General features: G+C 54.2%; 33 protein-coding genes across 33 annotated transcripts; 16 read left to right on the top strand and 17 right to left on the bottom strand.

The window, feature by feature from the left end:
* Positions 1-8,757: 8,757 nt before the first annotated feature.
* Positions 8,758-9,503, bottom strand: HRG_00269 (uncharacterized protein; the record flags this gene model as incomplete). Its single annotated transcript, XM_044858740.1, has 2 exons — positions 8,758-8,972; positions 9,017-9,503. The coding sequence occupies 2 exons, from the start codon at positions 9,501-9,503 to the stop codon at positions 8,758-8,760; spliced, it is 702 nt and encodes a 233-aa protein (XP_044725140.1).
* A 510-nt stretch (positions 9,504-10,013) lies between these two features.
* On the top strand, positions 10,014-10,559 carry HRG_00268 (uncharacterized protein; the record flags this gene model as incomplete). The annotated part of the gene is made up of 1 exon (XM_044858739.1): positions 10,014-10,559. The coding sequence occupies one exon, from the start codon at positions 10,014-10,016 to the stop codon at positions 10,557-10,559; it is 546 nt and encodes a 181-aa protein (XP_044725139.1).
* A 3,290-nt stretch (positions 10,560-13,849) lies between these two features.
* HRG_00267 (uncharacterized protein) lies at positions 13,850-14,299 on the bottom strand (the record flags this gene model as incomplete). Its single annotated transcript, XM_044858738.1, has 1 exon — positions 13,850-14,299. The coding sequence occupies one exon, from the start codon at positions 14,297-14,299 to the stop codon at positions 13,850-13,852; it is 450 nt and encodes a 149-aa protein (XP_044725138.1).
* A 657-nt stretch (positions 14,300-14,956) lies between these two features.
* Positions 14,957-17,319, bottom strand: HRG_00266 (uncharacterized protein; the record flags this gene model as incomplete). The annotated part of the gene is made up of 3 exons (XM_044858737.1): positions 14,957-15,984; positions 16,047-16,523; positions 16,752-17,319. 3 exons carry the CDS (start codon positions 17,317-17,319, stop codon positions 14,957-14,959), a joined length of 2,073 nt encoding a protein of 690 aa, XP_044725137.1.
* Positions 17,320-17,625: 306 nt separating this feature from the next.
* On the top strand, positions 17,626-19,416 carry HRG_00265 (uncharacterized protein; the record flags this gene model as incomplete). The annotated part of the gene is made up of 4 exons (XM_044858736.1): positions 17,626-18,172; positions 18,278-18,389; positions 18,451-18,785; positions 19,361-19,416. The coding sequence occupies 4 exons, from the start codon at positions 17,626-17,628 to the stop codon at positions 19,414-19,416; spliced, it is 1,050 nt and encodes a 349-aa protein (XP_044725136.1).
* Positions 19,417-19,615: 199 nt separating this feature from the next.
* HRG_00264 (AAA domain-containing protein) lies at positions 19,616-20,674 on the bottom strand (the record flags this gene model as incomplete). Its single annotated transcript, XM_044858735.1, has 6 exons — positions 19,616-19,621; positions 19,670-19,825; positions 19,917-20,060; positions 20,115-20,270; positions 20,334-20,496; positions 20,544-20,674. 6 exons carry the CDS (start codon positions 20,672-20,674, stop codon positions 19,616-19,618), a joined length of 756 nt encoding a protein of 251 aa, XP_044725135.1.
* A 4,472-nt stretch (positions 20,675-25,146) lies between these two features.
* Positions 25,147-25,454, bottom strand: HRG_00263 (catalase-related immune-responsive domain-containing protein; the record flags this gene model as incomplete). Its single annotated transcript, XM_044858734.1, has 2 exons — positions 25,147-25,203; positions 25,290-25,454. 2 exons carry the CDS (start codon positions 25,452-25,454, stop codon positions 25,147-25,149), a joined length of 222 nt encoding a protein of 73 aa, XP_044725134.1.
* Positions 25,455-27,011: 1,557 nt separating this feature from the next.
* HRG_00262 (nmrA-like family domain-containing protein) lies at positions 27,012-28,217 on the bottom strand (the record flags this gene model as incomplete). Its single annotated transcript, XM_044858733.1, has 5 exons — positions 27,012-27,237; positions 27,299-27,383; positions 27,437-27,527; positions 27,582-27,693; positions 27,748-28,217. The coding sequence occupies 5 exons, from the start codon at positions 28,215-28,217 to the stop codon at positions 27,012-27,014; spliced, it is 984 nt and encodes a 327-aa protein (XP_044725133.1).
* Positions 28,218-30,138: 1,921 nt separating this feature from the next.
* HRG_00261 (spermine/spermidine synthase domain-containing protein) lies at positions 30,139-31,788 on the top strand (the record flags this gene model as incomplete). The annotated part of the gene is made up of 5 exons (XM_044858732.1): positions 30,139-30,169; positions 30,530-30,565; positions 30,630-30,922; positions 30,980-31,217; positions 31,511-31,788. 5 exons carry the CDS (start codon positions 30,139-30,141, stop codon positions 31,786-31,788), a joined length of 876 nt encoding a protein of 291 aa, XP_044725132.1.
* Positions 31,789-32,146: 358 nt separating this feature from the next.
* Positions 32,147-33,073, bottom strand: HRG_00260 (carbon-nitrogen hydrolase domain-containing protein; the record flags this gene model as incomplete). The annotated part of the gene is made up of 1 exon (XM_044858731.1): positions 32,147-33,073. One exon carries the CDS (start codon positions 33,071-33,073, stop codon positions 32,147-32,149), a length of 927 nt encoding a protein of 308 aa, XP_044725131.1.
* Positions 33,074-33,568: 495 nt separating this feature from the next.
* Positions 33,569-34,525, top strand: HRG_00259 (phytanoyl-CoA dioxygenase (PhyH) domain-containing protein; the record flags this gene model as incomplete). The annotated part of the gene is made up of 1 exon (XM_044858730.1): positions 33,569-34,525. One exon carries the CDS (start codon positions 33,569-33,571, stop codon positions 34,523-34,525), a length of 957 nt encoding a protein of 318 aa, XP_044725130.1.
* A 306-nt stretch (positions 34,526-34,831) lies between these two features.
* HRG_00258 (proteasome subunit alpha type 6) lies at positions 34,832-36,028 on the bottom strand (the record flags this gene model as incomplete). Its single annotated transcript, XM_044858729.1, has 1 exon — positions 34,832-36,028. One exon carries the CDS (start codon positions 36,026-36,028, stop codon positions 34,832-34,834), a length of 1,197 nt encoding a protein of 398 aa, XP_044725129.1.
* Positions 36,029-36,942: 914 nt separating this feature from the next.
* Positions 36,943-37,981, top strand: HRG_00257 (proteasome subunit domain-containing protein; the record flags this gene model as incomplete). The annotated part of the gene is made up of 5 exons (XM_044858728.1): positions 36,943-36,949; positions 37,020-37,079; positions 37,178-37,272; positions 37,326-37,538; positions 37,595-37,981. 5 exons carry the CDS (start codon positions 36,943-36,945, stop codon positions 37,979-37,981), a joined length of 762 nt encoding a protein of 253 aa, XP_044725128.1.
* Positions 37,982-39,596: 1,615 nt separating this feature from the next.
* Positions 39,597-40,722, top strand: HRG_00256 (WD domain, g-beta repeat domain-containing protein; the record flags this gene model as incomplete). The annotated part of the gene is made up of 4 exons (XM_044858727.1): positions 39,597-39,618; positions 39,671-39,692; positions 39,755-40,250; positions 40,303-40,722. The coding sequence occupies 4 exons, from the start codon at positions 39,597-39,599 to the stop codon at positions 40,720-40,722; spliced, it is 960 nt and encodes a 319-aa protein (XP_044725127.1).
* Positions 40,723-42,181: 1,459 nt separating this feature from the next.
* HRG_00255 (putative transmembrane family protein) lies at positions 42,182-42,754 on the top strand (the record flags this gene model as incomplete). The annotated part of the gene is made up of 3 exons (XM_044858726.1): positions 42,182-42,491; positions 42,545-42,637; positions 42,690-42,754. 3 exons carry the CDS (start codon positions 42,182-42,184, stop codon positions 42,752-42,754), a joined length of 468 nt encoding a protein of 155 aa, XP_044725126.1.
* A 351-nt stretch (positions 42,755-43,105) lies between these two features.
* Positions 43,106-44,236, bottom strand: HRG_00254 (uncharacterized protein; the record flags this gene model as incomplete). The annotated part of the gene is made up of 4 exons (XM_044858725.1): positions 43,106-43,243; positions 43,350-43,515; positions 43,717-43,954; positions 44,227-44,236. 4 exons carry the CDS (start codon positions 44,234-44,236, stop codon positions 43,106-43,108), a joined length of 552 nt encoding a protein of 183 aa, XP_044725125.1.
* A 2,006-nt stretch (positions 44,237-46,242) lies between these two features.
* Positions 46,243-46,985, top strand: HRG_00253 (ion transport protein; the record flags this gene model as incomplete). Its single annotated transcript, XM_044858724.1, has 2 exons — positions 46,243-46,643; positions 46,709-46,985. The coding sequence occupies 2 exons, from the start codon at positions 46,243-46,245 to the stop codon at positions 46,983-46,985; spliced, it is 678 nt and encodes a 225-aa protein (XP_044725124.1).
* A 437-nt stretch (positions 46,986-47,422) lies between these two features.
* Positions 47,423-48,166, bottom strand: HRG_00252 (uncharacterized protein; the record flags this gene model as incomplete). The annotated part of the gene is made up of 1 exon (XM_044858723.1): positions 47,423-48,166. The coding sequence occupies one exon, from the start codon at positions 48,164-48,166 to the stop codon at positions 47,423-47,425; it is 744 nt and encodes a 247-aa protein (XP_044725123.1).
* A 1,340-nt stretch (positions 48,167-49,506) lies between these two features.
* Positions 49,507-53,120, top strand: HRG_00251 (SLIDE domain-containing protein; the record flags this gene model as incomplete). Its single annotated transcript, XM_044858722.1, has 5 exons — positions 49,507-49,590; positions 49,660-49,827; positions 49,898-50,578; positions 50,631-52,916; positions 52,986-53,120. The coding sequence occupies 5 exons, from the start codon at positions 49,507-49,509 to the stop codon at positions 53,118-53,120; spliced, it is 3,354 nt and encodes a 1,117-aa protein (XP_044725122.1).
* Positions 53,121-53,954: 834 nt separating this feature from the next.
* HRG_00250 (WD domain, g-beta repeat domain-containing protein) lies at positions 53,955-55,116 on the bottom strand (the record flags this gene model as incomplete). The annotated part of the gene is made up of 3 exons (XM_044858721.1): positions 53,955-54,317; positions 54,380-54,977; positions 55,067-55,116. 3 exons carry the CDS (start codon positions 55,114-55,116, stop codon positions 53,955-53,957), a joined length of 1,011 nt encoding a protein of 336 aa, XP_044725121.1.
* Positions 55,117-56,449: 1,333 nt separating this feature from the next.
* On the top strand, positions 56,450-59,558 carry HRG_00249 (formate--tetrahydrofolate ligase domain-containing protein; the record flags this gene model as incomplete). The annotated part of the gene is made up of 5 exons (XM_044858720.1): positions 56,450-56,573; positions 56,652-56,672; positions 56,765-56,802; positions 56,859-59,389; positions 59,450-59,558. 5 exons carry the CDS (start codon positions 56,450-56,452, stop codon positions 59,556-59,558), a joined length of 2,823 nt encoding a protein of 940 aa, XP_044725120.1.
* A 2,466-nt stretch (positions 59,559-62,024) lies between these two features.
* On the top strand, positions 62,025-64,277 carry HRG_00248 (cytochrome p450 domain-containing protein; the record flags this gene model as incomplete). Its single annotated transcript, XM_044858719.1, has 3 exons — positions 62,025-62,145; positions 62,206-62,302; positions 62,402-64,277. 3 exons carry the CDS (start codon positions 62,025-62,027, stop codon positions 64,275-64,277), a joined length of 2,094 nt encoding a protein of 697 aa, XP_044725119.1.
* An 858-nt stretch (positions 64,278-65,135) lies between these two features.
* On the top strand, positions 65,136-66,430 carry HRG_00247 (putative cupin -type protein; the record flags this gene model as incomplete). The annotated part of the gene is made up of 3 exons (XM_044858718.1): positions 65,136-65,233; positions 65,406-65,645; positions 65,698-66,430. 3 exons carry the CDS (start codon positions 65,136-65,138, stop codon positions 66,428-66,430), a joined length of 1,071 nt encoding a protein of 356 aa, XP_044725118.1.
* Positions 66,431-67,746: 1,316 nt separating this feature from the next.
* On the bottom strand, positions 67,747-70,142 carry HRG_00246 (Major facilitator superfamily transporter; the record flags this gene model as incomplete). Its single annotated transcript, XM_044858717.1, has 2 exons — positions 67,747-69,607; positions 69,661-70,142. 2 exons carry the CDS (start codon positions 70,140-70,142, stop codon positions 67,747-67,749), a joined length of 2,343 nt encoding a protein of 780 aa, XP_044725117.1.
* Positions 70,143-73,505: 3,363 nt separating this feature from the next.
* HRG_00245 (major facilitator superfamily domain-containing protein) lies at positions 73,506-75,314 on the bottom strand (the record flags this gene model as incomplete). Its single annotated transcript, XM_044858716.1, has 2 exons — positions 73,506-74,460; positions 74,665-75,314. 2 exons carry the CDS (start codon positions 75,312-75,314, stop codon positions 73,506-73,508), a joined length of 1,605 nt encoding a protein of 534 aa, XP_044725116.1.
* A 1,065-nt stretch (positions 75,315-76,379) lies between these two features.
* HRG_00244 (DNA mismatch repair protein Msh2) lies at positions 76,380-77,281 on the bottom strand (the record flags this gene model as incomplete). The annotated part of the gene is made up of 2 exons (XM_044858715.1): positions 76,380-77,168; positions 77,219-77,281. The coding sequence occupies 2 exons, from the start codon at positions 77,279-77,281 to the stop codon at positions 76,380-76,382; spliced, it is 852 nt and encodes a 283-aa protein (XP_044725115.1).
* Positions 77,282-79,689: 2,408 nt separating this feature from the next.
* Positions 79,690-79,929, bottom strand: HRG_00243 (uncharacterized protein; the record flags this gene model as incomplete). Its single annotated transcript, XM_044858714.1, has 1 exon — positions 79,690-79,929. One exon carries the CDS (start codon positions 79,927-79,929, stop codon positions 79,690-79,692), a length of 240 nt encoding a protein of 79 aa, XP_044725114.1.
* A 9,019-nt stretch (positions 79,930-88,948) lies between these two features.
* Positions 88,949-91,634, bottom strand: HRG_00242 (spc97 / spc98 family domain-containing protein; the record flags this gene model as incomplete). The annotated part of the gene is made up of 4 exons (XM_044858713.1): positions 88,949-90,743; positions 90,792-90,981; positions 91,048-91,442; positions 91,498-91,634. 4 exons carry the CDS (start codon positions 91,632-91,634, stop codon positions 88,949-88,951), a joined length of 2,517 nt encoding a protein of 838 aa, XP_044725113.1.
* A 541-nt stretch (positions 91,635-92,175) lies between these two features.
* On the top strand, positions 92,176-93,655 carry HRG_00241 (transcriptional regulator of RNA polII, SAGA, subunit domain-containing protein; the record flags this gene model as incomplete). Its single annotated transcript, XM_044858712.1, has 4 exons — positions 92,176-92,398; positions 92,445-92,734; positions 92,785-92,890; positions 92,949-93,655. The coding sequence occupies 4 exons, from the start codon at positions 92,176-92,178 to the stop codon at positions 93,653-93,655; spliced, it is 1,326 nt and encodes a 441-aa protein (XP_044725112.1).
* An 822-nt stretch (positions 93,656-94,477) lies between these two features.
* Positions 94,478-95,062, bottom strand: HRG_00240 (uncharacterized protein; the record flags this gene model as incomplete). Its single annotated transcript, XM_044858711.1, has 1 exon — positions 94,478-95,062. One exon carries the CDS (start codon positions 95,060-95,062, stop codon positions 94,478-94,480), a length of 585 nt encoding a protein of 194 aa, XP_044725111.1.
* Positions 95,063-97,145: 2,083 nt separating this feature from the next.
* Positions 97,146-100,085, top strand: HRG_00239 (putative serine esterase; the record flags this gene model as incomplete). Its single annotated transcript, XM_044858710.1, has 6 exons — positions 97,146-97,325; positions 97,404-97,668; positions 97,750-97,906; positions 97,994-98,100; positions 98,167-98,904; positions 99,052-100,085. 6 exons carry the CDS (start codon positions 97,146-97,148, stop codon positions 100,083-100,085), a joined length of 2,481 nt encoding a protein of 826 aa, XP_044725110.1.
* A 979-nt stretch (positions 100,086-101,064) lies between these two features.
* Positions 101,065-102,873, top strand: HRG_00238 (uncharacterized protein; the record flags this gene model as incomplete). Its single annotated transcript, XM_044858709.1, has 2 exons — positions 101,065-102,694; positions 102,794-102,873. The coding sequence occupies 2 exons, from the start codon at positions 101,065-101,067 to the stop codon at positions 102,871-102,873; spliced, it is 1,710 nt and encodes a 569-aa protein (XP_044725109.1).
* A 4,117-nt stretch (positions 102,874-106,990) lies between these two features.
* On the top strand, positions 106,991-107,343 carry HRG_00237 (uncharacterized protein; the record flags this gene model as incomplete). The annotated part of the gene is made up of 2 exons (XM_044858708.1): positions 106,991-107,293; positions 107,338-107,343. 2 exons carry the CDS (start codon positions 106,991-106,993, stop codon positions 107,341-107,343), a joined length of 309 nt encoding a protein of 102 aa, XP_044725108.1.
* Between the last annotated feature and the right edge of the window lie 14,871 nt (positions 107,344-122,214).

Genomic DNA, 122,214 nt, shown 5'->3' with positions numbered 1-122,214 from the left:
GCCTCGGGACCCTTGAATTGAATGAAGCCGAATCGGGTAAGGTCTTCAAATTCGACGAATCAAAAATCAGGAGTCTTCATTCAATTCATTCATAAAAATTGTGAATGAATGGCGATATGGTCGAAACGTAAGGCGAAAAAATTATCACCGCTTCGCGGCCAAGGGACATACAGGGAGGAAAGGGTCAATACCCGAAGCCACCCACCAAGGGCCTCTTCCTGTTCTTCCTCGGCAGGCTCACATACACATCAATAAACAAGCTGCTTTGACCCCATCATTAAGGGTTTGCCCGCGCGGACACGGTAACTTCGAGTTCGGCCGCGCTTGTGATGACGCTCTGCGTATTTAAAAGTCTGTTGTGCGTGTTTCAGTTGGATTCCACCGTCCACACTCCACTGGCAAAATCCTAGTCCCGCGCCGCCCGCGTCTGGCGGGGCGTCGCTGGGAAATCGAGGCGAAGGACGGCAGTTAGGGCGTCCATATATTGTGGTATAACGACCCTAACAGTGCCTGATACGCCACCGTTTCAGCAATCTTGCCACCCTATACGGAGTATTAAAAAACACCATGAAGCTCATGAACAGTGCCATTTTATAATGCACATGATTTAAATGTAGTGCCGCTCGAATGTTCTGGATTTTCTCGTTCGGATGATATAACCTCGATAGTTACATGTCGTTAACATTTGCTCAAGAAATGCCACATCATCTTGAAGGCAATCAATGGATAGCCCATTTTTTGGTTGGAATACTACATTTCAAGCACATATTAAGCTCGGCAACCCATATTCTGGATATATAATATAATAATTATACCGCTGTACAGCCCCCAGCAAGCTGATTCGAAAAACGCGTTCAGATCCTCAACATCTCAATACTGCGCGAACAATTGGAAGTGACACGAATCGAGTCAGCTCGCGATTTGGAGGCTGTTAGGGACTTATCTACTCCTCGAGCCCAATATGACTGCTACTTGTTTGTCCATACAAATTAGCCGATCAGGAAGTACCCGAAAAATCTGCATGATAAGGATATATTGTGCCAACTAGCCGCGTTCAGACGCGTTATTTCCGCTCAGTTGACCACCTGTTAATTCTACTGCTGTCGGAAAGACAGGGTCGTCAGCCCATCCACCTTTTGCCTGCGTGGCGCAACGGTCTTCGCGACAACTGCCACGACATTATTTTACCACGACCTCGCCTAATTCCTGCTTCGATATTCCGACAGCGGCTTCGGATCAGCCCCCGAATCAACGCCCTGACCGACGACCTATCCTACCCGTTCAACCCCGACTCCTTGACACTTTATTGTGGTTTATTTGGTGTCGTTCCGACTACCTGTGTCGCGTCCATTCTCGAGCCTTTCAGCCAAGATCAGGTAAAACTTCATTACTCTCAATCTACCCTCCTTATTTAATTACCTTACGAGTGGATAGCTAATTATAACATGATACGTAGTATGGCCCCTGCTGAAACAAAAACATCTGCCGCAGCGAATTTCTTTGCTCCAAGGACCCGGCGTAAATTGCCAACGCAGAATTATGCCCGCATCGAACGTCCTCAATTCAACCCTCGGAATCCCGCGCGCGCGCGCGCTGATTCTAGCGCAACTCCGGCTCCTTCCTCTCCTCTTCCAACTGGCGAAGATACAATTGTCTGCGCGCCCCCGGGTCATCCTGACTGTGAGTCAGATGATGACATGCCCGACGCGGATACACCAGAGCCGCCATTGAACAGTAGTCATATGACGCTCGCAGAGAAAGCCGGACTTATCAAGAAGTGGGCCGACAACAAACAAAAGCATGTTCGCAAGAAGAGAGACAAGAACAGCCACGTCTATTGGTATATGCAGAGGAAGCTATAGACAGAAGCTTTTACTCAGAGGATAAGGATGGGCCGAAGATCTTCCAAGAGTTCCGGTGGACTTGTATAGAGTGCCTTCAAAATCCCAATACTCTTCGGAAGAGATTCCAGGTCCTCGAATCGAACCGCCGAGGGGTTACCTCTGGCATGGGAGACCATTTAAAAATCCACGGTATTACGAAGGAATCTCACCACGCTCGAATTAATGGATACGGCCGCGCCATTGGTGGAGGAGATTATACAGAGGCAGACGCATGGAGCGGTCGACCTAGGCAGAGAGCAAGACTCACGGCAAAGGAGTCTATCCGCCGGTGGTTTGTAAACACCGACAACCCTTCTCTGTTGTCGAGACTCCTGCTTTTCAAGAGATGTTCTTGGCTCACAACACAACATGTGTGTACAGGAGTCGTATAACGTTACGCAATCATATATATACAGACTTTGTCGAACGCAGGGAGAAGCTGAAGATTGAGCTTGAGTACAATTGTGCCACCATCTCGTTCACCCTTGATATCTGGACAGCACCGAATCAGGTGCCCATTTTCGCCATTATTGCGCACTGGATTACACCGGAGTTTGAGGAGAGAGAGGAAGTTATTGAGTTTATTGAGCTCAAAAGATCTCACACTGGCAAACAATTAGCTGAGATAGTTGAGAGGACGCTTGAGGAGCTCAGGCTCAAGCCTAAGCTTCTCGCCATTACGGGAGACAACGCCGGCAATAACGGCACGCTCTGTCAGTCTTTGTACGATTCTCTCAAGACCAAATTCGACGACAAGGTGAGCCCAATAGGAGGCCCGCATGCGCTTTCACGGCAGGAAGAGTTGGATCCGCTGTCTAGCTCATATTACCTCGCTCATTTGTGAGGGCGTCTTGCAAGATCTCAAAGCAGGCACAGCGAAGGAAGCCAAGAAGATGCTTGACAAGTGGGACGAAGAGAATAAAAGCAACAACTACACCATTCCGGGAGACTCTAGTCGAAGTGGGATTGCCAAAATCCGCCTCCTCAATCTCTGGATGTTGAGATCCGGGTCTAGGAGCAAGACTTCAAAAGCATGCCGCGCACGCACTACCGGAAGCCAACCTACGATGTCGACACTCGCTGGAATTCGGCCTACGACATGATTGACCAATTCCTCGAGCTTGAGGCAGAGTATACTGAGTTCGTTGATACTCACCCGCAAGTCAAGTGCCTCCTGCCCTTATCAGAAGAGATTGTCGCTCTCTATCAACTGTGGAAGGTTCTGAAGCCGTTTAAAGACCACACTCTGAAAGTCTCCGAAGTTATGCCGCCGATCTCACAAAGTCTCGATATCTATTGGGATTTGGAAGCTCTCCTTGATGATGTAGTCGAAGGAGTTGGCGACTTTACAGACCTTGATATGTCCATTCGAGACGCCTTCTCGAAGGGCAAAGCAAAACACGTTACTTATATGAAGAAGCTTGACGATCAAATGATGCTATTCGCAGCTCACATCCTGGATCCGCGTTATAAAACTCACCAATTGGAAATGATGATACCGGATCAATACTCTGAGATTATGGCTAAAGTCAAGAAGTATTTCAAAACGGAGTGGCCGGAGCTAGCAGCATTGAATGCCACAAACTCAACTATGAGCCAATCCAGGCCAGCTGAGCGTCCTCAAGGAGTCTCCATTGCGCAATGGAGAGCCATCCAAATGAAGAAGGCGAGGGAGGCGGAGACGGGCGCGGCGATCCCTATTTCGGAGCTTGAACGGTGGCTTGCAGCTCCTCGAATAGAGTTCGACGAGTCTATTGCAAAGTCTCCAGACTTCCTACTGAAGTGGTGGAAAGAACACAAGGTCGAGTGGCCACTTTTGGCTGCGGCGGCGCGTGATCTTCTCTGTCTCTGGCTCTGAAGTTGACGTGGAACGCCTCTTCAGCGGTTGTAGAGACGAATTCGGTATCCGCCGTCACGCCTTGAAGGCAGATACGGTGCGAGTACTAACACTTTTACGGAGTGCTTATACTCAGGAAGATAAGATCGATCAGGCGTTGATCAAGGCGGCCATGGAGTATGACATCCTGCCCTTTGCCAATAGTATTATTTGGAGACCAGACCACATTCCGGGCAAGCTGGAAGATGGTATGTATGGATATACCCTCATTATATATGTAGGTATATGCTAATCTGTGTTCAGGCGAGAATCCTCCTCAACCTCTTCCTCCCACCGAGGCTCCCACTGAACCCCTACCCCAAACCTCCTGCATCCCAAGCCGATAAGTCTGCGATATCAACCCCTGTCTAGATACAATGGAGGCTTCGGAGGATTGGGGCTCTAAGAGTGTAGCCGTGTACAGTGGCGGATTCGAACGCGTTGTACCGACGTATTTTGAGGATTCGGCAGAGCTTTGAAAGTGCTTATTTTCAGTCGATTTGCCTAGGACAGGCGGATCAGTATTTATGTAAGTTAATTTTTGTAGTATTCGGGATTATCGACTTCTTAGAAGGCTATAACTTAAAACTATATACTACTTATTGGCGTTTTTGAGGCATCTTTGCAATCGCTCAGGTACACACCAAATTCACTTCGTTTAGGGATCCTTCAAACTATTCATGAATGGCCTGAATTGGCCCAAACCCAACTTGAATCGCGAAAATTGGAGCTTGAAGATTTTGAATCAAGATCCAAAAAATTCAATTCATTTGATTCATCCTTCATTCAAAATCTTCAAAATCTTCACCTTCGTCTATCACCCCTATAGATGTAGGGCCCAATTATCTATACACCTCCTTTTATTAACTGTACACCAAAAAGTGGATCAACTGTGGCTGGGTCAGGCGCAGTGCCGATGCCGCTAATTTTGGTGCGCCCATTCCCGGCCGGCCAGCTGGCCAGTTCGTGATGCTTGCGTAACAACATCCTGTAACCGTAACTATCAGCAATACCATCAAAACTGAAGCTATTCGCACCGCGTTTTCTGCCCTTACGAGCCCGAATCATGGAGTCGCTTACGAAGACACTATTCCCGACCTTCCAGGCCGCGATGGAAGCCGCCGATACCGTTGCTGAGGCTGAGGGCTACGCCCTACACATTCGAACATCGAAGCGGGATAACGCTGGCCAACGCAAGTCTGCACTTGTTCGTTGTATCAAGGCCGGCCCCTACGAAAATCGGAAGGATAAAGCTGCTCATATCTCTCGTCGTCGCCTCAATACAGCAACCCAGAAAACAGACTGTGAATTTCGCCTCTCGTTGAAGGAAAAACGCGGTTACTGGACTATCTCTTATCTTCACGATGTTCACAATCATCGCCTTGTTGATGACCCGATGGTCTTTCCGAAGTACCGGGCGCTTGTTATCCAGAAGTATCGCGACGACATTATCCGGAAGTTTAATAACAATACCCGGCCGACCGATATTGCTGGCGAGCTTCGTGACCTGGTTCACGACGATCCTCGTTTAGCCGGTATCACGGCTCAAGACGTGAGTAACGCCTTGGCTAGGCACCGTCAGGAAGAACTAGCTGGCCGTACGCCTCTTCAGTTTCTCTACGACCGGCTAGATAAGTCCGACTTCTTTCATCGAGATAGTCGTGATCCCCAGGGCCGGCTAACTGGGCTATTTCTCGCGCCTCGTGCTACCTTCCATCGATGGCGTCAGCATCACGATGTCCTCGTCCTCGACTGTACCTACAAGACGAACCGATTCAATATGCCGTTATTGAATATCTGCGCGGCCACTCGAGATAACAAAACGTTCTCTATTGCCTCTATCTTCTTGAACGGCGAGACCGAGTCCCATTACTATTGGGCTATCTCGTTGCTGCTAGTCCTTTGCGAGAAGGAGTCGATCCCATTTCCAAGGGTCACTGTCACGGACCGAGATACTGCGTTGCTTAAGGCGTTAGATAGCTTTCGCGAGCTTCAAAACAGTACTAACCTTCTCTGCACGTGGCATATTAACCAGAATGTCGTTGCGAAATGCAAGCAATTTTCCCTAAGGCATCAAAAATCGGCAATCGAGTCGTACGGGCCCCGGCATTCCAAGCGTTTCTACAAGAGTGGAACGAGATCGTCAAGTCACAAGATGTGAATAGCTTCAACGAACGTTTACGCCAATTTGAGACACCAGGCCGCCACCCGCTTGCAGCTATACAATACTGTTGCAATACGTGGCTAACGCCTTGGAAGGAGAAGTTTGTATCTTGTTTCGTTAATCAATATCGCCACTTCGGGCGTACAACGACCTCGATCGTCGAGGGACTTCACTCTCATATGAAGAAGTTCCTTTGGTCCTGTACGGGCGATTTGACGACCGTTTTCCAACGATTCGAACGCTTCTGGGGCCATCAGGCTGCTCAGATCACAGCGATAGAGAATCGAAACCTCCACAAGATATCAACGTTCTCCTACAGGCGCCGTATATGCCGATCCGCGAGCGAGTATCGTCATATGCGTTAAAGCTACTAATAGATGAGCATCGCAAGATCCTCTAGACCCCGAAGTCAACGGGCCAAACCGCCGCCAGGTCAATGTCCTTGTAATTGGGCTACTAGTCGAGGGCTACCGTGCTGCCATCGAATCTTCGAGTCTATCAACACCAATACCTCCCTTACACTCGACGACTTCGACCCATTTTGGTATATTCCGATCGATACAAGCGCTCAGGGCACAAGCCCTACTCGGGCACCATACGAGCCACAAGTTATCAGGGCTAGGGCCGCCCCAAGGGCTCACTCAACCTCGAAGAGTCACGGCGGTCAAGATCAACGCGGCGGGATCCGTCACATCACGAGATCGCTGAACGGCATGAGCGGGCTGAGGCTATACGACTGCCTCCTCCTCAACGGCACCAGCGGCGATGACGGGTACGGTAACGGCCGCGATGACTTCAACGGAACGAGGGCTGCGGCACATCGAGGAAAACGGCGATACGTACGAGGCAGGCACACGGATGCAACGGGCGTATCAACAAGCCGGGCGTCAAACGCCAGTCTCTGATGATGACGATCAGCCGGTACGGCGGGAGACCCAAGACTGCATCTTCGTCGCCGGCCTCACGGACGATGCCGCCCTTGAGGATGTATGGGATCAATTGGAATCACAGTTAGATGAAGCGGATCAGGCACGTAGTGCACTCGAAGAAGGAGGCCTGTTGTAAACACCAAAGAATAGTCTCATCAGCATAGAAAGCGCAGTACGAATAGCTTCAATTTTGGGTGCCTTATCGTTGAAGGAGAACTGTTACTACCTGGCTCTACTTATCGTAGAGAATGTGTGCATACAAATTGGCGGTATCGGCCCTCTTCGGCCGTCAGCCACAGTTAATCCACTTTTTGGGTGTACAGTTAATGAAAGTGGGTGGATAGATAACTTGGGCCTAGATGTAAGGGGATTGGTCCGAGTGAGGTGCACAGAGGAGGTCCCTGATAAGAAGGTCGATAATCTAATTACGGGGAGGAAAGAAGAGAGAAAGCGGGCGCAGCTCCTACGGGCGCGAGGGCCGCTTATAGTTATACACACGCACGCATAGGTGCGGAACAGCCGGCACCAATACACACCGGGTCCAACCCGTAACAATAGACTACACTATTCTTCTAAAAGAAAGGGTCTATAGGTATAACTGTATATATATATATATATATAATTATATAGAATCTAATAGAATTCCCTACTAATTTAGCTGCGAATAGATATTCGGAAGCGTCTTATAGCTTTATAGGCGTTCTATATAATAACTACTATATCTATTACCTCTGAAAGCTGCCTTAATGCTCTCGTCGTCTCTAACGGTATATAGGCGCAAACTATAATATTAAGACCACTAGTGATTCCTATAAATTGGTCTATAGCACACCCTAGCTCGTTATAATAGTCATAACATTACTTCCTTATATGCTTTGCGGGCTTTATAGTCTTGATCATTAGGGCGGGGAATATATATACCTGTCATGGTGCTAAGGCCCTTGATTGGTTGTTTGGTTGCTGGACCAAACGTTCTCTTGTTTGGTCAATTGACGAAGCTATCGCTAAGTTAATTCTGTTCCCTTTTGTCACACTCACCCTATGGCAGAGGGGGTCTAGTAGCGCGACTACGGTTTTTGCCCTCTTGGGCCAAGACCCTTATAATACCTAATTATATAGCATCGACGCTACGCCTTAACCAGCTATACTTACCTACTTTTTGGTAGGCCGGACAGTTAGAGTGGCAGGCCGGTTAGTTAGGGCCTAACTTAATATTATAACAAGATTAAGTTGGTCGGTTATAAGAATTAGCTGTATTAAGTTGGGTTGAGTTAGTTGATATTAGCCTGGTTGACAGCCTCTGTTACGGGCTGGGCCCGACGTGGGCCCAGGCTTGGCCCGTGCAGACCCTTGATAGGCGTGGTCAATTAACTAACCAGACAGCTTAGTCAATTCGTCTTCTTTTGCCCTGCTGCCCGTGTGACGCTGTGGTCAAGTTGGCTGACCGCAGCAACGAATAGTAGCATGACCACTGCTTTAACCCTTCTAGGGCCGACCCGTTACCGTTGATTGCCACCCAGCTTGTTATATATCTCACGGGAGAATAAGAAAAGGAGGCATAAAGAGTAGGGACTAAAGAACTCTTGATTTTACTATCTATAGTAGAAAAGAGGTAGGGTCTTTATAGACTGCCTTAATAAGTAAATAGAAAGTGATTAAGATCAAGTAGAGCATAATGACGCCACTAAGGCGTTGGTGCTATTGACTAGAAGGTTCTTTGGGGAACTAGATGACTGGTCTGAATGAGGACAGGGATCAGACTATTCAAGGCTAATATTACGTCCATACATACCAATTCACCAGGCAAAATAGGGCATCTCCGAGACTTATCCATATGTATAAGCAAAGACCACTTGATTGATACCTAAACTAATTTTCTTACAGGCAAGAACTCCTATACTCTCTTTATTTCCAGGAGTCCTTACTGTTCAATGGCTTGGAGATAAGCGGCAACGTCGTGGTAAAAATACCCTCTTCGGCGAGTTGGCGAGCAGACTCAATGATCCACGTTTGACTGTTCCTCTGAGTGATCTTCTTGCTGGATTTATCCTGGGCCGTGGGAACCTCGGAAATTAGCATGGGGCACTTCAATAGCAGCACACGCCGGGTAAAAGTCTCCCCTAACCGGTTACACGGAATCTGTAAGGTGTCCAAGGGAGAATACTTGCCTTGTCATTGACATCGTTAAGGGACTTCCCAGGAGCCGCAACCTTGTACACACCGGCTTCAAAGGCGCATACAGGTATACTGTCGTTGCGCTGTCTATCAAACATGGCCTCCTCGTCAAAGTGCTTGGCATTGACCCATTGCAGTGGAATCCTTGTTGTGGGACGATTGTGAGTTCGCCTAAAGTCGTGGCGGCGCTTGATTTCGAATACGAATCCGTTAATGACATCGCCGGTCGCATGAAGCAGAACACCGATGTCAGGGTTGGCGTGTGAGCGCACCCAGTAAGTCCAATGATCCTTGAAAGGCGAGCCGCTGAAAATGAGAAGATCAACCACGAAGGCCCCAGTAGGCCCAGTCGAGGCTACTATCGGCGGCTTGGGGACAGGAATAGGATTGGGATCCTTTTTGATTGCTGGCGGTGGCGGTGGGGGAGGAGAAGGAGGCTTGGCGATGCCGATGCTCGGTGAGTCGTTGGAATGCATGATGACCTCTTGAGGAATCTCCTGGACAGGTGTTGAGGAGAGCGGGCCCAAGAGGTCAGAGTCATACCCGGTGGACCCAATATTTTAGTCATACCATAAGGGTCTGCCGGACCAACCTGACTCTCCTAGCATAAAGACATAATGCAGGCCTGGCCCAGGTACAGGGATGTCACACATAGGATATCAGCCTCCAACAGTCTGACCCCCTATTCGCACAGTCCGTTTCCACATTTCCCCACAGAAACTTCTAGGAGGCATCATCAACGCATCAGTGGCTTCCAGATGATCCGATCAGATGCTTCCATTCACTACCATTCCCTTCCATTCTCATATTCAGGCAGTCTATAAAGATCTCGCCTCTTTCCCACCTTAGATAGCAGAATCAAGAGTCTTCCAGTCCCTGATCTTTATGCCCACTTGCTCATCCTCCGTGCGATAGTTATGAGCCCGGTCTGCCACTGACTGGGTATCTTATTCTTGTTCACTCCGCTGCGCAGAATAGCTTCCACAATGAGCTCAGCTCTAGATCTTGATGGCTCTTCCAAGGGCACCGTGCTCAACGGCCCTTGCGACTGGAAACAATGGATTTCTATCATCAAGAAATTCGCCACGTCCCACAGTCTTTGGGACTTTCTGGACCCTGCCGTCAAGGAGGGTAAGCCGGTTCTTCAGCAGCCAGTTGAACCAACATTCCGACAAATCAACCACGAAGCATCTGATCTCGTGGATCTGACCTCGGAGGAATTTCGCCGTCTCGAATTCCTCCACACCCAATACCGCTCGAAGCTTCAAGGGTATAGGGATCAAGTGAAGGCACTCGCCAGCCTTCAACAACACATCGTCAAGACCATCGGCAACTACTACAGCACCATTGCCGAGGAACACGACGTTGCAAAGCAACTTGCCTTGCTTCAGGCTCGTGTGGCCCCAACCGACTGGGCACTCGAGAGGAAGTTGTTCAGCGTTATCGTTCCACCCTTCAGTCGCCAAACAGGACCAAGATCGAAGCTTGGGTCACCCAATGGCAGAAAGTCCTCACTGAGGCAAAGCAATTAGGGCTTCCTGATGTCCAGGACCTTCGCCCTACCCAAGATTTCCTACAGGCTGTTTCGTCCATCAACGCCCCATTCACAGACTATTGGGTCAACAAAATGGAAGACGAGGCCGTATTCGGCAAGCCTGATTGGAAGACGGACTTCCCGGACGGCATTAAGATCAGTGAGATCTTTGAACGAGCTCACCGAATCAAGGCCGCCAACAACAGCAAAGGATCATTCGGAGCTGCCTTCCAAGGCAAGGGAGAGAAATCGGAGAGGAAAGAGGACAAGCCTAAGTGGTCTTCAAGCAAGAACGCTGATGGTGTTCCTATGTGTGTCTGCGGAGAATATCACCGCTTCGTAGATTGCTTCTATCTCATCAAATCAGCTCGGCCTGATGGCTGGACTCCTGATCAGAAGGTTGAGAAGAAGATCAAGGAAATCCTCGACTCAATCCATGGGCAAAGAAGATGACGGAGAAAGCACAAGACTTCAAGAAGAAGGAAATGGAGAAATCGTCCGACTCCTCCGTTAAAGGCACAGCGTTTGCCGGTCTTCTACCAGCTCCTGACAACACACCGCCTCCTCAACACCTCCATCAACCAGTTTCTCGACGGGAAAGGCAGTCTACCCGCTGTATGACTCCTTTATCCTTGATTCCGGATCAGACACACACATTTGCAACAACCGATCCCGTTTTCTTGACTACACCGCCCTTGCAGAGCCAAAGAGCTCTTTGCAGGCGATAGTCAACTTCAGATCCTTGGCTACGGCACAGTCCGTATGAAGCTTGAAGAAGGAGGACTTTTTCAGCTCAACGAAGTTGCCTTCGTGCCAAAATTCCACACCAACATCGCATCCCTCGACCGCTTTCTTGCGAAGGGATACAACTGGAATCCACTATCTGGACGCGTCTCTAAAGACGATCAGATTATATTTCATACGAAACGCCGCTTTCGTCAACCGGTCATCGAGTTCAACCCGATTAAGGAGGACTCTCACGCCTCCAACTTCACATCTTCATCTGCACCTCGCGCAGTGAAAACAGCAGATGCTACGCTTTGGCATAAGCGCCTAGGCCACTTGAACGCTCAAGCCCTAGAGCGTCTTGTTGAGAACACGACGGGTTCGAAGATCAAAGGCCCAGTTACCATCGATTGCACCGCGTGTTCCTTGGGAAGGAAAGAAGGTCGTCTCTCCGAACCCCTCAAAACCGAGCCCCAGACCATTCTGGAGAATCTACGTTGATATCTTCAGTATGAACACCTCATTCAACGGCAAGGAAGCTGTTCTTCTTATCAAAGATGAATTTACAAGCATGATCTTCATCTACCTTCTGAATGACGCGACACAAGGGTCCGTTATGACTGCTTTGAGAAACCATGAGGCAATGATTCAACGCCAATGGAATCTCAATATTTGCATTATCCACCGTGATAACGATCGTTCTCTTCAGAGTGCGTATGAGAGCTGGATCGAGGAAAGGGATTCAAGATGAACCTTCTGCCCTTACACTCCCGCTCAAAACGGCTCTGCAGAGCGATCTGGGGGTAATATCTGCCCAGGCCAGAACAATGGGAATTGATGCCAATTTACCATCTGATCTTTGGCCAGAGACTTGGAAAGCAGCAGTGTTTTGCACAACAGATCGCCCATGCAGAACCACAGCTTCCGAACGCCTTTCCAGCTGCTTCATCAGTGGCTGCGAGACAACAACAGAGACATAGGCTACCAGCAAGACCAGCCTGACATCACGTTTCTCAAGGCATACGGCTGCAGAGCCTATCCCTTGACACCCCAGGCCCTTCAGAACAGACAGAAGAAGGACCTAAAGACCGACCCTCACACAGAAATCGGTTATCTCGTTGGATATGATTCCACGAACATTTTCAGGATCTGGATTCCGTCCACATCAGAAGTCCGAAGGGTCCGAGATGTGACCTTCAATGAAAGCATCTTCTATGACGGAAATGATCAGCCACCAGAACCTATCCCACAGCGCGTGGAAGTACAGCTTCCAGCCCACATCGAGGACGAGTCGGATTACGAGGAAATCCCCACTCAAATCGATGAACCTGAACCTGACCCCGTTGAGCAATCTCCCTCAACCTCAGACCAAGGAGACGCCACCACGATTGTGGTACAACCCGAACCATCTGATCATGAGGACTCGGATGATCAGGATGAGTTTCATGACATTCAGCACCCATATCCGACACCGGACCCCGGTCCGAGTGACTCAGCCACGGCGCTCAGCCCGCTCACCAAAGCTCTGCCAGGCCAGAAATTTGCTACTTTCGTCAAACAACTCGGTCTCGTCGATATCTCTACGTTGCTAGGGATCTAGTTTCTTTCTTCAGTTTGCACTGCCCACTAGCCAGCACAACCTGGGGGGGTATGTCACACATAGGATATCAGCCTCCAACAGTCTGACCCCTATTCGCACAGTCCGTTTCCACATTTCCCACAGAAACTTCTAGGAGGCATCATCAACGCATCAGTGGCTTCCAGATGATCCGATCAGATGCTTCCATTCACTACCATTCCCTTCCATTCTCATATTCAGGCAGTCTATAAAGATCTCGCCTCTTTCCCACCTTAGATAGCAGAATCAAGAGTCTTCCAGTCCCTGATCTTTATGCCCACTTGCTCATCCTCCGTGCGATAAGGGACATCCCAATGCCGTCTTCTGGCTAGTTATTTGTGGCATCTGTACCTACATAAGCCCCTCACTCGTCCCAATAGATAGGCCAAGACATGCATCTCAGTTCACCTCTCTGAGCCCCTATTCCTTCCACTGTGCTCTTAAGCCCCTGCTTGAGAACAGGCTTAAAATGTAACTTGAGATAATAAAGAATCAGAACTTCTTGTAAGAGGTCTAAGCTTTGTAGATGAGACTAAGGAATAAAAGACGAAGTTAAACCTCATCTTTAAGGCCCCCGCGATAATTACGCGTCATTTTATCACTGGGCGCAGCTAAGCGCCGTCTTGTTGCAGTCTGCATGTGGACGCTGACGGCGCTTAATGGCATCATGTCAGATGGTATGTTGGCCTGCAATGTGCTGCAGGCTGCAGCGTCAAAACGGAGAAAAGACGACAGGAATGACACTTTGCGGAGTCTTCCTAGGCCGGGATACTTTAGCTCGCCCTGATAATGGAGCCTACCGAGCGAATCTTCGCGAGAACAACGACGCGCCTTCCCGCTCCTTAACCCCATTCCGCGAGGAATCACCAACAACACAGATACGCCGCGCGAAAGAAGGCATCGTTGGCATATTGCGAGCCCTCAAACGCTTTAGCATCCGGGGCTTAAAGCATATTGAGGATGGCGATGTCGTAATAGTGAGGATAGGCCCCTCGAGCCTCGAGGGCGAGAAATCGAGTAATATGTCGCAGCTGACTCCGTATGTGTGGGCGCTCCGCCGGCGTCACGGCGTCGAGTATTCTCTGACCGCTCTGCAGATGTGCTGCCGCCGCGGCCTGGTCGTCGTTGACCAACTCGAAGGCGGCGAAGAAGAGGGAGCAGAGAACAGCCTCGCGAAGGTCGGCGTGGCTCGCGCTGGTGGCCTGACGCGCCGCCCTGAGAGCCTGGCCGTAGCAGTCGAGAGCCCGGCCGTAATAGTCGGGCGCTGTCGCCGCCTCGGGCCGCCGCGCGGGATCCGGGCCCTTGGCCAGCATGAGCGTGTGGACGGCCAGGTTAGCACTGCGCAGAGCTTCGCTATCACGGACGAGCTGCGGCATCGTCTCCTTCCAGAACATGTCGTCGAGCACGTATCACCGTGACTGCCCCGACTGTGTTTCAGGCATGACAAGTGGCGGCGGCTCATTGCGATGACAAGGGGGTTGACAAGTGGTCTCAGTCAGCAGGGACGCTGTTCCGTCGGCAAGAGGCCATAACGCGTCCTCCGATCGCATCACTTCCTTGAACTTGGGTTGACCACCTGGGCTTTGGTAACCGCTGCAAACCCCGGCCCATTTCGTGCAATTCCTGCAGCCTGGCTTTGTTTCATCGCACTTGATGTGTCGTCGCCTAGGACAGTCAGTCTCCATCGCCCGTCAAGTTTCCAAAAGGGGGGGCGTAAAGGGGAGGGATGAGGCCTAGCATTGCCGCCTCACCTGCCTGCTCGTCATTAGTTCGACGCCTTTCGGGAACTCGTATGGAATCGAGCACTTACAAGTCATGCATCCAGTCCGCATCTTGGAGAATCTCGCACGAGTGACTCTCTGTGGTCTTGAAACTGGAAAGGAAGTCGTCATCATGACATCTCCTCTCTTCAGGGTGCTATCAAATGCCGCCCTGCCCTCAGAATCGGGGATCGAAGTGTCGCCAGCAGCTTCATGACTACGTCTGGTTTTGTTGGTGAGGAAATCCAACTGATCAAAGCCAGGAGAGTCGAGGAAGGAGGGAGTCCCGCCTTACAAGCTGGTAAAGACAGCGCCAAAAAAAGGGTCCTCGTCGAAGTCACCCAAGTCGCTGTGCTGGTGGTGGCCTAGGTTAGGCTTGGAGCCGGCGGCGATGTCGAAGTGAGTACGCCAAATTTCGAAAGGATGAGCATCCCCGCTGTCTATGGCTGGCTGAGCTATGGTGGACGGGCCTGCACCGTCGGCGCTCTGGTCGACAAACGGATCATCCTCGGCAGCCGCTGCCGCCTTGTCCGTTTCCTCCAGCATCGAGATGGATATGCCGCTGCATACGGTGTCGTGGCTCGTGGCCGCATAGTCCCAACGGGCCTCGATGAGGCCGCCAGTTGGGGCCACGCCGTCTGCCCCGACGATGCGGCACATGACCTTTTGCATGACAACCGTCGGGGTGATGTCGCCGAGGCGCCAGTAGACCAGGCGCTTGTCCTTGAGATGCGTCCCGCTTGGCTTCGTCTGCGCGCCGCTGGCCTTGCCCTCGTACCTGGCCACGATCACGACATTGTGCAGCGTCGTAGGGGCTGTGAACTGAACCGACAGGCTGAGCCGATACTGCAGCAGGAGGCCCAGCTTGTCGCCCTGTCGCTTCCACTCCGGCTTCAAGAGCAGCAGCGCGTGCTCGTCGTGGAGGGACTCTTGCACGAGATCCTCCTGCAGCTTGACTGGCAAAGACTGGTCGGGAGCCTTGTAAGGGTCAACTGCAGTGGGCCAGTGGCATGCGGTATTCTGCTGACCACCATGTTCGTTGTCAACCGCATTCCCCGAGTTGATATTCTGGCGGAGCGTGGGTGCCGGGTCGACATTGAAACCATGGTTAATTTGGCGGGACAGCTCGGCAGTCGCAACGTCGAACGAGCTGGCCAGCGTGACCGATCCGAGGCCGATGGTGACTTTGATGTCCTCGAGCGCCTCAGCCATTGGGATAATATGACCGCCGCCAAAGGGGTCCGAGGCGACAATGTAGCCGTATACCTCCAGGGTTTTTTCGTTGACCACCCATGACCCCGAGTCACCGTCTACAATTTCTGTCGACATTATTAGCGGTATATTCGGACCCGGCAGAGTGCACATAGGACGAAACACATACGCTTGCTGTTATCGAGATTTACCACCAAGGCGTTAACAGACACCCGGCCAGGACTGAGAAGCACTTTTGAGGACAGAGCGGAGAGGGACCCTCGTTTTGGCCCTTCTGATGCCGTCAAGACAAGGACCGACTGCCTCTTGTGGGCAGAGCCGGATGGGACGGCCATGACGAGGTCCCGGGAGCGCAAGATTCCATCGTCACAAGCCTTTGGGCTCGAAGACTGCCTCGGTTGAACGCGGTTCGGTCTATAACTGAGCATGTCGATGAGGGCCCAATCATAGTAGCCCTTTGATTCGCTATTGGCAGCGATTGATCGGCCGGGTAGCAAAGTGCCCTGTGCAATGGAACCCACCTTGCTCAACTCGGGGGACGTCCAGGGCCCATCGGTGTCTGTTGAACTCAACTGGAGCTTCTCTGCCTGTCCAATCTCGTCTTCGCCCAAAGAGTAAGACAAGGTGCTGAACGAAACATGGCTTTCTGAAGTGTCAGATGAAGCGTCGCTTTCCGAGTCCGAACCCTCGCTTCTCCAATCATCCGAGTCGTCATCCAACAAGACATGGCCAGCCGCCAGCCCGTAGAGTTTGGTGTCTCCGGACGGCAAGACTGCCGCCAAGATGCCGCCGAATGTACACCTCTTCCTGTCACCGGATGGCAGGCAGGCTGTTATGGGCGCTCCGCAATATGTGTCGGCTGTGTAATATTTACCCCCTTGGATGATGGGAAGCAAGACATTGATGTCATCACCTGCCCACTTCATCTCCAGTGGTCGGCCGATAACAAAGACCTCAAACAAGGGCAGGCCTTCATCTGCGGGACGACACAGAGCCCCAACCGAGTCCTTGTAAAAAAATTTCCTCACCACCTTCGCCTGCTGGCCCGAACACAGGATAACGATGCAAGGCTTCGCGGTCTCCTCGGAGCTCCCAAGGACCATCAATCTCACGGCCATCGGGCGGTACTTCTCCCTCGGTCGCTTGCGGCGGACGTAGTTCAACAGCGGATGTTCTATCTGCCTGTGGACGTCCTGGAAGCGAGACAGAGTTGCATCGTCGACGGCCTTGTCGAACTCGGCAAGGTGGGCGAGAGGTGCGAGGAGCGGTCGTCCCTTGCTCTCATTGATGGTGCTTTGCGGGGGCTTACTCGACTGCGCATCCGGGGATCCATATTGACTCCCGTATCCCGGATCTGGCATATTGTCCGTAAACTGGGGGTTCATGGGGGTCTGTCTTGCCCACGGCGATACTTGTTGGGCGGGCACAGCGTCGACGGTCATTGTCAAGTTGAGCGGGACGCGAAGGGTAGACGCCTGGTTTTGTCTGCTTAAAGCTACGAATATGCTGGGCGTTGTGCATAGCTAACGGTATAACGGCTGAGCCAGTGCTACATTCGCTATGCATCTGATCGTCGCGTCTCTATTGGCTTCTGTCCAAACAACCCGGAGCGCTGCCTCGCCCGGCTAAGGCGGCTGAGCAGTCCCGGTTGTCTGCCTTAATACCTATATTTAAAATCTCCGACGCCCACAGAAGGTTTTGTCAGTAGTTCTACCCCTCCCCCCTGACGCCTTTCCGTGGCTTCCAGCATGTTGGAATCTCCATACCCACTCCAAGGCATCACCGACGCTGACTTACAGAGGCTCACGGAGGCGCTTTGGGACTGGTACATCTGCGAAGCCTGTCAGAGCGGCGCGGAATGTATCATGGCCCGCTGCGCATGGAAGCGCTCAGCCCGGTTGGGGCGCTTCTTCGACTTTTACAAGGACATCACAACCTCTTATGTGCCCGACTTATTGCCATGCAGCGAGCCGGCTCTCCGCAGGCATGAGGACATTATTGGCACTATCCTACTTCTCAGGGAGAAACCAAGCTCGAAGCGTTCCGAACTGACGCACGAGTGCTTCTCCCGACGCGACGCCAAGCCGCCCTCACTGGCGGACCAGCATCGGGCTGTTAATCTCATCGTACAGGTCATGGCCATGGTCAAGTGCTCGGCCGAAAACCAACCCTTGGGTGTTCTCGAGCTTGGAACACAGCCGCTGCTATGGCGCACGGATAAATCGCTAGCCGAATTCATGTCGAGCGCCTCTCCGCAGTCTGACAATGTCAATCTCTGCGTACACGACGACCTAAGTAAGGTTAGGGACGTGAAATCGGCTCTCTCGGCGGCAAGGCTGAGAAAAGTGGCCGGGCTAAAGTTCCAGGGGACTGATGACTTGAGAAACCATCTTCGAATAGACGGCCGCAGAGGCGTCGTGGAAATTTACCATTACACCAGCGTCTTGAAGGAGCATCTGGTGGCGTCGCGGCCTGATGATGGTACTGCTACATTTGAGCAATCCATCTCCAAGTTAGATTTATATCCGACAACCGATTTCTTTTTGGCGGAACTGCCGACCGTTTAGCCTCAGGGGCAACATCCCGAGACAGGTTGCGTTAGAAGCCCTAGATTCGGTGCAAAAGATACTCTTTCCTTTCGACTCTGATTCCGAGTGTTTCCTCCGCGAACTAGTGTCGAAGCAATCTTTCGACCCCGATTGCCTGCGATACGACTCGACCGGATATCGGATGCAAGCTGAACAAGAGATATGCTACAAGTACTTTAGCCGTCGGCTTATGGACCTCTTTGAGGAGCTTGAGAACCCTAACCCTCGGGGAATCCTTGAGAAGTGGTTTCAGCGCAAGAGCGGAGCGCGCTATATGATGATGGCGACACTTGTTGGCGTCCTTTTTGCCGTTATCCTCGGTATGCTTGGGCTCGCTGTTGGGATATTCCAGGCATGGGTTGCGTACCACGCTTGGAAATATCCGCCCGTGGCCGCGCCTAGAAGAATATTATATGTCTGTAAAACTTAGTGCGACAGATTCGCGAGCGACCTCGGCGGAGAGGCAAAGAGGACAAAGGTGGACTTTGAAATATATCGAACGCAGAATACTGATTCGCAGTATAAAGGAAACATGGCAATTTTTCGGGAAAGATTTCCGGCCGATTGCAAACAAAGAAAAATCAAGTAAAGAAGGCAAAGGCAGAGCCTGGTAACTAGGATAAAAGCTCTTGTTCTGTTGCTTCCGTAGTAATCTAAGGAGCTGTTTATCTTAGGTAAGTGACAAGTCAAAACAGCAATTCAGAATAAAAAGGAGCTATATATGTAGTAGCTTAGAATAAAGAAGGTCTATGCATGAACTTGGAATAAGGTCTATGCTGCAGGATGGAAAGGTTTATGCTGTAGAGTAGAAATGTATATGCTCAAGTACGTCTATAAAATACGTCGAACAGCTGTTAAGTTGCCAAGGCAATGGGCTTAACGGCTGAATATCCAGCCCGAAGGCTGAACATCGTATACCTGCAATTCGGCTTTCCCAAGGAGGGCCCCTAGAAACCCCCCTTTCGCCTGCAGCGGCCAACCAGCTATTTAAAACGCTTCCTAGCAGGCCCAGTCTAGCTATATACCCTATACCTCACCGCCCCTTTCCTGTAGCTTAGGGAAGACGACGTTTAGTCAAGATAAAGTGGTGGATACGGCGCATCGGTAAGCTGTTGAGCCTGACGGCGTTTTTGGTCAGCGAGGCGCATCTTCATCCCTATCTCATAGTTAGCCGTGAATGCAATACGTAGGAAATGCGCATAACCTTCCGTCGGCGCGTGGTTATAGAGGCTCTGACGATCGAAAGGCGCCTCAAGGGTAAGCCTTGCAGCGACGTAACCCGTGATACAGCAACATAGCTAATACCGGCCTGGAAGTCGCGTGAAGCGAGGTCAGTAACTATTTGATCCTTCGTTAGGCTCTGGCATTTGTGAACAGTGATAGCAAAAGCCACCGTCAGGAAACTGCGTGCGAGCGCAGGTCTCGTTGCCCACTAGGAAATCACGCCTGACTGGGAGGATGGGTGAGATTTTCCTGCCCTCATTAGTTGTTAGATATGACGGTCCGTCGTAGCTGTCAAAGTCCACCATGATAACGGCTGGGGGGTCTTCCAATGGGTCGGCGCCTGCGTTCCAGGCGATATCGTATACAGTACCCTGAGCACCGTTAACTAGGCCAGCTGGCTGCCATAGGTTAGTAGTGAGCATTACCCTGGCGCCCTTGGCAACAGGGAACTTGTTAGATAGATTGCCAGCATTGTCGCTTGGTGCCTGTCCCGCGCCCTTGCCCTGATTCTTTGCCTCCACCTGTATTGCCGGGGCGTTGAGGTGCACCATATGCTCGTGGTTGTATTCGTTGACCCGGGCCTTTGTAGAATACACCCGCAAAGCGGTACTGAAGCTGTCAACCTCACCCTGCATTAGCCTAGCCTGTACCCGATTACTAAGGAGGTTCCAGGACGTTATAGACAACTTGACTTCACGCAGTTCCTGCAACGCCTGACGGAACTGGGCCTGATCATCGCCAACCTGGCGCTGTACCGTGATCAGGAAGACAGTGCGGTCAAACAACCGGTAGGCTACCTGCCCTTTCCTTTCCAACGAGGACAGGCCGGTTCTCGTCGAATACAGGGCTTTTGCCGGACTGGTGGCAACTGGAAGAAATCGCCCACAAGCAAGACGCTCACACCACCAAAGAACTCGACTTTGCGCTGTGGAAAGGCCTGTCGCAAACGGGAATCGATCCGCGCGAGCTGCTCAAGCCCTAGCATGCTCTTTTCATCGATAACGAGGTATTTCACGTGCCGTAGGCGGGACTGAAGGGCGGCTGCGTCGGTTGGGGAAGGTCGGTAAAGGACCACCCACAGGAGGCGTAGCAACGAATGAATAGTGCTACCCTGTATCTGGTTACTCGCAACGCCTGTTGGCGCCACGCGGCAAATTGGGCTAGGATTCGGTAGGGCGGCTGCCTGAAGATGGGAGGAAAGCACCTTGATAAGGAATGACTTGCCTGTGCCACCACCACCATCAACGTGAAGAAGGATTTGAGTAGGATTTTGCGCCTGGAAGTGACCTATGAATGTGTCGTACACGAGCCGTTGTTGTGGGTTCAGCTCATCACGCCAGTGAGGGCCAAGGACCTCCACATTGTTGGCTACGGGGTGGCTAGCGATAAGGTCTTTCCAGTAGCCATCTCGAAGCTCCGGATAAGTACCCACATGCCGGGACCAGTCGTAATTGACGTCGATATCGCGGTGGCCAAGTATGTAAAGGTCTTCCTGGGTAAGGGGTGGTCAGGTAAAGGGCAGCCAGGCGAATCCAGTCTTCGTCATCAAATTCTTCCTCCACAGGCAGAGCCTCGTATTGATCCTCTTGAGGCTGTAATCGAGCCTCACTTGGCTGGCCGTAATGGTCATCATCGTGACTGTGATGCTGCCAACAATAGGAGAAGGCCTGAACGTGGGAACTAAAAAGCTGGCCGTCGAAAGTGAGGAGCTCATCGAGCCGGCGATGTGGGTGATTTAAAGTCAGCTTTACACGGCAGTAGTCTGGCCACTGCTGGCCTTCTGGATCAGCCTGATAGCGAGGAAAGTAAACCAACACACGGGGCCTGCCGTGGACGTTGCCTGGCTGCCATTGCTTCCACTTGGAAGGGTCTCTAGAGCGGAAATTCCAGAATTTGAGGAAGGAGACGTAAGTGAGGTCCGTTAGAGCTTCTGGGCGTTGACTGTACTTCTCGTAGACGTTGGGTGCCTCATCAACCTCATCGCCGTCAATGCGGAGGTAGCGGGAATGCCTATCAGAATTACGGCAGTCAACGTATAGGCAGGTACGTGAACCCTCCTGTAACGGCAGGCCGAGGAGCAAGTGGCAAACCTCCTGCTTCGAGTAATCCCGCTCAGAAACTAGCTGATTTAGTAGCTTTGACGTAAAGGAAATCAGGGGGTTGTGGTCCTTAACCCGGGGCATCAGGGCCTTCCCAATCTGGGCAAAAGAATCGCTCTTCTTTTCTGACTTGGAGCAGTATTTTGCTGCGTAGTCGATCACCTGCTGTAGACTCGTGCAGGGCGAGACATCTGTATTGGCTAGCCACGCAACGGTAAGCAAGCGGTTATAGTGGTTAATCTGGCCATCGTTCCGCGCGCCCCTAAAGCTCCAGTGCTTAGAGTGAGGAGCCTTGTCAAGGGAGGCTAGTAGGCGCTGGCCGTGAGGAAATCCGAAGCGGCACTCCATCTGCTTGGTATGCTTGCTGAGGTGCATACAGTAGTTGTTACAGTGGTGGCGTTGCACGCGGTTGACTATCATCGATAGGAATTGAACGGTAAGGGTGTTGCAACAGATTAATGATCAGAGGTTTCCTTCTCCGGGTGCCTGTATGCGCCGAGGCTCCGGGTTGATAGCAGATATGTAATATCCCCAGATACGGGCGAATCGCTCTCGGGACCGATCATTGTCAGGATCCAAGTCTGGGTGGCCACTTAGCCAATATAGGCCATGGTGGTGACTGGAACCCCTGCCCTGCCACTCGTACCGACCCCAAAAGTCCGTTAGGTTGAACTTCCGCTTCAGGACAATAGCCTAAGCAATGTATAGCGCTTATGGAAGTGGTAAGCGGCGATGTGGGCGTTGTCTCGCAGCAGTTGCCGGGACAGAGCAATCCGCGCCGCCTCGGGAGCTGCTTGCCACTCGTCGAATCGAGGCATATGACGGTATAGGGATTCCCAGTGGTAATCAGCTGCACTTACAGTAGCGAAGAGGCCGGGCCTGCCTAGATTATAGGCATATGCTTCCAACTCCTTCCTTTGCTTATACCAATACGGTCGGGTTCCCTGATTACCGCTGCTTGGCGCGTGATCGACTGGATCAGGGCCTGAGCCTCCGGCTCGTCAGGCTCAGCCATCGCCTCCTCTAGGTCAGCGCGTGTAAGGGGTTGGCGGCGGCTGTCGCGTTGCCTGACAAAGTAGTCACTTCGCTTTCGGACCTGCGCGCGTAACAGCGTGTTGAGGGCGACGAAAGGCCACGTCTTATGGCGGGCAAAACGTCCATCACGCCATCTCATCGCATGGCCAAGGTAGTCCTGGTACGTGATGCTCCGTAGGCGAGGCTCCACGAAGTCGGCCTTGCCGTCAGGGTAGAGGGTGGGAACGCGAGCGTTAACAGCGGCTGGGAACGGTTGAACTCGTTGATGGGGGTCCTGCGAATGGAAGGCAATGGCATCTGGTGGTGAGCCTGCGCGCTACGCGGCATGTACTCCAGATCAGCCATACGCTCAGGGTCAGGGGTACCGTTGAGAAATCTAGACTGCAAGGCGTTCAATTCGGTATCGGTAACCTGCAAATTCGGGATCGCTGATGCGTCGGCATCGCTAGGATCCTCATCCATAGCCTCCTCAACGGGGCCTTGGGGGACCTCGCCGTCAGGTATGTCAGCCACTTGGCTTGCAATGGAACCCACTATACTTCCATCAAGAGGAAGCCGGTGCAGGCGATCCTGGCTCACGACAATATCGCGATAGCCCGGGTGGTGGCACTGCAGGTAATGCAGCCAGGTCAATAGGCATGAACGGCGTACCCGGAAATCGCGAGCAAACTGTTGCTGGAAGTGAGGGTCGCCTTCCATATTAGGAGGCCGTAGGAGCACGATATCTAGCTCCTGCGGTAGCACTGGGAGCTCTTCAAATAGCCTACCAACGTTGCGAAGAAAGTGGACAACGTGGCCTCGATATTTGTATTGAGCGCCGCGCACTTGTAGGACCTTGACGTGTACGTGAACCCTAGCAATGAGCATCTCCTCGACCATCGTTAGATCAGGTAGATTGCCGGGACTTCCCGAAGTCAAGGTTATTCGCGGCGCTAAAGTAGGGCTCGTTAGGGCTTTCTTCCTGTCTCGACCGATGCAGCGGCTGCATATTTTAAGCGGTTTGGCTTCATATCAAACCAACGCTCCTGGCAGCGAGTGCAACTGTGCATCTTGTCGTCATTCAGGGCGGTATAGAACTCCCGCACAAGGGCCTGATCTTCCTCATTGAGGGCAGGCAAGTTAAGGTCACCTGTAAAAGGCGGATCAATACTCTGATCAAACAGTCGCACTTGAGGCTGTGTGCCTTGACGAGTATACCGGCCGCGGTGATGACCCTGTGGCAATAATGAAGGAGTGGTAGGAAGCGATTCCTGTGGTATAGGAGTGCCTTGCACAACAGGAGCTGTAGAAGCACTGTCTTGAATCGGCGTGCCCAGAACTACTGTTGGCAGGCCAGGGTAGGGGATAGGGAAAGTCCTCGACAATGCTTGGGGTAGAAGGCCTCAGCGGAGGTCTAAGCATTCTCGAGGGCGCGGGCACCAGGCAACGGAGTAAATCAGGCGTCGTAGGCCGTAAGCCGTTCGCAGACGCAGGTATTGGTGCAGTCCGCCTTGGAGGCGTCAGGTTAGCTACTGCGTCGGTCCTCTTCGTGGCTCTGCGTGGCGATGGCCTCGAGGCGATATTCCGCATGGCGGCAAGGACGGCTCGGGATTCGGTTATCCGCTCCTTCGGCGTGCCCTACAGTTGGCACACTCTCTTGTAAACTTTGTAGGGTCCTTGACGCTTCGAAACTCGACTTCGGGCAGGTCTTGCTTGCAAGTACGACAGTTGCGGACTGCCGGGGTGTATCGTTCTCCATCTGACCGTATATATATCCACCTCTTATCCACTTTGACTGCTAGATATCGCTCGGGCAGGAGGCTTTGCGAGGGCTTGGTGATGCTAGCAGAGCTGTCTGACGGTTGAGAGGTCCGAGACCGTGGTGGAGCTCGATAGGGAGAGTGTCTTTGAGGTAGTCGGCTCAGATCTGAATGATCTGGGAGGAAACTGCACTACCTGCCCGGGTAGGCCGGCTGCGGATGTGATTTGCGAACCTAGACACCGTTAGCAACTCGATGGGTTCGACAGATTCGACGGGAAAGGGAAGTAGAAGCGTGCGTATAAACCAACAAATTGATTGCGTTGAAGAAAAGAACAACTGAAAGCTGTCGGCGAGCTCTCCGAGAGCTCGCTAGTTACCTAGTCAACGCTCAGGGGTTTGTGGTGGGCCTTCATTTGGTGGCGTTATCAGCCGACCAATTCGTTCACGAGTTGAGGACAGGGGAGGCCAAGTAGCCAATCAGAACAGGGTTTATGCTCTTCTTTTTGACTGAATAAACGCCCTTCGGGCTGAATTATTGTCACGGTGCTGTGCCGCACAGACAGCAACGGCTGCACCGTGTGGCTAACTCAAGCACATCCTGTATACTCCACTCGCATAGTCGGGGGAGATGTTGTACAGCTGCGCGATGTATTTGACATGTTACATTGTAGTTGAGAGGCACGAGCGCGGAATACACGCATGTTGCTTCCTCGTCAAAAACGCACCGTGATCTCGGAGTAATTGAAGCGTGCTAGCCACTTGGCAGTGTTCTTGCGGGCGTTCTTCTTCTCCTCATCCGACATGACTCTCGACCAAAGCTCCCTGGCCTGTTCGTAGTCATTCTTATTTCCCTCGTGCCAAAAAGTGACTTTTCCTGCTGGCGGTAGCATCTTAATCGCCGTATGGCGCTTCCGCCACATCCGGTCGGAACTTGTATGCGAAGCTGTTCGGGGTATATTGCTTGTGCCCGCGGGGTTGGCGCCTACGTGTTGTTGCCCGTCAAAGATGAGGGACGTGTATGACTTGGTCATGAAGGGACAATTAAACGAGACTTTGTGCAGATTGACCCCGATTCGGTGGTATTAGGCGCGTCGGTAAAAGAATATGGGGAACTAAAGCAGTAGGTCAGGCGAATCTTCGATGCTAGGTAGTTACTATTGAGCCGGGGGAGAAAGCGGCTTATTCCATATCGCGATGGACATTTTCTAGGTTCTTGTTGAGAACGAGCCTGTCAAACTCGCGCATAGAAAACTGATTCCGCGGCCAAACTTTTGTTACGTTAAAGGGATCGAAGGCAAGATCTTCGGAGCTCGTCTCACGAGGGTTTATGACCTGGATGTAGGCGATCTATATAGTCTTTTCGCCCTGTTCAATGCCATTTTAGAGGGCGCGCTTCGAGTAGTCGGGGTCCTTACCGCATATACGGACGGCCTTATCTTGTATAAACTGCTTCTGGCTGTGATTGGCAATAAAGTGGTACTTGACGTGGACAAACTCTCCTTTCTTGTTTACCCACCTGAAAGTACGGCAGCTATAGCCGTGATTAAAGCGCCACCCCTGCGGTGTGCCGTGGTCACCGAAGAATATCAGTCCGGCGCGGTTTGCCTCTGGGCGTTGGCCAGGAGGTCGAACAAGGCGTCATGATCAAACAGAAAGCTGCTCGGGTTTCCGCATTGCGAGCGAATGATGTCCGGTCCTTGAATAGGTCTCTGCAGAAAAAGACGGGCTACTCTCGTCAGCTCGTTGCTTTGGAAGGGGACAGCAGAAAAGCTCACAAAGTTGAGCCCAGGACGCTGACGGGCAGTTGGCACTGCTGGTTGATAGCGCGGCCACGCTTGCGAGATGGCTGATGTCACACCATGTCATGTACTACCAGAATGTCTTAGCCACCGCGAAATGATTCATTGCAGCTCAATGATGTACGGTCCCTGGTCCTAAGGAGTTGGAGTTGTGGATTGAGAGCCAGAATCCGGCGAACCCCTGGCCGGTGCGGCCAGGCTTCCATCGATTTGCATCACTTTGATGGTCGATCGTTCTGCCAGCGCATGATCCTAAAATTCTACGAAAAGTGATTGGTTCATGGTGCATGGAGGCTTCAACCGCTGTTCAACCATGCCCGGGCGTCGACATGAGCCGGAGCAAAACCTCCTAGCCGTACGTGCAGTACGCTGAAGCGGCGTGGAGTCCCACGTTCACAATACGCATAGCGGACGTAACCACGCATGTCATCATGGCCTCATGGGGGCTTTCATGTTTAATCCAGACCACGAAAAGCCGCAAGGGGTCCATTGACTCGGCGGCGTAAACACAAACATCACGTTCATAATGCAGAGTTATCTACTTGATGCTCCTCTGAACACGATGCCTGAATACATGAACAGTGCTCTTGAAGAACTGTCATTGCTGGATCTAATTATTTCACCAAAAGGAAGGACACCTAAGATAATCTATTGGTGGTTCCGTTTGGTCCTCTTGCTCGGCCTCACGTCACTCTGATACATGCGGAAGAACTCTTCAGGCTCCGTCGGATGCTCGCCGGTGACGTCGTGGAAAGCCGTGGTAGCAATGTAGTTGGTCTTGCCCTCGCGCACCAGGCTGTAGTACTCAAGGAGATACTGCTGCTCCGACTCATCACTCTCGGACTGAGACTTAAGAACCTTCTTGGCCTCAGCCCTACGAGCCAGAACGTTAGCCTGCCATTCAAAATCGGGTTTCTCGAAAATGATCAACGTACTCTGAAATGTCTTCAAACTCCATCTCCGTGCCGAGGGCTTTGCTTGCTGCTGTGGCTAGCTCGTTTCCTGCGCAAAGCATCGGGCCTGTGTTGCTCATGTCAGTGGCAGAGTTCATGAGTGGCGAGACCTTGACCTGCCTGTAACGACCATCATTTGCCCCCGATGTCTGTCGTCAAAGCCATGTTTCCCTTTGCCCGTGAGGACGTGAGCGGCGACTTGGGCAATATCCTGGTCGATGATTAGCTGCAAAGGAGGTCCGCACGAAAGGGGGGAAGATCATACACCCAGAGCCACGGGCGCAAACTTGTGATTGCTGCCAATCGGCAAGGGGAGAACGCCCTCCTCTTTTGCCTGAGGGGCATATAGAAGCAAGTTTTCCGCATAGAATCCCGCCCTGATGGTCCCTGTAAGCAACAATCCTCTGCCAAGCCGTCCGCTTCAGCCTCACCGAATGACGCAGGGAGATCCACCAGTGGGGGTGCTGGCATCGCCCTTGGCTGCGAGAACGAGGGCTTCCAGGTCGATGAATTCTCTAATTCGGGGCTGCTTCTTTGGATCGGCGTAGTCGCACCCAGCCGAGCTTATGAGACACACGTTCGTAATGCCTGCCTTCTTTGCGGCAGCCACCAGCTCCGCGCAAATGTCAAACTTGTCGCGGTGGGCTGGCGGAACAAGGCAGATGGCATCGCAGCCAGAATCTTGGAGGGTCTTGGCCATGTGCCGGACCCGACCTGGTACGTGGTGGACAATCGACGCTCCGAGACGCTTGAGCTCCTGTGCTCGCTCGGACTTGGGATCGAGCGCGAGACCAACAACGGAGTCGACTTTGGGTGCAAAGTCTTGGTGCTTGAGGATGAGCTCGGCAATGAGGAAGCCAGTATGGCCGTCGGCCGCGGTGACGAGAACCTTGCGCGACATGACTGCTGTGAACGGTGCGAATGGAACTGGGCTTTGGCTCTCGCTCTGGACACCCCGTGTGGTGGGCAATCTAGAGTAAGAACGAACGAGGCTTTTATAAGAGGCTCGACCAAAACGAAGATCCGCACAGCTTCTGCAACTGGCTGCGAAATCGCCCTTGGGTTCCTTGATGCAGCCCTGCAATGAGCCGTGCGTTGTTTGGCGTAGTGAATGCGCGCCTCAGCCCGGAGCAAACAACCCGACGCCGTGATGCATGACACGAGAATGACGATGGCCCTCTCAGCCGTCAGGGGTCAGTTCGCCTCACGCGCACCGACTCCAAACTTGACTGCCGCCCTGAAAGTACGTGTAACCAACCGAGGCAGTTTCCGATTGGTACGCCAGTACAAACACCACACCGTCTTTTCGGTGCTCACTCAGTCTCTGGGATTATGCATTCGGTCCGTGATTCTTAAAAGAAGTTATGCCGGGCTAGGAATGGAAGAAGTCTTCAAACTTGGTGTGCGTCGCTAGTCTACTTACGCTCCCCCCTCTTTAGTCAAGTTTGGAGGCCCTTTACCCGATGGAATTCCGAGAACCACTGTCTGTAGGATGCCGGCTTCGTCACTACAAGGTTGTCTGAGCAGCATGATACTTGCGTGCTTTGCATTCCATCGCGAATGGAGTGTACAAAAAAACTTGGACGGCTTGGGGGTACGAGTCGTTTCCAGAGTACAACGCGTAGAGGGCTCTGGAACACTTTAGGCAGGGATCCATGACGCTTCCAAGAAAATAGACCGAACTCAATGTCACAGAACAGATTGAGCAGCGCTATCCGAGGTGAGGTCCTTGCAAGTACCTCGTGGTAATCATGGTCTTTTGACGGAGATTCAGAGCAAGGGCGCCTGATCAATCCACTTACCAGAAATGGGGTGGCGGGGCTCCCTTCCACCAATGGCATTACACGGCGGCTAGGCCTCTATTCCGGCTCGCAACGGATCGAGCTGTCATGGCTGTTGAGGAGTAGAAAAGATGGATATTCGAAGCTGCCAGCGGACAGGCAGACGCAGTGGCTAGCCAAGAGAAGCTGCAATTCCTCTCTGAAGAGCTGTCGGTCGCTCCCAAGAGACGATTGACGGCTCGAAAAGAAAGCAAAGCTTTGCCTCGGGTCATGCTGGCGCGGACCCTGGCTAGCGATGGCGACATGTCCCTCTTACTCGCTTGGGTTCCTCCAAGATTGGCTGACAACTGCGCGATGTAGCCAAAATTGGTCACGCCGCTGTTTCTGGCTTGCCCTGGCCGTCTCGCTGCTGCCGTGCTCAGTCGCCGTTGGCCGTTTGAGGGTAACACGAGCCACTTGGCGAAGGGAAAGACGAGCAAGAGTTTTTTTTCGGTTCAAGCCGACAAGACTCGATAGCCATGCCTTGAAGTGGCAGACGAACTTGCAGGGCAGTGGCGGACCGAGGTCTCATCCACGACGATATGACAGACAGGCCTGACAACGCTCACTCGAGGCTTTGAAACGAAAACTGGAGATGGACAGAGTCATCCTTTGAGTGCCGACACGAGAGGTGAGGTGAAAGTTTGCTGGCGGACAGACGCTTCAATTAAGGAAGGCGGTCAGTCGCGCGTTGGCTTGCCCCGCGTTCTGGCAGAATTCCATCAGGGTGACGGTCAACAGGAGCAATTCTGTCACGGTCAAGGCGGGAAACAGGCTGCGTCCAGAATGTCTTCGAGTCGGTGGCTTGCTCTGCCCCAGCAAAATGCGCTGTTGTTGGTCCTGCGGGGGCCCGCCAAAACATTTTTCCCTGCCGGCGGGCACCTCCATGGCATTCAAAGTCGGGCATCCAAACCTCGTCTGCTCGTCTGCCTTCCGACTGCACCATTATCTCTCGACTTTCGCCGCCGCTTCATCTCTGTGTCTCCTCCATCTACGAGCACCATGTCTGAAATCACGCACCCCACAATCAAGGGTGAGTCTACTGACCGGGTTTTCTTTTCTTCCTTTCCCTCCCGGACACTGCCCCGCGCTTCCATCCGACGCTGCCCCTCCATGGACGAAACTGTCCTGCGAGAAAACGATTCAGAAACTACGCTCGCAGCGGCGCTGCGTTCCTTGTCGCTTACCGGTCTGCAATGGGCCTTGCTGCGGGCGTCATTTCCCTCAATTGCCCATTGCCGTCAATCCTGTCCTGAAGGCGGAGTGGGGAAAAGTTTTCACCCTCGCATGCCGTAAACTGAGCCCAACAAAAATTTGACATGAAAGGGCCAAGGACAGAAGCGCGCCAAGGACCAATTCCTTCTCAGTTCTGGCTAACTGACGCATTATCTAGATGGATGGTTCCGGGAAATCTCCGACATGTGGCCAGGTAACCCGTCCTCGCTCACCTCCAACCCCCCGATCCAAGAGCTCATCATGTCCGCTTCCAACAGGCCAGGCCATGACCCTCAAGGTCGACAAGGTCCTGCACCATGAGAAGAGCCAGTACCAGGACGTCCTCATTTTCAAGTCCACCCATCACGGCACTGTCCTCGTTCTCGACAATGTCATCCAGTGCACCGAGCGCGATGAGTTTTCTTACCAGGAGATGATCACCCACCTGGCCATGAACTCTCATCCCAACCCCAAGAAGGTTCTCGTCATTGGTGGCGGTGACGGCGGCGTCCTCCGCGAGGTCGTCAAGCACGACTGCGTTGAAGAGGCCATTCTCTGCGACATTGATGAGGTATGCACGTCTCCGTGACTCCAACATTGATCGATTGATTGCTCAACCCTCCACTAGGCCGTCATTCGCCTTTCCAAGCAGTTCCTCCCCAAGATGGCCGAGGGCCTCACCCACGCCAAGAGCACTGTCCACATTGGCGACGGCTTCAAGTTCCTTGAGGAGTACAAGAACACCTTCGACGTCATCATTACCGACTCTTCTGACCCCGATGGCCCTGCCGAGAGCCTCTTCAAGAAGCCCTACTTCCAGCTTCTCCACGACGCCCTGCGCCAAGGCGGCGTCATCACCACGCAAGGTTGTACGTCTCAGTTTTTCTCCTGTGGAAAGTAGAGCGGTCTCTAGGATCAGCAGCGTGCGGAGGTTTGAGCCACCGCTCTGACTGTCATCGGCTTTCTCATATGCCCCCAATCCTAGGGACTGCCCGAGGCCAGTGCCGCTTCCCACAGGCCTGTTCTCGGTAGTTCCGTCTTGCGTGCTGCATCAGCGCGGGTTGGTTTTGATACTGGAGCCACTTCCGTGCTCCAGCCTCTCCTCGAGTTTCTCATCGAGTGGACAAGGAACATCTGACGCTAATTTGGCCAAACATAGCTGAGAACCAATGGCTGCACTTGGAACTCATCACCAAGCTCAAGAAGGACTGCAAGGAGATCTTCCCGGTGGCCGAGTACGCCTACACCACCATTCCCACCTACCCTTCGGGACAGATTGGCTTCATGGTCTGCTGCAAGGACGCCAGCCGCGACGTCAAGGTGCCGCTCCGTCGGTGGACCGTCGAGGAAGAGGAGGAGAAGTGCCGGTACTACAGCGCCGAGATTCACAAGGCCAGCTTCGTCCTTCCCAACTTTGCCAAGAAAGCTCTGCAATAAGAGGCGTCGCAGAGGCAAACGTGTATCTGGAAAGGAAAAGAGGACAACAAACTGGCAGGCGCTCAAAATGGGAGTTGCAATTGAAGTTCTTGACCAGATCGCTCCGTCAAAGATTGCATGGACACTGGTCATGTACCTTATACATGTATGCGCACGCAGAGGCTGCACGCCCTCGTCGACTAGGACCGATGGTCAAGGCGAGGTTAGGAGGCAAGAGATACCATGCCATGACAAGGAATGTTTGGCTCCGCGCGACCTCGGACTTGCTGGCGGAATGCTCAGCTGCGCGTGACGTCACGCGTTGTCGCTCTAGTCGCTTCCAAGCCCCCCTTGGACACGGCCAGATTCAGGGCGTGACCTAAGATTTTGGCTCCTCAAATTGAATCTTGCCCTTGCTCACGTCCGGATAGACGTCGAATCTCCGCTGCGTGTTGAGCGGGATATTCTTCCTTGCCTCGGCAATCACGGCCCCGTCGAGCTCACAGTCGATAATGGCCTCCTTGTCCTCGGCTTCGACGAGCACGTTTGCCATGGGATCAACCACCATGCTGTGGCCCCAGGCGTGGTAGGTGGCGGCCATGTCGCGGGCGGGGCTGCACATGACGACGTAGAGCTGGTTATCGACGGCGCGGGCGCGGGCGAGCAACTTCCAGTGCAAGGGGCCGGTAGTGAGGTTAAAGGCGCCCGGGTAGACGAGGGCAAAGGCGCCGTTGCGGGCGGCGATGGTGGCGAGCTCGGGGAAGCGCACGTCGTAGCAGATGGCGACGGCCAAGGTGCCGTACTCGGGGAGATGGACGAGGGCGATGCGGTTGCCCGGGCTGAGGACGTCGGACTCGCGAAAGGTGATTTTGCCGGGTATGTCGATGTCGAAGAGGTGGACCTTGCGGAAGGAGTCGAGCAGCTTCCCATCGGGCCCGAAGATGAGGCTCGTGTTGTAGTACTTGCCCGTCGCCGAATCACGTTCGGGAATGGAGCCGCCGACAAGGTATACGCGGTTGGCCGAGGCCATGTCGGCGAGGGCGTGAAACGAAGGCGCCTGCTCAGCCGACGGCGTGCCGCTGCCCGCCGCCGACGAGGACGGGCGCAGATCCTCAGCGTAGTCGGGGAAGTAGGTGCATCCGTACGGCGAGTTGAAGCACTCGGGCAGGACGACAATCTTGGAGCCGGCCCGGGCGGCCTCTGCGACGCGCGAGGCGGCGTGGGCGAGGTTGGCCGGCTTGTCGCGCCCGGCGGCGAGCTGCACGCACGCGAGCTTGACTGGCTGCTTGAGCACGGCCGAGGCCATGGTGCGGACCGAGGTGCGAGATTTGGAACTGTGACGGGGGACCACGGCGCGTCGGGTTGAGAGGCTGATGAAGCGGCCGGAGAGCAACGGCCGCATCGTCCGGGAGCTGTTGTGAATAGTGGGAGAGGAAGGGTTGGGGAGCTCTGAGGCACGCGAACAGTACAGCCGATGCGGGATCCCGAGTGCGGGGGCTTCTATAGTGCCATCAGGCGGGGCTTAGAGATGGGAGCGGGGCACCGGCACGGCACCACGCGACTCTGCCCGCCTTGCCTCCCAAACCAATCTCACCCGCACCTACTCCGTATCTATCCTTCATGATGGCTTGGAAGCTGGGGAGTCGGCGACCTCCGCCTCGCATACAAGAAGCCCGGACAATCCATCTCGGCACAAGCCGCCCAAGCCTTTCACCAGCCATACCTTGAACCCCCCCGACCCCCCATCCACACCATCAAGGACCCCATCACCCGAAGCCCCCCCCCCCAAAAAAAAGCCACGATGCCCTCGCCCGGCCTCACGCCCTCGCAGCGCTCCGCCTTTGCCCGCGACGGCTACCTCATCATCCCCGGCGCCCTGCCGCCCGCGACCGTATCCTCGCTCCTCGGCGAGACGCACCACCTGCTGTCCTCGTTCTCGCTCGCCGACCACCCGCTCACGCGCTTCTCCACGGGCCAGCGCTCCGCCCACGTCGGCGACGACTACTTCCTCGCCTCGGGCGACAAGATCCGCTTCTTCTTCGAGGAGGATGCCTTTGACGCCGCCGGCCGCCTTGTTCGCGACAAGCACCGCGCCGTGAATAAGATTGGCCATGCCCTGCATGCGCTGAGCCCGCCTTTTCGCGCTCTCTTGCGCCCGGAAGACGGCGAGGGAGCGGAACAGGCGACGACCGGGGTAAGCCCCGCCGCCGTGGCGCGCGACCTCGGCTTCCGCGACCCGCGCGTTCTTCAGAGCATGGTCATCTGCAAACAGCCCGAAATCGGCGGCGCCGTGCCCCCGCACCAGGACTCGACCTTTCTCTTCACCGACCCGCCCTCGGCCGTCGGCTTCTGGTACGCCCTCGAAGACGCCACCCTCGCCAACGGCTGCCTCAGCTTCCTCCCCGGCTCCCACCGCTGGGCCCCCATCACCAAGCGCCTCGTCCGCAAGACCGGCCCCGACTCCCCCGGCACCGAAATGGTCGACAACGACGGACCGCTCTTCCCGGCCGGCCACGACCCGCAGGGCGCGCAGCCTCCCGCCGCCGACGTCGGCGATGGTGCCTATGTGCCTGGGGAGGTCAAGGCTGGTGACCTGGTGCTTATCCATGGCAACCTTCTGCACAAGAGCGAGCGCAACACGAGCCAGAAGGGGAGAATCATCTACACCTTTCACATGATCGAGGCCGACGGCACCACCTATGACGAGAGGAATTGGCTGCAGCCGCCCGACGAGGGCTTCACTAAGCTTTTCACGTAGCTCCCATCATCTTAATTTGCGGAAAAGCAACTGTGCAGACGGGACGGGCATGCCGTCTCGAGGCCACGGCCGAGAAGCCGCCCTCGGAAGTCAGCCGGCTATACACAAAACGTCTATTACGGGTGGCGCGGCTAATCAACGTATATATCTAAGCGAGGTATCAAGTCCCGTGAGGGTGCTCAGCAACATGTCCCGGGTATCTAGCATCCGACTCAAGCTTGACCTAAGAATGCGAGCTCTCATAAACGTGTAACATCTGCATTCCCTTCCATCAATGTGCCCATGCAGCTCTTTCCCAGCCCGTTATCAGTCCTCGTCTTCGTCTGATGAGTCGTCATCGTCCGAGTCAAGCTCGCCCCCAGAGGACGATGAAGACGACGACGAACTGCTGGACGACTCGTAGCCTTCGGCAGATTGCGTATCCGCTTCGTCTTCGTCGTCGGACTCGTCCGATGAGCTGTCGCTGCTCGTATCCGACTCGCTCTCCGACCCTGACTCGGAGCTGCTGCTGTCGTCCAAGTTGACCCGGAGCTTCCTCCGCCGCTTCGGGGTCCCGTCGTTGAGTCTCGCTCTCTTGTCGCCGCTGGGGGCTAGCACTGGGTTGGTGTCGCTCGTGTCCACCGTCCCCGACGATTGCGTGGTTCGGCTGTCGTCCGTCTGCTCCCCGTCTGACAGCTCGTCGAGGACCAACTCTGCGCGCATGCGCTTCACAACCCGCCGGATAATGACGTCGACGTCTTGAGAGCTTTCGACAAAGCCGGCCTCGTCAAAGCTCTTTCTCTTCCGGCTCGGTGACCGTGTGTGCAGCAAGTCGGTGAGTAGCCTCTCGTAGCTGACCTGCTTAGCATCGAGGTCGACGGTGCCGGCCGGGAAGGCGGACGAGCGGTCCGACACGTCCTTGGTCCGGATCTCCATTGCAGTCTCTCGCAGCCTCGTTCGGACAAATCCCTTCAGGTCCCGGATGTAGTCATATAAAGTGTTGATGTCGGCGGTGGGGATTCCGTCGGCATCAAAGAGGTGTTTGATGAGGGCGGATTGGTGGTTCTTGTTGAACTTCCAGCTGTCGCGGGATGTCTTCCACAGGCGGAGGTACTCGAGCGCCGGCTTGAGATCAGTGGGGGCCACGGGTTTCTTCTTCTTCTCCGGGCCCTTGGGCTTCTTGTGCTGCTGACCAGGCTTGTCCTGAAGAGGTTTGTTGCTGTCGCCGGGCGCTTTCCCGTTCTTTGTCGGAGTGTCGCCAAACGAGACAGATTTGGGCTTTTGGGTAAATGGCGCATTCCTGTCTTTGTTCAGTCCCTCCCTTCGACTCCTTTTAATGTCGAGGGAGGACTCGGCGTCGAGTTTTCGCTTGATTGACTGCTGGGCGCCGCCTGGCTGCCCAACCACGGGGGTGCCGCCATTTGCGGGCTCGGATGCAGTAGGCTGCTTGAGCTTGAGGCCCAATCTCTTCCAGGCTGGCGTGTGCTGTGCGCCTGTGCGTGTGCCCTCTGTGGTCGACCTCATGTTGGGCTCGATTAGGCAGGTTTCTAGTCTTTCCGATTCGACGCCAGGGAGGAGGGAAGGAATTTTTCTTGTTGCCTCAACCTGGTTATCGGGTCGTCGCTTGAACTGCCGGGCGTGCTGCACGAGGGAGAAATGGATATTGAGAACAATTAAAAATAGATGCCTTGCCTCTGATGGGTCAACGGCCACTTTTCCCCTAGAGCAAGATTCGAGCACTGCTGCTGTCGTCGCTTGCTTGCTGACAAGGCTGCCGTCGAGCAACTTTTTCCCGTCCAGCTCGGGTTCCACCGGTTTGCGATGCTAGTGGGACCAGGACGGCCCGTGTGACGCCGTTCTCTGTTCTAATAAACCGGGGCAGCTCAGCGTCAAGTGCTGGACGGGCTAGCAGTGGTCCTCTAAGGCAGATGTGCACAAAGTCGTCGAGCGAGGCAAATCAGCTGCTGCAGAGACGCCGGTGCCGTGGCGGAAGGCGCAGCTGGTGAAACTCTTGTGACGTTGGATCCTGGATCGAGGCTGCTTGGACGCCAGATGTCGAAGGGAGATTGGGCAGCAGCCAGTGCGTTAACTGGTGGATCGTCATACAATTTCTTTTCGACACCGCCCTGCCGCCCAACCGCAGCTCTGGTTACGTAAGCCTGCTCTTCCTGGGTACTTTGTACCACTAAGTGCTGCCTCAGGCCCCCACAGAAGCTAGGCGAGGCATCAGCCCAGCCTTCTGGCATCCGCCAATCAGCTTCGGCTTCTAGCTCCAGGCAAGCTCCGGCTAACGTAACCGCGTCCGTCAACTCAGCTGGCTGCTGCATCCCGCCACGACCCCTTCGATACCTCGACATCACCTCTGCGCGCACTGCTCGGGACATTTGGACAACCACGCTGATTCAATCTGTCCTTGCCTAGGCAAGCAACTCGTAGCCATGTCTGGTACGTCCCAACGCCTCCATAAGCTTGCCTCGGAGGCTCGATGCCTTGGCTAACTCGCGATGCTCGTCAGCTGGCGCCTACGACCGACACATTACCATCTTTGCCGACAATGGCCGGCTCTACCAAGTCGGTGCGTTCGTCCCCGATGCCGCTTGAGCGACACACGGACCAATCCATGGTTCATACTCGCGGCCTACCCCCAAACACCAGCTGACGAATCGAGGAAAGAATATGCCTTCAAGGCAATCACAGCCGCCAACATCATGTCGGTGGGCGTCCGCGGCAAGGACTGCGCCGTAGTCCTCTCACAGAAGAAAGTCCCGGTAAGTCGTCATTCCTGTTGGTCGATCGGGCACAGGCTGACACGCACCATCAGGACAAGCTCATCGATCCCTCCTCCGTGTCCCACATCTTCCAGCTATCCCCGTCTGTCGGCTGCGTCATCACCGGATCTATTGCCGATGCCCGAGCCTTTGCGCAAAGAGCCCAGGGCGAGGCAGCCGAGTTTAGATACAAGTTTGGGTACGAGATGCCCGCGGATGTCCTGGCCAAGCGCCTGGCCAACATTAGCCAAGTCTACACCCAGCGGGTGAGTGGCCCTCGCGCATCCAACCCGTGCCCAGCGTGGCGCTGACACATTGGCAGGCCTACATGCGCCCGTATGGCGTGGCCACGACCATCATCGCCCTCGACTCCGAGTTCGGCCCCCAGCTGTTCAAGTGCGATCCTGCCGGATACTACATTGGCTACAAGGGCACTGCCGCGGGACCTAAGCAGCAGGAGGCGTTGAATCACCTGGAGAAGAAATTGCGCAACAAAGACCATGCCGAGGGCTCCTGGGAGGAGGTTGTCGAGCTGGCCATCACAACCTTGAGCACCGTGCTCAGCATGGACTTCAAGAAGGGAGAGGTCGAGATTGGCATCGTCGGCGGCCCGCGGAAGGATGGAAAGGAGGGAACTGACCCTGCGTTCCGGATGCTCACCGAGGATGAAATCGACGAGCGATTACAAGCCATCGCCGAGAAGGACTAAGGGGGTGCTTGGGTACGCTTTACCGATGTGAGTCGGGGAATCGACAAGCAACTGTCGCAAGCAAGACAGTCGGGTGTGTGGAACCAGTGTCATCTGTTGTCCTCATCGACGATGAGCCGATCTTGAGAACGAACCAACCGAACGGGACGCTACGCCCTGCTAGACACGGCCATGTTTCATTAGCCAGAACACACGTGGCATAGATTCACATTCTTGCCTCTTTCCGTTTCCTCTCTCCCTCGACGCTTATTGTTGATTTGATGTAAGTGGCATTTACGCTTGCCCATCTAGGGCTGCGGCTGAGACGCGAGGCTTCCATTGGGAGTTCTGACGTACGTGGAGATCCGAGCTTACACGACTTCGTTGATGTCCGTTCTCTCATTACAAACAGATTCCGACGCAGTAGTCACCGTCCGGTTGAAGAGCGGACTCTTCGCATGGCATATCGTAGCAGCGAAGCCCGCGCGGGCATGGGCGGTCTTGAGTACTGCCACACTTCGGCGTCTGTTTCGAGACGCAGATTCCCGGAATTTCGCAGGCCAAGCCACACGTGTGGGGAAACCGAGGATCGTCGATGCATCGAGAATAGTCATCGCACCGCTGCGGGATCGGCCTGCGACTGCCGCACGAGAGGAACCTGGACTTGGGCTCGCAGACACCAGTGCAGACGCTGAGGTCGAGGCACTTGAGGTCGTTGGGACACAGTGCGTGTGATATGGGCATGGGGCAACGTTGAGACCACAGGAACTGCTGGACAGGGAATAGCCAGCCGCCCAAGCTGGCGGCGAGGCCGAGTGGCAGGGGAGCGGTGCTGCTGAAGACGATGCTGAGCATCATGGTGAGGCAGGTTGAAGTCGTCGAGGTAGGCTGCTTGGAATCCCCAACGGAGGCTCGCTGGTTCGTATGAAGGATATAACTGACGACTTGAAACGAGTGGACGGTGGATTAAGCCAGTATTTGACGGACAAATCACCAAGCTACGACACGTGTGTTCATAAGGAATGCAGCCGTTTTGTTAGGAGAGTTGATGTCGTCTCTCGTTCTACCGTGTCTAGGACCTAGATAGGGCTGCTTTATGATCAGATCGGAATGTCCAAACGCTTTATCTCCTCACTGTTAGTAGTAGACTCGAAGATCCAACCACATTTCTGCCCCAACGCTCTGTCCTGGATGAAGTCGAAGCCGAAGCCGGCGTGACAGATTACGCAAAGTCAAGGATAATGACCCAGCTTTGTTAAGCAATAGCCTTTCATAAAGATGTCAATTGCAAGCCACGCAGAATAGAATAATTCTTTTGCCACCGTTGGCTCTTCCGAAAAAGGGAGGAGTATTCAGGGCAGGTCAATGTCAGCGGCCTGTTTGATATCTTAAGAGGAAGAGTAGCGGGGCGGGTCTGCAAACCCTCCACCCCGATTGATGCATGCTAGCCCCGGCTAAGCGGGGCGCGTCAGCAAAGCGCAACTAAACTCTCTTCAGCCCGCCTGTATCTTTAATCTAGCGGCCCCGATTGCCAGGACGCAGCAAACAGGGCTCGCCAAGGCATCGGAACGACGAGCGCTCCTCAGGACCCCAATCGCGAGCGGCTTCAAGCCACTCAGCTGGCGAAACCATCGCCATGTCCGTCATTCTCTGCACCGGTAATTCAGCTTCTCTAGCCTGCCGCACCGCGTTAGCTAACAACGATGATAGCCGGATACGACCACACGATTAGGTGCGCTTCGCAGTCGATCGCCGCGCAAGCCCTGGCGCATGTGCTGACGCCGCAACTGCTAGGTTTTGGGAGGCCCTCTCGGGAATCTGTTCGCGCACGATCCAGCACCCAGACTCGCAAGTCAACCGCCTGTGTATCTCACCAGACAAGCGGTTCCTCGCCGCGGCGGGCCATCACACCGTCAAGCTCTACGATATCAAGTCGACGAATCCGAACCCGCTCCTGACGTTTGAGGGCCATACGGGCAATATCACGGGCGTCGCTTTTCACTGCGAGGGCAAATGGATGGTGACGAGCTCTGAGGACGGGACGGTCAAGATCTGGGAAACTCGGACGGGCTCGATACAGCGAAGCTACAACCATGGCTGCCCCGCCAACGACGTTGTCATCCATCCCAATCAAGGCGAGATTATCAGCTGCGACCGGTCGGGGAGCGTGAGGATCTGGGACCTGGCGGAAAACATGTGCGCTCACGAGCTCATCCCGGAAGAGGATGTGCCCGTGTCGAGCGTGACGGTGGCGAGCGACGGGACGCTGCTTTGTGCCGCAAATACACTTGTGCGTCAGGCCGACCCCAGGTAACTTGGCGTTATTTGCTGACGCTGCTCAGGGGAACGTGTTTGTGTGGCTCCTTCGACAGACTTACGATCGGACCGAGCTCCTTCCTGTAACGCATTTCAGCGCTCACAAGGAGTACATTACGCGGATCCTCCTGTCCCCAGACGTCAAGAAGCTGGCGACGTGCAGCGCAGACCACACGGCCAAGATCTGGGAGGTCAAGGACGCCAAGCCGCGGGGCGACGCCGAAGCCGAGCCGAAACCTTTTCTGCTAGAGGCGACCCTGACGGGCCACCAGAGATGGGTATGGGACTGTGCCTTTAGCGCCGACTCGGCGTACCTGGTGACGGCCTGCTCGGATCACTACGCACGACTGTGGGAGGTCCACAGCCAGCAGATTATCCGGCAGTACAACGGCCACCACAGAGGGGCAGTATGCGTGGCACTCAACGACTATTCGGAGACACGATAGATGCAGTGCGACCCAGGGCAGCGTGGGCCAAAGGGGGCAACGAAGGAGTTGGAATCGAGTTATGGCGCGGCGTTTATCGGTGAGCTGGGACAGACATTTATTCTTTCTTCTTTTCTTTGGGTTGCAAGCCGCCGAAAGCAGGCGGGTGTCTGGAGCCCTGACCATATCACTGGCGCATAACGGGACCTCTTTACGGAGGTGATAACTTGAAAGCAGACGGGAAGCCCAATTGGCGAGAAAGCCGCGGAGGGATTGAAAAGCAGGGGTGACCGAGAGCGCGGGACGAGGCGTATCTGCAAGGGAAATGTAGCCAATACCGGCTGTGGCGATTGAAATTTGAATGTCACCGCGGATCCCTTGCCACCACTCGGCCCTACCAGGCTGGCTGTACGGGGCGTCGAGGCATCACGATAGGAGGGCAGCTACAAGAGTTTGGATCAGGAGAAGTGAGCCGACTCAACGGGCACATGTCAAGCTGAAGTCGGATTCGACAGGCCAATGAAAGAGGACGTGGTTGAATGAGAAATGGGCCCAGCTGTCGGGACGCACAGCCATTGGATGCACGTCAGCAAACCCGGGGAGCCAATGGGCATGGTTCCACGGCGTCGCAATCCCCGAGCCCGACTCTGCACTGCTTTTGTCCAACCTGCAGCCTCAGCCTCGTGCTGCGGCGCCGCCACGGGCTTTGGATGACGAACCGGGATGCAACGGCGGGCGTGGATCGCTCCTGCGAGATCCAGCTGGACAGGGGGCCGAGGCGCGGGTTCGGCTCGTGGACGGGACGGCCTGGATGCCGGTTGTCTGCAGGCAGGGAGTATCAGCGCTTTGTTTGTTTTGTAAGATGCTTCGCTTCGTGGGCGTCCCCTTGCAGGCTGCATGTGAAGATGTGGAGATGGAGAGAGGGAAGTCGGACGGGCTCCCTCCCGGGCCGTGGGTTCGGTGCATGCGTGGACGAATGCCTCTTGCGCGAACGGGTGTGATCTCGTAAGCAATGTAAAGTAGGTAGGTACTTTCCGTCTCCTTTTCTCCGAGAAGAATCAAGAAAAGCCGAATCTTGTTCGTATCTTGGTATCCTCGCGTCGTGAGGCAATCCATCGCCCGGGTTCCTTTTCGCAGGGTGGGGATAGCGGGAGCTTGTCTCGGCTACCCCCTGGCCCCTGTCACTGTGGTGCCCTGCAGGGCCCGGAGGTGATGACAGCTCAGGTACCGAGTACCTACAAGGCGCACACGACGACTCCCCTTCCTGCTGCGGCCACAACCTCCAAGACCCATCATCACCACCACCTCCCTCCACTCTGACCCCCCCTTGCCCACGCTGCCCATCCACCTCGACTCCCAGACTCGACGGGCATCGAGTAGCCAGCGGAGCCCCGATCTACTGCACGTAAGATAGTAAAGGGGAAGGCGAGCACGCCCAGGGAGTGCACCCCGCGCCATCACGGCAGCATCGGCAGCAGCCATGGCCGTCGCCGCCTCAGCCCCCGACGCCAGTCCTCGCCCGCCGCTCATCAACTACGTCGTCTCCTTCGTCCTCGTCAGCCTCGCCTGGGGCCTCACCACGCCCTTTATCCGCCGCGCCGCGCGCTCCCACCGCCCGCCGGCCCACGCGCTGCTCGACTCGCCCGCCGTGCGCGACTCGCCCGTGCGCGCCCGCCTGCTCGCCGCCTTTTTCGCCGTCGTCGACCTTGTCCGCAACCCGCGCTACGCCGTCCCGCTCTTGATCAACCTCACCGGCAGCGTCTGGTTCTTTCTCCTCATTGGCCAGGCCGGTGCGTTTCCCCCTTTCGCCTCGTGCCCTTGACTTGTCTAATCCCTCTTGCAGAGCTGAGCTTGACGGTGCCCATTGTCAACACGCTTGCCTTTCTCTTCACCATCCTCGGCGAATGGTACGTCGAGGGCAAGGTCATCAGTAAAGGTCAGTCTACCCGTCTCGAGGACCGCTCTTGGGTTGCTGACCGGGCCTGCAGATACCGGTCTCGGCATGGCTCTGTCGCTCGCCGGCATTGCCTTGTGTGTCCATAGCAAGACCTGAGAGGAACCCTTTTGTCTATAGATTCATGTTTTTGTCTATTCCGCTGGCCGCTGGCCGCTCCCTTGCAATAGAAACCCCAAGAGAGCCAATTCTTCCAGTCCCCCTTCCGCCGCCCGTTTTTTTGTGTAAGCCATGCTGATCCCTATATATACACGAATAACACTCGTATACTCTATCATGCAACCTGGGAAGCAGCTTAAAAGGCGTTCCAGCGCCTAAACATGCTCTCCCCCCTCTCTAGTCCAACACGCCCGTCTCATCGTCTCCAGCCGCCCTCGCACTCTCATTTCCCGACATGGTCCATGTAGTACCCGCCTACTGGGGCCTCTCATCGGCAAAGAAAGGGAGTCGTCATCCTCGAGGCTGTCGAGCCTGCAGCCAGCGCCGCACGCTCCTCAGGCTGGGGTCCTCGGTGGTCCAGCGGCCGAGCATCTGATCAGACGTGGCAAGCTCGGCATAAACGAACTCGTCGGTGATGGAAACAAGTTCCTGTTGCGTTGCAGGGACTCAAGTCAGCCCTGACGTCTCTCTTGAAACGTTGCCCCGCGTCTTGGAGCGACACCGTCATCATGGACTTTCCCCCCGACTCACTCACCACGCGAAGCTGGTTGTCGCAGGCCCGTAGGTGAGGCTCGGCGGCCGGGAATGGACGCTGGCCCTGCAGCATGTTGTTGCGAGACTCGATCCAGCGTTGGGCGGCGCCTTGACGCAGATATATCTTTTGACCCTCGTGACGTCGGGAAAAGGCGTCTAGAAGAACCCTGCTCTCGCTCACTCGGCAGACAGGGGGCATCTCGGTCAGTCTTGCGCGCATTGAGGATGCCTGGCACAGCTCCTCCGAACAGGCAGGCGGCCCAATCTCAGTCACATTGCTCCAGCGGCCCTCTTTCATTCTGGGCCGCTTTATATATGTGCTTGAGTAGCTTCAATGGGATGGTAGAACAGAGGAGAGAGACACGCACTGCTTCAACTCTGCCTTGGTCTGCTCCTGCGCTCCGCCCTGGGCCACGGGCACTCTCGTGTCGGCAGCGCACTCGAGGATGTGATGGCCGTCGACGGCGCACTGCCGCAGCGCGGCCCAGCCCTCGGTATAGTAGTCTTCGACGTTGTCGGGCTCGGCCGGCGCCGCGGCGATGTAGTACTGCAGGGTTCGGAAGTCGGCCAGTAACTCGGCCACTCTGGCTGTGCGACAATCGTTTACTGCGATTCGATGGAATGTCAGCTGGAAGCATGCTGTGATTCCACCAACCAGAAAACTTTTTTTTTCCTTTAGGGAGTACAAAGGGCACGCTCTTTTGCGTCGCCCTCCCACGACGCCAGGGGTAGACGGACACCTTGTTCTCCCCTGCGCCTCTGACGTGTGCGAGCTGGGATCGTTGGTGTAACCGGCGAGGTTCCGTTGTGATGGGAGCCTAGGGGAGCGGCGTGGGAGAGGCAGGGAACGGTGTAGAGAGCAAAGGGGGCGCACTTACATCCGTCCATGATGGCCGCTTCCAGTGAGAGCCCGACGGCAGAGAGTGTTGATGCTGTCATGAGGACGCAATGGAAGGCTACCGAGTCTCAAAGGAGCGTGAGGGAGGAGACTAGCATCAAGACCATGGGCGAGAAGGCAAGGAGGAGGAAGAGAGCGCGCTTCCCCCCAGATATAGGCAGCCTCTTGGGTCCAAGGGGTCGCAGCGTCTCCTGATGAAAAGCAAGGCCCTTTTCTCACCGGAGCAAAGAAGGCGAGACGACAAGCGGCAGTGCTGGGTAATCTACATACATACATGGGCGCATCACATATCCGAGAGAAGAGGCGGTCCAGCTCACGGCGTGCTCGGGGGGCCGGCCCCAGTCGAGCCGCACCCCGTACATACAGCCAGCCAGGCTGCCCTATGACACCTGTAGGTGCCATGTACCATGATTATCCCCCCTTCCGAAAAGGAAACGGCGGTGCCGGGGGACATGACGGATCGAGTCAATGGGGGGAACGGCCAAGAGGCAAAGCCAACGGGCCCAGGGGCTCGTCGGCGTGGCTAGCTTGGCGGGCTTGGCTGGCTGTGGTAGGTTCAAGGGTTGCAAGGCCACGAGCTCGCCGGTAGGGCCGGCGTGAGATGGTAACACAAAGGCCGAGCGAGAGCGAGCACCATGGGAGCAAGTCGAGCGAGTCGACGGTATACGCCGACGCAACTTTCGGGCAGCACAGGCCCGTGGCAAGCTCAAAGCTGGAGGGGGGCGGGAGAATAGGAGCTTCCAGCTGCCGCCTCGCACACGCGGCTGGCCAACCGGAGAGACGAGTCAGCCCTGTCCGATGACAGAGCTATTCTGGTTCTCTTTCTCTTTCGCTGCCACATGGCTGCAGGCAGACAAGGGGGTGGACGATGGGACGGGGAGGGAATCGGACTGGTACGACGGGGAAATCGGGGCGGGCCGGGGGGGACGGAAGGTGAGAGAGCCGGGAGGCGGTTCATCGTCTTTTCCCCCCTGAGAGGCCAGCGGCACGCAGATTTGTTAGGGCCATGGGGGCCGAAAGAAGGAAGATAAGCAGAAAGGGGCGCCTGCCGAGACACACGGACAAAGATGAAAGCCGCAGTTTTACAGTTAGCGTGGCAAATCGACCTCTTTTGCTCGCTGTTTTCTCAGCCACGGCCAGACGACGCCGGCTTTGCCTCTTCGGGTGCGTGTGTGTGTGCTTTTGCATGCACATCCAAGTCGAGCTGGGCGCCGGCCAATGGGCAGCAGAAGCGAACCCGTCTCGTCATCAGAGCCCCTGGTTGTCGAGACGTCTTGCCTCGGCGCCAATGGCGGAAAAGAAAGGGCTCGTCCGGAGATGGAGCGACTGGCTGGGGGCGTTTGGGGCCACTGGGCCGTCGACGCGAGCAGCGGGTTATAATTGGGCGACTTCTGGCGAGGTCGTGTTTCTCGAGGTTGCTGTGTCGCGGAGCGAGGAGATGCCACGACGGGCCGCGCCGTCCACGGATCTCTCCCTTGTGCATGCGCGTGCAGTCGCAATTCTATTCTACTCCAAACGAATACTACTACACACGCATTCAATGCAATCAACGATCCCATGCCTGGCAACTCCAAGAGTCTAAACACAACACCACACGTGCCTCACTCCAACCATCGACGAACGCCCACAACACACACCAATGCACTGACCCCAGGGCCTTGAGGACGTCCGTCCTTCACCGGCAGGGGAGCAGGGCCGGGTTTCAGAATTAAGCAGCGCTCAGGCTCGCCAAGGATCCGGGTCCCAAGGACTGGTCTAGGGAAAATGCGGGGGCGGGTGCGTCAGTGTGGGGATGTCGACGAACCGTCCAACACGCCGCCCTCACCTTCTCTCTCCAGTAATTGCCTCCATCATCAATTCATGGTGCCAGACGACGGGACGATCAGACCGCTGCCCGTCGATGATACGGATGAATGCCTGATACTCGAATGACCCTACATCGACAACAGCCGCATCCCAGTCGCCCCAGCCTCCACCCTCTGGACATGCCGCCGTGATGCCCGTGATGCCCGACCACGGCGCCTCCGCTCCTCTCCTCCCCTCCTCGGCCTCGCACCACCACCCCTCCGCCGCCCCGTCTCCCCAACACCCGCCCTCGGACCCGGGCCCGGACGCCTCCCGCGCCGCCGCCGTCCGCCGCCATGTCGCCCGCCTGCGCAAGACGGGCCGCCGCCTGCTCGACTCGCGCAAGAAGCACTTTGCCGTCATGGCCGTCGTCGCCCTCGACGCCGCCGCCCTGCTCGCCAATGTCTTCATCCGCCTCATCGCCTGCGAGATGCGCCAGGACCACGAACCCTGGGTCCAGGCCGTTACCTCGGCCCTCGAGACCGCCGCGCTGATCATCAGCTGCCTGTTTATGCTCGAGCTGGCCGCCTGCGTCTTCGCTTACGGCTTCAGGTCTGATCCGCCTTTGCTCCGGCACAGCCCGACGCTTGCATCGCTGACTCTGCTGCGTGTACAAGGACCTATTTCTCCGATTGGTTCCACGTCTTCGACGCCGCCGTCATCGTCCTGAGCTTCGTCATCGACGTCGGCTTCCGCGGCCTCGCAGAGTCCATCGGCTCCCTCGTCGTTGTCCTCCGCTTGTGGCGTCTTGCCAAGATATCCGAAGAGGTCGTCGTCGGCGCCACCGAGCGCATGGAGCTCTTGGAGCACCACCTGGACGAGCTCGAGATTGAGAACAAGCATCTTCGCTCACAGCTGGGGCTGGACTCGGTGGACCATTCCGGCCATGAATGAGAGGGTGTCGCCAACTTGTATATATACGTACGCACATATGCCACCACGTAGCACATAATCAATCCTTTGCCTCAGTCGCCCACGATGCACTCACGTAGACCTACCCACGCGAGGGATCCCATGGTCCAACAGACATATCAAGCAAAAGAGTCCCGACAGTCACGACTGGCCAAGGCAACAAGAGAAAATAAAGGGATAAATTCGGCAAGATTCCTATCCTACCCAACGTCGCGACACGCCGACATGTATCATGATTTGGAAACTTCCTCGCCCAGTTCACACCTAAATGCAGACCGCCAGGTTCTCCAAACGCCACTCCATGCTCTATGCTCGCCCCATATCATGCTTCATGTTGCCTTCTATCCCACCCAGTCTACCAATACGAACGCGCCGATGCAGCATTTCCCTCGTCATCGATTGAGACATAATCCCTCTCGTCACGTGTGCCGGCTCCGTTTGCCGCCGTTGCCAAAAGGGTCCTTGCCGTTCAAACAGCCGCCGAAAAAGTCGTCAAAGTCCCATCTGCGCTTAGCTCCGGCTCCCCTGCCCAGATGGCCCTGTGTCCTGGAGTTGGGTTTTGTACCGCCGTGGCGGCCCTTGGAGCTCCGGGACGGTTGCAGCGACGAGCCGTCGTGTCGCGAGTCGGACAGATCGAGAGTCGCAATGTTGGGATACGCATGTGATGATTGAAAAGTAAACGTGTCTTGCGATGGCACCACTATGCGGGCGGGCTCGTCGGGGACGCTGACGGCAACGACGTTTGGGGATGACGTTGGCCCAGTCGGTCGCTGTGTAGACGCCTGAGGTTCTGTGCTCGTCCGTGCAGCCTCTGGCGAGGTTGGCCGGTCCGTGCGGTCGACTTCATCTTCGCTCTCGGTGGTGGCTTGAAGTGCCGCTTCACGTCCATCCAGGCGCTCCGTCGCCCAAGCCCTCACTTTCCACCCTTCGCCATCGCGCAGCCCGAGGTTTTCCCTGTCCAAGAAGATGAGCAGGTTCTCCAGGCACTCCTGGTAGCCCTCGGCTCGCGACCTCGACTCGGCCAACGCTGAAGTCTTGTACAGTTTGGTGACGGAAAGGGCGGCCGCCTTGAAGACGTCGAGCAGCTGCTCGGGGGAGTCGTGGTGCGACGTCTGCTTCCCAGAGGCCCCGTAGTGCGATGCCGGCCCTCGAGCCGAGTCCATCTTGGTCGTGTGCGTGCAAAGGGGTGCAGCTTTTCGAGATGTCGCTGTGCCAGGCACTGTGCATGCGGGAGACGTCCGAGTGTGTTCAAGTTGGTAGAGCCTGGAGCTCTTGTCGTCGGAAAGGGGGTTCGAGCAGGTTTTTTGCAATAGTGAGCCCACAGAAATGGCTCCAACACAAGCGACGTCGAGATGGGATGGTGGATGATCGTGGCAGGAACTCCGTCGAGGCCCCCGAGTTTGTTGTCGCAAGTGGCCGGGAGGGGAAGGCAAATTGCTAGCCGGAGCCGAGGTTTTGCCGATTACCTCATCATCCTTCTTTCGGGCTTGCCGGCACCTGCGTCCGCTCTCGGGGTGCCGGCGCCCCACCCGCCACTGGTATAGCATTTGCTCCATCAGGCTAGAAGCATGCACCAAGTTCTGTCCATCAACGGCAATCACTTAAGCCTGTCATGAGATGAATACGTACTATTTTATGCTGCTAGGGACCGGAGTGTTTGGCACGCCTTTTGAACCCAGGAACCATTATTATATACAAAGTGCATGTGAATAATTAATAAGCACCCTAGAGCAAAGCCGCATTCGCCTGGATTGACGCGTCCAGTTCAGTCGGCTTGCTGACAATGATTCACTACGTAAGCTTCATCCACCCTGTAGACACTCGGAACATTTCAGGCCTGATTACCGCGTCTTTTCATTCACCTTGATCCCAAAGAATAGGCATATACTGTACATAGATAGATCATAGAGTGAACCAATGTCAGAAGATCTGTCCAAGGGTGAGCTCCAAGTCAACAAGGCCTCGTCACGTTCTATCCCTGACTTGTCTGCACATGATCAGGGCGTGTGCAGATAAAGCCATCAGCTTGAGGGCTACTCCGTAGGAGAGGGATATATGGCTGCTGTCCTTGTTGTTTACCTGCTTAGGTAGTAGGTACTTGGTATAGCAGAGGAAACCAGAGGAGGCGAGATGTAGAGAGAGGCCTGGGCATGGCCCTTCTTTTTTCCGCGGCAGGCGCCCTGTCCCGCCGCACCACCCGAGTACGCAGGTCGAGTTCGGGTGGATCGTGCACGCGCGCTAGGCCCAAACTCGCCGGCCTTTGAATGGGCACCTAGAGATTCCACCTCCTGCCTGTCGTTTCCCCAAAAAACATCTTCACCCAGCCCTCGTGTGACGAGCGATATTCGCCCTCGACTGCCATACACCCACCAGTTGCGAGCATCCCTCCGCTTCTCCCCGGTGAAACTGTTTTGAGCTCAGCGTCCCTCGTTTCAGAGCACATTCAACGCGTCTCGTCAACCTCTGTCGCGTTAAGAGGTTCCATCGACTTTGCCGCCGCGCCATGGCTCCAAGGCCCCGGGCCACTGCAGTCGATACCGACGCGTCCATGTCCGATGCGCCCGAGACTCGTCATCCCGACGACATGGTATGCTCTCCTCTTAACCTCCAAGCTGCTCCGTGCCCTCAGTGGTTGCCGGCTAACCAGTGCCATCAGGAAGTGGACGAGACTCCCGACTACACAGATTCCGACACCAATCCCAATACGACAGCCAGCAGTGTCATCGGCGAGGCCTTGGGAGACGGCCGGAAGCGCCGTACCGAGGCAAACCAGCTGCGGCGCAGTATCTTTGGCAAAAAACACGACCGTCTCGGTGAATCCAAGGCAAGCGACCCTCTTCTCTCGCCGACACGCCGTGCCGCATTTTGCCTCGATGCTAACTGTATCCTTGCAGGAAGATGACACAATCCGGAGATTCCGATACCTTCTCGGTCTGACGGATCTGTTCCGACACTTTATCGAAACCAACCCAGACCCCAAGATTCGCGACATCATGGCCGAAATCGACCGTCAGAATGCCGAGGCGGCTCGCGGCAAAAAGGGCGCCGGCCGTCAGGGCGGGGCCACCAGCGAAAGACGCCGGCGGACAGAGGCCGAAGAAGACGCTGAGCTTCTCAAGGACGAGAAGCACGGAGGCTCCGCCGACACCGTCTTCCGCGAGTCGCCCGCCTTCATCCAGGGCTTGATGAGAGACTACCAGATCTCGGGTCTCAACTGGCTCATTTCCCTGCACGAGAACGGAATCTCTGGCATTCTCGCCGACGAAATGGGTCTCGGGAAGACGCTCCAGACCATTTCGTTTCTGGGATACCTTCGTCACATTGCCGGCATCACCGGACCTCACCTCATCACCGTTCCCAAATCGACCCTGGATAACTGGAAGCGGGAGTTTGCCAGGTGGACGCCCGAAGTCAATGTTCTGGTTCTCCAGGGTGCCAAGGAGGAGCGCCACCAGCTCATCAACGAGCGCCTCGTGGACGAAAAGTTTGACGTCTGCGTCACCAGCTATGAGATGATTCTACGGGAAAAGTCGCATTTGAAGAAGTTTGCCTGGGAATACATCATCATTGATGAGGTATGTTGCACTTCATGGTGCTTGCACGGCAGAGATTCTTATACTACAACAGGCCCATCGCATCAAGAATGAGGAGTCGTCGCTCTCGCAAGTGATTCGGCTCTTCTCGTCGCGTAACCGTCTCCTGATCACGGGAACTCCGCTCCAGAACAATCTGCACGAGCTTTGGGCGCTTCTCAACTTCCTGCTCCCCGACGTCTTCGGCGATGCAGAGGCTTTCGACCAGTGGTTCTCCGGACAGGATCGGGATCAAGACACTGTCGTTCAGCAGCTTCACCGTGTTCTCCGGCCATTCTTGCTGCGGCGAGTCAAGAGTGATGTGGAAAAAAGCCTGCTTCCCAAGAAGGAGGTCAACCTTTACTTGGGCATGTCCGAGATGCAAGTAAAATGGTACCAGAAGATCCTCGAAAAGGACATCGACGCCGTCAATGGCGCGGGTGGTAAGCGCGAGTCAAAGACGAGGCTTCTCAACATCGTCATGCAACTGCGCAAGTGCTGCAACCACCCTTATCTCTTTGAGGGCGCCGAGCCAGGCCCCCCGTACACCACCGATGAACATCTCGTCTACAACGCTGGCAAGATGGTTGTTCTGGACAAGCTCCTCGCAAAAATGCAGAAGCAGGGAAGCAGGGTCCTCATCTTTTCCCAGATGAGCCGACTGCTGGATATCCTGGAGGATTACTGCGTCTTCAAGCAGTACAAATACTGCCGTATCGACGGCGGCACGGCCCACGAGGACCGTATCGCTGCCATTGATGATTACAACAAGCCCGGGTCGGAGAAGTTTGTTTTCCTCCTAACAACGAGGGCTGGTGGTCTGGGCATCAATTTGACGACGGCCGACATCGTCATCTTGTACGACAGTGACTGGAACCCGCAGGCTGACTTGCAGGCCATGGATCGTGCCCATCGCATCGGGCAGACAAAGCAGGTGGTGGTGTACAGGTTCGTCACGGACAACGCCATCGAAGAAAAGGTGCTAGAGCGAGCAGCCCAGAAGCTGCGCCTCGATCAGCTGGTGATCCAGCAGGGCCGGGCACAGATTGCCGCCAAAGCAGCAGCAAACAAGGACGAGCTCCTGTCCATGATTCAGCACGGCGCCGAGAAGGTATTCCAGTCAAAGGGCGGCTTGGGGAACATCGAAAACAAAGGTTCCGAGCTCGACGACGATGACATTGAGGAGATCCTTGCCCAGGGCGAGAACCGGACCAAGCAGCTGAGCTCCAAGTACGAAAAGCTGGGCATTGACGACTTGCAGAAATTCACCTCAGAGTCGGCCTACGAGTGGAATGGGGAGAACTTTGCCAATGTCAAAAAGGACATTAGCTTGAACTGGATCAACCCGGCCAAGCGAGAACGCAAGGAACAATCTTACTCGATGGACAAGTACTTCAGACAGGCTATGTTTCCCAACCCCAAGGCCGATGCCAAGCCGAAGGCGCCGCGGGCACCGAAGCAAGTACCGAATCACGACTATCTGTTCTATCCAACACGCCTACGAGACCTTCAAGACAGGGAAACGGCCTATTACAGGAAGGAGATCGGATACAAGATCCCTCTCCCTGATGGCGACGACGAGAACCTCTCGGAGCGCGAAGCCGAACGGCGGCTTGATCAGGAGGAGATTGACAATGCGACTCCGTTGACAGAGGATGAACGCCAGGAAAAAGAGGAACTTTCGAACCAGGGGTTCAGCAACTGGAACAAGCGTGACTTTCAGCAGTTCATTAATGGATCCGGCAAGTACGGGCGCACAGACTACGAGGGCATTGCTCAAGAGGTCGACAACAAGACGGCAGCCGAGATCAAGGCTTACGCCAAGGTCTTTTGGCAGCGATATACGGAGATTGCAGACTACAACAAGTACATCAAGGTGATTGAAGACGGCGAGGAGCGCACACGCAAGGTTGAGAACCAGAGGAAGCTGCTGCGGAAGAAGATGCAGCAGTGCAGGGTGCCTTTGCAGCAGCTCAAGATCAATTACTCGGTGTCGACGACCAACAAGAAGGTGTACACCGAGGAGGAGGATCGATTCCTGCTTGTGCTCCTGGACAGGTACGGCATCGACTCGGAGGGTCTGTACGAGAAGATGCGTGACGACATTCGAGAGTCTCCCCTTTTCCGGTTCGATTGGTTCTTCCTCAGCCGCACGCCGACCGAGCTGTCTCGTCGGTGCACGACACTCATCACCACCATTGTCAAGGAGTTTGAGGACGTGCCGGCGCGCGGCGCAAACGGAGTGAATGGGAAGACGAAGCGCGAGGCGGACGAGGAGAACGACGAGGATAGTATCCTGGGAATGGCGCCAGCCAAGAAGAAGTCGAAGAACGGCTTCAAGGTACGTTGGCGCCCGGCCATGGAAGATGTCGGCCTGAGAACGTCGACGGACTAACATGGACATTTACAGAATAAGGCTCTTGACAACGTGAAATCGAGCAAGGCTAGCTCCGCCGTCCCGTCCAGGGCCTCTAGCGTGGCGTCTACGGCGTCGAATGTTGGCGGCTCGTCGAAGAGCAAGAAGGGCAAGACGAAGAAGAGGTAGAGTGCTCACGTGGCGAGAGTGATGTGTGGTTTTTGAAAGCTTCTTGGGGGTGTGAGACGTCTCGTGGGAAGAACATAGATGTGGCGTTTTGTTATGATGAGGGATTTTTCAATTGACGGGTGACGGAGCCGCTGCGGCTGCCTCTTGCCCTCGGCAACGGGCATCAGAGGGGGGGTCCCTCGGTCGTCTGGCACCATTGGTGTAGAAGGGTTTCGGGTATCCTGCTTGGTGCACGGCGGTGGGCATTCAGTTGGGATGATTTTCCATGTTGGACCATAAAACTGATGGAAAAAGACAAAGAGAGAGCGCCAAGGTAGTCGGGGGGAGGTACAACGTGAGAAAACATGTGGCCCTGCAGAGAAGTAGATTCTTGATTCACACATTGGGAGCGCATCGCTCAGTCGTCCGTCCATTGGCACCATCGACCGCCCCGCCCCGGGGGGAAGAGGTCGTGACCGGCCGTGGGATCGCCAGGCCTCCAGTTGGGCGCGCACCCCCTCTCGCCCGAGCCCCCGTCTCAGAGGGAGGGAGTAGGATTTGGCCGCCATGGGATGTCCTACTCCTGTATCCGCTCTCCCAGACGACCCGAGCAATTTCATAGTCCCTTTAGAACACGGAAAACCCCTGGTTCGCCTCCCAAACGCCGTACTATGCAAGCACACAGCTTAATAAACGGGCTCGTCCCCCCTTCCACAGGCCGAGTCCCCCCATGTCGCCTGAATTTCCGTCCTAGGAAATCGTCGGGGCTGTGGGGATGGCGATGGCGGCGGTGCTCGTGGTGGTTGTTAAGGCCCTGCCCACTGCTTTGTCTTTTTTTTGGTTTGTTGGCCGCAGCTACATGCGGTTCGCACGTTCCCTCTCCACCTCGTACATGAAGTCGTAGTAGCCCTTGTCGAAGTGGTGAACGCGGACGTAGCCGTCCTCTCCGCCGGATGCGTAGCTCTTGCCCGTCGGGTCGGCGGCGACGGTGTTGAGGGGGCCAAAGTGGCCGCGGACACGGCCAATCTCGTCCTCAAAGATCTTGTGGTAGAAACGGGCCTCGAACTTGCCCTGGCGGGCAGCCGTGGTGGTGACGTCCATGGCGGCCTGGCCGCCGCCGAGGATGACATAGTCCTTCTTGGGCGTGACGGTTGCGCTGTTGAGGGGTGTGTCGGCCGGGTAGTTTTTCAAGACTTCGAGATCGCGGGCGGAGACGAGCTGACGGTAGCAGCGAAATCAGCATCATGTTTGCAGACGGGTGGGGGTTAGAACGAGTCTACCTTGGCCGTCTTGTCCTTGCAAGCGGTGATGCAGTATGTGCGATCGGCAGACCATTGGAGGTCGAAGATGGGCTGGTTCAGCTCGTGAATGGGCACATTGTCCAACAGGTCGCCCGTCTTGCCGTCGTACTGAGAGATGCTGCCGTCTTCGTGGCCGGCAATGATGTACTTGTTGAGCGCGCTCCAGCCGGCAACGGTGGCCTTGCTCTCGTCGCAGACAATGGTGAGGACCCTTTCGTCGCTCTGCTCGGCGTCAACGTCCGGGTTGATGTCCATGACGACGATGTTGCTCAGGTAGCCCATGCGCTTCTCGGTGACGCCCAGCAGCTTGGTGCCGTCCTCGTTGAACTCGACGCGCTTGACAGCGGTGGGGAACTCCCAGACCTTGAGGCAGCGGCCGGTCTTGACCTCCCAGAGGCGGATGGTGTTGTCTGCGGCGCCCGAGGCGATCATAGTGGTGGTGGGATCGACGTCGACGGTCCAGATGGCGCCGACATGGCCATGGTAGGTGCCGAGGCGCTCGCCGTTGTGGGAGAACCAGGCGCAGATGTGCTGGTCCTTTGCGACGGAGAAGATGATGTCGCCATCGAGATTGTACCTGTTGCGCGCGCGGGCAAAGCGTGTCAGCCACAAAAGTCCCGTCATGGCCGGGTCAGGAAGCCGTCAGGGAGGCGGAGGTGACGGTACCGGATCTGGGTGAGCGCACGCTCGTGGCCGGCGAGGAGGATGGGTCTCATGGTGGGCGAGTCGAGGTCGTCGTCGCTCTCTCGGTCAGCTGGCCAAGGGAGCGGAGCTTGTGACGTGGACGGGAGGGGAGGGGAGGGTATTGGACTGAGAGGCGGAGGCGAGGTGTTGGAGAGGGACGACTTGAATTTTTGGCGATTGTGCGTTTTGGTGGGGCGATGAATGGTTTAGCGGGGAGTCATCCGCCACAGCCACTGGCAGGAGGCCTTGCCGTAAATGGGAATGCGGGCCGTTCATTTTTCCTGGGGCATCCAACATGCTGTGGTCGAAACCGCTTAGGAGAAATTTGCACGGTTCTGGCCTGTGCAATTCATTACGCCTACATACCCAACTTGGACACGGCCTCACCATCCAATCATGCAGCCACTAAGAATGCGCCTGTACGACAACGAGCCGCCAATCCAATGCCGACTTCGGGGGACAAACGGCCGGGCTCGGTACAGGCCATGGTCATGGATGTCGGGGGAGGCCAAGTGCGATTCTCGCATGGAGGCCACGGCCCAGGTGTAATAGCTGTATACCTGGGTGCCTACCTCATGACGAGCCCGGCCTGGATTCACTTTGAGGCTCTATCGCCCATCCGCCAGGCTCTGCCCAGGACTTCCCTAGTCGACTGACCACAGTAGCAAGCTATGGTTGAGGAAGAGACGATAGGGGCTCACGCGTAGAGGGACAACAGATGGATAGATCTAATCCGTAGTTCGGCGGGTTCAAGACAAGAGTCACTACCCCCGCGCCAATGTCGAAGCTAGTCACTGAAGCAATCGCAAGGGTGGGCAGACAAGAAAAAAAAAGAAAAAATCAAGGGCTTTCTTTATAACGGCGTGGAGCCCACAGAGCTCCGCTCCAGAAACGAAGGATTATTCCAGAGCAGAGCCGCCGGGCCCGCAGGCTACCTGGACCGCGGCAATGGCACCTCGCAAGCAGCAGCAGCACATGTTTGCTGTCGGGCTGCCTCGATGGGCGCGAGAGATGCTACCAGCGACGGGGCCGCGACCCTTCACCAGCTTGTCCCACAGCCGCTGTGGCCATCGCCATACCCCTGGAAGCCGCCGCCGCCACAGCTGGACGAGACCTGGAGCGCCCCAACAACAGGCACTTCTTGGCGCCCCGGCGCTTATTGCTCACCCTGGTACCAACACTTTCGGGGCACTGCTTGCACAGGCACGCGAATTGTCGTCTCTCCATCATCATCACCATCATCGCCACTTGGCGTCGGCCGTCGTTTTGCTCTACCACCCCCTGGCGCGTCACGCGTCTCTTCCTCGCCTCCTTTGCAGCATTTCCAGCTCTCGTCGATCCCTCTTCACCACCTCGCCGCCCGCCATGGTCGCCCGAAAGCTCGATGGCACCGCCATTGCCAAGGCCATCCGCGACAGAATCGGCGCCGACATTGTCGAGAAGCAGAAGCTCAATCCTCGCTACCGCCCATGTCTTAAGATCATCCAAGGTACGCCCCCTCGCAGCCTGTCCTGCGTCTGCCATCAAAGGCGCCCGAGCAAGCTGACTGAATCTTCACCCTCTACAGTGGGCGACCGCTCCGACTCCTGTTTGTGCCACCCCTCCCCCGCGTCGTCACCACGAGTCCGTGTAGAGACTTGGAATGCAGCAGCCAGACGAGTTTGTAGTTAACACGTCCAGCAACGTATGTGCGCATGAAGCTCAAGGCTGCCGAACAAGTAAGTTTTGGCCCGCGCCTCCTCTTCACACTGCCCCATCCACTCACACAGCTCAGGCTGGCGTTGCTTGTGAGCTGCTTCACTTCCCAGAGTCCATCACAGAGTTTGAGCTGCTGCATCAAATCCGTCGTCTCAACCATGATCCCTCGGTCAACGGCCTCTTGGTCCAGCTCCCCCTGCCTAGCCATGTCTCCGAGTACAACGTCACGTCCGCCGTGGCCGACGAAAAGGACGTGGATGGTTTCGGCACCAACAACATTGGCGAGCTGGCCAAGCGCGGGGGCAACCCCCTGTTCATTCCCTGCACGCCAAAGGGCGTCATGCACCTCTTGACCGAAGCTGGCGTCGACGTGGCCGGCAAGTCGGCCGTCGTGCTCGGCAGAAGCAATATTGTTGGGAGCCCCGTCAGCTACCTACTCCGCAACGCTGATTGCACCGTCACTGTGTGCCATTCCAAGACGGCAGGCCTGCAGGCCTACCTCAAGACGGCCGACATTATCGTTGCTGCCATTGGACAGGCTGAATTCATCAAGGGGGAGTGGCTCAAGGAGGGCGTCGTCGTCATTGACGTCGGCACAAACTTCATCCCCGACTCCACCAAGAAGACGGGCCAGCGCCTTGTCGGCGACGTCGACTTTGAGTCGGCATCCCAGACTGCCTCCATCATCACTCCCGTCCCCGGCGGAGTAGGGCCCATGACTGTGGCCATGCTGCTTCAAAACGTTGTCGAGGCCACCAACCTGTTCTTCGCCAAGGAGAAGCTGCGCAAGACGATCCCGCTGCCCTTGAAACTCAAGAGCCCCGTGCCGTCCGACATTGCCATTTCCCGCAATCAGACGCCCAAGCAAATCACTCGCATCGCCGCCGAGGCGGGCATCGCTCCGCACGAGCTCGAGCCCTACGGCGCATACAAGGCCAAGGTGGATCTCAACCTCCTCAAGAGGCTCGAGCACCGCAAAAACGGCCGTTACGTTGTCGTGACGGGCATCACCCCGACGCCCCTCGGCGAGGGCAAGTCGACGACCACCATGGGCCTGGCTCAGGCTCTGGGGGCGCACATCGGCCGCTTGACGTTTGCCAACGTCCGACAGCCCAGCCAGGGCCCTACTTTTGGCATCAAGGGCGGCGCTGCCGGCGGAGGGTACAGTCAGGTCATCCCCATGGACGAGTTCAACCTGCACCTTACAGGCGACATTCACGCCATCACGGCGGCCAACAACCTCCTTGCCGCCGCCCTGGAAACGCGCATGTTCCACGAGAACACGCAAAAGGACGGCCCCTTGTACAGGCGGTTGGTTCCCGTCAAGAATGGCGTACGCGAGTTTGCGCCAGTCATGTTCCGCCGCCTGCAGAAGCTGGGCATCGATAAGAGCAAGCCCGACGACCTGACTGAGGACGAGATCCATCGATTTGCGCGGCTGGACATTGACCCGGAGACCATCACCTGGAGACGAGTACTGGACGTCAACGATCGCCATCTCCGCGGCGTCACCGTCGGCAGCGCACCGACCGAGAAGGGCCAGAGCCGCGAGACTGGCTTCGACATCTCGGTGGCCAGCGAGTGCATGGCGATTCTCGCCCTCAGCACCAGCCTCGCCGACATGCGGGAGCGCCTGGGCCGCATGGTGGTGGCCACTTCTCGCAACGGACAGCCCGTCACCTGCGACGACATAGGCGCGGGGGGCGCGCTGACGGCACTGATGAAGGATGCAATCAAGCCCAACCTCATGCAGACCCTCGAAGGCACCCCCGTCTTCGTCCATGCTGGCCCGTTTGCTAACATTAGCATCGGCCAAAGCTCCATCGTTGCCGACAAGCTGGCTCTGAAGCTCGCGGGCACGGAGCCGGACGAGGACCACGGCGAGTCGGCCGGCTTCGTCGTCACCGAGGCCGGCTTCGACTTTACCATGGGCGGCGAGCGGTTCTTCAATATCAAGTGCCGCACCTCGGGCCTCGCACCCGATGCCGTCGTCATTGTCGCAACTGTGCGGGCGCTCAAGGTCCACGGAGGCGGACCCCCGATCGCGCCGGGCGCCGCGCTCGATCCGGTCTACAAGCAGGAGAATGTAGAGCTTCTCCGCGCCGGGTGTGTCAACTTGAAGAAGCACGTTGCCAACGCCAGGTCTTTTGGTGTGCCCGTCGTCGTCGCCATCAATAAGTTTGCGACGGACACCGAGGCCGAAATCGCCGTCGTCCGCGAGGAAGCCCTGGCTGCGGGGGCCGAGGATGCCATCCTGGCCGACCACTGGGCTCAGGGCGGCAAGGGAGCCGTCGACTTGGCAAAGGGGGTGATTGCGGCGGCCGAGAAGCCGAGGCAGGAGCTGACGTTGACGTATGACCTAGAGGGCAGCGTGCAGGCGCGCATCGAGGCTATTGGCAGGAAAATGTATGGCGCCGACAAGGTCGAGTTCAGCGAGTTGGCACAGAAGAAGGTGGACACGTACACGAGGCAGGGCTATGGGAACCTGCCCATCTGCATCGCCAAGACGCAGTACTCGCTGTCCCACGACCCCGAGCTGAAGGGGGCCCCGACCGGCTTCACGATCCCCATCCGAGACGTGCGCATGGCCGCGGGCGCTGGCTACTTGTGAGTCGAGGTGATCCGCTGTTGGGTCCTGAAGCCAATGCTGACGCGAACCAAAACCAGGTATGCTCTTGCGGCCGATATCCAGACCATTCCCGGGTTGCCTACGGCGCCGGGTTACCTCAACGTCGACGTCGACCCCGAGACTGGCGAGGTTGACGGCCTGTTCTGATTGGGTATCTTTGTTGCTCAGTTTCGACTTTGGAAGTCCATTTACTTGTAATTCTTGGGCTCTCGGATGCGGACCCGGTATCCGGATCTTCCTTGGCTGGGGTAGGTTATCTAGGTAGGAATGCCGGTATCGGATCAACGGCCAATAACTCAACGTGGCATGGCAGTTTGGAAATGGTCTATGGGGATGGAGTAAACTGGTGATGTCATTTTCGACACAAGGCGAGGGAGGGAAGCGATGGGCATGAGCGTCCTCAACGGCTAGCCCCGATCGAGGCCAAATAGAAAGGGTCTATGGAATTAGGGCGTCACTTGCATTGACTGTAGTGTGTGATGTGTCGGCTGTTTGTGCTGTATACTTGGTACCGGGCGGCGGGCCATGACGATACGAGGGAGTTGTCACATGGGGCGGATGGATGCGCAAGTGCGAGGGAGGGGAGGGCGACGGTTGCATTTGCGACGGGGGGAGAGGATGGGTTGGGTTCGACGTCTGTGACTCGGTGATGGCGGTCTATCGTGATGGGATATCGTGATGGGACGAGTGTCGTCCATGACAGACGAGGCTTTCTTGTATAGTAGATTCGTGTACGGCAGAGAGGCGAGCTGAGACGGATGGCCCTGTGGCTCGTGCGACGATGCAAGCTGTGAGGCTGCTTTACCACGGATTCGTGATGGTACTACTGTGTGATTAGAGGCTTGTATCCGTACGTGCATGTATGTATGCTGGACAGCTGACGCGAGGGTCCGATTGGGCGGCATGGACGATTTCGAGGACTCTGCAGCGCATGGCCGCCCCAGCTCGGACGAACAAGGCACGGGTCGCGGCTACCAAGCAACTCATCCGCCCTGGTTGGCTGCGGCAAACAGAGGTGGAGGGGGGAGCGGCGGGGACGGAAGGCCGTGGCCCGTTGTAGGGTTGGAGCCGGTCGATGGATTGCGCCTCTTCCCCGAGTCGGTGCCGTTTGCTGCTGGCCTTTGCAAGGGGCGGTTGGACGTATCTGATGCTGTAACTTATGTACTGTACTCTGTACTTGGTTCTGTAATTAATTACGGCGCCATGTGTGTTTGCCTAGCACCTACTAAAGTACGTACTGTACGGACACTTGAGTACCTACCTAGGTACCTAGCCAGCTTACCTACCTTAAGGTAAGTAGATGTTAATTAATTAACTACCTACCTACCAGTAGCTTATGGGGGTGTTTGCTGCTGGGGGGAACTCGGCCGTGTGGCGGCGGGGACGACGGATGACGAGATCTGCGGTTCGCGGACCGAACATGTACTGTAGTATGTACTGTACCTAGGTACTCGGGCACTGTAGAGTACAGTGCAGTATAGTGCAGCACAGTGATGACCCTGTCTTGTCGCCCTAAAGTGTGCTCGCTGGGGGCCGTACTTATGCGCCCTGTCGACGCCGGACACGGCATGTACAGCCGTTTGTCGCTAGTTGCATGTCTCCGGGTCTCCGGACGGAACGGTCGAGGATGCGTTGCGACGAGGGCGTACGACAACCATGGCTTGCCTGCAGAAGACGAGTCTCGCCTTCTGCCAACAGATTTGCAACGGGGACGAGACCCAATGACAACCCACGGCATCGATGGACGCCCCCTGCTTCGGAACGGGCGTCGGCCGCCCCGTCGGCGTGCACCGGGACACGTCCAAGCCGAAGACCCTGGGCACCTGACTCTATGGCATGCATGCATCATGCACGTATGCTTCTTTCTTTGTTTTCAAATTCTCCCCCTCGAAAAAGTGAAGAATGACGGCCTCTTGGAGAAGAAGAGCCGCTAGTGGCTAAAACGTGGTGCTGATCAAGGAACAAGGGGCAGGGGGGCGCAAAGCTCCATGACTTCTACGCACAAGCACGCACACGCACACACACGCACACAAACACGCACACTCGCACGCACACTCGCACGCATAAGCATGGGAGCGACGGCCATTCACACCTAGCCCTAGAACCAACATATTGTGTGTGTGTATAGCGTGATCAAGGAGAAATGGGCAAAAAAGGGACGCATGAGAGGCTGTCAAAATGGGAGAGCAAAGGGCTCCCCCTCTTCCCTGGCCTCCATGTTTCTTATTTTAGTCACTTTCAGCCTCCATGTCTTGAGCCTTTTTTTCCCATGTTTCACCCTCTCTGTGACGAAGCACAAAACAGGAAAGACAAAAAGGAAAAAAACAAGGAGCGGGAAACTCACGGGGACGCATGGGCCTCCCGAGCATCGCTGGAGTTGCCCGCATAGCTAACGCCGTGCGTCCCCCTGGCCGGCTAACCAGGACGACGACGCTTCCTCCAACAAAGGAAAAACCACCCTTGGCTCCATACAAAGCTTGGCCTCCCTCCAGGAACAGCAGAGACAAGCAAAAAAGCAGAAGCTTCCCATTGTCTCATCCCTGCGTGTCTCTGGCGGATCAGTGCGAAACAACAGACGCCAGGCATCATCGTCGCGGCTGAAGAGCGCCGATGATGCAGACCGTCTTGCTCGTCGGCGGCGTTTCCGTCGTCTACGGCCTGTACTGCTATCTCTCCAACCTGCGGCACAACATCGCCGAGGCCAGGAGGAGCGGCTTCAACTATGTCGTCGTCCGTACGTCTTGCCCCTGTCCTTGGACATGAGCGTGTGCTGACGCCCCGGGCACGCACGCAGCCTGCGATCCCGTTTCCCTGCCCTGGCAGTTGACGCACCGCATATGGATGCGCATCATCATGCTGTTCCCCGAGAGCTGGTGGGAAGAATGGCTCGAGTAGGCGCCCCCTACCCCCTCCTCACCCCTTGTGTGTCACGAGAGACGGCAACGGACGAGAGACGACGAGGCCGGCTGACTGACAATGATGCTCGGCAGCCTCATGGTCCCCGACATGGCGTTTAGGACGGGTTTCGAACGCTTCAGGCGCCATGGCGAAGCCTTCCTCGTCGTCTCGCCCAAGTCGCTGCTCCTCCACATGGCCAACGCCGAGACGATCCGGCACGTGGCCATGCGGCGCGAGCAGTTCCCCAAGTGGACGGCCACGTACGACATCCTGCGGCAGTTTGGCGAAAACGTGCTCACGTCCGAGGGCCAGCTGTGGCGCACGCACCGCAAGGTGACTTCGGCGTCGTTCAACGAGCGCAACGCCGCCCTGGTCTTCCGCGAGGCCATTCTACAGACCCAGGGCATGCTGCGGACCTGGACGGCGGGCGCAGAGGCGCGCGGCGACGACGAGGAGGCCGAGGGGGGGCCGCTGCGGACCGTGGAGCAGGACACGATGCGCCTGGCGCTCAACATCATCGGCTACGTGGGCTTCGGCCTGCGGCTGCTGTGGCCCGGCCAGACGCTGCCGCCGGGCTCGGACCCGAAGCTGGTCAAGTACGCGTCGCTCGAGGCGCCGCCGGGCCACAAGATGAGCTTCGTCGACACCATGTCGAGCCTGATGGAGAACATCCTGCTGCTGCTGCTCATGCCCAAGTGGCTGCTGCGCATCCTGCCGTCGGCGCGGGCGCGCGAGTCGGCCGACGCGTACGACGACTACATCAAGTACATGGACGAGATGATGGAGGACAAGATGGAGGAGGCGCGCAAGGGCAACCGGGCCGAGGAGGGCATGGACCTGATGGGCCAGCTTGCGCGGACTGCGTACGGCGGCGGCTCTGCCGGAGGCGGCGGCGTCCCAGGAGGCGGCGACGGGAAAGCGCCGGTGCTGACGCGCGACGAAATCATCGGCAACGCCTTCATCATGTTCGTGGCGGGCCACGAAACGACGGCCAACACGCTGCACTTCAGCATGGTGCAGCTGGCGACGAACCCGTCTGCGCAGCGGCGGCTGCAGCGCGACATTGACGAGCTGCTGGGCGACTCGGACCCGGCGACGTGGGACTACGAGGCCCTCGTCAACGCCATGACGGCCAGCATGATGGGCGCGTGCATGTACGAGACGCTGCGCATCATCCCGCCCGCCGCCGAGCTGCCCAAGAAGGTGTCGGCGGCGCAGGACCAGGCCGTGTCCATGGACGGCCGGCGCTACGTCGTGCCGCGCGGGACGACGGTGTCGCTGGCCGTCGTGTCGGTGCATCAGAATCCGCGGTACTGGCCGCACGGCGAGAGCAGGGTGCGCCCGGGGTGTGATGACTTGGCCGACTTCAGGCCGGAGCGATGGTTTGAGAAGCAGGAGGCCGGGGGTGCCGGAGCCGGAGCCGGAGCCGGAGCCGGAGCGGCGGGCACCGCCCACAACAACACCAACGGAGGGACGAAGACGACGAAGACGACGAAGACGATGACCACGACGACCACGACAACGACGACAACGGCGACTACGAGCGACACGATGACGGCGGCGGCGGCGACGGAAGAGGACTTTGGCGGCCCCGCAGGCCCGGACACCAACGCGCAGCTCTTCCGGCCCGAGCGCGGGGCCTACATCCCCTTCAGCGACGGGGCGCGCTCGTGCCTGGGGCGGCGGATCGCGCAGGTGGAGATGATGGCGGCGCTGGCCGTCGTGTTCCGCGAGCACAGCCTGGAGCTGGCGGTGGACGAGGAGCAGCAGCCCGTGGCGGGCATGTCGCGGGCGGAGCGGCGGCGGGCGTACGGGCGGGCGCAGGCGCGCAGCCGGTGGACGATGCGGCAGGCCAGCAGCCTCATCACGCTCAAGCTGCACGGCGGGATGCACGTGCCGGTGCGGGTGGTGCCGAGGGGCCAGGAGCGGTTTGTGAGCTGGATGGATGACCATGTCGAGGCTGAGTGAGGCCCGGCTGTCCTGGGTTTGCACGTGGGTTCCATCTAGTCTTTTGGAGAGAAGAGAGTTGATGACTGCATTGCCCAGCTTGTCACCTCTTCTGCTTCTGCTTCACCTTGAACCTCATCTTGATGCCTATCTGCGTCTCTCATCGAGCATCGTTTGTTTGGCCATGTGCACGCCTCCATCTGTACATGGACTCTCGGCACTACGCCTTGATCAACCTCATCATCTTTGCATCAATCTATCCCGGCTACCCTTTGTTGTTGTTGTTGTTGACTTGGACAGGGTATTCCACGCTCAGAGTGAGTGCATGAGCCACAGTGTCAAGAGCCACCGGCTGGCCCAGCCACGGCCGCCTGCACGGCACCAGCCACAGTATGCACCGCGCGCAGCTCCTTCCCTCTTCTCCCCCCACTTTATTACAGCTAGTAGGAAAAATCAAAACATAAACAAGACAATCCCCCCCCCCCCTTGGTCACCACCACAACCATCATCATCACCACCGTAACCGCCTCCTCCACCGCACTCACAGGCACACGCGCAACAATCCGCGCCACCAGGATTAAAAAGCTACAGACCCGGGACGCAGGCAGAAAACTTGACTGCCACCATTTCCACATCGGTTCTCCATTATACTTTTCTCCAGGGACTCACCCCTCCCCCCCCCCCTGTTGCCTCGTCGTTCAACCTCCCAACAGGCGCATCCGTCAAAAACGCGTGCGCGCGCGTCGCTCTCAAACCGCGCCACACAAGTCAAAGGGCAGACCGGGGGGCGCATCTGCCCTTTCTCACCCATCCTTGCTTTTGCGCCCGCGCTCTCTTCGCAACGCGCGTTAATTTTGTACACGCAACGCATCCCCCATCATGTCTTCAGGAGCTCCCGCCGCGACGACAAACAGCTGGCTCAAGGCGCAGCGCAAAAGCGACCTCGTCGATCTGGCCGATAGCGTCGGCCTGACAAAGTAGGTGCTCCCCCCTTGGCATTGCTCTCTGCGGCGCAAGACACACAAGTATGGCAATGCAAATTGGTCTTGGCGCGTCGCGTTGAGCTCGCGACGACCTTGACCAGCTGCACTTGGCGACGCGCCGCCGCCGTTTTCACAACCAAGGCGCATCGTCGCTGACTTCAAAAAGCTATGAGGGCTTTAAAAAGGGCGAGCTCGAGGTGGCCCTCGACGAATTCATCGCCCAGCACAGCGCCCGCCTCGCCAGTCGTTCCGACCTGACGGGCTACTTCAACAGCCGCTCCAAGGCCCTCGGCTCGCCCGTCAAGAAGGAGAGGGAGGAGCCGGAAAGGGCGCTCAGGATTGTCAAGCGGAGGGCCAACACAAAGGTCGCCACCTCGACCTCTCCCATCGAGGACCCCACGTCCGAGTAAGCCTCGCCCGCGGCATCGTGCATGCCTGCCCCTACTGACGCTCAAAAGGAGCGAGGACCAGCGCGCCGTCTCGTCTGCCTCGGCCGTCGTCCACACCCCGGGCCGCAACCTCTCCCTGGCCGCTGCTCGCATTCCCCTGCCAGCCACGCCCGCCGACGTGGCCTACGCCGTCGACCGCTCCACCGTCGCCGTGCGCAAGCGCGTCTCCTCCATGTACCAGGAAAGCGGCATCACCGAGGCCTCGCAGGCCACGCGCGAGACGCTCAGCACCGTCACCAGCATCCTCTTCTGCGTCGCCGCCTTTGAGCTCTACTTTATCCGGCCCGAGATCCTCGCCAACCGCTACGCCTTCACCGTCCCCGCCGTCGCCCTCGTCGGCACCCCAGACTACCCCGTCTACCTGCCCGACATGTTCCTCATCCTCACCGCCAGCTTCTGGTCCCCGGCCCTGACCTGGGCCCTGACGGGCGTCGTCCTGCCCTGCCTCTTTGGCTACTTCTTCAACCTGAGCGCCACCAGCGGCGGCAGCGCCCCTGGCTCTCGCACCCGCGCCAGGGCCCAGGCCGCCGCCGACACCGTCGTCGACCCCCTGACCTTTAGCATCGTCAAAGCCCTCGTCTCGTACGTCGTCTACGGCCAGGGCGTCACCTTTGGCGGCCTGCTCAACGAGGCCGCGATTGAGCGCCTCAATGCCGCCGTCTACGGCGGCTACAAGGGCATGCTGGTCGGCACCGCCATCACCGCCCTCGTCAGCATGTACGACGCCGTCTTGCGGAGGTAGGACGACGACGGGGGAGCTTCCTCCCCTCGTCCCCAGACCGTGAGAAGGAGCTCCATCAGGGGGACATGTCTTCTTGGAGGCTTGGTGCGCAAGCTCTTTTTGTTCTTCCCCGCTCGGGAACCGTTTGTAGGGGAATTGGCGTTGGCCGAGGTGGCGTTGCTGGCGTCGCGTGACTTGGATAATACCAATCTTTGTCTTCGCTTTTGGATGGCCCTTGGCTGTTCCCCTGGCCTTTTTGCATCCCGTGCGCCCTTCGCGCCCTGCATGGCTCTCCTTGCTCTGCGTGCGCCCCCGCCGTGCCTCTCAATTGCTCGGCCTCGGGCCATCGACGCAGAGAGCGCCCGAGCAAGGGGTTGGTTGCGCAAAGGCACAGGTGGGAAAGGCATCCTTGGTCGGGAGTTGGTGGAGGCAGTCGTCCTTTTCCGCCACATACTTGCAGTTTTCTTTATCAATTTTTTTCGGCCTCGCCCGCCGCTCTGCTTCAGACCACCCTTGGCTCCCCGTTTGCGCTTCCGTCCATCGTCATGCGTGTGTGTATCCCCTCCCCCGCAGCCTTGCTTGCAACCCAGCAAGTGTGTGCGTGTGTGCGTGTGGTCGGGCAACGGCGGCGCCGGTCGTATTATCTATCCATCCCCCTCGTTTTTCGTCTCGCCAGTCCTTCTTCTCGGATGGGCTGCCCCCCTTTTGCTTTCCCTGGCTTCTTCAGTGGAAAGGAGACTGCCTCGAATGGGATGCTCTTTTTCGTCTGCTCTGCTGCGCTGTTCGGCTTTCACTTTGGGACCTGGACGGGGCAGACCGACGCAGATGCAGTGTCGAGGCGCCAGAGACACGAGGAGCCTACAGTACCAATCATTCAAGAGGGGATGAAATTCCATGCAACTCGTCGCTCACCACTGCCGGCCCTCTCCTGATCCACCACTGGTTAGAGTCTGAATTGTGTCTCGTCCTGTCTCCTCTCGAAACTCATGTGCTGCCAGAAATGTGCTGCCAGAACACTGCCGTCTTTACGATGCAAGGCATGGTCTAGTCTCACCCGCAAGTCTGCTTCATAGACCAACCTGTCTTATAACCCAAAATCGTGCGCCTTGAACCCAAAGTAAACGTACAATGTGTCGTTGAAAATCGCCCGCCGCCAACGCCTCGCGCCAGTTCCCGACCCCGTGAGCCAACCAGGGACGTCGGTTGGCCATGCTGTATCCATCCCATGCAAGAGCCCTCAATCCAGATGGACCCCCAAAAAAAAAGACAAGAAGAGAAACTCCACATCATGGCTCGGCCTCTTGCCGGCGTAATCCCCAGTCGCCTCGTGCCCGAAATCACTCCAACTCCTCCGAGGGGTGCTCGTGCTTGATCGGGTGCACCAGCATGCTTCGCAGACACATTCTCCCACTGCTCTCCGCGCCGCTCTCCTCCGACACGCCGCCTCGCTCGGTACCCGAGCCCTGGCGGCCGCCGCGGCCGTCCATCTGGGGGTAGCCCAGCCAGCGCCTCCACAACAGGCCGGCAAACTCGCTGTGGTAGTACCAGGTTGTGCCCTTTTGGTTGTGTTCGTTTTCGAGGTCGTAGGGTGAGTTCCTGCCAGACACCGAGTGGTGTTTGCCGCTGTTGAAGGCCGCGTCGATGGACGAGCCATGAGGTTGCCATGCCCGATCAAAGTAGGTGGGGTGCGGAGCATAGACGGCCTTGAGGCCGTGATGGAGCGCCACGGTAGGCGGGAACATCTCCGAGAACATGCTGTGGTGATGGCGCCACGTCTCCTCATGCATCGCCGTCAAGAGTCGCCGGCTCAACCGGGCGGCCGTGACGATGGCGCACCGCCGAGGCGGGTGCGATGCCGAGGGGTCCTCGTATCCCGTCACGTCGTTGGAGAAGACCCATCCAGACTCATGCGTGTCAAACATTGGGTTCAGCGTGATGATGTCGGCAGCCTCGCCCACGCCGCACTGCTCGGGAGGATGGCTAAAGTCGCAGCTTTTCGGCATGGCCGACTCGCCCCGTTCCTCGCGCCGCAGCGGCTTTCGACCCTTGAACTCGACGGGCCCCAGGATGCTCTCCTCGCCAGCATCGTCCACGTCTGCCTGCACCGAGGCCGTGAAGTTCTCCCAGGTGCCGTGGTAGCTGGGAATGTAGTAGCGGGCGTTGCGCTCCCACTGGAGCCGGCGCGGCTGCTTGTCGGCCCAGCGTCCGAGGCGGTCGAAAAGCTCGTAATAGTTGCCCAGGCAGCGCATGTCCATCTCCCAGTTCCAGATGTGCTCGTACTCTGGGTGTTGCATCGCGAACACCTGCAGGGGCATGTGAGCACTCCGGTAGACGCCGTGCAAGTCGGCACCGCTCTCGTTTTCCAGAGTTTCGCCGAATCCACCGGGGTAGAAGAGACGCATCTGCGGCTCACTCCAGAGCGTCGCGAGGCTGTGGAATTCCGGGGGAACATGGGAGTCCAGGAGTCGTTGCACAGTGAGGTCGTCGGCCCAAATAGGTTCGTCGGTGTCATGGACGTGGAGCAACAGATGCACCGAGTACTCGCCGCCGGACCTCAGGGACAGTTCGGTCACCATGGCGCGGAAGTTGAGAATGGCCAGGCTGGTCCATTTGAAGCTTTGGTAACACCGCACCACCACCGCCATGCGGCCCATCTTGTCGCTGGGCCTGTCTTGGCCGGTGGGCAGCTCTTGTGTCCGCTTGCTGGGCTCCAGGAACCGGTGGCTGTTGGCGGCGACGCATCGTTCCTGCGCCTGGCCCCAGTCCACCTTGTTGTAGTTGATCTGGCCCGTCTCGGCCCAAATCTCGTCGGTGCCGGAGCTCTCCGTCTCGGCGCCGACGCCGGCCCCACCCTCCATCTTGGAGTAGCCGAGTCCGTAAGGTCCATAGCGGCCGAAGCGATCAAAGCACACGTCGTCTCTGATGCCGAAGATGTCGTACGAGCCGAGCGCGGGCTCAGGCATGTGCTGGGGCACGCCCTCATAGGCGTACATGGCCGGGGCGGGCACTTGGTTGTCCGCGTCAAGGTAGCAGGTGCGAACGCTGTCGGCGGTATAAGGGTTATATACCTGGGGCACGGGGACTTCGTCGTTCAACGGCGGGGCCTCGAGGGGGGGATCCTGGCTGGTGTTCGGGTACTCGGGCACGAGATCCGCCTGGCTCACCAAGACCTTGAGACCATAAAAGTATCCGTCAAGGCTGCGAGGCAAGTCAGCTTGTGTTGTCGGTGGTTAGACGGAAGGGAAACGTACTGGTTGAAGCGGAGCCATGGCAGCCTCTTTTGGGCATCGTCTCCGCCAGTCGAGCCCGATGCATCACGTTGATCAGACGACCCCCTCAGACCGTCGTGCTGCTCGTTTTGCTTCTCGGAGCCGTCTTGCACCACGACCGAGATAGTGGCCGAGTCGTCGTCAGAGCCACCCTTGGGATGCTTGTGAAGCGGAAGCAGCTTGGCCTTGGCGTGCGAAGACAGGCGAGCCTTTCCAAGCTGGACAACTTCGGGGGCCGTGGCGTCAGAGCCGAGGAGGAAAAAGATGGCGAGCAACAACAGACTGGCCAGGGTCCATTTCAGGACGCGGCGGTAGAGACTGGAGCCGAGGACTGAACGGAAGCGTATGCCGCGCTTCTCGGAGGGCTGTTCTAGGCAGGGCAGCAGGGACTCGTGGTTGCGGTGCTCGGAAGAGCGAGAGCTTGAGCGGCTGCTCAAGCTCAAGAGAGAAGTAGCGCGCCCCATCTCCTCACGAGCGTCTCGAAGAGAGGGAACAGGCAAACATGCGAAGTGGCGGCGGGCGGCCAGACACGGATCTGGTGTAAGTCGGAAGGTTGTGCTCGTTGCGATGAGTTGAGGAATCAATGGGATCCGAAGGTAGATATAGAGTCGGGGAGCAAGACCGAGGCAACAACAACAAGGACCAGGGGTATGCGAGAGCGGGTTGGTTCAAGGAGCGGCGGCGGGAGTCGCGGGACGTGGTCTAGGGGAACTGCTGGATAGTAGGGAATGTGGGTGTGCAGTAGCCCAAGACGAGCAGGGACCAGGGTCGAGCGGTAGAGTCGGGGCGAGTATGTATAGGGGATGATAAGCGAAATCACCAACCGACGGCGGTCTTGAAACGGAAGACGAGAGGAGGTGAAGAAGACGCGAGAGTGTCCTGGGAGAGAGTGGGGGAGGTGGGGGGGAGACGAAACGGAAATAAGAAAGCTCCGGGCAAGGAGGGAGAGAGAAAGGAAGGAGAGGAGGAAGAGGAAGGCGAAGAAGAAGGTCAGAGGAGAGGAATGGGAGAAGGCAAGAGAGGAGGAGGGGCGGGGAGGGGCGAGAGAGAAGGAAGGATGGAGCGAGAAAAGGAAGGAGTTACAGTGACAAAGAGCCAAGGCTGGGTAGAAGAAGGAAAGAGCAGGCAAGAGAGGAAAGTAGAAACAAGGCCAAGGTGGGTGTGATATCGACCAGCAACGGCGGTGATTGAGTTTGGATTTGTGTATGTCCACGAGCGACTGGGGGTCGCACATACCGAAACCTGTTGTGTACACTGCCGCGCAAGTAACTCGCAGATATGAATAGAAAGAAAAGAAAGTGGATTCGATTCCTCGGCGCCGGGTTGTCTGCGATCCACACGGAGGCGGCGAGATCTGATCTGCGGAGGTGGATGCGCATGTGCAGGTACTGTACTCGGTACGGAGTAACTTACATCTCCCAGTACGTATTCAATACTGTAAGTACCTACCTAGGTGATGCTCCAGGGTCCTTGTCCTTTTCCCCCACCAACACCACCCGCTGTGCCACGCCGCACAACAGGCAGCCACAGCGAGTGTTTCAGCGAAACGAGGCCTCTGGAGCGGGCATTCCTCTGCTGCTGCTTCCAGCCCACGGTCCGTGTCTCCGTTGGCTTCGGTAACGCGTCGTCATGCTTGCCCTCCTCCAACGCCCAGTGTAGCGAAAATGCCTTTTCCAACTCGGCCGTGCCATCTAGCCGAGGCGCCACCGGCGAACAAAGCGCGCTGCACAGACGCAGGCAGGCCACCCGTTCTTTGGCGCCGCCCGCTGCGGACCCTTTGGCTTCCAGCTACCGGCGGCCACCGTACGGGGCACTACTAACCTATTGGCCACTGTGTCCGGGCACGCTTTACAGTGGATTTGTGCACCGGATGACTCGCTCGTTTTGTTTTGATGACGTAACTTAATGCAAATCGAAGTGGTTTTCTCGTCGTCAACCTTTCCAGCCACCGCCCGCCCGGCGAGAGAGACCCAATTGCATCACAACACCATTTGCATCACAGCACATTGCATCACAACAAGTCCGCATGCTCAATCGGCAGATATGCAGCCACTGCCGAAGCGAGCCGCGGCAAACCAACCACGCCCCGACATCCGACCGACGACTGCGTTCCAGCAAACGCGGCCGAGTGTTTGCTTCAGCTGTCCAAAACACCAAGGACAACAATACACACACACAGAACACTAATATTGGTCAAGGCGCTGCAGCTATCCAATCAACCCGGGCCCCTGGCCCTGGGCATGCCGAATCGGCCATGCAGGCTTGTAGATGGCATCTCGGGAATTGCGTCGAGTTGCGTCGAGGGCATTCACGTGTGGCGGGTGGACTGCGGCGTCGCATCGCTCCCTATATCTCGTCGATGATATTGCCAAGGGCGTCGCACAAGCTTCCGGAGGGCCCAAAAGCTTGTCAAGTTGCCCATGGGGCACATGTGTTTTGTTCTTCACGGTCAATGCAAACAAACCGTCTTTTGTACATTGTGCACTGCGGATAGACAGTTCGAGATCCAGCAACATGTGTCTCCCCCAAGACAAGACAGTGACATGGAGCAACTGCTCACAAGAGACACAAGTCCATTCTCCCTCTACCTCAAGAAACGATAGCCACCTTCCGTAGGTTTGATTCTCCCCCACAGTGGGGGGTCGAGGTGGAGTTATATTGGTTTCTCTGCTATACGAATTCTGTGCGAAGAGTTCACTCATTCATGAGCACGGATACGGATACACAGGGCGCAGCTTGTGGGTACAAACGTCGTCCCGGTGCGCCCCCGCTCCTCTTTGCCTCCCAAGGTTGCTGGCGTCTGCGCTCGAGCCGTCTCGCCACGCAAATAAGGGACGGATGGAACATGGATTGCTCCGAAGGAGGGTTGACAGGGTACAGGGATTTGCTTGCCGCTGGTGAGGATGGCCCGGTCGAGCAATGATGCGAGGCGAGGGACCGAGTGCGATTGGCACCTGGTGTTCGTACATCAAACAGCGAGGTGGGCTCTGCACAATCTATCATCCCTGCTCCGGAACGCTCCCTTGCCAGTGCTCTCTCTGTATGTATTGCCACTAAGTTAGTTAATTATCATGAATGTCCGTCCAGGATACAGTCAGTACTCTAACAATCTGTGCCACGAAAAGGGAGACAGATGTGCCCCGGACTCTTAGGTGATACAGCCATCTGCCAGGCACATCATCAACCGTCGGTCCATGTACACTCAGCTCAGTCCTGCCAAGAATACCTACACCCATGGACACAAAATACATATATATATATCCACTCCCCGGGACGTCTTGAAACCAGAGCATGCTCCGTGGGGATGCAGCGTCTCGAGCTGGCAACATTTCGTGCATCGTCAATGAAGGCCGCCTCTCGGCAACAACAAAACGCGTAAACAGGCATTTTGCACTAACACGCCGCCATGTTTGCCGGTGCGCCGCCGTCTCATTCTCTTCTCGTCAAGGTGTAGGGTAGCTGCTCGCGCGCGACGATTCCACGTAAAGACCGGTTTCAGATGGAACAGCCGTGACAAGTCGTGCACGTATCCTCGGCTGCTGTTCCGAAATGTCAGCCTTCTGTTCTTGGAAGGCTATCTATTCCATCCCGCGACCAGGCTGCCAACACAGATACTGTACGGTGAAGCCCTGTACGGTGAAGCCCCGTACGGTGGGACAGTCTCCGTTAAGCCTTTCCAACGTCCGTCATATGCCGACTATTCGTCATTATCCACGTGGCAAGCTCCCTTCTAGCCCTCGCCTGCACCGGATACCCCCCCCCTCTCTCTTCCGCCGCCCCTTCTCCTCCCTCATCGTCACTCCGCCGCCCCTTCTCCTCCCTCGTCGTCACTCCGCCGCCTCCCTCCCCTCGGCCCTCCTCCCTTGCCTCCATCCCTCCCCCCACCGAATCGTCGCCACGACGCCCGCCGTCGACGCCACCAGCAGCCCGGCCGAGATGGTCTCGAACCAGCCGACGCCGACGCCCTCGACGGCCGGCAGCACCACGGCCGTGCCCAGGCACCCGGCCAGGTACCGCACAAAGTAGTTGGCCGCCGTCACCTCGGCGCCGTGCCCGGGGATCACGTCGAGGCAGTACGTGTTGAGCGACGGGAAGCTGAACAGCTGGCCCACGCCCTGCACGAAGAGCGCCAGCGCCGGCACCGCGATGCCGCCCACCCGCCGGTCCACCGCCCACCCGTAGACCAGGATGCTCGCCGGCATCACCACCCCCATGAACGGCACCGCCGACCGCAGCCGGTCCTCGGCCACCCGCACCCCGCCGCGCCGCCGCACCCACGCCCGCACCGTCCGGTCCGCCCACCGCCCGCCCACGAACGTGCCCAGCAGGTACCCGCTCCCCGGCGCCAGGTAGAAGAGGCCCGACAGCAGCGGCGTCTGCAGCCGGAAGCGCGGGTTGAGCACGTACCGGATCGGCGTCAGCAGGCTGTACATGTTCCACACCAGCGCCGAGCTGCCGCACGCCACCAGCACCTGGTTCCAGTGCCGGAACAGCCGCAGCGGCCGCGCCGGGTTCACCATGGCCAGCACCGCCGCCGCCTTCTGCCGCCGCGTCTGGCCCGCGAGCTCGGCTATGCGCTTGCGGTGGATCGTCTCGGGCACCAGCAAGAAGACGCCCACCGCCGCCGTGCCAGCCAGCGCCGTCTGGAGCCAGAATATGCTCGTCCACGACGTGTATGTCACCATGATGCCGCCGAGGAATGGCCCGAATGCCGGTCCGATGAGCGTGCCGGACAGAAACCACCCAATGGCCGTCCCGCGCTCCGTCGGGCGGTATGTGTCGCTTTATTTGCCGTTCGACGAGAGATCAGTCACGCCCGTGTCAACACCGCGTTGCGCTGCCGTTGGTCCGCAAGACGCTTATACGCGGCCACATTCTCGACGCCCCGCAACCACCCACCACCGGGGAACGAGCTTTGGCAGCGAATACACAACAGAGGTTGAATTCTTGGGGATTCTTGGGAATTATTAAGGAACAAGTACGTACCCTATGCAGGCAGCGCCCAGCAGTATAAACGCCGTTCCCTCAAACGCCGTGGCCGCGCGAAAGACGAAAAAAGCAACCAGCCCCGGCGCCAGCGCCGTCGCCGCGCTGAGCAGGAAGAAGAGCGCCGCCGTCAGCAGCAGCACGGGCCGCCGGCCGAAGACGTCGCTCAGAGGGCCCCAGACGATGGGCGACACGCCCATGAGCACCATGTAGCCCGCGTTGCTGGCGTTGATGACGGCCCCGGTCGTCTTGTACTCGGCCGCCACCTCGGGCGTGGCCGCCAGGACGCTCGTGCTGGATTGCGGCGAGAGGAAGGCGCAAAAGGAGCACACGGCCACCAGTATGCGCTTGCGGCGCGGGCTGAGGCGGTGGTACATGGCGTCGTCGTCATCGGCGGCGGCCGAGTTGTCTCCCGGTGCCGTCTCCTTGTCGTGAGCCGGCAGGTGGTGATGGTGGATCGTGTCGGGCCCGGAGACGTGGGAGGCGCACCGGTACGCGTCGACACCGGCCGGCGCCGGCGCCGTCTTGGGAACGGACCCAATCTTGTCCTCCTCGCTCCCACGGCCGGCCTCCACGTCATCGGAGTGCTGCCGCGACCGGTCCGATGACGCCGTCTCAGATAGCTCGCCCCGTGACTTTTCCAGTGCCATGACTGGCCGGAGAGATGCAGCGTAGACGAGAGGGCGTCCTCATGGAGTGTTGTGTGTAAGTGATTGGAGGCCAATTCCCAATGCCTGCGAGTGCCAGACAAGGACAGATTCGCAACGGAGACTCTTTGTCAACTGGGCACATCGACCTAGCAAGGAAGCCATCGTGACCCTATACAAGATATAAGAGAAAGAGGAAGGGGGGGGGGGAGGTGCAGACGCAACGGCGGCCCAAACCGGCGCCCCGTCGGGCATACGAGAGGGGAGCGGAAATACCATGCCGACCACGGAGTCCCATTGCCGATTCTCGGCAACGACGGAGGTGGGAGCCGGCTACTAACCACATACACCACACCGCCGGGTAGGCACCGTAATACCGATGTAGCCAGCAGGCTGCATCATTTGGGGTGTGGCTCATGTCCGGATCGGCATCCGTTACCGCAGGACGAATGATGCTTCGCTTCCCGCGGTATTCCCGGCACCACGATGTCTGCCTCTCTGCCCAGAAGATCCGTCTCTGTAGGCTGCATGCTAAACGCAGATGATAGATAGCTCGGGCCCCGTTGTCCAAGACATTTATGAACCCATCTGTAATCCTAGAAAGCTGGAAACCGCTGCCTTTCGTCCCTCTTTGCTATGCCAAGTTGAACACCACAGGGGCAGCATCATCATTTTCTCCAGCCAACATCACGCTTGCACATGCACAGATACACATGTACAAGTACGAACCAAGTTAAGACATGGCAGCATCAAGTGACAATGAGTATTCAGTCGACCTTGGACCCCCTAGCTACCAGACAAGTGCTCCATGAGGCAGCTTTCCGCCCAAACCGCCTCACATCCGTCTCAGACCGACGCCTTCTCAGAACCCGTAAACACGACTCCGGGCTAGTAAGCCCGCCCTTTCCCAACGCCAGACCATGCTGTACATGATATTCCAGAACATCAAAAGGCGCAATACCATGCTTTCTTCATAGTCGTGTCTCATGGGGTATATCCACCCAAAGCATCAAACGTCCCGCCCAGCTTCCCCTTCTGCACACCGTCTGTACATCAATTGGGGGGCTCTTATGCGAGCAGCTTCTGCACCCGCTCCTGAATCACTCGGTCCACGGGCTGGCCGTTGCGCTGCACCACCACATTCTCCCGCCCCCCAATCGTCACCACCCTCAGCCATTCAGGGGCCACTTCCGTCGCAATCAGCCTGACGCAGGCCATGCCTTCTTCCTTGGACAGGGGCATCCGCAGCGAGTCCCGGAGCTTCTCCGAGATGGCCATCATGGTAAAGGCCTGCCGCGGCAGCGAGAGAGGATTCGATAGGCTGAGCATGGAAATGGTGGCTGCCACGTCTACGACGCGGTTAAGGGCCGCCCGCCGTTGAAGCTCGGGTCCGGCTGGGGCAAGAGGCTCGTTGGCCTTGGCGAGCTGCTTGAGGCGCAGCCGGTCAAGGAGACTCATCTTGGTGCCGTCGGGGTTGAGCATCGGGTTGTTGATAACGGCTTGTTTCCTAGACTCCTTGTCTTGCTGCTTGGCCTCGCGACCGCTCTTGAGTTCGGAAAGCGCTTGTTGGCCTTTGACGATCATGGGACTGGCCTTGGTGCCTGCCCCCATGTCGGTGATGGCAGCCTTTGGGAGGTCGTCGAGGGACAGGCTCTCGAGAGTCACGCCAACGTCCGCCATATCGTCCATGGCGCGCTCAGCACAAAAGGCGTCGATGTTTTGGCGAAACTGCCTTATGAGGCGCTCCTCGTTGATGGGGGTGCCATCGTGGCCGGGCTCCAGCTCTATGCACACTTTGCCACGGCCGTAATCAGAAATGATGAATGTCGACGGCGCGTCGGGCTTGGCGGAATAGGCCTGGATGGCAATGCATCGCCGAATGTCCTCGACGGTGACCTGCCGCTTACCCCACGTGCGCGAGAGGTTGGGGACGATGGTGCGGACGTCGATGGGGGCGTTGCTGCCGGCATGTGCGATGTGAAGCGTGACAGTCTTGAGAAAGGCCTTGTTCAGGCGGACGAGGTCGGCAAGGTGTGGAGGAAGCGGCTCCTCGATTGTCCCGTCTTTGTTGGCGCATTTCTTGCTCTGAAGGATGTCGTCGATCTTTGACTGTGCCGTGCTGCCCTGACGTCGCGACTTGGCGATGACGGTTGACTGGCTGGGCTTGTGTACGCTTTGGGCTCTCGGCGGGGCCGCCTTTGCAACGCGCTTTCCCTTGGGTGTAGACTTGACAGAGGCGGCCGACAGGACCCGGGAGTCGGGGCGTCGACAGGCCCTCTTGGGCGGAGCGGGATCGGCCTCCTCGTCGCTGCTGGGCGGGAAGGAGACGGTGCGGCTGGTGAGCCTGCTGGGAAGCTGGACCTCGATGGAGGCGGCCTTCCTCTTGCGGGTCGTGGTTGAATCTGCGCCGACCACAAGACCTTTGTCGGCGGATGTGTCGTGCAGGGTTGAGCTCTTGGAGACGCGCGCGTAGACGCCGATGGACTGGGCGGCCGGGGGAGGGGGCGCCTGAGCGAGTCGCTTCCTCGTGAGTCGAGGCATGGCCATGTTGCTTGTTCCTTCCGGTACGGGCGAGCAGAGGGAGAACGAAGCGTCAAGAGCGGATGAAGTGGACGCCGGCCGTGAAAAGCAGTAGCGACAAAGGGCGTTTGCTTGCGAGAAGGTGCGTCTCTGGGTCGTTGCTGCTGACAAGACGGGATCTGGAGAACAAAGCGGAAGGTTCTATTCAGTAGCCAGAGTCGGATTGGGTCGTGGACGTGGTGATTCGCAGTCGCGGCTGGAGTGGTGGCTCTGGAGATTGATGGTGGGAAGTTGCAGAGAGAGAAGCTTCGAGTGGGCTCACCTAGGGGGGAAAATAGTCGGTCGACGCGTGCCGAGACGCGTTTGGTTGGGGCACGGCGAGACGCGTTAAGTGACGTACCGGAGCCTTACGTAAGATACTTGTTTCTTCGTACCTCGTCACTTTGGCTCCCGCCATCAAACCGTCCGTCACCACCCTACGAAGCCGCAGCATCTGGGAGGAGCACAGAGGGAATACAACGATGAGCATGTCGCTCTCGTGCACCTAAAGAGCATGTCCCCTCGCTCGCCCGTCACGGACGAGGAGGAGCAAGAGTGGTCGCTGGTGTCTCTTTGGTCAGTGCACGGACGGGTTAAAGATGATACGTAGTACGTAATAATCCGGATTGACTCATCCGGACCAGAACTCAAAAAAAAGTGAACGCTTGCTCTAATAGGGCAATAGCACGCAGCAGGCGGGGAGGATGGGGGAAATGCCACCAACACGTGGCATGGCGGTGGTGCCGCGGGGGAGTCGCCGTGCGTGCGGCTTTACCAGGACTCTCTCGGTTTTTGTGACACCGACTCCCATTGTGCGCGCAGTTTCGGTTGGCTGGTTCTTTCAATACTTGTCCGCTTGTTGGTGACGGGCTCATCCGTCTTGATAGGCTCGCACGGCCCGTTAGTCGACCCCCGACACTTTAGACGAGCTCCTTGCCCTGATTTTCTTCCGCCCGCGCATAGCGCCGAGCCCTGACAATCCATCGCGCATAATCATGCCTGCCTACCCGAGCCATCGTCTGCGCAATTTGTAAGTTAGGTACGGATGCGCATTTTCCACGCGTCACACAGAGTCGCCCATTTCCCGCGACCCGTGCACCACGCATCACGCAATTAACGTTGAAGCACGTTATGGTATTGGCATGGTTCGTTCAGCGCTCCTCACTATCAAGCGAGGGAGAAAGTCCCCATGGAGCTACCTTGTCTGCGACATTGCTGCAAGGCCTCTCTCGATGCCTGTAGCTGTATGTCGGTGACCGCGTAACCGCCCGCTCTTTGGCCCAATCACTCCTCTCTCTACTCCGTCCGCTCTCCAGCTTGCGTCCGGTCAAGCTGCAGGCAACAAATCACCGCCCGCATCGCAAAGGCGCCACTCGACAAGCTCCAGCCCGTGATGAGAGGGTTTCATTAGCGGGAAGGGCTAACACGAGCCATGGCCTCCCGTGGCCCTCAACAATGGCCGCTGAAGACAAAGAACCTATATTCCCGTATTTTTTTTGTGCTTACCGTGAAGCGCCGGCCGAGACTGGGCCAGCAGGCCAGTCATATCTCCTTGCGTTGGTCTCCTAACCCCTTTTGTGTTTCTTCATCTACCCGATATGCCTTCTTTGTCCATGTCTACCGTGACCGCCAGTTTTCCCGCTTGGCTGTGATCCCTGCTTACTGCCGTAACGCCGTCAAGGTGTCTCGAGTGTACACGGACCCAAGAGATGCACCCGCACCCATGGTCCGTTCTATCCATGTGCGAGGTGCTCCAAATTCAAGTGTGCGAGGGAGCCGGGCTCCTCTCATGCTGTGGTGTAACGCTGGCATCGTCTGCTCAGCGACGAGCGGGAACGTGCCAGTGGTCAGCCCTAAAGCTGACGGGACTGGGAGGCGGCGGCGCCGGGACGGTATAGTCATCCTCTTGAATACGGCGGACGGGCGTCGATGGCCGGTTGTCGCCCGAGGTGAGCGTCGCGTTGAGGCTGTTGTACAGGTCGTGCGACGTCATAAGGCGGAGGTTGTTGCGCGGCGACGTGGATAGCGCCAAAGGCGAGGCGACCTGGGGGCTCGGCATTGTGCACAGCTGGCAAGAGATTGGGATTCTGGTTTGGTTTCTCGGGGCGTAAAGCGAACTGCAATGGGCAAAGCAGTCAGCGTTTGAATGCTCGGGGCCAAAGGTGGTTTTGTGCGCTGAGCTTTCGGGGGTGGCCTACGTACTGTTCAGTCGGTAATTGCGTCTTGAGTTTGCTAGACAATGCCGGCGGGAGAGCTTGCGTGTCGATTTGTGGGTAGCTGATGGAGCCTAGCCCGGGGCCGTCTGATGCGAACGCAACAGATGTGACAGACGTTGATGAATGGAGGGTTGGCGGGTGGTTCCGTGATCCACAGCAGCCGAGCGCTTCTTGACAAGACAAAGTCAAAGTCTGGCGAGCACAGTGTTTTTGGTTGCGCGTGGCGGAGGCCGCGCGAGGTTGGCTGGATGATGGTGAAAAGGGATGGGCGGGTTAGCTTTATGTTATAAAAACGAGGGACGGCGCAAGCTTCGAGCGGAGGTGTCGAGTCGAGAACGCAAAACACAATCCGCTCAAGGGAAAAAAAGAGGCAGAGAAAGAGGGAGGTGGGGAGAGAAGGAAGAAGTGAATTTATTCCCTCGAGCTGTCGCGGCTCAAGCTACCTGTCGAGCAAGTATCTGTACAGGCGCCTGGGAAGGAGGAGAAGGGGGTGCAGCAAGGATTCAGAATGTGCAGGGTTTGTTCGCAAGCGAGACCGAGGGCGATGAAATCCTGGGGAAGACAAGACGGTTGGCCAAGACTGGGGAAGAAAGGTAACGTAGCAGTACACGTACCGAGGTACCGTACCGACGCGACTGGAGGAAAGGCCAGGGTGTCCAGGTACTTGTTTGTTTGCGTGCGGATGCCGAATACAGATATTGATGCGCCTCCCTTTTCCTACTTTCCCCATTCGCCCTTGAATGGAAGGAAGGGCAGGGCCAAGAAGAAAAGAGGGATTTGGAGCTGGAGGGAGAAGGATGGGGGTGGGGGGAGAGTACGGGGCAGAGAGCTACGGCCACGACAGGCGTGCGAATATCTGAGGTACCGATGATACAGTACGAGACGCTGTGCTTGACGTCGTTGGCGTCGGTGCCTGAATTCCTCGGCAGAGTACCCAAGATGGGACTGCTGATGTCAAGACAAGGCCATCGCCGACCACGAAGCGTCCAAGTGCGTGCCGTCCCATGCGCCCTCAGACCTGCACTAACGCGTAGTGTACTGACGTGTAGTGTACTGACGTGTAGTGTACTAACGTGTAGCTTTAGGTACCCGGCCAAGGGGAATGCCAAGCGAGCGGCCATGTCGGGCTTCCAGAAGTCTCGGCCGAAAGCGTCAGCTCGGCATTCATTGGGCAATTGTAGCCTGCCGGGCAATCAACTGTATATCGTACTGTAATACTCATCGAACTGCCTCCGCTTCACTCCGTCCGTCTCAAAGATGGCCATGAATCCTCGGCCTACCCCCTGGGCAGGCTTCTATCGAGGCATCTTCGCATCCAGTCTGCAAGGCGACACGAGGCATCCTGAGTGTAGTAGAAATACTCGAAGCTTCAGTAAATACATACAAGCGCGGCAGAAGATGCCGACGAAACAGAGCCCTACCAAAAGCCCTTATCACGACCAGAGGCACGCCATACATCAAGCAACGAATGAATACATGTCCTTCCCTCCTGGCTCATCCCGTACCGTTGTCCATCCGCATCGTCGTACACGCCTGGCACACGCCAGTGTCTCTCGCATGCACGCTTCGGGCAAACCGGACCAAGGCCTTTGAGCCAAGCCGCCTTCGTCCAGACAGCCAATCGTCGGACTGTTCCCTCTAAACTTCCATCCATCCACGCCCTTATCAAGGCGAGCGCTCTTGCTGTGCTGTACAAGCCATCCCGTTGATTAGTAGGGAGGTGGGGGATCCGTATAGTGCGTAACCTGCTGCTTCGTAGCCAATGTCCATACCCGTCCATCTCCTTGAGAACAGCATGCACACGGCCCTCTAGCTTTGCTGCAGTATGCCTGCGACGGGCAATCCCGGGGGGAGGAGCTGGAAGAGGGAGGCCTTGTCCCGGCTGGCCTTCCCGATGAAGCCCGGCTCCCCAGAGTGCGTATGGAGATCAAGCCATTTTTCTCTTTTTCAGTACTCGCCCCATGTCAGTTCAAAACGAGAACCCTAATGTCCTTGCTCACGGCCGTCGTCGTGGACCGACTTTCGCAGCGCGCAAGGTGAATAGACGTTCGCCTCCCCTACACCCACCGCAGAGAGCGACACGTGGTGTTCTGAGTAGATCAAACATGTCGATCCGCTGCGCACCTCTACCCCAAGCAAAAGGTATCACCAAACTTAATGTCTATTCATTTCATCGTAAACACACGAGTTCACGTGTTCGCTTCTGGCGGCTCGTCGTGGCTGTTTCCACAGGCCCAACCGTCAAGGCCTAACCACCGTGACCCGGGGCAAAGAAGCTTTGGGGACAAAGGCCCAATATGCCTCTCGTTACATACACATTTGTTTGGCCCATCAGAAGGACTCTTGCATGATCGTCCCGAGTGGCTCCCTGAACGGCTTTCTAGCTGCAGAGGCGGAACAAGACACCCCCCGCCCGGCCCCGACTCTCTCCGACATGGCTCTCGTCGATGCACTTGGGATGTATAATGAGATTCCTCGCCCGGGAATACCGGCAGAAAAGACGGTCACCCGGATATACGCAGTCATAACTTCGAGTCTAGTACAATGTCTCGGCTACTCTCTTGCCTCGGCAGCGCACACCAAGCGCAAAACGAAGTGGGCATCGACCTCCCAAGCTAAAGCAGAGGATGAAATGTTCTCAGCCGGCCTGCCACCGTTCGCGTGCTCGGGCCGGTAGCCGAATTGATGCCCCCCCACAGTCCTCAAAGACTTGCCCGGGGGCAGCAACGTGCGTGTCCAAGCGCTTGCATTGATACCACGTAGGTCTTCGGAACTCTTGCCCGGTAGTCTGCCAGGTACGTGCCGATGTTGTCAAGCAAGTGGTATCATAGAGGGAGGCTGTCTTCTCGCGAAGCGCGTGCTCGGCTCTTCGACTTCCAAACACGGTGCTCATACGCATGCACAGTTTGCCGTGCTGCGGATGATGGGAAAGCCAGAGCCGGGATTCCCCATGGAGCAAGCTTGGGGGAAGCCTCTGCTGTCTTCACCGGGATGTCGAATGCATAAGCGCAGTATTCGTGTCTTGCCGTTTTGTGTGCCTCGCACACACATCAATGGCTGAACCGTCTTTCCCCAGGTTTCTCGTCCAAGACACCCCCCCCTTCCCACTTGGTAGTGCTGGCATGTGCAAGCACGCCCTCATTAGACCTGTGTACCGTAACTGGCCCCTCGATGGCGTCTTGTAGTCTGGACTCCCTTGCGCACCGCCCGAAATGAGCGCGCGGCCAGACGTGAAATTTGGCCGTCAGGCCGGCTCGGCCGCTCTGGAGGGCGAGTCTCATGGCATTGACGGGTCGAGGAATGAACACAGAGACATGTGTAAAAATAGTAGATTACAGAATGGAGAAGAGGAAGAGAAGAAAAGGTGGTCAATGCCATGGCAATCCGGTCCAGGAATGTCCTCGCCTCGCCCCGCCCCTGATGCCGAGCGGGAGTGGGGTGACAAGAGACCCGAGCCATGCATCATCCCCTAATTATGCAGGCTTTTTAACGGTCCACGCCCATGTAAACATGACACGCACGCACCAATAAAATGTTGGAAAAAAGAAGAAGAATGAAATTGAGGGCGATGCACGTCATGGCTCCCGGGCCGGACGGATCGGAACCCCTTGCAGCAGTGAGCCTTTCTTGCTTATTACACAATCCCAGCAGCCCCTGGCGGTATTCGTTGTGGTGACTTCAGCACAGTACGGTAGTTAAGTTACTCGTTACCCCCACGGGCCAGCTGGAGTGTCTCGCGGTACGGTATCGGTACTGGCATTGCGGCGATCCCTGTCACGTGATCTGAATGAGCCAGCACGTGACCGACAGCTGCGAGGAAATTTGAGGGATCAAGACCACTCAAGACCACCGCAAAGGCCTCTCTAGCTTCATCATCATCATGCAATGCATACACATCACAGAGTCATCGTCTCTCACGATAGCCTCTTCTTCTGTGAGCGACAGGCATGTACCGTCTGCTGCAGCCAATGTCGGCAGTAGCTCATCTCTCCCCCACAGCATAATGAGACAAGGCATTAGAGTCTTGGCTACGGACATTGAAGAATGCAGGGAGTTTTTAGTCAGAGAGGGAGGGAGAGGGCAAGCCCCAAATGATACGTCAAGACAGTGTGGGGGGCTTTGGAAGCTCCGGCTCCGAGGATACAGTACCGAGACACAGCCTGGCCATGCTTGGAAGAGCCAACCCGTCCGCCTCGGTCCGTCCAGTCCTTTCATCCGCTTCCACGGCCGAATTATCCAGGGCACCTGCCATCTCTTGCTTGTCAACCGCCAGTCGCATTTTTACAGCCTGAACTAATCATCTGCCTGTTTAAGCAGGGCGGCAGGGCAGGCGCCTTTGTAGCCCGCATTAGAATTTATGCCCACGGGGCAAATGATATCGAGCCAGGAGACTCCGTAGCGGTATACTAAACTCTATAGCCGTATTTGTATAGCATACGCCGACTTCATCTTTATTCGGGCACAACTACCATCTCTAATAAAGAGGCTGGGACCGTAACTCACCGCAAGACCAGCCATAATAAGCTGTCAGGGCAGAAAAGGACTTAAATTCACGTTAATAACACCTCCAACAGGGGTGTCCCTATTTTGCCTCGTATAGCGGTATTTAACCAGCTTCACAATTATAAGCCCGGTTGCGGGTCCCCGCCAGACAGATTAGCGAGGGTTAAAAAATCCATTCCGGAAGTTACGCCAGCTAGTTGGTCCTCTATTTGACCCCCCGGGGAGGTTCTAATGCGCTGTGGTGTCTGAAAGCCTAACCCAATTGTCAGGGGGGTTACCTATGTCTCCTAAACCTCACAGTATACACATTGCCAGATAAGCCCCTATTGGGCTCTGAGGATAGCTTGCTGGCCATACAAGTACAGCCATCAACCTAGGGGATGTGTCAGAGCAGAACGAGAACTTTAAATACGCGTTAATAACACCTCCAATGGGGGTGCCCCTACTTTGCCCGGTGTAGCGGTATTTAACCAGCTTCACAGAAGCTGTCTGGCGCAAACCTCGGGAAATAAGGACGTCGTACGGGTAGTTCTATACAGTACTAAGCATTTGTATTTTAGAATGACCTTGGAAGATATATCGCATCAGTACGTACTATCTATCCATATCATATGTACTTGTGCTGCGGCCCAACGGTTATCTTGTGACTTGGCACGCCATGCTCATCGCCGAGACGCACTGTTACGCCCGAACCGAGCTGTCCACGTAAAAGTTCATGGCGACATTTGGGCATTCGTCCCGAGAACAAGCGCGGACGCGCGAGTCAGGATTACTCTATTCATAAGGAAAGCTTGGCCAGATATCGAGCTGCGACGTGCCATGGTGCATTCCGGGGGGCACGCATATGGCTTTCTGGTAACAACGTCTCGCCGCTCACCTAGATCCAGATCCAGAGGTTGGGCCTGGACTTTCTAGATGGTGACTATGGTCTGTCAAAGACGCCTGATTGCAGCTCGCATCAAAGAGAGCCTTGGCGAATTGCGCGAAGTGCCGGCATTGACCCAACAGGGGGGCAAGACTGGAGCATTACTGCGCCAACTAGACCGACGAGCCATTTTGCCAAATATGAGGACGACAGTGCGAAAGTTTCCACGCTGCTCCAAATGACCCTTCGGCCAACAGCGTAGCTAGAAAATGTATAAATAAAGCGCACCCGAGAAGGCTGGAGGACTTGGTTGCAACCTCATCCGTCAAGCGTCTTACAATATCTACTCAGATTAACTGATTTCCCCGTTTGACGCCCAGTCATGGCTGTTCTTCAACACTGGCTCCTCGGCGGGCTCATTCTGTCAGCCTTCGCGGCCGTCGGCGCCCGATCGCACGGTTGCATGTACACGGTCGTCGCGGGGGACAGCTGCTGGGCCATTGCTGTGTTGAAATACGGCATAACTCTCGAGGAATTTTACCGCCTCAACCCTAGCATCACGAACCACGCCAGCTGCCCCATCTTCCCCGGGCAACTATACAATGTGCCTTGCACAAGGGTGCATGAGACAGCCACGTCCGGTGGAGGTGGCGAGCATGATAAAGGTTACAATATGTAGCCTGGAGATCACTGCTTCAAGATTTCGGTGGACAAGTCGGTTTCCCTGCAGAATCTTAGACAGTGGAACGGCCTCCCCGGGCCATCAATCTTTATCCTGGAGACAAAATCTGGGTCTCCAAATTTGTGCCAGTCAAGTGCGATGCCTCGCACATAGCCCAATACGGTGATACCTGTTTTACAATCGCTGAAAACTCTGGCGTTAAGCTGGACCGCCTGAACCCTTACGTGGGGAATTGGACAGATCCCACTCCTCCTAAGAAAGTTGAGCTCATGCCCTCGACAGAGGGACTGAAGGCTGCTAAAGAGGTGGCCGAGAAGGGCATAAAAAAAGCTTTGGAGGGCGAGTTGGGACTGACGGAGGAGTTGGCCAAGGTGTTGCAAGACTGAGAGCCTAGGAGCCGGTCGAATATGTTAAAATACTTAAGTGTAAGAGCCCTTTTAACATTTTGAAACCGATCTCCAAAGACGTTGATGAAACTTTGGCTTGGGCGGAAGTGCTGGGCTCGGTCAGCTACTCGACTGTCATCGTCCCGAGGTTTACTAGTCGAGAGCGCTCGGCCAGTTTACCAGTCGACGGTTGCCGTGGAGGGGGTTGCTATAGAGTGTATGGATAGTATCTGTCGTATAAGTCACCCGAAGACTGGACGGCAATGATTATTTAATAGTACTACATAATACCTATCGACCTTTCCCTATGGGAGTAGACTTAGTGGGCATGTACTGGGTCGAGCATGGAATACAGCTTTTATTTATATAGCAGACACCCGCAACCACCCTAGGGAGAAGAGAAAAAAGAGACCCTGTAAATTATAAGTCCGTATTCTCATTATAGTGCTCCGGAGGTAGCGGCGAGCGTGCTTTAGAGTCCTACGGCAGAAGAGGTCTTCGAGTTCACGAAGAGCGTGACGAAAAGGGGAAAAGGCTGCATTCCGCGGTTTTAATTAGTGGCTTTTTTATATCCGACCAAGTACGAAGTACGCATACATAACTTTTAGAAAGGCCGTATTTAAAAAGCACCTCTATGAAAACATCTTTGCTTTTCGATTTTCTTGGCGAGAACAGTACTTCGTATCACTTCGTAGCACCCAGGCACCTCAAGTCACATCATACCATACATCTGCTTCCGTACCCTCCAATCCCAATGCTTCTTCCCTTCCCCCTCCCTCTGTTTCTCAGCTTGCAGCTGCGCCGGTTGGCCCAAGCTGCTTCTGCCCCAGTAAGCAACTCACAGTAGCAACCGGGGAAAAAGGGAGCAAATACGAATACTGCCCAGCGAAGGCAGGGGGGGGGACGTGAGTGGCTGAGTGGGAGGGGGGGGGTCTTAAGACTTTTGCCGGGGTTCATTGTTGGGGAAGAGCTGAGAATTTGCGGAGGAGGGGGAGCTTCTGTACAGTGACTGAGCTCATAAGTACCTACAGTACGAAGTGCAGGCAGAGAATTGAGGGGGTGGGCGAAGCAGCAAAAGGGGGAGTGTTCAGATGGAAAACTGAAAACAACATCCCAGTTCTCACACACAGCAATCACAGTACATCGTTCCAGGTAAGTAAGGTAAAGAAACAGGTATCAGAGTCCATAGAAAACAGAAAAAGGATCTGACAGCTTGTTCGTACGCTTTGCTCAACCCCGTACCATTTCTGGAACTAGGCCCGCGCTCCCGGATCACCCATCTTATTCCCTGCTCCCTTCCTCCCTCCTCTCACCCCGTTTCCTAATCCTACGCCTCAGCCAACCCCAGGTTTCTCGACTACCGTGATGGATGCTGGCGAGTCCGGGCGCGTACTGTACACAAGGTTGGCCGTTCCTCGACAATATCTGGCCTTGACGTGTACATGATGGAGCAGAGCCCCTTTCCCCGTGGGGGTTTTACTGCGTTAGCTGCGTTGCGTTAGCTGCGTTGCAACGGAGCCCAGACGGCCAGTTGTCAGCTCGTCGGCGAGATCAAAAGGACCGCTCGTACCAACGACCCTGCGTCATAGGCTGCCTGTCTGTCAGCCTGTCTGTATTCGTACTTCCGCCGCCGTCGGGCTTTGGCAGCCTAAACACCAGATGGCATGCACCACAAGGACGGAAATGAAGGCATTCCGCATCCATTTCGTCCGGCTTACCCTACCTCTCTCCTCTTACACACCCCCGTGCACCACCGGGGATCTTGCCCGTCCAGGAACGGCGAGGAAGAAGAGAAAGGCATGTACAGTATTGAGAGGAAGAAAGGGAGGGGAGAGGGGGAAGCTGGGGTAACAAGGAATGGTCTCAACTTCCAAGCATCGGCTCCGCTTCCGTACGTAAACAAGGACGGATCACTCTCCTGCAGGTGAGATATTCCCCAGGATTTGGTGAGCCAGATTGCACCACCGCACAACACGTCGAGCTATTCCCTTGCGCCGCCTCAACACCGCTGACGCCTAAAATGGATTATTCACTTGGCTATGTCTTGGATATGTACTGTATGATCTCTCCGTCGCTTCCGTTCTTTGGGCCACTTGATAATATTTCCGGGGAGGATTAAAGGGAACATGGTTCACCTGCGCGAGTGAAGCCCAGCTGGGACAGTCCATTGTAGACAGCTCATGCCGTCACGCGTTTTGTTGTTTCCCTCCATCAGTTCTTAACTACAAGGCACCGTGTGGGGACAGGCAGAAAAGACGGCGAATCTGCTACAGTAACAAAGTCGCGGTCCCTTGACTCCTATCCCGTTGACGGCCTGACATCGAATCGTCATCAAATAGGAAAATCAAGATAGACGGACAAAGCAGCAGGGCTCCACGCGGCCTTGTCAACACCTCTCGCCTGATGCTTCAAGCGCTCATGCACGCTCATCCCTTGGACGTGTTTGCCGACGTGCCGGCCGTCTGTGGCACCAGCGCCATCTTGCTCTTCCGCCTCGCCGGCTGGTACACGTCGTTGAAGTTCATCGCCACCCCCAGGAAACGCATGTCCACGTCGGGCTGGTACGCCAAGTCGCCCAGCAAGATCTGCACCCTCGTCCGGAACGAGGACCCAAGCTGCCGCAGCCGCTCCCGCAGCACGGGGAACTCGGACGACACGCCGCTCCCGAAGGCGCTGTCGTCGATGGCCTCGAGCCGCGACGAGCCGCGAACGTCGGCTTCTTGCCGCCGCGTGAAGTCGGAGACGCTCCAGCTGTAGAGCCCGTCGACCGAGTCTCGGTAGTTGAGCATGAAGCGCAGAATGTCGCTCAGCTGTGCCAGGTATGAGGCGCGGTCGTCCTCGTCGGTGCCGTGCTGCCGCCGCTTGGCCCCCAGGAGGCCCTTGTGCGTGATGTCGTCGAGATAGCGTTCGTGTGCCTTGATGAGGTCGTCGAGCGTGCAGTCTTCCTTCTGGATGCGCTTCTGCAGCTCACCCCAGGACGACTCAATCACTTCAAACAGAATATAGTATTGCAGCTGGCCCACAAAGTGAATCATCTCGGCTAGCACGCCGCGCGTCGACTTCCACGTCTGCATCACCACGGGATCCGAGTTCTGGAGGACACCGCGAGAGCCCGTCATGCACTTCCGCCACGTGGTCAGCAATGCAAATTCGACTCTCTTGATCCTCCACAGAAAGTTGAACACCTTGAGGTACTGCCGGTTCCCCCATTCCGTTACCACGACGTCGACGGGAGCGTCGATTTTGTATTCGAGGGTAAAGCAGTCCCAGCCAATGTCGCCGTGGGACAGCTGCAGCATGCGCGCATCGAGGCGGCGAAGCACCTCTGGCGAGTCGTACTGCGCATTCGAGCCCCGAATCGCATGCTCCAGCTGGGCGGTGAGGGTGTGACGATACTGGGCGCCAGCAGGCCGGTCGAGGTTTGCTGCCAGCGACTCCATGAGTAGGGCTATAAAGTCTCCCTGGCCCAGAAGGATATATCTCTTTAGGGCCTGGAGGTGGTCGAAGAGGTGGAACTTGTCGGCCATTAGCTCCATGAGACGCCTCATAGTCGTCTTGTAAGCTTCGTCGATCCATGCCTCGAGCGTGGCCGTGTCGCCGTACCGCAGCTCCTTGGAAGCGGCTTTGGAGTACTTTTCCACCCAGAGCGAATCGCCACAGCTGTGACGGATGAAGTTGAGCGATTTGCCAATCAGGAATACCTTGTGGGCGAAATCTTGAGTAATGATGGTCGGGATCATGGCTTGATCAATGTCGTACTTGTCCTCCCATACGTTGCCGGCTCCCTTCTTCTTGGCAGCGTCGTCGGCGGTCGGTGTCTTTTCCTTGACAAAGAACTCGGCATACGGATCCACCAGCTCTCCATCATAAATCCAGTGCCGCAGGATGTTATAGAACGGCCCCGTGAAGCTCCCCAGTAATCGTTCGGCAAAGGCAGCGACGAGAGGATCTCCGTGTGACGACGAGAAGCTGTGGATAAGTGAAATCAGCTGGCCACCCTTTTTGTCCTCAGACTCCTCCGCGATAAGACACATCAGCCGCAAGCCCATGGTGGCTTCGCGAGTCCACACGACGCATCTTTTCAGCGTGACGCCGGCTTTGCCGATGCCTTCCCGGGGTAAATTCTCGTCCAAGGATGAGAGTGCCCTCCGAATCTGTCCCTCGAGCGTGGCAATCAAGCTCAGGTACGAGCGTAGCTCGCTGCCGATGGCGGAACGCAAGCTTTGGCCGAGAAGACCCTGGGGCGAGCTTTTACAGAACTCATCGAGCCGGCGGTACAGCAGAGCGGGCTCGGCAAGGGTGTGCAAGATAGATATCAATGGCAGGGGGAGAGTCGGCGGCAGCTTGAGGGTATCTTGGTTTAGAAAGGGTAGAGACGTGGAAGAAAGGCCTTGGAGAGTAAAGGGCAGATCGCGCAGCATGACGGTTTCAGGCGGGTCGAATTCGGTGTAGTTGTCTGCTAGAAGAGTCGACTTCAAAGAGACATCTCTTTTTGGCGCATTCTGCGAGGAGCCCTTGTCTTGACCGCCTTGCTTGGCCTCCTTTGGAGGAAACCTGGGCAATCCCTCGGGCTGGAAAGCGTCCTTGAATTGCTCGTCCTCGAACCTGGAAACAGAGGCCGATGCCCTTGGAGGTTCACGGCCTTGACGTGCCACGGCGTCTCGAGCGACGGCATCGCGATAGTTGGGCGCCGACGGCTTGATTGGGCTCGGGGGTAGCGGTTCGCTGGGATCGGGCGAGTCGGCGAGTTGGTAGAGGAGGTAGAGGATGGCCCATTTGTGCTCGAGCACGGGCAGGGCGAGAAGTCGAGAGTAGAGGTTGGAAAACCGCAGCGCCTGGCTGGGGTTGCTCTGGATGAGCTTTCGCTTGATGAGATCCGAGGCGTGGTTGACGTCGGAGGAAATGGCCGGGCTCGGGGGGCTGGAGCAGCAGCGGTCAGCAGGAAAGCAGAGGATTGCAAAATGAAGCAACTCACCTGTCTATGACGGACTTGACGACTGCAAAGCACGCATCGTGGCGCTCCCGGGCCGCCGACTCATCCTCGCGCGGGTTTTGAGGGACCAGGTGGGCTATGAGGCTGTCGATGGCGTTGGCGATGCGATCGGGAGCCATGACTGCATAGTCGCGCAGGGGAGGGAGAGCTTGACGCAGAGCTCGAGGGGAGCGGTCGAGAGGATCAGAGCCGTTGTATGAACAAAGTGCGATGCGGGAACAGGGATCTCGAAGACGCGCCAGACGCGACCTGGGGAAGGCTTCTAGAGACGGCGGGTACCAGCAGCCAGGCGGCGCCTGTGCCGGGCAAGGGATGCGGGCTGACGGTTGCGGACAGGTTTTCGTGACCTCGATGCTCGGCCGCCGTTGGCGCGGCCGCCTAGTACCAGCTACAGCGGGGGCCGCCCTGACACCGGCCAGCGTTCTAGTTGTCGGCAAAATTTCGACCTCAACCCATCAATGACCTCGCTCCCCACGGTTAAGGGCCAGCATCTCGCCATCGACTTTGCGGCCCCAACATGCCCGCATCATCAATTTGAAATCGGACCCGCGATCGCATCCCCGCCGACACCCGTTTGATGCAACTCATGAGCCCGTTGGCGCGTCGCGCGTTGCCCTTTCGCTGCACGCGACGCATCCGCCTCTAACCCCCGTCGCCATCATGCCCGACATCGACCCCGCGGCCTTGAGCCGTCCCACCGTCACTCTCTCGACTCCGGTCCTGTCCAACAAGTCGCTGTCTCTCAATGCGGGAAAGACGACAAAGTCGAGCCAGATCATCCCCGCGCGCATCGACCTCGAGCCCCTCTACAGTGCCCTCAAGTCGGCCGTCGGCAGTGAGCAATGGGCCGTCTACAAGGAGGCCACGGCCGAGTTCCTCATCGGTACGCAACGCCCTCTCTAACCTCGCGCCGTTACTCACCGTACTAGGCCGCCTGAGTCAAGTCGAGTATTCGGAGCGCATAGATCCAATCCTCAGCGGTGACAATGGCGACAAGGACCACCTGCACAACCAGCTCATCGCCGCCATCTTCGGCAATGTGACTCGCGAGATGCCCGACCTGGGCATTGCGCCATGGGTCAGTGCAAACGACAAGCCCATGGCGCCCGCGCCCAGCAAACCCGTCTCAGGTGATGCGGCCGAGCGCAGGCTCAAGGGGGACGTGATGCAGCTGCCTGCGCGAGACCGCAGGCGCATCAAGGATCTGCTCCAAAACGAGGTAGGCCCCCATAAAGGTCCGGCCATCTTCCTTGCTAAACACGCGCCTAGTACGATCCCCACGAGACTCTGTCCAACGTTTTTGCCGACTCGTATCGAAGACCATCGGCCGTCGCAGAAGTGCCATCCAGCGCCGCTGGTGGCATCAACAAGATGAGTGAGTCTCGGAGACGTCGAGCTCTCGCCAAGATCGGGGTACTGACAGCCCACATAAGACTTTGATCTGGAAATCCGAAAGCGATTTGCCCAACCTCTTGCCGTAGAGTCGGGCGAGTTTCCAGACGTCGGCTTGGTCTCGGGACGGATGCTTCCCATCAGCTACGAGGCTGGCTTGACCGGTGGCCACGCGGCAGATGCGCCGCACCTTATGTGTGTCGCGACCGAGACTTTCATCAAAGAGGTCTTGACGCAGATCTTCAGCCGCACCCGAAGCAACGGCCCCGGCGATTCTGGTAGTGCTGGCTTCGGCATCGGGACAACGTGGATCCAAACGTGGAAATATCAGCGGCAACTCGGTCAGGAGGAGGAGGCGGCCTTGCGGGGAGAAGTTACGCGAGACAAGAGTGGCTTGCTTCCCGTCGAGGCCAAAGCCGCCAGCGAGCGCGGACCCCTCGGCATGGCCGACATGCGCTTGGCTCTCGAGATGTCTGACACGGGCATGGCGCAGTTCCCGGTCTTGATGACACAAGTGCTCTTTGGATACCGGGAGGGTGAGCTGGAGAACTTGAACGACTACACGTGGATGAACGGAGAGCCCCCCAAAGTCGAAGAGCTCCCCGAAACCAGCAAGGACGCGTGGCTTCCCAATGGCCACTCTGATGCCATGGACGTTGACACTGAGGCGTGGTGGGATGGCACAGACGCCCAGGACATGGATATGCTAGATGGCATACTGGACTCGTGCCTTGCGGTGGGATCTTAGCCTGGGATGACGGGCACTTCCACGCCAAGACCGGAAACAAGGCCCTCGACTAGCCCGCGGAGGCAATATTGGACTCGGCACAGGACCGGGATTTGGCGTTCACCAGGTATGCGGCGACGGCCCTGGACCTCAAGGAGGCGGGATGCATGCTGCATTTGCATTGTTCGATATGGCGCCAGGGGTACGGTTTCTTTATCGCTTCTGTTTACTTGCCCAGTTCTGTCTTGTGTGTTTTGGGCTTTTCTTTTCAGGGTTTCTACATCCCTTGGTCCTTCCAGCAGGGAAAAATCGGGCGTCGCTGGATATTCCAAGTCTACCCAAGAACATGGCGACGGGGACAGGGTAGAGGACCCGAGGAAAAAGTCGTGGAGAGGTTTCGTTTCGATTGGATGGCTTGTACTTGTACGGACGATACCCGCGGAGCTTTCCGGAAGCAGCTCAGCACGAGGGGCCTGAGAGCGGGCCTAGGGCCACCAAGGGCGAAGAAAGTTGCTTTTGCCATTATCGGAAGGGAACATGCGCATTCGAGGGCTCGAAAGGGCAAGGAGGATGCCGAGACGGGTGCCCGGCGCTCTATGTACTCAGTCTGCGACAGACAGGGCATTGCTGCTGTGCAATGGAAGTGAGAATCATTGCGATGCTACGCTACAAGAAATCATCCTGAGCCGATCCGTCGCTAAGCTCGTCGTCTGACGCATACCCAAGGCGGAGCGGAGACTCATCATTGAAGATGAAATCAACGAGTCTCTCCAGACCCTGTAGATCCCACTCGACAGAACCCCCCAACGTCGCGATCAACCCAGCCCCTTGTCGTGCCGCCTTCTAGATCGATGACGGCATTATCATCTGTGTCGACAGGCCCGAGGCGTGGATGCGAGCGTATTTTTCAACCTCATCAAGCGCATCGTAAGGCGACCAGCACGTTTGATAGAAGAAGGCCTTGTCCTTGACGAAGACTTGTCGGGGAATGATATCGTGAATGCAACTCCCATCACTATACGGGACGTCGGTGTCTGCAGGATCGAAAATGGAGAAGCAGGACTGGAGGGAGCGCATGTCCCATTCTTCTGGCGGTGGAATATCCTCCAACACATGTTGTGTAACAGCACCCGCGACGGGTTTCTCGTCGAGGACCCAATACTCGCATTTAAAGGAGTCTCGCACTCCAAGGTCGGCGAGCGTCAACTTGCCAGTGGTGTGAGGCATCGGAGGCGCCGGCCTTGTGAAAGCTGGGACAAAGACATCGGCAACATGCTCGCCATAGGTCCATACTTCAGGGTCCTCGTCTTCTCCAGCAGTAATCTTGTCAAAGATTTGACCGAAAAGCTCAAGTGCACGGGGGAAATTGACGAAGCAGTCGGGAGACACTGTGATTGCGAAGCGAAATCCGTTGACGCGAACCGTCATGTCGAAATGATCGTCGCCGACACCCCAGCCTCGGATTTCGTACGGGGCTTCAGATTTCAGCCGCCTATCGGTGCGTAATGGCATCGGAGCACTGCGAGCTGTTTACGTAGGAAAGATGAAAGTCGACAACAGTTGATGTCAAGGAGTCAGACGCACGTGACAGGAAGTATGTCGCCGATGCGGGCAGCGTTTGATAGGACATAAGTCCTTTAGTTGCTGATGGGGGCTGATACAAACCGGCAACATATTCTCATGCCATTGAACTAGGAATCTGTCAAACATAGCAAATACCACTTGACCACTAGCAAAATAGGGACACCCCTATATGGAGGTGTTATTGGTATAGTTTATAAGTCTTTGTCCTGTTAACAGAATCTTATCGGCTAGATTCTCAACGTCTTGCTTCATGTCGTTTGGGTGAACGAAGCTCTTTGCGTCTGCTGCCGGCGCTCAAATGCTGCAACAACAACCTACTGGGCTTATGCAGCCCAGAGGAGCATGTGATTATTTCAAGGAACGATCACGAAGTTGCTGTGGATATACCATTTGACGTTAACAAGCATTGCTCTACGTATCAAAGAGGCATGGAACGATCATGACAAACACGGTTGGCTTGGTGGATCGACAAGGAACCCCGTGGATACAGGAGTTCTAAATCAAGGGCTAGAAGTTCATTTGTGGAGTAGCTCATCCCCCGATAAGCTGATGCAGATAACTTTGTGGATTATTGTTGTCGGGGAAAGACGCGGTTGCCAGATATGTGTCATTTGCAGCGCACCTGTAGGAGCGCGCGTTCCACTTTTGCCTGCGTGGCGCAATGGTCTTCGCGACAATTGTATTGCTGAAGTTTTGAGTAAGTTGCATGGTCGTTGGGTTGTGAATCACGTCGATGACTGCTGTAAGGCATAGGTGCCAGTGGTGTGACAGTTTTGTGACGATATCATTTATATCCTGCTCCATCATCGTACATAAACCAACGCTCCTGCCCAAGAAATTTCTCCTTGGCTGACTCCCCGGTGGCTATCATCAGGCCACTTAAGGAAGCGAGCACTTCAGCGTTCTGTCTCGTTTACCCCGATCGTTTGACCTGGTGTGGTAGGGGACTCTGGGCCTGAGCAGATGCCAATCCTCGGCTAGACGCACTCATCTTCACTGTCGTGTTAACCGTCCACACCTACTTACCCTTCCGCGCGGTTCAACGGCATGCTTCGTGGAAACTGGCGTTTGCGGCTATGAACTCTGGATAATTTCATCCCGCACATGCTCAGTCTGGGGAGCAGCTGCGTCTATGCGCCGGCGTCGGTTGATCACGAAGTTTCACCGGTAACCCTGTGCCAAAAGCAACTGCTGTCTCATTGGGGAACGGCGTGACGGGTGGTGAGACGAAACGTGCGGCGGCCCTGGCCGGACTAGCCTTCAATGGTCTTTGGGGACACTTTGCATCATTTTTAAAGGAACCACTATTAATTATTTTGCCCACAAGTTGGAGAAGGTAGCTCTCCCTGTAAATCAATCTTGACGTTCCTGACAGGCCGTGCGTCTCGGGTATGAGCCTTGCAAGGCATGCCGGGGCCCCGGGGCGGAAGCACAAGCCAACCGCAACAAGGACACGAGCCTCCTTGATACCGAGGCCAAAGTCATAAGTGCACTGACTTGGGGCCTTGGTTTGACTCGCATGTGGGAGAGCTCGAGCTATGCTGGCAGCAAGCTTGCGATTGGACCGACTTCGTCCGAGCAGCATGTTTCAGAGGGCTGGGGTCGAGTTTCGGCAACTCAATGCCCCCAGTCGCCGCCCCGGGTGCGAGCCGAAATCTTGTATCCTGCGCTTCCGAGGGTTCCGTGCCGGGTTATTGATGAGGTCGGACAATGATGTTACCATCTGGCATGAATACCGCGTCGCTCTTTGCTCTGCTCTTCAGCCCATCTTCTTCTCTCTGCAAGTTTGTTTCCAGCATTAAAGTGTCTCCGCGCTAGATTGGAGCAATTTAAACCCCCTTTCCCGCCAAGCTTTGGGCTGCGCGCAAAACACGGCCTGTCTTTACAGACCATCGATACGCAAGCCTGCGACTTTCGATCCTACACTATGCTGCTTCTTCACCAGACGGGCGGAGTCAAAGTGGGCGAGGTTGTGCGCTATACCGTCTCCTACACCCCGTCAAGGGACAGTGCCTTGCCGGCGCCCGACAAGTTCCACGTCCGCATCCGCAACACATCGGCCGCGACGCTGCGCGCTGCCGTTCTGGCCGGACCGTTCACCATCTCGGTTTGCGCCTATCCGTCCATCTTCAATCCCTTCAAGAAGTTGGAAAACCCACGTTCTAATGGCGTGCCCCAATTCGAGCCCATGGTCAAGGCCGGGGCCCACTGGAACTGCGACCTGCGGGTTCCGGACGAGATACGACAGGCGGCTACGGCGGCGACCGATCCTTGTTCGGACGAGGGGCCAGGCTCGGAAGAGGCAACAGTCAGCTGGGTGATTGAGATTTCGTCCCAGATCATCTTCACCACGTCAGCCGTTGTTGGCTACGAGGTCATGGTTGCGACCAATCCCGAGTCGCTCAAGTCGAGCACCTCGTCCTCGATGCTCCTGAACAGCAGTCCGCCGGGCAAGCTTGCAGAGCACCAGTACTTTATGAGATCCCATGGTGAACCAAGCCTTATGTCATCCTCGGGTGTCTTTTCCAAAGCATTGACGCTCAAGGTTGAGGATACGGCAATGTTGTGGAACTCGCCGTCCCTTCTGGGCAACAAGGAGCCGAAACCGCGCCAAGAGCAGCTTGGAGATGAGGGCCACGTCGAGACAGGCGCTACCTCGTCTGATGACTATGACCCGCATGCAATACGGCAAGAGAGAAAGGCTACGAAGCCAAGGTCGCATCACAAGCAGCGCACAACTGAAGCGCGTGCCGGGAGAAGAGCTGGAGGCCACAGCAAGGATGAGTCGCGCAAGCAGAAAAAGGTCCACCTCGTCATCATAACGCACGGCTTACACAGTACCATGGGGGCGGACATGCTGTTCCTCAAGGAGAGCATCGATGGTGCGGCAAAGCAAGCCAAGCTTGACGCCCAGGCAAGGAAAGCTCAAGAAAGCGCCGCGAGCCAAGACGACGACGACGACGACGACGAAGAGGTCATTGTTCGAGGATATTCGGGAAATGCGACCAAGACGCAGAGAGGCATCAAGTTTCTCGGCAAACGGGTTGCCAAGTACGTCCTGTCCATGACCTACCCGGACCAGCCATATCTCCCGACGGGCAAGGCTGTCCACGAGGGCTTCGCACAAGGCATAGCCGGCGACCATCACCCTCACCACCATCGTGCACACAAATACATGCCCCACGAGTACCGCGGCCGGCAAAGGCGGTCGTACAAGATCACGAGCATCAGCTTCATCGGACACTCGCTGGGCGGCCCGACGCAGACGTACGCCATCGCCTACATCCAGAAGCACTGCCCGAGCTTCTTCGACCTCATCAAGCCGAGAAACTTCATCACCCTCGCCTCCCCGCTGCTGGGCGTGAGCAACGAGAATCCGTTCTATGTCCGGTTCGCCCTCGAGTCCGGCTTCGTGGGGCGGAGCGGGCGAGACCTGGGGCTGAGCTGGGGACCGATGACTGCCGCGCGCAGCGGATGGGGTACCTTTGTCGGGTCAAAGACGGAGGCGTCGGCAAAGGCGTTTGGCAATGTTCGACCGGAAACGAAGCCCTTGCTGCGGATCCTGCCAACTGGGCCGGCCCACACGGCTCTCAAGAAGTTCCAAAACCGAACCGTATATGGAAACATCGTCAACGACGGCATTGTCCCGCTTCGCACGAGCAGTCTCCTCTTTCTGGACTGGCAGAGTATCGAGCGCGTTGAAAGGGCGCGAAGAGAGGCCGGTCTCATCGAGAGCGCAGTAGCCATCGGGTGGCACGAAATAATGGGAAACAACCTGGTTACCCCTGACCAGAGGGAATGGAAGCCCAGCCGCGACAGTATCATCCCTGAAGACTACATGGGAATGGTTCCTTTGCCGTCGAATCGTGAGATGATGGAGGGCGAGGGTCCAACGGCGTTTACTCCGGCGACGGCCTTGGTTGCCAATGCTGCGTTGCCTTCACATTCGGGCTACACCGCAAACGCACCCCTTGCGGGCTTCTTCAAGCTCTTCAAGGCCAACGCCAAAGACGCGCGTCAGGAGAAATTCATCTCGCGAAAGCACACGCAGATGCTCAGCAGAGGGCAGACGTTCAATCTCGATGAATTGCCATCCAGGGACGGATCTGGAGAGCTTAATGGTCCATCAGAAGGCGAAGAGCAGTTTCGAGTGCCGCCGACGACTTCATTCTTTGAGGGAGTCGGAGACCTCCTCAACCCAGCCGTGGCGGATGTCAACTTTCTCATTAATCCCAACAAGCGCCCCAAAACCATCTTGCACGATCGGGTGTACCTTCCATCAGACATACCGCCGGCGCCGGCGCAGAGACAAAACAACATGCTCGTCGAGGAAAAGATTGCGAGGAGCTACCACCGCGACATGTCGTGGCGCAAGGTGCTCGTCAAGCTCGAGCCCGACGCACACAACAACATCTCGGTCCGACGCATGTTTGTCAATTCTTACGGCTGGCCGGTCATCAAGCACCTGGTAGACACGCACTTTAGCGACGCGGCCGTCACCGAGGCGGACCGCCAAGGGGCCAATCTTGAAAACAGCGCCTCGGACGACACGAGCCGGATGCTTGACGAGGACACGCTGGCGCAGCTTGAGGCGTTGCAAAAAACGCGGCGGCCTCGGATTCATCAGCCCGGAAACGTCGTTTTGCCCGAGATGCAATGCCAGGCAAGCTCGCCACACGCACCGATGGAGCCTGATGGGGTGACGTGGAATGTGACGGATTGGCTAGATAGCGCGGACGAGAGCGACGAGGACGAGGGTAAGTTCAAGGCCACCCGCAGCAATAGGAAGACGAACCGTTCGGACAAGGCGCAGACTTGGCACTCACCCAGCGTCAACACTAGGGGGGGTGTGAAGTCGACGAAGTGAACCATAGAGTCGATTTGATGGCTTCTTACAGGTCAAGGGAATCAACTTGACCCGCTGACTGTTCAGTCACATGGCTCGACTGTATAGACCCTTGTGTCCACTTGTCCATCTGCCTGTTTTCGAACGCCGGCCGGACCTAGAGGTTCGGGGGGGGGCTCTCCCGCAAGTTTACCAAGGGTCCTAGGTCAAGGTACAATAAATATATACCTTAATTATGTGGCGAAGCTGCGGCGCAGCTATAGGCATGATGTTTCAACGGCACTGGAATTATATAGTGAAACTAAAACATAACCTCTGTTTTATTTGTTTCACTAAAAACTTAAGCTTCGTTTCAGTTTTGTTGTAATGTGACATGCCTGTTTAGCGGGCATAATAGCTAAGAGTTAGTTGGCATCTGGAATACTTAACCAATCATTGAGCCTTTATAGCATGCCTGACTAAGGCTAGAGTAGGCGGTCGAAGAATATGATGACATGACGGCAGAGACAGCGGCTCGCCTCCCTCGCTTATCAGGGGCTTTTCACGTAATAAAAATTAGCCCCCAGCATTCTAGCAGAGTACTTGTTTGCCATTTCTAGAGGTGAGAATTCTATCATTTCGTTGAGTAGTATATATAAAGCCCGGCGAACGACGGCAACTCCCGCTAGGAAAAGATTAATTATCACCTCTTTCCTTTGGAACTGTATTCCTGCCGACTAAATGCCCTGAATATCTCCCCTGCCAATTGTACTATTTTTATGGCAAGATGTCTGCATCACTGTGGATGAACCAGGAGACATCACCCTGCCCAGCCCCAGGAACCCCGGCGGTATCTCAGGACCGGCCGTCGGCGCCCCGGCATGTCCTCGATTGTATGACTGATGTGTTGCGCTCGGTGGGTGGGCTCACACTGAGAGCTCTGGTCGCTGTAGTGGGGGCCAAGCTTGGGGGCCGGGGACCGCTGTCTCGTCGGGTAGTGGCGGCGAGCCCCGCGGGGTTTATGTTTGCGTTGGCGGTGCTGGTTTGCTTCATGGGCACGGTTGCTGCAGAGCCGAACGCGGTGGACAGGTTCGTTGACAGCGACTTCTCGGCAACCGACCGTGTGTGCGTTCCGTTGGGCAGGCCATACGTCACCCTTGCCTGTTTTGACGGGAAGACGGTCCACTACCTCGCAGTGTGTGAAGTGGACGGGAGGGTCGTGGCTGGAGACCCCGCGGGCAACCGTGTGGATGGTGCGGGCCTATTTTACGGGTGCATCCCCAAGAACGTGCGCGCTCCCGGCAGGGGTTACACGGCGACGGCGCGGAAGCCAGGGCCACCGGGCATAAGTCGGTTTGTCTCGTATCCAATCTCCCGGCTGAACCTGTGCGGGTGGCCAACGAAAGACCCCGGCATGACAGGCGGGCGCGCCCACCCGCCCACAGCCCGGGAGCCGGTACGGCAGGTAACGGCGCCTTGGGGAACGCGCGATCAGAGCGGCCGGGAATCGCCCGAGTACGACGCGGACTGGCTCGAGGTCCATGCCGGGAACGAAGAGTCGGGCCGCCCGTCACCAGGCGAGGCTTCATACTGTGACGAGTTTGGCCTGCCGTCCTTGGTCTACCTGTGCAACTTTGGACGAAACGACGAGCTGGTCCATTACTGTCACGACTCCGTGAGGGGCTGGTGGTACGACCTTTACGGGAACCAGCTGGCTGACGAGGGAGTGAACTGTTATTGCCACCCCGTGGGGCTGAGAGTCCCGCCGACCCCGTACCGTCCAGCCAGCGGCGTGGGGCGGGCGCGCTTGGTGCGTTCACCAGTCGTCGGCGCCGATTACTCGCCGTCGGCAAGTGAACGGCTCGAGGTCTCCTTCCAACTCGGGGGCGTGAACCCTTGGTCACCAAGAAACGTGTCCACGGCTCCAGAACCGCAGTCGGGGCTTGTCCGGGGCGAGCTCGATCGCACCAGGGCACGCATCGGGGTCGAGGCATTTCAGGACAAGGACATCTCCAACTCCGAGAACGCATGCACCTCGCGTGGAGTGCCGTACGTAACCCTGGCGTGCAAGGACGGTCCGAGCATTAGACATCTGGCTGTTTGTGGCGGTGACGGGCCGGCATCCGTCAACTACGAGGATGCTGGCTTCACCGAGGGCATCGGGCTCTTTCACAACTGTTTCCCGACCAACGTGCGGGCGCTCGGGCGCGGATACGCCAAGAATCCAGGAGGGCGAGTCACGGGGCCCTTTCGCTGGACAAGCTTCCCGCAGGGGCGGCGCGTGGCATGCGGTCGTATGCGGCGCGACGGGCTGGCCCACGGACCCGTTGCCCCGGAGCCAGACGCTGCCGTGGTTCGCCGGCTGTCTGCGAGGCCATGGGGCGTGAGGGATTCAACCGGCCGCACCGCCGGGCTGTACGGGGAGAAATGGAAGGTGGTTGCACCGCCACTAGTACGGCCGGGCCCGGATGCGTGGTCGGGTAGGTCGTACTGCGACCAGCGCGGCTTGCCTACCCTTGTATATCTGTGTGGCGGGCTGGGCGGCAAAGAAATCCTTCACTTTTGCCGTGACAGTGAGCGGGCCTGGTGGTACGACCTCTTTGGGAACCAGCTGGTCGACAACCGGGTTGAGTGCTACTGCCACGCGGTTGGTACGCGTGTCCCCGACGCACGCTACAGACCAGTGGGGTCATCGGGTCGGGGGTTGCCCATCAGACGCCTGCGCTTGGCCGCTGATTGTTCCGCTCCAGCCAATGAGTACAGCCCCTTCTCACTGACCGTCGGCGGGCCAAACCACTGGGCCCGTTGCGTGGCCGGGAGACCAGCATGAGGTGCATTGGTTGGGGCCCCCGTGAGGTGCATTGGTTGGGCCCCGTAAGGTCGGCCGCCGGGAGGGGTGCGCCCGCCGGCTGGGCCGTAATTACCGGCGACCGACGGGGACACCCTATCCCGGCCCGCAGTACGTGGTGGTCAGGGGACCCGACGACGCGTGACGCCTAGGGGCGGTCCCGGCAAAACGCCCCTTGGCGGGTGGTTGCGTCCAGTGCCATGCAGTGTCGGGCGAGGAGGCGTGGCGGTAGCGGTCCGGCGCTCGGCTGCGCGGGCCCCCGGGTGGTGTCCGTTGGGGCGCCTGTCCCAGGGCTTTCGAGCTCGGGCCCCGGGTGTGCGAGGCCGCTTTCGGGGGGTGAGACGGGGGGACACCGTAGGTGATCGGTATCCACTGACATCACTGACGGGCTGCTTATGCCCCTGACCGCACTGACCGCAACCGAACGGTCAGGGTGCCCGGCTGCCCCTGTGCTGAACAGGAACAAGACTGCGCCTGATAATGCATACTTGATGAATCGAGTTACTTCAAAGGAGCTTGGAAGTATCGCGACATTTCGCATTTCCCACCCTATGGGGGGAACCAGTAGGCTCTCCTTGTACCCTTGCTACGGGCGGAAGCATCACCAACAGCCCATGCAACGGGTCTAAGCCTGCAAAGCAAATAGACCTTGTGCCACCTTACCAAGTTTTCCCAACAAGAGGAGTGGCGAGTCGGTCGGTCAGTTGTACCACGTCCTGGGAGCTGCTCTCTCCGATGCAGGTCTTACAGAGGTTGGTTACCTTCTTCTTCCAAAGCTGATGCCGAGGAGGGCAACCACCCCTTGTCCTGAGGCTTCGTACGCTGAAAGCTTTGCCACCTGCCGACCTTCTGCATATGCATACATTTTGCCACTTGGGGCCAAGCCGAGGGAAGAAGTGTATGCCCTTGAGAACGGTGCCATCGTGCCGCCGAAGCATGCCCCAGTCAATTGGGAACGAGAGAGAGAGTGCGGAGGACATGTAGATTGATGCTGGAGTGCTTGCTCTAAATCGGACGTTTGCTCGGTCGACGATATCGGCTCGTTTAGATCGGTAGACTGCCTCGTAGAAGAAGTAACAGAGGAGCTTCGAGTGCTTGACAGCCGGTTTGGGCCCCAGAACGTGTATAGAGACATAATAACGCGTCGATCCGACGCGTTGTTGCGAGTATTCCATGGGTCCTCTGGGTATAGGCACTTAGGTGAATGGTGGATTCGGTTTATCCCACGCGCCCCACCCGCTTGCCGTTATACCCTAAAGAATTTTGTGTGGTTTGGCAAGCAGCCGAGACAACTCTCCTTGTACAAATTCTTTATCCCGCGGAGCTGTTAGCGGCTCGTTAGCCGGGACAGGATCTATAGGCTACCCGACCGCGCTTTGCTGCGGGGTCTATCGTGACCCTAACAGCACAGAGGTAGACCTTAGGAGAGTTTATATTCCTCTGCGAAGCCGGTCTCGACAACACGGCCACTCGGACCTTTATGGCTCTCTTCGGAACCAAGGAGCCGTGGGTATTGGAAGGTCCGCCCTTCTAAACAACGGTGGCTGGTCGCGGAGGTTTTTCTCCCTTAAGGCAAGCTGCAAAGCCAGCCTCCGATTCCTTCTAAGGGGGTTTCTCTGCCGAAACCAAGAGTTGACCAACGCGCCTGAAGATCCCGCTGACGGGTGACAGGCTTGACACAGAGCGCCAAGGAGCCGATGAAATGCTGGATGGGCAACTGGGGGGGTCTGTTACAGGGGACGGACCAAGGGCGCTGTGCGCGGGATGTTTTGGACTCTGTATAGGCCTGGTGGGCTTTGCGGACGGTGTTCTGGGACGAATTTCCTGTATTTACCTCACGGTAGCCTAGCTCAGCACGTCCTGTGCTCCCTCGCGGAGACTTGAGCAGCCTAAGGGCCGCTGGACGGTAATACACAACACAACAACATGAGATGCCAACGCCCTCGGGAGGCCAAATTATGCTTCCTGATGGCCCAAGCCTCGAACTCATAGGTCGGAGACTTTGGCTCTAATTGCCGTAAATAGCGCATGTTATGTACTTGACCTTTCATCGCTTAATTATATCCATCCAGCATCGCGCCAAATCCGGCCTATCGGGACCTATAGCTGCCTGTTGCAACTGCTCGAGATACCGAAGCCTTCGTTTCTGTATAAGAGCCGTACGATTCTATGCATCCGCTCAATTGAAGCCTTTTCAACATTTCTCGTCAGTTGACGGCTACTATTCAATCGAATTGCGTGGCTGCCACAGTCTTGCATGCAGGCGACCGTAATGTTTGGCAGCCTATCAAGATCAGGACGCTCATTCACTGTGCTGCCTAACAGGCAGCAAGCAGTTCGTAATGCCATTAGTGACGGATTCGAACCTTCTAGGTGACATCGTCATCGATGCTACCTGGGTGGCGAAATCGCCACTCAACCCAAAATCATAAGGGCAGCCAAGCTGGCCGCGAATAACCTTACAGCGCAAGTGGCGGCAGCGCCTTGTGGAAGAGCTTTGTGCAGCGTACGGTAAAGAAGGCGGCTCAAGACAACGGTTTCGAGCTGGGGACGGGTTTACGCCTATTTTACAACACAATCATGTCGATCGTAAGAAAAGCGCAAGGTGCCTTGCCTGTCAAGGCTTCAAAGCCGGCCAGCCTCGCTCACGGAGTTAACGCAAGCCTCCACACACAACAAGCAGCAATAATACGCCTACGAAGACGAGGCGGGGATGCGATAAGTGCGATATAGCTATTTATATAGGCCCGACTTGCTGGGACTTCTATCATGGTGTAATTTGCTAGTAAATAGATGTACCGCTAACAGCATAATGTCCTTATTAGCCGATATCCCTGTCCGTGACCCGCTTGCTCCCTTACGGCAGTCAAAGGGATATAGTGCCTCCTATAAGTATCTGTCGCACTATGCCGACAGGCAAACGTGGAACACGATCCGAAGGGCGCCGTGTAAGTGGTCATTATGGCCGTAGACTGTGTTTGATAGCACCCACACCCTTTATATTAGGTGGCTAGTACTGGCTAGTTTGTAGGCTTTTGCATGCCTTCTATAGCATTAGCGTTGAGAACGTAGGATATTAGAGACCCTATACTGCAGTCTTACGAATTGAACGTAGCGCACGAGAAATTCCAATAGTCCATACTAGAGAGTGGCACGAGACAGGAGAGCATGCTTCACGCTTTATATATGATGATAAGATAGTCTGTATTGCGTAAAGACCTTTTCCCCGCCGGCATGTAATGTACTAGGATTGGCCCGAAGATGATTAGCCTTCCATTTTTTAGCATTTTCATTTCTCTACGAAGTAGAAATAAGACTTAATATAATGATAGGCATATACGGTATGTACGAAGTAGCGTTGTGCATTCGTAGTCCTAGGGGGTCCACTTATTAGACCCCCTACTTATGGTATATATAGTCCATCCATCCAAGGCTAACGCACGTCATGCCTCTCTAAGTCGCACAGCTCTCGACTAACAGCTCTAACTTTCTAGGGGTTTGGCCTGATTATAAGGTTTAAAATGAGACTTCAATCTGGTTTTGCGTTAACGCTCTTGACGTCAGGCTTTTCTTGGGTGACAGCCGAACCGCCGGGTTGTAACGTCCATGACAAACGGTTCACCTTATATATAAAGCCAAAACCGACCGACAGTACGTTTGCGCTCCTAATAAAGAACGAAATTCGCCTTGCTAATACATATATATAGGTCGCAGCTCGTGTCCGGGACTGAATTCATTCGCCAATCATGGCTTTCTCCCTCATGACGGAATGAATATAAACTCAACTAAAATCATTGCAGCATGCTATCAGACCTTCTGTTTATCGCCGGTTGTATGCGCGATTGTTACGCTAAATGCTTTGGCGAAAAGCAAAAATTCGTTGGACGCAACTTTCCCCTTAAACGCCGTTGGTCTCCCCAGCTGGGGTATTGAGCATGATGCCAGCTTTTCACGCCGGGATCTCGCAAACGGTGATACCACTCCCTTCGACCCCGATATTTGGGGTGTTACAGCTCGCGCCTTGCAACAATGTGCCAAAGATGGCGATGATGGCAAAACCGTTGACCTTAAATGCTGGGGCAAGGTAAGGGAGGTCCGAATGAAAGATGCAAAGAAACGCAATCCAAAATTCAACTACGACAAGGCCGCCGCCGCTCATACTTCTATCGAGGTTTCCCGATTAAAGCTTTGCTTGGCAGACGCGAAGGACGAGCCTGATGATCCAACGGATCTTAAGTATATCAACGAGTTTTTTACTGAACAGAGGCTTCCAACTAATGTGGGCTGGACACCCAGTCCCCGCGTTAAAACTGTTCAAGATGTTTTGAAGTACGCGGTCGAGGGCCAGGCTGCTAGCACGAAACTCCAAGACGCCAACAATGGAAAAGTCATCACTACGTCGGTAAGTCTCTCTCTACGTTTCTTAAATCTCTGCTCTGATTGTAGAAATAGGACCTCATCAATATCCTTAAGTCAGAAAACCCTAATTTTCTGGCCGATGTGGAATTGGCAGTCAAGCAAGCCGGCTTTAAGGAGGAAACTTATATAAAAGAGATTGATCAGCTTGAAAAAGATAAAGCGGCCTCAGGCACTAGAGAGAGGGAATATCACAGACCTCAGCCTGGTTTTAGTCCTGGAGACCAGGTCTGGTATGGTCATGGTGCCCCTGGAAAGCACGTCAAGCCTCGCCCCGGAAAGCACGTCAGGCCTCGCCCCGGAAAGCACGTCAGGCCTCGCCCCGGAAAGCACGTTAGGCCTCGCCCCGGAAAGCACGTCGGGCCGCGCCCTAGAAAGTACATTAAACCTCACCCTGTACCACGTCATCCTTATCACCGTAAACAACGCCACTACTAGCGTGGCTCTAGAAATAGAGGCTACGGTGCTCGTGCCAGCAAGCTATAAGAGCGGCAGGCTAAGTTATAGGGGTGATATAGGACAGTTACCCGTGCCAAGCCTTATTTTATTAGTACTAGAAAACTCGTACTATGTTTCGTAATTATCGCTATATTAGGTAGGTTTCGATAGCGATTATAGAGCGTTAAGCACTAGCTAGCTAATTAATTAATAAGAGCTATCTAAGAATTATCTTAAAAATAAATAAGGAGAAACGAATATATATACGATATATAATGTTTTTATTTCCGCTATATATAGACCTAGCGATAGTTAGTATAATAACTATTAAGTACCTATTAAACGTAATACTTATTACGACCTAACGAGGGTCTTAAAGACTTAATAAGGGTCCTAGTAGGCTATAGATTAATATATAGCTATTAAAGGTTAGGCTTATACCTATATATATTAATAGGCGTGCCCCTTATCCTTATAAGTAGAAACGATACTATCGCTATATCTAGAGGCACTAAATATAATAGTTAACTTAAGGGATATTAAGGAAGTTACTTAATAGATCCGGATAACTATAAGCTACTAGATTAGTAGGGAAATATATTCCCCCTTATACTTTATATATATATATATAGTTATACCTATAGACTCCCTCTTTTAAGTAAGATAGAGTAAATATATACCTTCTTTCTTTAATATAAAGACCTAATAACTATAAGAGCGCTACTAAGAGGTATAGGATAATAAAGTACTTAGGTATATATTACTAATATATTAATAGGGTATTAGCAGGGATTTATATATACCCCGCTCGTAAGTTATAGATTACTTACTACTTTAACTAAAGAGGAAAAGTCCTTATTTTAGTAAGCTTTAGTCTTATAAAAAAGAGAATATAATATATATAGTATAGTACCTCTAGCTATCTTTACTACCTAACTAATCGTACTATAATATATATTTCCTTATAATTTTTAAAGCTTTCCTTTTTAGTTACTTAATAGAAATAGCTACTTAAAGAAGACTATATAATTATTATAGAGTAGGTAGAGGTATATATATAGGTACCGTTTATAAGATAATATTAATAAGCTATATAGAGCTCTTTTATACGCGGCTAGCCTATATATATATATATAGGATCTAGCCCTCTATATATAACTATATAGCTTAGGCCGTAGCCTAAGCCTATAACCTATAATAGTTAAAGACTCTTATATAATGCCCTCTATTAAGCGCGGCGCGGCGCTGCCCTATTAATAGCTTCTATACTATTAAGCCTATACCGCTAGCTCTACCTAGCCCTTTCCCTATTAATCGTACTAGCCCTACTAGCCTTATTATCCCCGCGCCTATTAGCTTAGGTAGCTATAACCTAGCTCTATACTTATTAGCTAGCTAGCCGTTTAAATCTTAAGGTATATAAGCAAAAGCGGAATTTTAGGAAATCAAGGAATTATATAAGACTACGTAATAGAGGGGAAGAAGGAGTATAAGGTAGGATTTTCAACGGAATTTATTAGTAGTATATTAGTATATAGAAGTAGTATTAAAGTTAATAATTCTCTATCTATCTACTAGCGGACATACTGTTTTATATAGACAATTATAGCTAAATAGAAGAACCTTTTAGGACTAGATTTAGGCTGCCGTATAGCCCTAAGACTAGGGAGTTCCGTAATACCTCGAGTAAATCTAGAAGTGTCTTAGTTCTACTAATATTTATGTTTAAAGGAGGTTAGTCGTGCCGGTGTTCTTAAGAGGTCTTAGCTAGCATTCTAAGCTAGCTCTATTCCTTCGATTCCCGATTATACAATAACTAGCAACCCGTTTAATGCATAATAATATATAAAATAACGAGCGATTCTTACTTTATAGGATAAGATTTTATCTATAATTAATATACTACTTATTAGCTTATATAATCGGGAGAGTATATTATAGCTGCTTTATTTATAGTAGGAACACCGTTCCTTATATTAAATAAGGGCATAACCTATTATATACGCCCCTAGGTAGCTAGCGGCCGGCCTAGACCTATATAAGCCTTAGGTTGCCCGTCCTCTTAGCCTTAGGCAGCCTCCTCTACTAAGGGGTATATAAAGCGGTAACCCCCTTTCTTCTTCCTTTTTCTTCTCTTCCTTCTTTAACTATAGTAATAGTAATAATAAGTAAGTTCCGCTCTACTTAAGGCGTTAGTTTATTCCTAGCTATATAGGCCGCTTTATTAATATATATTTATAGTAATAGCCGCGGTAGTAATAATAGCCCTAATAATAATAATAACTTTAAATAGTAAGTTCCCTGCCCTATAGAGTAGGAGGCCGTAATTTATAATACTAACTTCCGCGATAAATATATCTACCTTTCCCTCCCCCGCCTCCTCTTTCTTAGAGTATATAGAGTTATTCGTCGACGCTATACTAAGCGCGGCCGACGATAGCTCCGCCGCTACTACTACTCCCGCCCGCGCCGCTACTACCGCGCCTACCGCCGCTACTAATACCTCCGCTACGCTAGCCGCTCTTACGTCGCCCATTAGGGTAACGACGCCGTCCCTACTACTACCTATAATACCCGGCCCTTTAGCCCCCGCCTCTATCTCTACTACCCCCGTAAGTCTATAGTTAATTAAGTATAATAAATATCTTCCGCTAACCTCTTAAAGTATAAGCGCTAGGTCTAAGCTAGAGCCGCTCGCGCGGCCCCTTATATATAGTATATATCGTAGGAGCTCCCTTACGCCGACTAAGTTAGGCGCCGCCGCGGTAGTAGTTATTACTAGTATACGTATACCGGCCGCGCTTATAAGGCGGCGCCTCCTATCTTACTTACTACGGCGTTAGCTTAGAAGGCTAGCGTATATAGGTAAGTATAAGGGGCTATTAAGAAGCGCCTTACCGCCGCCGTAGCCGCCTACCGTAACCTCTATGCCTTAAAGCGCTAAGGGCTTATCCTTAAGTAGGTTCTTCCCCTTTTACTCTCTTACCTCTACTATTAACTATCCCGGTACTAGGGATACCGCCTCTATCGCCTTATCGGCGGTCCCCTTAGCTATGCCCGCCGCCGCCGCTACTACCGCCGCTACTACCGCTGCTAGAGCTAGCCGCCGCCCTTTTACCCTTAGAGCCGCTACCGCCGCTAACTAGCTTATAGGCCTAGAGGGCCGACTTAGCGCGCTAAAGAGCGCCGCCGCCGCTACTAATAAGTAAGAGGAGGCTAATAAAGATAATAATAATAATAATAATAATAATAAAGGCAACGATAATAATAAGGAATAAGCTTAGGTAGTCTAGGAGCTCTGCTTTATAATAAACGCTATTTTTATCTCTACTTATATTACTACGCTTATATTACTATAACTACCCTTTTTATTTTACTTACTTTATAGTCCTAGCTTAGGCTACCGCTAGTAGTTTATTAGTTTATTATTCTTATTTATTAGTTTATATAGGGCCTTAAACTTATTATAAGCTATAGCTCTTATAAACTTATATATAGGTTCCTATATTAGGTTAAGGTACCTACGCTACTTTATAAAGACCTCTTAGCGATTTCCTTAGCTAACCTTCTTTTAGCGTATAGCCTATATCTCCTTAACCTTAAATTCGTTATCCCCCTTTACTTTAATAGCGGGCGGTTAAGCGTCTATTACTTCTTATCTAAGTAGTAGGTTAGAGAAAGCTTAGTAAAAGAGGTTAACGTTAATCTTATTATAGACCTTTATTAAAAGACTATTAAGCTTAACTACTTTTAGGCTAATAACCCTTTATACTATAAACTTTATATATAGCTAGTCTAGCTTCTTTTTTAGCCGCGCTAACCTATAGTTATAAAGGTTAAGCTATACCTTATCTCCTACTATAAACCTATTTACTAGGGCCTTAGTCTTATTAGCGTGCCGCTCTTAATCTTATACTAAGGCGGCTATCGCGGATTAATAGTATTTTATAGTTTCTTATAGCTTCTATATAAATATAGAGGCGCGGCTCTTTAATAATAAACTACTATATTACTCCGCTACTATATTTATAGTAAATAGGATTAAGGAGGGCGGCTTAAAGCTATATATAGCGAAAAAGGGGGCTATCTTAATAAAGGTCTAGGGTTTACTATTTAACGCGAGCTAGGCTATAAGGAGCTAGCGGTCTTAGTCTACTTAGTTACGGGCTACTACTACTTATAAGTACGCCTACGCTTTTTAGTTAACCCTCTTAAGTCCCTTATTAGTCTATAAGTAATAAGCTATACTAAGTAGCTATATAATTTAAAGTAACTAGTATAGGTACTACTAAAAGTAGCTAGTTTAGTTTAATCCTTTATTACTTATAATAAAGGTCGGCTAGCTATATAAGCGGGCCTAGTACTTAAAGAAGCGCTTTATATAAGCTTTTATATCTATAAATAGTATTAGCTCTAGTAATATTAATTTACTAAGCTAGTCCTTAATTACTTATATATAGCGGTTGCTTCCTTTTATAAGTAAAAGGTTTATTATAAAGTCTATATATATATATATATATAGAACTAGTTAGGTAATAAAAGCTACTTAAGTAGCCCCTTAAGCTACGCCCTTTAAATCTTAGTACGCGCTATAAATATTATAGTTATAGAGGAAGCAGCGAATATAGTATTATAGGAGGGGCTAGTAAAAATCCCTTATAAGGCCTACTACTATACCTTACTAACCTAGGTAGCCTATAATACTAAAGTTATAGATAAGCTAAACTAGCTTCCCTTAAAGCTCGTTTTATTTATCTAGCTCTAACGGTTTATCTTTCTCCTTAGCTTTTATAATATATAGTGCGCCTAGTACTTATAGTCTCCCCCGCTAGCGTAAATGCCCCTATAGGTTAATATAATAGTTAGCTACCTATACCTTTAACTTTAGCTTTAGATCTAAGTATTAAGCGCTAGACTCTATAATATAGCGTATACCCTCGTAGGTACGGTCTAGAGCCGCTATATTATCTTATAAGTATTAAAGGGCCTTATCTTAAAACACTCTTACCGCGCGCGCCCTTAAGCCGGTCTATCCCTCCTTACTAGGCCGAGGTAAAGGTATAAGGGAAAGCTCGTTTAGTAGTAAAGGTATAAGGGAAAGCTCGTTTACTAGTACCGCGCCTTCCTTTACTAAGGAAGCTCCTATATAAGTCTATAGCGCTTTTTATAGGATAAGCTATAGATCCTAGACCTTAATATCCGCTCTCGTTAGCTAGTCTTAATCCCTTTAAGAAAGCGCGTCTAAGACTATAGAGTCCCGCTTAAGGTAGTACTTAATCGAGAAGTTAAAGTATAAGAGATACTCCGCTTAGCGGGCTTACCGCTCTAAGAGGTATTAGCGGGTTATAAAGTACTTAAGGTTCCTATAGTCTATAAGAACCTTAAAGCTCTTATAGCTTTAAAGCTCCGCTTACTATTACTTAAGGTAGCTAATAATCGCTAATATCTCTTTATTATAAATAGTATAATTCCACTTTACTAAGGTTAGCTTATAAGAGTAAAACGCTCTTAGTTACTTCTACCTATTTACCTCCTAAGAGAGTATTCCTCTAAGTACCTAGCTACTATAGTCCGCTTTAACTAACGTAGACCGGTTAAAGTCCTACTAAAGTAGTACTAAGGCTTACGAGAATAAGTCCTTAAGCGTATAGAATACTCCTTCCTATATAGGCCCTTAATAAAAGGCGGTCTATTTCTTAGTAATCTTATTTAAGGGTATTATAATATAGGAGAAGCCCTTAATAAATATCCTATAATAGTTCGCGAACTTAAGGAAGCTCTATATACCTATCTATATAATTAGGGCTGCTTAGTCTTAGATCGCCTAGATCTTTATAAGATCCGCCTATATATATACTTATACCTATATAGATAATAAAGCCTAGGTACTTAACCCTCTTAACCTTAAATTCGTACTTATTTAAGTTAAGGTAGAGCCTATAAAGTTAGAGGCACTCTAAGACCCTTTATACTTTCTATATATAGTCCTTATAAGAGCCGCTTATATAAATAAGGATATTATCTATATATATAAAAGCAAACTTATCGAGGAAGTCTTAAAGTACGTTATTAATATAATACTAAAAGGTAGTAGGCGCTCTTAAGAGGCTAAAGGGCATTATAAGCTACTTAAATAAGCTATAGTATATATAGAACGCTATCTTTTATTTATTACCCTTTAAGATCTATACTTTATAGAATACTTATTTTCTATCTAGCTTTATAAACTACTTTACTTTTAAAAGGTTATAGAGCGTATCTAAGATTAAGGGTAAAGGGTAGCGGTCTAGCCTTATAATTATATTTAGAGCCCTATAGTTATAATAAAACTATATCCCGCCCCTTAGTTTATATATAAATAAGACTAGCACTCTTACTTTAGAGCTACTTACTTAAATAAAACCCTTATTTAAGAGGTCCCTTAGCGTCTTTTTTAGTACTAATAGCTCTACGTATAATATACTATATAGCGGTCTAAACGGTATAGGTAGTTCCTACCCCTTCTTATTAGTATAGAGTATAATCTTATAGTCTACCCCTAGCTTATATAGGTTAAGCTTATCTACTTCCTAGGACTTAAATAGTAGTAAGAGGTCGTAAAAGCGCTTTAGTATCTATTACTATAGCTTAAAGGGCGACTTTAGCTTCTTTATTTAAAGGGCCTTATTAATATCCGCTAAGCTAACTATATAGACTATAGCGTTAGCCGCTACCTAGCCTTACCCCCGCTCTACCTATCGTATAGTTCTTATAAAGATAAAGGTAAGGACTTCTTATACTAAGTATAAAGCTTATATACTTAGTCCTATACCTATAAAACTATCGTTATAGTAAACCTACTATTATATAGGCTTAAACTAAAGCTTTATTTAGTATAGAACTAAGTATAACTCTATATATAATAACTAAGGTTTCCTAAGGATTAAAGGAAACTCTAGTTAAGGGATTATATAGGCTATAATAAGCTTATAATAACCGTTAACCTCTATAGCTAGCTATATAATACCTTTAATTACTATACCCTTTATTACGCTTAAGGCGCCCTTTACTTACCTTAAGGCGATCTTTTCTATTAGTACTTATATCTCTTATATAAGTGTTACGACCACGGTTAGCGGGCCGTAGGAGAGCCGGCCTCGTTCACGTGACAAGGCGGCTCGGAACAATGGTCGGGACGAGAAGTTACTTAGGCTTAGCTCACCTAGAGCGTACGTAAGCCAAGTGAGCCTTATATAGATAGATCACTATTTAGGAGCATAGCTTACGAGTAAGCTATGGTGAGCCACGAAGGGGATCACGGCTAGGACCGTAATCTAAGGACAGTCTCTACGGGTATATATAGCCACCTACTTTCACTCCTTTAGATAGATAGCTCTCTAGCTTTTAATTTATAATTATTACGATCTCTATTACGATCTTATCTCTAATTCCGATCACTTAATTACCTAGTTATAGTCTACGGTCTACGACCTCCGACTTATTACCAACGTAATATATATATTATTGCTTAGACCACGCCCTGTTATATCTGCTAATATAAACCCCTCGATAGGTTTATCCCTTAGGAATAACACCGGTCGTTATACGTTAAAAGCTCTTATTTAGTGCAATACCGCGTTACTCTAAGTAATATCGCAACTATTAACATGCCTGCATAGTAAGCTAGATCAACCAACTCTAGAGCCACCATGTCGCCTTAGGATATAATGCGCGAGATTATCACCCTTCGATATAAGGTATAGTTACTTAGGAACGGAGGAGGCAACGGATAAGTTAGGGACCTCGGAGAAGCAGTTAAACTAAAATAGCTAGGACTATTCGACGGTACTTATAGCACGCTTCGAGACTTTCTCACCTAACTTAAGGCCTACTACCGGTTTTACCCTACTAAACTTTCGGACCTAGTCGAAAAGGTACTCTACGTAGGAAATTGTTTATCTAGAACGGCACTCGCCTAGTTTAGACCTATTATAAGGGACTTTCTCGACAACCAACTAGCACGACGAGATAACGAGATAGACGAAGTCTTTACCAGTTTCTAAGGATTCGAAGAAGCTATTACGAAGGTATTCGGAATAACCGACAAGGAACGAGAAGCCGAATAAAAACTTCGAGAACTCCGATAAAGGATCTTAGCATCGGATTATACTACGAAGTTCCGTTAAGTTACCTTAAAACTTAATTAGGACGACGAACCTCTTATGTTACGATTCTACGACGGGCTTAAAGAAGAAGTTAAGGACGAGCTCTATAAGGAAAATCGACCTAATAACCTCTCGGACTATATTGCTATAGTAGTATGAATCGACGATAGATAGTATACGCGACGCTAAGAAAAGAAACAAGGAAGAGGAAACTAGAACCCTTCCTACGGAAACAACTTTAGCCGACGCGCTAACTATAAGAAAAAGCGCGAAACTCCTATTGCCTACGCCTATACAACTAACCTAGGCAGGATGGATCTGGATGCAATATAGAGACAAGTTAAATTCGTAGAACCGGAACACCCCTATCCTAAAGGAGTCTCCTAAGACTAGATTAGGAAGAACGGCAAACGATTCTAGGAAGACATGCGAAACAAAAAACGACAATAACGACGGGCAGTCTATAAACAATACAATAAAGAAGACACGGACGCAGCCCTTATACTCACGAAACTCGGACAATAACCCGAGGAGGAATAACGAAGTGTCGACGATATAAGCTCTAAAGAATAAGAAATACCTAGAGAAACGGAAGACGAGAACGAACTCGTACTACTACCCTCGCTACTAAGGGAAAATGCCACGATTAGAGAACACGCTCTATACTTCGAAGAATTCAAAGAAATGCTTAAAATTAGAACCTAATAAATACCTTAAATTCTTACGGAAAAACAATAAGCTATACTAATTCGATATTAACCGGCACCACGCGGAGGAGACTACGCTATAGCTATCGCCGTAGTCGACACCTTTATAGCTCTATAACGAGAATAGCAACCACGAGGAGAATTTAGAGACGATCTATAAATACTACTTACTTATAAGCACTATAAGCATATTTCATAGATATTATACATCTACCTAGATTGCATAACATACTTCTAGATAAAGGCACCACACGACGCCTTCCTAGTTAGGTTCGAGGGATAAGTACTTTCGAAACCCTACTTAAGCATAGAACTAGACTACTAGAAAATCGATTAACGCTACCCGAACGACTAAGTTATATTATTAGAACCTAATTACGGCACACTACTTAAATGCCGCGATAATTACGGTTTATTAATAAGATGTCTTTCGGAGATATATAAAATCTATAAACACGCTAAAATAGAGGAATAGCATAGCGCTACTCGCTCTAAGGCATCCGAACTATTAATCTTCTAAAGACTTACGCAACGAATTAAATGCGATAAAGAAGATTATAACGAATGCGTATACCCAAACTATAGAGTTTATAAACACGAAAAAGCATAAGTATAGCATAAACGATATAACGGTGCACTAAAAGATTATTAGTAGTACGTACGAAGGCTATAAGCCGCATTCGACTAAGGAAGAATCGATATAGAAACACTACGTAAAAAACAGAAAGACGCTAAACGAAAACTCGACCTTTAGTACGAAAACGAATAGAATTGCGAAGCATAGTACGCAATTAACTACGAAGTAGCATAATGCAAACGATATAGCGTTAAGAAATAAGAAATCTTCGATTGGCTATAAGAAATCAGTCTCTTAAGCCCCGACACGACACCACGCGATAAAAACATAAAGAAACGATATTAATAATAAATCGAAGAAGAATACCTAAATAAAACGAATAAGGACTAGGCAAAAAACGAGGTACGCTATCTATAAAAGGGCTATAGACTAGCACGACACGATAAGATCTAAGGACCCTATACATAGCAACGGCAAGCTATAGCGACTAAATAGTATTAGATATCTAAATCGCGGGATATCACGCATATATACTTTTAGACTACGGCGCGATAGGCAATTACGTTTTACCTAGAGTCGTTAATCGTTACCGACTTATATAGAGATATAAGATAGATCTATATAAACTTACGAATATCGAAGGAGAGGCCTTTAACTATAACAACGGAATTATTAATATAGAGATTAATCACCTCGATATTAATATCTAGGGCTACGACGAACGAGTTAACTTCGATATTATAGACATTAGAGAACACGACCTTATATTAGGGCTTTTATAGCTATAGGAGAGCAACCTACTAATTAACTAGAAAACTAGCTAGCTGCGTTAGGACGAAGACGTAAGTTTCTAGGACCAGCAGATTTAGGAGAAAGCAAAATTTTGCGATAATTTAGCTACTAAATAGGATAAAAGGGATAACCGTTTAAGCAAATTATTACGGGCTTTAGCGATATAAACGAAAACAGTAACCGAACCGGCGGATATAATAAAATCGACTAATAAGACCTACGTACTAACTAACACGGCTATATAACCTAGCATCCGATATAAATAGAATAAAGGACATAATACGAAGATCTAAAGAGTTATTGCTACTTTAAGGAAAGACCTTAAATAAATTAATAAAGAGCTCGAGTTAAGAGAAACCAGCTCTTAAAAGAAAGAACAAAGCCTATAAGATAGAATAAAGAACATCCCCTAGGAATACCGGAAATATAATAAACTCTTTAAGGAAGAACTCGAGATAGGGTTACCCGAATATAGCTAATAGGACCACGAAATTTATCTTAAGGATAGAATAACGCCGACGTTCTATAAAATCTATAACTTAAACGAAAAGCAACTATAAACGCTATGCGACTACCTCGACGAGAATCTACGAAAAGGATATATACGAACATTAATATCCGAAGCAGGCTATCTAGTTATATTTATTTTAAAGAAAAACGGTAAGCTACGACTAGTTATCGACTATAGACGCCTAAACGATATTATAATAAAGGACCGAATACTATTACCGCTTATATCGGAACTACGAGATCGACTACATAGCAAAAAATAGTTTATAGCCCTCGACCTTAAAGGCGCTTATAACTTAATACGCATAAAAAAGGGATACGAATAGATAATAGCCTTTAAAACGAAATTCGGACTATTCGAATATCTAGTAATGCTATTTAGACTTATAAATGCACTAGCTACCTTCTAATAGATAATCAATAATATCCTACGCGAATACTTAGATATCTTTATAGTAGTATATCTAGATAATATCCTAATCTTCTCGGACACCCTAGAAGAATATAAAGAACACGTCTATAAGGTACTCCGCGTACTTTAGAATGCGAAGTTACTAGTTAAACTAGAGAAAAGTAAGTTCTATATATAGGAAGTAGACTTCCTCGGATATACGATCTTACTAAGAGAGATACGTATATAATAAGATAAGATTAACTTAGTTAAAGAATAGCTAACGCTAAAGAACGTTAAGGACGTATAAAGTTTCCTAGGATTTGCAAATTACTACCGACGATTTATTAAAGATTTCGGAAAAATTATAGCACTACTATACGACTTAACGAAGAAGGAAAAAGAATTTATATAGGACGATAAAGCTAACGAAGCTTTCGAATGCATTAAAACTACGATTACGCAAGAACTAGTCTTAACTACCTTCGATCTAGAACGATAAATCGAACTCGAAACCGATGCATTAGACTTTGCTCTAGGAGCATAAATCGGATAAAAAGACGATAAAGGAAGACTACGACTAATTGCATTCTACTCGAAAAAGCTATATAGCGTAGAACTTAATTACCCTATCTACGATAAAGAATTCCTCGCAATTATTTAAGCTTTTAAGGAATTTCGATACTACCTTCTTAGAAGCAAATATAAAGTTAAGGTCTATATAGATTATAAGAATATCTTATATTTTGCAACGACGCAATAGTTAAACGGACGATAGATCCGATAGGCCGAATATTTATCGGAATTCGACTACGAAATAATCTATAGAAAAGGAATAGAAAACGGTCGAGCTAATACCCTTAGTCGACGAAGTAACTACGATATAAGGGCACCTATAGCGAAAGGACAGCTCCTAGAAATCAACGAAAACGGGAACTACTAGCAACGATAGCTAAACACAATATTTAAAGTATAACCCGATAACTCGATATACTAGAAGATCCTAAAATAGATAAAAGAACATAAAGCACTAAATGGATGCGATATAGAATATTTAGAAGTTCTAATATATAAAAACAAAATCTAGATACTACTAGAATTACGAGATAAAGTTATATAAGATATATATAAACATCTAACACATAGACACTAAGGAATCTAAAGAATAATAGAACGGATTAGACGATAATATAACTTCCTATAGCTTAAAGAAGTAGTACGATAAGTTATTAAAGAATATAAACTTTGCGCACGAAGTAAAGCTAAACGACATAAACTATATAGAAAATTGCAACCGCTACTAGTACTAGAGAAACCATAGGATTTAATAGCTTTCGACTATATTATAAAGCTACTACCGTTAAAAGAACCTATAACTAACGTTAAGTACGATAGTATATTCGTTATTACCGATAGATTAACGAAGTACGGATACTTTTTACCGTATAAAGAAGTAAGTAATACGGAAGAGCTAGTATATATATTCCTACGAATAATTATTAGCAATCACGGACTACCGAACAAGATTGTCTCTAATAGAGGAAGTATATTTATAGCTAAGTTTTAGCAAGCTCTTATAGCATAATTAGGGACGAAACATAAGCTTAGTATAGCTTATTACCTATAAATAGATAGATAAACGGAACGACTTAACTAAACGCTTAAATAATATTTACGATGCTATATTAGCTACGAATAAAACGATTAGGTTAAATAGCTACCAATAGCGCAACTAGCTTATAATAGCTTAGTCACAGAAATAACTAAGCTCTTACCAGCATACGCTAATTACGGATATAACCTAGAAGCATTTAAGGTTACTCGATAAGGACTATAAGCGGAACGAGCGATACTATAAGTAGATTAGCTACGAAAATTGCATAAAGAAATGCAATAAGAACTGCAATTCGTTAGAGAACGAATATCTACTTACTATAATCGGAAAAGATTATAGGGACTAATCTTTCGAGAGGGAGATATAGTCTACCTCGTACGACGAAATATTAAAATAAAACGACTAAGCAATAAATTAGATTTTAAGAAACTTAGACCGTTTAAGGTCAAGAAAACCATTTTAAAAGTTAACTACGAACTTTCGCTACCAATAATAATACGGATACACCCGATATTTCATATCTTATTATTAGAACCAGCACTACGAAACGCTAAACTATAGGATAAAATCGAAGTCGATAATAATTAAGAATACGAAGCCGAATAAATACTAGATATAAGAAAACAAGGTTAGTAATAGGAATACCTTATTAAGTAGAAGGGATACGGGCTAGAGGAAAATACCTGGGAACCACTTAAGCACTTAACCTACTACGGTTCTCTGCTTCGATAGTTCTACTAGCAAAATCTACCCTAGGCATCGTAAAATCGCCCAACGAACCAACAGTATTCCAATCAATTATATTAAATCCACCTATAGACTAAACATCGACTACCGCTTTAGATTCTTAGCGCTCAGCCTCGTTAAGGTCATCTAAGGAACGAAGGCCCCGACGGACTATCTCGGTACCCTTCGTCTTTAGCTAGCGCTTTTAACGGCGAAGCCGCGCTAAACGAGCCAAGGCTTCGTTTAGGTCGGCTTAAGCTTTTAACATTCGCTCCTTAGTAATTTCTTCTTCTTTATCTAATCGATCGGACTCTAGATTTATTCGGGACACTAGGAGACACGTTAGCTGCAAACAATAGGCAGGACAACGAAGTCACCTACGAGAGCTGATCGCCACGCCCGACGCATCGCAGGAACGACCCCGCCGCACGCATTCGGCACACTTAGAAGATTTCTCCAGCATTTTGCAGCGGAAGCCGCGCGACGAACAGAAAGAACACGGCATAACGTCGAAACTAAGACGATTAATAGACTTAGCTAAACGAATACGCTTAAGGGTCTTACGAGAACGATCCTTCGACACGCGACTAGATATACTATTAGTAGTATATCCTAAGGGATAGAAAGGACGAAAACGGGGAACACATATACGCGCGATAAGGGTATATTTATACACGGCGGCTATAGCAGCAGCAGGTCTTGCGGATAAGACCAAAAGGAGGGGAGACATCGTGTTACGACCACGGTTAGCGGGCCGCAGGAGAGCCGGCCTCGTTCACGTGATAAGGCGGCTCGGAATAATAGTCGGGACGAGAAGTCACTTAGGCTTAGCTCACCTAGAGCGTACGTGAGCTAAGTGAGCCTTGTATAGATAGATCACTATTTAGGAGCATAGCTCACGAGTGAGCCATAGTGAGCCACGAAGGGGATCACGGCTAGGACCGTGATCTAAGGACAGTCTCTACGGGTATATATAGCCACCTACTTTCACTCCTTTAGATAGATAG

The sequence above is a fragment of the Hirsutella rhossiliensis genome (genome assembly GCF_020360975.1).
Source record: "Hirsutella rhossiliensis strain HR02 chromosome Unknown scaffold00001, whole genome shotgun sequence".
Lineage (NCBI taxonomy): Eukaryota > Fungi > Ascomycota > Sordariomycetes > Hypocreales > Ophiocordycipitaceae > Hirsutella > Hirsutella rhossiliensis.
This window is presented reverse-complemented; position numbering and strand designations above follow the sequence as displayed.